The sequence below is a fragment of the Conger conger genome, chromosome 4, assembly GCF_963514075.1.
Source record: "Conger conger chromosome 4, fConCon1.1, whole genome shotgun sequence".
NCBI lineage: Eukaryota > Metazoa > Chordata > Actinopteri > Anguilliformes > Congridae > Conger > Conger conger.
Genome location: NC_083763.1, coordinates 3499211 through 3642388, shown reverse-complemented (window position 1 = coordinate 3642388; position 143178 = coordinate 3499211). Strand labels below are relative to the sequence as shown.

General features: G+C 46.4%; 4 protein-coding genes across 4 annotated transcripts in view; 2 read left to right on the top strand and 2 right to left on the bottom strand.

Annotated features, from left to right (window-relative positions):
• Positions 1-43636, top strand: part of LOC133125973 (uncharacterized) — a 58658-nt gene extending 15022 nt beyond the window's left edge. The window contains exons 2-7 of the mRNA XM_061237734.1: positions 4974-5167; positions 27318-27431; positions 28291-28380; positions 33416-33562; positions 39118-40680; positions 43479-43636. Coding sequence (XP_061093718.1) covers positions 4978-5167; positions 27318-27431; positions 28291-28380; positions 33416-33562; positions 39118-40680; positions 43479-43636 — 2262 coding nt within the window. The 5' untranslated portion in view covers positions 4974-4977. The remainder of the gene's footprint in view (positions 1-4973; positions 5168-27317; positions 27432-28290; positions 28381-33415; positions 33563-39117; positions 40681-43478) is intronic.
• Positions 43637-58052: 14416 nt separating this feature from the next.
• LOC133125972 (microtubule-associated protein 4-like) lies at positions 58053-93384 on the top strand. Its single transcript, XM_061237733.1, has 12 exons — positions 58053-59109; positions 69948-70564; positions 71263-71493; positions 74771-74921; positions 76485-76547; positions 77072-77379; positions 79232-79291; positions 82943-83035; positions 84413-84494; positions 84997-85103; positions 91777-91939; positions 93222-93384. Exons 1-12 carry the CDS (start codon positions 58053-58055, stop codon positions 93227-93229), a joined length of 2940 nt encoding a protein of 979 aa, XP_061093717.1. The 3' UTR covers positions 93230-93384.
• Positions 93385-99090: 5706 nt separating this feature from the next.
• Positions 99091-113384, bottom strand: LOC133126834 (myosin-7-like). The gene is made up of 37 exons (XM_061239247.1): positions 113184-113384; positions 112687-112830; positions 112443-112599; positions 112284-112311; positions 112092-112197; positions 111869-111961; positions 111384-111447; positions 111188-111286; positions 110998-111101; positions 110615-110753; positions 109651-109769; positions 109043-109192; positions 108740-108910; positions 108252-108561; positions 107675-107748; positions 107359-107564; positions 106981-107104; positions 106765-106901; positions 106426-106681; positions 106067-106309; positions 105810-105986; positions 105400-105545; positions 105050-105140; positions 104544-104933; positions 104271-104397; positions 104075-104193; positions 103756-103952; positions 103478-103661; positions 102944-103109; positions 102732-102856; positions 101995-102303; positions 101687-101890; positions 101300-101596; positions 101100-101204; positions 99941-100036; positions 99705-99839; positions 99091-99111 (listed from the first exon to the last, which is right to left on the bottom strand). Exons 1-37 carry the CDS (start codon positions 113382-113384, stop codon positions 99091-99093), a joined length of 5814 nt encoding a protein of 1937 aa, XP_061095231.1.
• A 10498-nt stretch (positions 113385-123882) lies between these two features.
• LOC133126881 (myosin-7) lies at positions 123883-139034 on the bottom strand. The gene is made up of 38 exons (XM_061239345.1): positions 138986-139034; positions 138134-138341; positions 136748-136891; positions 136504-136660; positions 136018-136045; positions 135479-135587; positions 135296-135388; positions 135138-135201; positions 134937-135035; positions 134699-134802; positions 134336-134474; positions 133800-133918; positions 133367-133516; positions 133099-133269; positions 132625-132934; positions 131950-132017; positions 131268-131473; positions 131062-131185; positions 130834-130970; positions 130492-130747; positions 130149-130391; positions 129892-130068; positions 129658-129803; positions 129475-129565; positions 129004-129393; positions 128754-128880; positions 128548-128666; positions 128220-128416; positions 127942-128125; positions 127419-127584; positions 127184-127308; positions 126710-127018; positions 126402-126605; positions 125713-126009; positions 125241-125345; positions 125022-125117; positions 124786-124920; positions 123883-123982 (listed from the first exon to the last, which is right to left on the bottom strand). The coding sequence occupies exons 2-38, from the start codon at positions 138332-138334 to the stop codon at positions 123962-123964; spliced, it is 5811 nt and encodes a 1936-aa protein (XP_061095329.1). The 5' UTR covers positions 138335-138341; positions 138986-139034; the 3' UTR covers positions 123883-123961.
• Positions 139035-143178: the final 4144 nt, after the last annotated feature.

The window sequence follows — 143178 nt, the reverse complement described above, 5'->3', positions numbered from 1 at the left end:
GAGAGCCGCAGGGTGTGCTGACTCTTATTATGACGACTCAGCACTTAATTGATTACACAATTAACTCGCCTCACCTGGTTTTCTTGGGTATGAAATGGTTGCTAATATTAAGGGCGGGAAAACCAGCACACCCTGTGGCTCTCTAGCACCATGCCTGAAGATCACTGGTCTGGACTGAGATGAGACGGGAGGAAGAGAGGGCGTGGGATGGGGAACAGGGGAACGTCGGCACTGGAAGGTGTGGGGAGGGAACGTCGGCGCCGGGCGATGGCTTCACGCCCCAGCGGGAGGGCCGCAGCTTCTGAGGGGCGGGGGGCCCCCGCTCCGTCTCCATGGTGACCTGCGGGGCCGCGCGCCGAGGTGTGAGCGCGCGCGTTCCTCGCCGGGGCGACGGGGCGGTGGACTCACCCCTGAGTCACGGCTCCCGAAGCGGGAGGGGCGTCACGCGGGGAATCCCAGGCGCCCTGGGAATGTTGCGTCTGTCCCACGCCGCTCAGACACGCCGCCGACGGTGCTCACGTGTGAACGCGCGAGGCTCTCTCCTCTCTCTCTCTCTCTCTCCCTCTCTCTCTCTCTCTCTCTCTCTCTCTCTCTCCTCTCTCTCTCTCTCTCTCTCTCTCTCTCCTCTCCCTCTCTCCCTCTCTTCTCTCTCCTCTCTCTCTCTCTCTCTCTCTCTCTCCCTCTCTCTCATCTCTCTCTCTCTCTCTCTCCTCTCTCTCTCCCTCTCTCTCTCTCTCTCTCTCTCTCCTCTCCTCTCTCTCTCTCTCTCTCCCTCTCCCTGGGAACGTCAAACGCCGCTTTTAAACGCGGTTCATTTAACCCTCTCGCCGTAGTCGACCGGGGGGTTTCGGGTGCGTTGCGAATGTTGCATCAGCGGCGCGAGGAGAAATTATTTTTATCAGCGAAAGAGGCTCTTACACAAGCGGGTTATATAACCCGCTCGGCGTCCGTTTTAAACATTTCCAGTCGAAGACGTGAACTGAACTGTCGGGCAGCTCAGTAGTAGAAGCTCCAGCAGGTCAGAGTGGGGGTAACGCATTCTTTTTAAAGCAGTTTTACTGCAGGGCTACGCTCCAGCTACCTGCAAGTCAGACACCTGCCTGACTGTTGTAAGGCCCCGCGCACCGTGTCATGTACAAACAGGCCTTTGCACTAGCGATCGGCAAAAACACAGCCACAGCTGCCTAGGTTTACTGCTGTGTGTCACAGGCTAAAACACAACTGGGTATAAAATAACGGAAGCTTAAGTAGGTGATTGTAGCCCTTTCCCGAAATCCGTACCTCGGTGCACGTTCGTCGGACCGACCGACGGGCGGGGATCACGGGGGGGAAATGGCAGGACGTGTTGCTGAGGGGCATTGCGGGTCATGAGCCGCCCACAGCTATGTCTGTCCTGGAGTTGGGACTGGGATAGAGTGTAGAAATAAACACGCTGGGCAGGTGCGAGATACCAGGGCAATGCCATGAGGGGGCAGGACGTTGTTTTGTTTTTTCCCGACCGCTGTGACAGTGCCCTGTTGTTTTCAGACTCCAATTATGGCGGAATTGTTTTGAGAGAAGAACAGTGATGTGAGAAAAGCAAAGCCCCTCTGGGCTTCGTGCTGGTGCTCAGACATGGAAGTCCGTCTGTAAGGATAAATACACTGTAAAAGAAGTCTGTTTATTAAGGGTTTAGACTTAAAGTCTATTCTTTTTCTCTCAGGTAGAAAATGTGAGCTTGTTTGAAGTTACCTTTTGTCTTATTTGGCTAAAGAAAGTAATAGAAATAAGACTTTTAAGTATAAATGGCCTCTAGCCTTGGGGCTAAAGTACATGACTGGGACCCAGGAGGTTGGTGGTTCAAGGCCAATGTAGCCACGATAGGATCAGCACCTTTAATTACCTGCATTGCTCTAGGGCGATTGTCTCCTTAGTCTAATCAACTGTAAGTTGCTTTGGATAAAAGCATCAGCTAAGTGAATGATTTATTAAAATAATTTAACCATATGATGGGCACCAGGGTATAAATCAGCATCCACCTTTTCCTTAGGCCATTACCTGTAGAGGCAGGTAATTTCCATTAGGGCAGGAATCCGTGAGGGCTGAGGACTGATGGTTTTCCATCCTCTCTCTTCCTGGGGAGTCGGGTGTGAAGGCAGACAAGTCCGGCCCATCAGTAGCACTATTACCCAGGAGAAAAGAAAAACCGCTGCTGGCTTTGGATTCAGTTGATGATCCCTGCCTTAGGGTTGAGGGTTGCTGTTATCTTTATCCCTAAATTATAGGGACATCGGGAGTATCTGTAGATACCGACTGTCTCTGAGACACGGCCCCTTCAGTGAACGCTGAACAGCCTGCTTCGTCCTTCTCAGGGAAACGAGGGAGGGAGAGAGAGAGAGAGAGAGAGAGAGAGAGAGAGAGAGCTCCAGGGTGCTGACCCAGAAATTCACCCCCTCTCCAAACCCCCCCCCCCCCCAAAAAAAAAAAAAACTAATGATGATTTTCTCTGACTGTCTGGCTGTGTGGGTGCCCTCGCCCTCCCCTGTCTCCCCTGTCTCCCCTGGCTGTGTTCTCTGTTCGACAGGGTCTGAGGTTCGGCCCTGTGGCCCCACGTTCCAGGGGGACTTCTGTCGATGCCCGTCATAAAGCCATTCAATAGGACTGTTCACTAAACTAGACATGAAGATGCAACAGAGAAGGATTATGAAAAACAGGATACTTGATCTTACCCTTAAAGGGCCAGTGTGGGTGCAGGGTTCTGTTCCAACCAAGCACACCTGACTCTACTAATGGTGGTGCTTTAATGGATGCTCAGTACAATCTGGTGTGTAACTGCTTGGTTGGAACAGAACCCTGCACCCACACCGTTGTGGGTAAGATTGAGTGTCCCTGTGATAAGAGATGGGAAGAGCAGGCTAGACACCATGTGCAAATCTCATGTGTGACTACACCAGCACATGCCAATGCAGTTCTTCAGTCTCCCTTTCCGTTCCCTGAACCGTCTCCTTCAACTGTCCAATGCCCTTGCAGTGACCACGCTCCCACCAGGGGGAGCTGTGGAGCGCTGTGAGCAGGTGGCAGCCGGGGGGGAAGTCCATAGAAGAAGAGAGCGTGCGAGCACACGATTGATGAGAAGAGGAGCAGTCGATGGGGCCGACCGATCCGGCTGTCTGCTCACCGCAGGAACGGCTCAGAATAGCACAGCAGCAGCATTCCCGCCCGGGATTAAATAACCTCCGCGCTCACGTGAGGGGAACGCCAAACTGACACGTCCTACGTAGTCTGCGCTGAGAGGAAGCTCATTTTAAAACGTCGCAGTCACTTGTGTTCACTCGCACACAATTTACGCAGCGAAACCGACACAATAATGGCCGTGACTATAAAACTGTGACTAAACCCACACTCAGTCTGGCTGTAAATCGCGAGGCCTCGAAGCCCCCGGTAGTCCCCGTTCACTGCATCTCTCTGTTTGCTCCGGTCCCGTCTGTGTGTCCCTGGTGTCTTCGCACAATGAGCGCAGTGTTTCCCGGGAGCCGCCGCGGGCCGTTCTCTGCAGATAAGCGTTTAAGGAAGCGGTCCGCGCGGGACGCTACATCTGGCTACCTCCCAGCGCAGCCCGGCTGCGTGCCGCAGTGCCGCTTGGCCTATTTTCAGAGATTCGGCCTCCCGCCCGGGCCCAGACAAGGAGCCTAACGGCGACTCGCCTGCTGTCCGTGTCGACCGGGCCTTCTGGCTCCGTCTGCGCCCCTTGCTCGCTCACTCGCTGGCTCGCTGGCTCAGAGACGTAATTGTTTGTTTACGCGGCGCAGGATGTCGGGGGCTAACCAGCCGTGGCTAACACCGGCAGTCATCTCAGGTTTAACGCGAGCGCTAATCTGCCCTCTCGGGCGCCCTGCGGTAGCAGACGAGCGAGGACATAAGACCCGACGCAAGGGAGGTACGCGCTGCGGTCCAAATCGCATGAATGTCACGACGCGTTACACGTTCAGTCGCTCCTGTAAAATCCACACGCCCCGGTGTGACCTTCATCATATTACCCCCCTGCCTTTCGCACGCAAGGACACGCAGACAAACATGACAGTGCGGATTAATAATAATATGAAGCTGACGACGCAGCTGTGGCCAGTAAATAATGTTGTGTAAAGCTGAGGGTCTGACCGTGTCATAACGGTAACACGCCGTGGTCGTAGGTGAGGATGTGCTGAGATACGGAAACTGATTCAGCCCTACTGATTCAGCCCTACTGATTCAGCCCTACTGATTCAGGCAAGATTCAGCCCTACCAAGGCCCTGGGCTCTTTCCAGTCCCTTATGTTTACCTCCTTGCTTCCTTTCCTTGCCTCTTTTGCTCACAAGGAAAGCAAGCGAGGAAAGGACACAAGGACAGAGGGGAATGGAGGGATTAGTGATTTAGGCAAATGGAACGCCCTTGCTACTTCAAGTGTCAGTTTGAAGCCACGTCAGTTACAGATGTGGCAGCTGAAAAACAGTCAGTTAGAGACAGTTGAATGGCAGATGAAAAGACAGTACCCGTTGATCATTGAAACGTGCGTTCCGGAAAAAAAACTGTTAATACACTTGTGTTCTTTTCTTGCTCAAGAATCATTCAGGAGCCTGCTAGCTCCTCGCTCCCTCACTCCTCGAAGACATTACATTACATGCCATTTTGGCAGATGCCTCTTACCCAGAGCGATGTACAGTTGATTAGACTAAGCAGGAGGACAATCCTCCCCTGGAGCAATGCAGAGTTAAGGGCCTTGCTCAAGGGCCCAATAGCTGTGTGAATCTTATTGTGGCTACCCCGGGGATCGAACCACCGACCTTGTGCGTCCCAGTCATGTACCTTAACCACTACGCTACAGGCCACCCTCAAGAATCCTTCAGGAGCCTGCTAGCTCCTCGCTCCTAGCTCCTGCTCAGGAGGCTGAGTCCTGCTGCGTTTGTTGCCTTTGACACTTTACGTTGTGTTTTGTGTGCCTCTCTCTGCGGTGCAGGACGATGGCGGACCTGGACCTCAGTCTGAGCGACGCTCTGACGGACAGCGGGCCCCCGGCCGGCCAGGAGAACCTGGTGCAGCGGGACTTTGTGGCCTCGCTGGAGGCCGAGGCCTACGACGACCAGGTGGGCGAGACGGTGGGGAAGAAGGACTACATTCCCCTGCTGGACGACGACGACAAGAAGAAGGACGGTGAGTGGGTGGGGCTGGGGGCTGGGGGGGGCAGCCAATAGCCTGGAGCCTAGTACAGGGACCATCCAATCACGGTCCCCGTGGTCCAAGAACCGCTGGTTTTCCGCCCTCCCTTTACCCGGGAGTCAGGCGGGCAGACAGTCTGGCCAATCAGTAGCACCAATTGTTCAGCTAATTACCAGCGAGAAAAGAAAACCAGGGCTGGATTTTGATTTGAGGTCCAGATTTGATGATTGCTGGCCAAGTGGCTGAGTTTGCTTGAATGGGAAATGGTTGGTGGTTCAACCCCTCGCAGTGTAGCAACAGCTGCTGGGCCCTTGAGCAAGGCCCTTAACCTCACATTGCTCCAGGGGGGATTGGACCCTGCTTAGTCAAGTCAACAGTTAGTCGCTTTGGATAAAAGTGTCAGCTACATAACTAATGTAATGTAAAATTTGGTTCCTGGTCCATTCTGACTAATTCAGAATTTAGGGGAAAGGGGAAAGAGACAGAAGTACTGCAGAGGTACACCTGTGATCTAATTTCTCATGTCTGTATCTGTTCAAAGAACAAGTTTAGTTTGATTTGTTTCAAACAAAATACAGTCAAAGTCAACACTGATACATTGTGCAATCTGATATATTGCATTGGAATATTTTCCAATATGCAAATATTTTTTTAAATATATTTAAAGCTATTTTCCAGCGCTATTCCTTAGATGGGCCATGTAAAATTAGTCAGAGGAAGAAGACTGAAAAATTGTGATCGATGTAGACGCATAACCGCAATACCGCAACATGATCGTTATCGACAACCGCAGTGTGCCAGTACTCCATTTTGAGAGAGAGAGCGAGAGACGACAGATCCAACTTATGTGATATGAGGCCGTGTTCAAGCTGTCAGAATGGATGGGAAACGAAGCCCTTCTACTGCTCCTCCTCACCGAGTAATGAGATTACCTCTCATTGTTCCAATAGTCGTGACAGTTTCTGGCGAGCGAGCGTCGACAAGAGAGAACGAGCAAAATCTCCTGTGTTCTTTCACCGGGCACAATTACCAGGTGTCTTGTCGGTGAGCGTTGGGGGCTCTCACTGCCTGATTTCAAACGCTGAAATAAAATTAGCTTTTCGGCGCGGGCTCCTCGTGTTCTCGTGAGGTTCCCGGGGGAAAAGGCTGCAGTGTAATCCCCGGTCATTGTTGGGGTCGGTAAGCCCTCTCTTAAGCGCGCTTTACGTTAAGCTGCAGTGATGAGTTGTGGTTAAGAAACCTGCAATCATTATCGTGGAATTATGGGTTTGAGGCTCGGCTGGGGGGATTGAAGGCCTGGTTTCTGCTTCATCCCACAGCCACCCTATGGAGGGTCTGTTCGGTGCTGCCCAGAGACTGTATGGTGGTCACCTTCATACACTGTCAGAAATAAAGGGGTACAATTTCATGTACCTATAGGGTACCGCCCCAGCGATAAGCATTTGTACCTTTTTAGGCACTCTTCGTACCTAGCCAGCAATATATACGTAACGAATTTGTACCCAAAGAGAACATTACTGTTCCTTCAGGGTACAATTGGGAACAAAGTGTACCTGCACTGTCTCTTTATTTCTGCAATCGTTTCAGTCCATTGCAGATAGTAGCGCTCCCTACAGAGACGGTAAAATAGCTTTGCTTCCTTGTGGTTGTTTGGCACTAATGCAATGATGGAGAGTGGGGCGTATTACATTGAAATTGAGGAACGTGATGATGAGGAGGAATCCATGGCTGGGGAGATGATTTGCGCTGCGTCCGATGAACCGAGCCAGACGCCACCGGGAATTTAATCTTGCGAAGCAAATGTGACCTTCGTCATATTACCCCCTGCCTTTCACATGCAAAGTCGCACAGCCAATCATGACAGTGCGGATTAATAATAATATGAAGCTGCTTACGCAGCTGCGGCTGGTTAATGATGTTGTGTAAAGCTGAGGGTCTGACCGTGTCATACGGTAGCGTTGGCGTCATGCTGTGTCACAGAGAGTGTGTACCACCCATCTGGTGGTTCGTTTGCAGTCTCACTGTGCTCCTCTGATAGTGTGTCCGTGTGTCAGTCCTGGACGCAGTCTGTAGCGTGTTGATGCAGGGGGCAAAGTGTACGTCTGTGAGAAAAACTAAACCAGTGAGTTTGTGCCCGGATGTGACTGCGTCTGTATGTATGCTCCGGCAGTAACACGTGTGTGTGTGTGTGTGTGTTTGTTTGTGTGTATCCCTGTATCTGTGCGTGTGTGTATATGTCCATGCATGTGCGTGTGTGTGTGCGTGTGCCCGCGTGTGTGTGTATGTGCCCGTATGTGTGTGCCTGTGTGTGTGTGTATGTGTATGTGTGTGTGTGTGTGTGTGTGTGTGTGTGTGTGACCAGATGCAGTGCCAGTGTTGGGAAATGGAGAGCAGGAGTCCCATGGGGCACAAGACAAGGGTAAGAGTGATGCTAAAATCCTGCTCTTTCACCTCTGACCCCTGACCCCTGACCGCTCTCTCACTATCTCACTTCTTCACTCATTTTACTGTCCTTCTTTACATTCTGTACTTTTCGTTTTCGATTTATTTTTTTTGGTTTTGGGTGTGCCTGTTTTTGTTTTCTTATATGACCATCTTCATTGCGTAAACACAACAGCACATTATCTTAGCTATTGAGGATTTTGGGAAGTTTGTATAGGACTATAGCCTACCACTCTCTTGAATACTCCATCTAGTATTTTTTTTAAACCAAATTATTCCTGCAGCAATCATAGAACCTGTATATGTGGCTACGTATTGATCATAACGGCAGAATGCGATGGACGTCAACCTACAGTGTCTCACTTACTGCCAGATTCTTCCTGGGAACTGGAATCCCTGAGAATATTTGCTCTGATTCAAATAAGCTGGGTCCACCATTTACAACTTTGCGTACAGAAGCTGCCGGAATAGAATAGAATAGAATAGAATAGAATAGAATAGAGTTATGAAGCAGAAGTATTAAAGCTGCAGTGTGTTTTCAATACAAACACAGACATTCATCCAGTGACATTGTCCTTGTCACATGTGACCTGAATAAGTAGAAATGAAAATGAAGTTTTAGTGCAGGTGCACACATTCCCATTGACTACTTTGTCAGTCCTCTCCAGATCAGTGAATGTGGTAGACTGCATTCTGAAAGATACAATGGCTGTTCCTCAGAAATCGCTGAAATACATCAACAAGGTCTTCACTGAGTGGGAAGACTGCATGAAATGTACTGTCATGCAGGCAAAATAGAAAAATATTGCATTTACCCTGAGGTGGAAATCTGTATTTTATCCTAAACAATGGGGACTGGTCTCTGACATGCTTTTGGGCCGATGGGGATGATGAAAGAATTCTTATTTGACTTTTTCGTAGTTTTACCGTAATATCTGAATTATTGTTTCACTTTTTCGTAGCTGTACCGTAATATCTGAATTCTTATTTGACTTTGAGGTGCGTACTACTCTTCACAGTTAAACTGCGCTGCCCTCGTGTACAATCCAGCTATGAACCCAACTTGAAATTACCCGCTACTTTACCAGCTGTTTCAAAACCTAGCTTGAGCTGTTTTTCTCAGCATGGTTGTTTTACAGAGTAGCACGCACTCAGGCTAATAAAGCCCAGATATGCCTGTCACCGAAACCTCTCCTGATTTTCCTGTCTTTCTTTCGCGTCAACATGCTAAAATTACGTGCTGTTCAGCACCACCCGGGCGATAAGGTGCGGCTGCCATCTTGGCTCCGTCCGACTGCTTAGGCAGCCGTGTTGGGCTTACCTCCCGCTGTGTTCAGCTCTCGCTAATCTCACACTCTCAAATTCTCTCGCACGTTCTTAGCCTTGCAGTGTTTGCGGTTGCTGAATGTCACTTCTCTTTTGTCGCGATTAGCATTTTGCGCGAAGCGAAAGTTTAAGAAGCTCGAATACCGTCGTGTAAGCGAGTATACGATAGTCCTTGGTGTTCTCGCCGTATTGTGCTGGGCTCTGCTCACTGACGTTGCCTGTCTGTTCTGCTGTTTAAGCAAGACGGGCACACACCTTTAATATTCTGGCATTCCTATAATGCAAGCTAAAGGTCCCATATTGTGGAAAACAAAATGCTATTATAAAGGATTTGTAGGTGCTATAAAAACGCTGTGAAAGTATCATAACGCACAGTCCCCAAATAAATCCACACAATCCGTATTAAGAAAATGTGCATTAATTTGCATATATACGCCTTAAACCGGGCCCACCTCCAAGAAATCCAAGCCAATCAGAGCAGAGGTTCAGCAGATATCATCAAGACAGTCACTGAAACAACCATGTTCTTGGCATAGCTCATGAGAGGCGCTGGAGAATGGATAGAGATTGTTTTTGGTGCTTAAAACCCACAGAAACGTCTTCTGATGGATATCAGGACCAAAAATATAACGCTGGAACAGTGTACAATATAGGACCAATATAGTAGGGGTACACTCTTTTGTTTGGGAATAATCTTATTTGCGTAGCGTAGTGTGTAGGCCCAGTCCTCATGGGCTTGTAGGCACTGCTCTCTCTCCATCCCAGCTTTACTTCCACCACGCACTGAGGGGGGAGGAAGGAGGGGAGGGGGGGTCCGTGGGGAACATAAACAGGGCCCTGGGAGCTGACGCCATGGTAACCCTGCTGTAACATTCAGCTATGACCAGTTTGAAAGCCTCTAAACCTAGCTTGAGCTGGTCAAAACCATGTTGAGAATGGAGCTGGTCTGGGAGAATGGAATTAGCCTAGCTTGAGCTGTTTTTTTTTCAGCAGGGAAAGCAGTCTTCTTTTTTGTCATCTGTGTCTTTATCAATAGCTTGCCACTGTAGATTCTTCATAATTTACATCCTGTATTTGTCAATGATTGATAATATCTGGTGATGTTGCTTGTTAGATAACAGACTGATTATACAGTAGTTTTTCTTGGATCCTTGCTGAGTTCAGTTGTCTGTACGGAGGTGTTTGCATCAGCAATTTGGGTGTGCGTGTGTGGATTTGATTGTGATTTATTTTTAGTTCATTCAGTTTCATATTTTTAGTTTTGAACATTTTCTTTCATGCGTCATGCTTAAGAAACACAACGCTTGTGTGTTTGCTGTTCTAAATGCATGGAGGTGGGAGACTGCAGTGACCCATCACAAAGCTTTTTGCACAGGTCAGACTAAAAAAGCGCTTTTAATGCAAATCGCTCAGAAAAACACTTTCGGATCCAGAATTGATTTTAGAAATGAGTGCCTTCCTGTGTTACCCTCTGGCGATATGTCCACACCTCCCTCTCCCTCTCTCTCTCTCCTCTCTCTCTCTACTTCTCTCCCTCTCTCTCTCTCCTCTCTCTCTCTCTCCCTCTCTCTCTCCCTCCTTCTCTCCCTCTCTCTCCCTCCTTCACTCTCTCTCCCTCTCTCTCCCTCCTTCTCTCTCTCTCCCTCTCTCTCCCTCCTTCTCTCTCTCTCCCTCTCTCTCCTTCTTTCCCTCTCCCTGTCTCTCTCTCTCTCTCTCTCTGGCTCAAGAAAGCAAAAAGCTTTGGGAAGGGAAACCTCCTTACACTCTCAGAAATAAAGGTATGAAACATTCCTGAAAAGGCTCAAATGCTTGTCGCTGGGGTGGTGCCCAATTTGTACATACAATTTTACCCCTAGCCAGCAATATATAATTAATCTGGGAAAAAGCACAAGAACATTAATGTGTGTGTGATCCTTGAAGAAGGAAAATGTACGTCCACCGTCACTTTATGTCTGAGAGCGTATCTGCCCGCCCCACATGACAACCAGACCGCACATGAGACTGCAGAATACTGGTACATCACTAACCCTGTGATGTCACTGTGATGTCACTGTGATGTCACTGTGATGCCACTGCACTGGTGCATGCGTCTGCATGCTGTGATTGGTGGAACCCGCTCCCGCTTGACGACGGGATTGGCTGTAGAGTTCTGCGGAGCTTTGGGTCATCCCGTCTGCTGGCCTTGGTTCCCACTCAGGTTCTCAGTTATTCTGATAAAACACGGACACATTTTCATCAGCTCTTGCCGGCTTGCTGTCTGTAAGCCCGTGTGTTTGATGGATAGAAAAAATGACTGTGCTTTTTTTTTTTTTTTTTTTTTTTTTTTTTTGGAAAGCTGTACAGTGAATTTGTACATATTTTAAATAAGATAACCTCTCTCCACAATCAGTTTAAATCTCTAAATAGGTTATGTAAAGACTTATTTTAATCTGGGAGATTTTAAATAATCTTCTAGAGGATGCCTTTAATAAAAGGGCCTCTGGGTGGCACCATTGCGCCAATATTTCCTTTTATCTGTTTAACCTGGGGAAAAGATATTTATGCGCATCAGATGCATTAATCATCTTTATTATTTATTTGTCATTTGGGAAGAAGTGGAACCCAGTAGAACAGAGAACTAGGTCAATGTATTGAGAACATGAGTCGCCAGCCAAAGCCAGAAGTAATGCTTATGGTTATGAAACATCTGCAGTAACGCTTATGGTTATGAAAGAACTACAGTAACGGTTATGCTGCGGCACAGTATGGGGTCTTTGCATGGCATGGAGGGGCTTGTTGGCATGCTAGTCGTGGGCAGGGGGATTGTGGGTACTGTAGTTGTGGTCCTGTTGTGAGTCTACACTAACCAGCATTCTTATTCTCTCCCTATCACTCCTTACGCCCCCCCCCCCCAACCATACCCCCCCACCCTATCCTCCATCATAACTCACACGCTCTCCTCTCCCACCACCCGTTCCTCTCCTTATCATTTTTTCTATCATTCCTTTACCTCTCCTTTTCCTCTTTCCTCTCATCACCGTTTGTATTTGTTTCCTTCATCTTCATCCTCCCTGTTCCCTGTTGTCTTCTCTCTCCAGTGGATTAGAGAGCTGCAGACTTGACTGAGCCCCCCCCCCCACCCCACCCCCCTGCCGCACTGCTTCTGCCATTGCTTGCAGGCCAAGTAGGAACCTGGAGACACCCCCCCACCCTCCTTCCCCAAAATATTCCGCCCCTGCTATACCCCCCCGCCTCCACTCTCCCCCTGCTCATTCCAGCTTAGTTTGTGGGACCCCCATCCAGGGATGTGGAGGGTAGGAGAGTGGCAGCACTAGAAACCCCAAACACATATTAAATCACCCCAGAAACACACACGAAATCACCCCAAAAACACTAAATCACCCCAAAAACCACACACGAAATCACCCCAAAACTACACACTAAATCACCCCGAAAACACACACTAAATCACCCCAAATCGTAAAAGTAGCACACGACTGTGGACATACCAGCCAAATACAGTTGATTGGTACACGGCAACCCTAATTAACTGCCTGTGTTCTCCCTTCAGCTGTTGCACAATAGTAATGCATTGTGCGATATCACATTGTGTTGCGCAGGTGAGAACGTGCACGTGTGTTGTCCCTTCAGAGTGAGGCAGTGAGAGAGGCTCTGGGGGTGGTGTAGCTGAGCTGAGAGCCGGTGTGGAAGTGTTCTTACGCCAGTCCCTCTGTACGGCCTCCGTAGATCTGGGCCTGTGCCTTCCTGCATACGCACCTCATCTTGGCTTATCTTATCTTGTGCTCCTGGAGAGCTCAATTCACACACACACACACACGCACAAACACACACACACACTTCCCAATGCTCTATGTGCACATAAGTGGCCTGACAATCACCTGTGATCAGTACACAGTCCAGGCTCAGTTTCGGCCGGGCTCTGTGTGTGTGTGAGGGGCGACGCACATGGGGGAGAGGTGAGGTAGATTAAAGAGATGCTTCAGCGATAGACACAGGGTTTACAGAGCCTCCGAAGGGATTATACCCTCGCTTCACAGCACCGAGAGAGGGAGCAGAGCGAGAGAGAGAGAGAATCACTCAATACAAACAAACGGCACGGAAAACTCCAGCGAAGGGAGATTTAGGAACGAGATGGCGTTCGATTTCCGTCTCGCACCTTCTCCCACGTTTCTCAGGAGCGGACGCTCGCAGACACGCACGCCGATAACGGTGTCCTCCACGGCGCCTGGCCACTCCCGGGCCCCTCCGGAGGAAACGTAACCCTGGTCCGCGACAGCACACAAACAGTAACACTGCCGGCAGCAAGCGCCTCTGAACTCACCCCGTCTCCGTTTTACACCACGGTCTCTAAGGCCGGGGTCCCACGCCGCTGTTCTGCGTGACAGGGAGTGGACCCGCACTGTCTGCGGGATGTGCGTGCCTCTGCGCGCTTGTCTGTGTGCAGGTTATATCACGAGAAGTGATATATCTGCGAGAGTCTCTGAATATCTGGCTAGACTCTCTCCTGTGCTGTATCCCTTTCTCTCTGTCTGTCTCTCTCAGACACACACACACAAACGCATAAACACAGAGTCACACACGCATTCTTTATCCTGGAGGTTGCAACTGATCGCTGACAGAGTTGTGTGTGCTTCTGTGTCCTGTTTGTTTGTGGCGTGTGCATCTTTGGAATGCATATCCTCTTGTTTTGACCTCGTGTTTTGAGACATTGTTAACGTGCACTTTAATAAAATTGTACCCCTTGCCAGCAACATACAATCTTTTGTTCAGAAAAAAAAAAAACTAATTTGTGCCCAAAGAGAACATCACTGTACTTTCAGGGTACGTTTGTATGTACCTCCACTGTCACTTTATTTCTGAGAGTGTAGGGCTTGTGCTCATTCTCAGCTCTGGTGCCCCTGTATCCAGGCCTTACTGCACCCCCTTGCAGCTCTCCATGGGGGTGTTTTTGTCTTTATCCGTTCCTCCAACTGTCTTATTCGGCTTGCCCCCACTCAATGCTCTCTATTTCACCCCCTGTTCAGAGGCACAGTACAGAAACCCAATCAACTATACTATACTATACTATACTATACTATACTATACTATACTATACTATACTATACTATAACTATAACCAGCTGTGAAATACGCCATTACTGGATGTCTAGTCATGTACATGAGCACCAACCATTCACACGTGTTGTCAAAGTGTATATAGAAGAAGTATGTGGTGGACCAACATCCCATTTCTGTCTCCCTGACCTCTGACCTCTCTGTCAGTCACAATGCTCTGTGTAGCGCTGTCGTTGTGTGGAAACATGCACATCGCTTTTTAAACACATCTCTCTGTTCACACTCTGTACTAATAAACTCTTTTGCACACATCTCTCTGTTCATACTCTGGACTAATAAACTCTTAACACACAGATGAGAGCTTGCTCCGAGTAATTTTTCTCTGAATGGACTTAATTTGTGTGTGTGTCTGTGTCTGTGTGTGTTCACGCATTCTCTCCTGGAGTGTGTTCTTAAATTCTCTGTTTCCTGAACTCTGGTTCAGGGTTTTATTTTTGTCCCGTTTCACCTCCTCATACAGAAAGGTTTGCCTTGAATGTGAAAGATTTTTGTGAACTGAGTGGAGATTACACTTGATTGCACGGTGTAAGAAACGGTTCATCATTCAGGACACACGTTACCAGGCAGACTGAAGAGCCTCTTTTGTTGCAGATGAGATTTTTTGGCGTGATTACATAACGCACGCTAGCCTTTTCATTTCAAAGATCACAGAACTGCGGAACCAACGCGGAAAACATAGCCTCTTGAGTATTAAGCACAGAATGTTTAAGAGGTGTCCTTTCATGTCTCTCACCATATCTCTACGTCTCTGTCACTCACTCAATCTCTCACTCTATCTTTCTCTTTCTCACTCTCTCTCTCTTATCTTATAAGGAATTGCTCATGCAGTTCTAACTCAAGGCATTTGTTCTTTTGTCGTCTTGCCTCGCTAGTTTTCCCCCCCCTAATAAAAGCGTAAAAAAAATAATAAATAATAATAAAACCACTCAAGTGGAAGTGTGGAATCCTGTATACACGGATCCCGGCTTTTTCCTATTTCTATATTTTTTTATTTGAGACATTTCCTTCTTCCTGACTGAGGCGTACGTGTGTGAGAGTATGCGGGCGGTGGGGGGGGGGGTGGGGGGGTGTCGGGGGACCGCGGGCGTGGCGCCGTGCGGTGGGGCGTCTCCGGGGCCGGCCCATGTGGGTCAGCCTGCCCCAGTTTTCCGGGCCGCAGCCGTAGGCGGAGCCAGGCGCTCGGCAGATGCGTCTGGATGGGGATTGGCTGTGCGCTCTGGCGCCGGGAGCCACGCCCCCTGCTGGCTGCTTCGGGAGCCTGATTAATGGGGCTCGCCGGCCCCATCTGACAGTAAATAAATAAAGAAGTGCAATAACGCGGGCGCCGGCGCCTAAAAATAATCCATACCGCCGCGGATGATGTAGGCCGCTGTACTGCAGGATAGCGCTTCTGCTCAATCAAATCTCTTCCTCCTTTCTCACTCTCTCTCTCTCTCTCTCTGCCCTTGTGTATTTATACGGGTAGGTTCTTACGTTTTTAACCCTTTACAGTGTGAGATAACATAACATGATGACGAGAACGGGCCGCTCAGCCCAGCAATGCTCGCCTTTTCCTACCCCTAAAGTGCACCTACTGAGATCCCAAATGAGATTAGAATGATCTTAACTGAACATTCTAATGCTGATTTAACAAACACTGCTGGTAATTTGAAAGCACAATGGAGTTCTAGAACACTGAGAGATCACAAATGTGATTAGAATGCACTTTACTGAACATTCTAATGCTGATGTAACAACCACTACTTGTAATTGTGAAAGCAGTGGAGTTCTAGAACACTGACTTAGAACATGATGATAAAAATTCCAAAAAAGATATTCCTTCAAATGGTTCATTTCAAGTACTGCTCTGGAGTGAACACGATGAAAAGGATGCAGACAAACTCATCCGCCTGTTTGCTCGATGCTGATGTATGCAGAGAGAACTAACCATCTCTGATGCTGCTTTCAACAGCCATCCTGCTGTGCTTCAATAAGGCAGTGATTCTTGGGTAGTGGTCCAGAAAGATTCATGAATAAATTTTAAGCAGGTCATAGCTGGATTTTTTTTTTTTTGGAAGACAGGAATCGCCACCCCCTCCCGCCCGCCCCCCAGTGATGCCAGGGACGAGAGGCACACTTGGCGATGCCCACCACTGTCTGACACGCGACTGCTGTCGCTACGGCGACCTCTGCTCCGACCTGCCCTCGTGGCCATTACCACACGACGGGAGTCCAGATATGATTAATTATTTCATGAATTCAGTTCTGAGGCCAGTTTCTCAAAGGGAAAGGCATGCAGTGTAGCAATACTGGAGACGTGCTGAGACCCCTTTCATCGATGTCCTTAGGGAGGACGAGAATCACACAGCCAACACAACTGTGGTAAAACTACAGAGCGCCCGCGTGTGTGTGTTTGTGTGTGTGTGTGTGTGTGTTTGTATATGCTGTTAGATGTTTATTTATTTTGGATTTTTTTGGATTTGATTTCATTGACATGTGTTCTTAATTCTGACTTCAAGAGCGGACATTGAAGAGCAGGTTTTTTTTTGGAATGTTCCTACGTCAGTGTTCTAGAACTCCGTTGTTTTCAGTTATCAGTACTGATTGTTACATCAGCATTAGAATGTTCAGCAAAGTACATTCTAAATCACATACTTGTGATCAAAGGTTAAAAATAAGTGTTTTATTATTTATTTATTTATTTATTTATTTGCAAATAGTTTAGCAAGGCCTGAAGGTCACCTCCTTTTCAATTCGACCAGTTCACCTAATCAACGTGAATTCAATTCATGATTTTTTAAAAAGTGGAATTGACCTCAGACCTCCATCACTTGTTGCCAGACCTCCGTTGGCCTAACAGACCTCACTGCCCGGAGCCTTTGTGGAGGCCTCGGCTGCAGCAAGTTTCACGCGTATCCAGGTCAGCCTCTGAAATGTGCAACATGGCCTTTCTGCAGATTGTGCAGGTATCAGCAGGTCTGCCTCGGGCCCCTCAGACGTGATAAGTGTTTCATCTCAGAGCCAGCAGCTCAGGTACGGGTGAGGAAGTTACTGTGGCTGAGTGTCCAGGTTTTTACTCCGTGATTTAGTTTACACTCTCTGAAATAAAGGCACAAAAAGTGCCTACAAATGCTTGTCGCTGGGGCGGTATCTCATAGGTACTTAAAATTGTACCCCTGGCCAGCTATACATAATGAATTTTGTGCAGTCTTTTGGCTTGGAAAATTACTGTAATTTCAGGGTACATTTGGGAAATTTGATCGTTGATGAACAAAAATGTACCTCCACTGTTGCTTTTCTGATGTGTACATATACATCCTCCCGACCTCCCCCACCCCCCCACCCCCAGCCAAATCCTCCCCGCATTTTAAAATTTTTATTTCTGGGATGAGCGTTATAAGCCCTGGGAAATGATGTATGGCTTGGCCTTAATACGTCAGATAAATGCCGGAGATCAGTCCGGTGATGTTGCGGAGGGCTCTTCACGGCAGCCATCACGGGAAGATTTGCAAATGGGAACATACACCGTGTGGCACGAGGGGGGGGGGGGGGGGTGCCCAGGGTGGCGTCTCCTTCTGTCTGTCTGTGGGGTGGGCATCCTCCCTCTGACTTTCCGGATCAGGGCCCTTCCATCATGTGAAGCAGTGGCCTGAACGTGGCCCCAGAACATGGGCCTGCCTGTCGCCTGGCGGCTACTGAGCTTGACTGATACCTGGAAGGTTGCTGGTTCAAGTCCCAGGGTAGTCACAATAAGATCATGGCAAGCCCTTGAGCGAGGCCCTTAACCCCACATTGCTCCAGGGGGGGGATTGCCCGGGCTTAGTCTAATCAACTGTAAGTGGCTTTGAATAAACGTGTCAGCTAAATAACTGCAGTGTAATGTCAATGCCAGCTGCAGAGGGGAAAATAAAACCGGAAAACAGCGGTTTCACTTTTGGGGCAAGGTCCTCTGGGATATTTCGCTTTTTTTGGGAGGCAGTCTGCAGCTCTTTTTGTTCCTGTGTCCCAGCTTTTCGCTTCCAAAACTCAGACGTCCTTTTGAGGAGGGATCGTGGCTTGTGTTGATACTTTAACCCTTTTGAGGATGGATTGTGGCTTGTGTTGATACTTTAACCCTTTTGAGGATGGATTGTGGCTTGTGTTGATACTTTAACCCTTTTGAGGATGGATTGTGGCTTGTGTTGATACTTTAACCCTTTTGAGGATGGATTGTGGCTTGTATGGATACTTTAACCCTTTTGAGGATGGATTGTGGCTTGTGTTGATACTTTAACCCTTTTGAGGATGGATTGTGGCTTATGTAGATACTTTAACCCTTTTGAGGAGGGCTTGTGTTGATACTTTAACCCTTTTGAGGAGGGATTGTGGCTTGTGTTGATACTTTAACCCTTTTGAGGAGGGACTGTGGCTTGTGTTGATACTTTAACCCTTTTGAGGAGGGATTGTGGCTTGTGTTGATACTTTAACCCTTTTGAGGATGGATTGTGGCTTGTGTTGATACTTTAACCCTTTTGAGGATGGATTGTGGCTTGTGTCAATACTTTAACCCTTTTGAGGAGGGATTGTGGCTTGTGTCAATACTTTAACCCTTTTGAGGAGGATTGTGGCTTGTGTTGATACTTTAACCCTTTTGAGGAGGGATTGTGGCTTGTGTCAATACTTTAACCCTTTTGAGGAGGGATTGTGGCTTGTGTCAATACTTTAACCCTTTTGAGGAGGATTGTGGCTTGTGTTGATACTTTAACCCTTTTGAGGAGGGATTGTGGCTTGTGTCAATACTTTAACCCTTTTGAGGAGGATTGTGGCTTGTGTTGATACTTTAGCCCTTTTGAGGATGGATTGTGGCTTATGTAGATACTTTAACCCTTTTGAGGAGGGATTGTGGCTTGTGTCGATACTTTAACCCTTTTGAGGAGGGATTGTGGCTTGTGTTGATACTTTAGCCCTTTTGAGGATGGATTGTGGCTTATGTAGATACTTTAACCCTTTTGAGGAGGGATTGTGGCTTGTGTTGATACTTTAACCCTTTTGAGGAGGGATTGTGGCTTGTGTCAATACTTTAACCCTTTTGAGGAGGGATTGTGGCTTGTGTTGATACTTTAACCCTTTTGAGGATGGATTGTGGCTTGTGTTGATACTTTAACCCTTTTGAGGATGGATTGTGGCTTGTATGGATACTTTAACCCTTTTGAGGATGGATTGTGGCTTGTGTTGATACTTTAACCCTTTTGAGGATGGATTGTGGCTTATGTAGATACTTTAACCCTTTTGAGGAGGGCTTGTGTTGATACTTTAACCCTTTTGAGGAGGGATTGTGGCTTGTGTTGATACTTTAACCCTTTTGAGGAGGGACTGTGGCTTGTGTTGATACTTTAACCCTTTTGAGGAGGGATTGTGGCTTGTGTTGATACTTTAACCCTTTTGAGGAGGGATTGTGGCTTGTGTTGATACTTTAACCCTTTTGAGGATGGATTGTGGCTTGTGTCAATACTTTAACCCTTTTGAGGAGGGATTGTGGCTTGTGTCAATACTTTAACCCTTTTGAGGAGGATTGTGGCTTGTGTTGATACTTTAACCCTTTTGAGGAGGGATTGTGGCTTGTGTCAATACTTTAACCCTTTTGAGGAGGGATTGTGGCTTGTGTCAATACTTTAACCCTTTTGAGGAGGATTGTGGCTTGTGTTGATACTTTAACCCTTTTGAGGAGGGATTGTGGCTTGTGTCAATACTTTAACCCTTTTGAGGAGGATTGTGGCTTGTGTTGATACTTTAGCCCTTTTGAGGATGGATTGTGGCTTATGTAGATACTTTAACCCTTTTGAGGAGGGATTGTGGCTTGTGTTGATACTTTAGCCCTTTTGAGGATGGATTGTGGCTTATGTAGATACTTTAACCCTTTTGAGGAGGGATTGTGGCTTGTGTTGATACTTTAACCCTTTTGAGGAGGGATTGTGGCTTGTGTCAATACTTTAACCCTTTTGAGGAGGGATTGTGGCTTGTGTCAATACTTTAACCCTTTTGAGGAGGATTGTGGGTTGTGTTGATACTTTAGCCCTTTTGAGGATGGATTGTGGCTTATGTAGATACTTTAACCCTTTTGAGGAGGGATTGTGGCTTGTGTCGATACTTTAACCCTTTTGAGGAGGGATTGTGGCTTGTGTTGATACTTTAGCCCTTTTGAGGATGGATTGTGGCTTATGTAGATACTTTAACCCTTTTGATGATGGATTGTGGCTTGTGTTGATACTTTAACCCTTTTGATGATGGATTGTGGCTTGTGTTGATACTTTAACCCTTTTGAGGATGGATTGTGGCTTGTGTTGATACTTTAACCCTTTTGAGGATGGATTGTGGCTTGTGTTGATACTTTAACCCTTTTGAGGATGGATTGTGGCTTGTATGGATACTTTAACCCTTTTGAGGATGGATTGTGGCTTGTGTTGATACTTTAACCCTTTTGAGGAGGGATTGTGGCTTGTGTTGATACTTTAACCCTTTTGAGGAGGGATTGTGGCTTGTGTTGATACTTTAACCCTTTTGAGGAGGGATTGTGGCTTGTGTTGATACTTTAACCCTTTTGAGGATGGATTGTGGCTTGTGTTGATACTTTAACCCTTTTGAGGAGGGATTGTGGCTTGTGTTGATACTTTAACCCTTTTGAGGAGGGATTGTGGCTTGTGTTGATACTTTAACCCTTTTGAGGAGGGATTGTGGCTTGTGTTGATACTTTAACCCTTTTGAGGAGGGATTGTGGCTTGTGTCGATACTTTAACCCTTTTGAGGAGGGATTGTGGCTTGTGTTGATACTTTAGCCCTTTTGAGGATGGATTGTGGCTTATGTAGATACTTTAATCCTTTTGAGGAGGGATTGTGGCTTGTGTTGATACTTTAACCCTTTTGAGGAGGGATTGTGGCTTGTGTTGATACTTTAGCCCTTTTGAGGATGGATTGTGGCTTATGTAGATACTTTAAACCTTTTGAGGAGGGATTGTGGCTTGTGTTGATACTTTAGCCCTTTTGAGGATGGATTGTGGCTTATGTAGATACTTTAACCCTTTTGAGGAGGGATTGTGGCTTGTGTTGATACTTTAACCCTTTTGATGATTGATTGTGGGTTGTGTTGATACTGTAACCCTTTTGAGGGGAGCTTGTATTGATACATTAGCCCTTTTGAGGAGGGATTGTGGCTTGTGTTGATACTTTAACCCTTTTGATGATTGATTGTGGGTTGTGTTGATACTGTAACCCTTTTGAGGGGAGCTTGTATTGATACATTAGCCCTTTTGAGGAGGGCTTGACATAGCCGATGGCACATGACATAACTGAGAGACAATTTACAAAACGTTATTGTTCGTCAGTGTGGATGCTCACCGTATCGTTATCATTATGGATACCGTTCTTGGTGCGGATGGGGCTTTACAGTGCTGGCTCCAGTCACAGTTAACACACTGACTGGCTCACACAGGCGACAGCGTTTGTGCCAGGGATCGCGGCGTCCTTGGCTGTGGGTGGTGCTCTGAACCGCGGCGTCGCTCCACAGACTCGCGCCATCGTGGGCTCCGGCTCCGGGCTCAGAGCTGCAGACGCTTTTCAGGAAGCAGCCTGACTGAGTAATGATGATGGAGGATAAATATAGAGCAAGGGCCACACGTCCTGAGAGAGAGACAGAGCTAGAGAGAGAGAGATAGAGAGCTAGAGACAGAGAGAGAGGCAGAGAGAGAGGGATAGAGAGAGAGAGAGGGAGAGGGAGTGATAGAGAGCTAGAGACATAGAGAGAGAGAGAGAGAGAGAGGCAGGGAGAGGGGAGAGAGAGAGAACAAGAGAACTAGAGAGGCAGGGAGAGAGGGATAGAGAGTGAGAGAGACAGAGGGAGAGGGAGAGTGAGAGAGAGACACACAGAGTGGAGAAGAAATTAAGAGAGGGAGAGACAGAGAGAGGGAGAGTCAGAGACAGAAAGAGAGAAGGAGAAAGCTAGTGCCGGGAGGAGTGCAGTGATGCTGAAGTGGGTCAGACGGAGCGAGTGGTGCGGGAGGGGACGTGGGCCAGGGCGACTGCGCCTCGGCGTTAAAGTGGAGACTCCGGGCGAAAGCACTCCCATGTTTTTTGGGAGATGAGCAACAACAACAACAACAACAACAACCGAATGTGGCTCTCCCTGTCGAGGTGTCCCTCCAGTAACCCCCGACCCTCCCCCCCACCGTTTTATTTCATTTCACTTTCAGAACGCTGGAGAGCACATCGAGGCCTTTAGGCGCAGCTCGCTAACGTGCTAGCTAATGGCTTGTTGACCGAGCAGCAAGGGGGGGGGTCACAGTGACTCGTCGTCCTGTCTGTGTTGGGGTTTTTTATTTATTTATTTTTTTACGAGAATGACTCAGCGCGTTTGGGGCCCAGACTGGAGCCTGGAGCCCTCCGTGCGCCAGCTGCTCCGTTTCAGTTGTTGAACCTGCGCCACACTCTCTGCGCGTTTTCCACGGCGTTAGCGCTTAGCGCTCAGCGTAATCGCCCGTTTAGCGCTCGCGCCCCTGCTCCTCCGTATCCCCTCGACGGCGTTTCTCTCTTGAATTTTTTTACGAAAGCCGAGCCTCGGGAAACGCTTTTCTCATACCTGCGTCGGGAATCTTTAATTCCCAGACCCGGCCTTGGACTCGACCCGACCCAGAAAAATTAAATTAAAAAACAGTTATGCTCCAAGACACGTTCCCATTAACCAGGGATTAATGATTCGGCCCATCTCATTACATTACATAACATTACGTTGCGTTGCGTTACATTCATCCGGCACGTACTTACTGAGTCACTCACAGTGTGAGAGAGTGCATCTGCTTAAAGCGGTATTTTCAGATCATTTCACATTAGCGCTCGATCCGTCATCCTCCGTAGTTAGTGTGTGCTTTATAACTGTTCATTTCAGCAAGGTCCCAAAAAATGAATGGGAGTGAATGGGAGCCGGAGAAATGGGAGATACCACAATACCGCTAACAGACGGTGGGGACAGGTGATGTTGCTAATATTCACTGTGTGCAAATAAAAAGCCAGTCCTGGCTAACATTACATTACAGTTATATATCTGAAGCAAAGCGACTTACAGTTGATTAGACTCAGCAAGGGACAATCCCCCTTGGTGTAATGTAGGGTTAAGGGCCCAACAGCTGTAGCTACACCGGGGATTGAACCATCAATCTTTCAGGTCCCAGCCAAGCACCTTAGCCACAAGGCTACGGACTGCTCAGGCTACAACATTCGCTGTCATTAAAGACCAATGAGTGTATGTGAAACATCAGTGAAGTAGTTAATTTACCTAGCGTGCTAACCTAGCATAGTTCAGAATTAAAACTTCCGGCTGTACAGTAGTGCTTATTCTGTTCCACTGCACATATTCGTGACGGTCTGACCTTGGAAAGGGCACTCTGCAAATGCGTTGCAATCCTGACATTTAGCCCATGCCACACTCAGTATTGATCCAAGAAATGTGCTGGTCTTTTCTGCCTCGCATGCCATCTGAACACGGATGTGATCGGTCACAAATGGAACGGACGGCATTTTATATAGCGCGTCTATCCAAAGCACTTTACAATGTGTCTCATTTACCCGTACACACACACACATACACTCACATACACACACTCACGCACACACACACACACACTCACACACACACACACAAACATACACATTCACACTGTCACTCACACACACACACACTCACACACACACACACACACTCACACACACTCACATACACTCACATACACACACTCACGCACACACACGCACTCACACACACTCACATACACTCACATACACACACTCACGCACACACACGCACTCTCACACACACACACACACACTCACACACTCACACACACTCACATACACTCACATACACACACTCACGCACACACACGCACTCACACACACACACACACACTCACACACATACACACACTCACATGTGCACTCTCACACACACGCACACAGACACACACACACACACACACACACACACACACACACTTGCACACCAACAGCAATAGGCTGCCATTGCAAGGCCAGGACGTCAGGAGAAATTGGGGCTTAGGTTTCTTGCTCAGGGACACTTTGTCACGTCCAGGGTGGGGGAATTGAACTGGCAACTCTCCGACTGCCAGACGACCGCTCTTACCTCCTGAGCTAATTTACTGTGTCCTCTGTCACAGAGTCTGAGAGAGCAGCACCCTTCACTCCGAACACAAACGTTCTCACAATGTTGCTAACATATCGTGCCGATGTTTTAACACTGACACAACATTCCAGTAACATTGTGAGAACATTTCGTGTAAGGGGACAGCCTGTCGCCTAGTGGCCACGGTGCTTGTCTGGGACCCGGAAGGTTGGTGGCTCAAGTCCCAGTGTAGCCACAATAAGATCCACACAGCTGCTGGGCCCTTGAGCAAGGCCCTTAACCCCACATTGCTCCAGGGGGGGGATTGTCCCCTGCTTGGTCTAATCAACTGTAAATCACTTTGGATGGACAAATGTCAGCCAAATAACTGTAATGTAATGTGAAATCAAGGCCGGAGTGAAGAAATCGTGTTGCCACAGTGTTGAACTCTGAACACAGCTTGAGTTCTGCGCCGTGAGTCGAGCGTAGCGCTAGCGTTAGCGCTCACGTCCTTTACTCGAGGGGCAGCCTTGCTCCTGTCTGAAGTGATGAAACTCAACTCCACGGGGCCTGTGTGTGTCCGGTGCTGAGCAGCTCCTTACGTTCTGCTGGCCCGGCAGAAACCGAGTTCTGATGCCGGAGATTTGCCGACGCACTCAATAGATCCAGCCTGCGGAAGACGACACTGACCCACAATAACGCCATAATCCCCCCCCCCCCCCCCCCCCGGCTCATCCTAAAAATACCTCTGCTGGTCTTCTACTCTACGTAATGCGATTGAATGCTATTTGCTGACATTATTGTCGATTAAAATACTAAAATAGCAAATTGTCTACGATGGCTCCCTGTTCAGAGCAATGGGAGACACGGGTTTGCTTTCCCCCCCCGCCGAAGCCAGGAGAGCTGTCGGAGGCAACACGATATTTTCGAGTATCAGAGTATTTTATTATGGCTCAAACTGCAGAGAGCAGCAGTTTCGTTTGGAGGAGGAAGGGAAGTGCGTTATCCCTCATGAAAGCTCCAGGGAGTGGCAGAGAGGACTGCTTAGGGAGGCTGAAGTCAGCCGTGATGTAGTGGACGTGTTCTGGAGTGCCTGGATGATCGTAGTATTGTAACAGCATGGTAAATAGACTGCATTCGTATTGTGCTTTTACAATTAACACCTCTCGCTCACCCATTCACACACACTCTCACACACCAACGGCGAATGGCTGCCATGCAAGGCACCAACCAGCTCGTCGGGAGCAGTTGGGGGTTAGGTGTCTACGACAAAAAACCGTCTGGCAAGTAGGCCCTGAGGACTGGAGTTGAGAAACACGGAGCTAGACCATACTCAATAAGGTCTGGAGTAGCAAAGCTAGACAGTACTCAATAAGGTCTGGAGTAGCAAAGCTAGACAGTACTCAATAAGGTCTTGAGTAACACAGCTAGACAGTACTCAATGAGGTCTCGTGTAGCAAAGCTAGACGGTACTCAATAAGGTCTGGAGTAGCAAAGCTGGACAGTACTCAATAAGGTCTTGAGTAACACAGCTAGACAGTACTCAATGAGGTCTCGTGTAGCAAAGCTAGACGGTACTCAATAAGGTCTGGAGTAGCAAAGCTGGACAGTACTCAATAAGGTCTCGAGTAACACTGTTAGACAGTACTCAATAAGGTCTCGAGTAACACTGTTAGACAGTACTCAATAAGGTCTCGAGTAACACAGCTAGACAGTACTCAATAAGGTCTCGAGTAACACTGTTAGACAGTACTCAATAAGGTCTGGAGTAGCAAAGCTGGACAGTACTCAATAAGGTCTCGAGTAACACAGCTAGACAGTACTCAATAAGGTCTCGAGTAACACTGTTAGACAGTACTCAATAAGGTCTTGAGTAACACTGTTAGACAGTACTCAATAAGGTCTTGAGTAACACAGCTAGACCGTACTCAATAAGGTCTCGAGTAACACTGTTAGACAGTACTCAATAAGGTCTCGAGTAACACAGCACACCTCTGAGTCCATTGTGCTGTTGGAAATGGACACGGATTTAGGCCAACTGTACTATAAATACAGCGGTTAGGTAAAAGGAGACAAGGTGCGGGTTCATCAGTTGCAGTTTTTGCATCACTGCAAGTTTGTATTGTTTGTGTGTGTGTGTGTGTGTGTGTGTTTGTGTGCATGTGTATGCTTGTGTGTGAGGGTTTGTGTGTGTGTGTACCCATACAAAGTTTGTGGATAGCACCATCATTGATGGATGACCTCGCTGGATTATAACGAGAAACTGACTTGGTGACAGGCCAGATTGATCACATGGCTGTTGGTCATTTTATTTGATGAACTAAATCAAGGTTGATTGACCGATTGATTGATTTGTATTTTTGGTAAAATGATGCGTCCATCATTGATGCAAGTTATGCCCAGAGGATTTGGCACCTAAAACCATTAACAAATATCTGCAAAACCGTTAGTCTAGCTCTTATATAATGTGCTGTTTCTGGAGCTTACGGAAATTTCCAGCCAGACGTTGAAGCAGGAGGAGCGTGTTTCTGGTGAGGGAAGAGGCTCTTGGTGCGGTCCTGTCTGTTCTCCTCTCTGTCAGCCTCTGGTCCTGGGGGAGGGGGGCAGGGAGGAAGGGGGAGGGGGGGGGTGTCTTTCAGGATGTTTCGTTCTCACTGCGGGGCAAAACAGCCACATCAGATAAGGCTGAGGCCGCGACTGAATCCAAACGTCCACCCAAGCACCAGCGGGGCGCTGCCAGAGCCGGGCCCTGTCTGAGACCGGGTCGGAGGGCGGTCGTGGAGCTGGCCTTCACTGACGCCAGGGCTGTCATGTGGGATCACGGGCAGGGCTGCAGCTCGCACCGCTAAAAGACAGCTTGTTGTCCCCGTCGCGAAAGTAGGGTGGTTACACAATACTGCGCGTAGCCTAATGGATTAGCGGAGAAAGTGCGTGTCTCCTGGGTTAGCTGTTAAATACCAGGGTGTACAGATGTACAGGGGCAGATGCCATGCAATTCGTTGCTCAGAACGACACTGACGGTAAGTGTGGAACACTGTCCGTGTAATTGGGTGAGAATTGATGTGCTGTATTCGCGTGTGTGTGTCAGCGGCCGTCAGAGGGAACTAACGTGGGGGGTGACTTCTGTTTCCGCTACAGCAGGTTCTGCCGTGACACTCGGGGGACTGAAGCCAGCGCAGCGCCCGGAACCACAGGGAGAAGTGCGGCCACACTCGACAGAACAACAGGTCTTCGCAACAGACTTCCTATCGGGTGAGATTCATTCTCCTCTCCGCCTTTCCTTCCCCCACACCACTCTCAACGCGCTGTGCTACACCTTACGACGTGCAACACTGTCAAACAATCCCGTGCCCATAAAATACCCAGAGCCCTTCTGTGCTGCTAACCCATAACACACACGCACATAACACACCCACGGTGTCTCGGTGATTCTGCGGAAAACATTTAGACAGAAGCTGCGGACGCCGTAATCCTCTTAACTTCATGCCGTCCACATCCCAGCACCCTGCCGGGTCCTTGTCGAGCTTCAGAAAAGACTACAATTTGGCAGGTCCACATAAATCAGAACCGCTCACAGTCTCAATTTCGGCTCTTAGACGTGCGTAGCTGCGCTAAGCCGCCAGCGTTTTTCCACAGAGAGAGGAATTTAAACAGTATAGCCGTTAAAAATTTCTTTTTAAATCAAGGCATCCCACAAATAGCCATAATACACAGACATGTTTGAGTGTTCAGCATGCGAATGTTTCATAATCAAAAACCACATTTGGGATATTTGCATTAAATGAGTACCTTTAAGTCTCTCTCTTCCATGTCTGCTGGTCATAGAATGGTAACACCTACTGTATATAACACATAGGCACTACATAGGCATTTATAAGCACTTATATCAATAACCAACCTAAGGATCTTGTGTCACTTCACTTGGTATGTCATAGTAAAGTCACTCACTGCATCATTGTCGACATACAGTGTGCCCATTTGTGGTTATTGACATAAGCGCTTACGAATGCTTACGCAGTGCTTATGAATGTGCTATGCCGTGCTTATGAAGGTTGTTACATATGTATGAACTGAGAGTGCTGTCTGAGCTCCTCCCTCTCTCCCTCCACAGGCCCAATGATGTCGGGGTTCGGGAACCAGTGGGACAGCCAGCCAATAGGCTCCCAGATACAGGGCGGTGGCCTAATGGGCCCTTTCCCAGGTTAATATCTCTACTGTTCCTCTCTGACTTATTTAAAGTCACGGTGCTGTACTTACTGTAGGGCTATAGTATTTCTGGCCACATCAGTCATCATTTGATCTCATTTCTATTCTCCGTGCCGTGCTGAGGCCTTGAGGGATCTGACAGCATGGATAGATCCGTTGTTGATTGATGCCTTCGCGGAGATTTTTGCATTCTTGTCTTTCGGTTATGCAACAAATTAAATCCGTGTTCTTCTGAGTACACCGTCGTGAAGTAGGTCATCGTGATTGCGTGAGAGTAATCTGGGAAAATGTATACCCTGACTATTTCTGACGTTTCAGGACCCCGATCCCAGCATGATGCAAGAACCATTGTTTTTTTGGGGGGTTTTTTTTAGCAGTAGATACATTTAACCCTTTAAAGTATGATCTTAACTGAACATTCTAATGCTGATGTCACAATCACTACAGGTGATTGGAAGAAATGCAGTTCTAGAACATCATTACTTGATTGAAGAAAATCTAAAAAAAGTAATAGATCAAGTTTGCAGTAGTGGACAATAACACAGCACTTGCTTATTGTTTGGTCAGTAAACATTTGCAGACAGAAGTATGCAACTGACCTTTATTGTTTTTTGTTTTTTTTAAATGCCATTTAATGTTTGAGACAGACCATTTTATGAAAAGGTCAGTATTTCTGAGATTATTATATAAATATATATAATAAATATAGATGGATATAAAAGCACAAACAAACATAAAACTTCACGTTCACATCTTACATATATGTACTATGTGTGGTGTGGGAATGATTTCCACCCATTGGTCACCATGCCATGATTGCCTTGGCAACAGGCGCATCCTGTATTAAGGCCAATCCAGAGCAAGACCGATGACTATGATGGTAACTATGAATGTATCGTATCGACAACGATGACGAACAATATCTTTGGGATCACTTTCAGAGTGATTTCTTCCAGCTGCATCAACGATAAAACACTTACAGCCAATCAAAATCCATCCGAATTTACAGGACGTCATCACATTACATTAATGGCATTTGGCCGACGCTCTTATCCAGAGTGACGTACAACAAAGTGCAAAGTGCATACCCATAACCAGGGATAAGTGCACGGAAAGCCCCTAGAGGAAAGTACAAATTCACCTTCAAATTTGCAGATAACATAGACGAGAGGCTATTTACAGATTGTTCATCAGTGTGGACTCTCACGTCGTTATGGTTATAGTTATGGTTATAGTTACAGTTCTTGGTGTGGATGTTCACATCACTATGGTTATAGTTATGGTTATAGTTATAGTTCTTGGTGTGATTGCTCACATCATTATGGTTATGGTTATAGTTATGGTTATAGTTATAGTTCTTGGTGTGGTTACTCACATCGTTATGATTATAGTTATGGTTATAATTATAGTTCTTGGTGTGGATTCTCACCTCGTTATGGTTATAGTTATGGTTATAGTTATAGTTCTTGGTGTGGTTGCTCACATCGTTATGGTTATAGTTATAGTTCTTGGTGTGGATGCTCACATCATTATGGTTATAGGTGTGTTTATAGTTCTTGGTGTGGTTTCTCACATCGTTATGGTTATATACAGGCGCTATATAAATGCCTGCCATTTATAGGTGTGTTTATAGTTCTTGGTGTGGTCTCTCACATCCTTATGATTATAGTTATAGTTCTTGGTGTGGTTTCTCACATCGTTATGGTTATAGTTGTGTTTATAGTTATAGTTCTTGGTGTGGTTTCTCACATCGTTATAGTTATAGTTATAGTTCTTGGTGTGGATGCTCACATCATTATGGTTATAGGTGTGTTTATAGTTATAGTTCTTGGTGTGGTTTCTCACATCGTTATGGTTATAGTTATAGTTCTTGGTGTGGATGCTCACATCGTTATGGTTATAGTTATAGTTCTTGGTGTGGATGCTGACATCATTATGGTTATAGGTGTGTTTATAGTTATAGTTCTTGGTGTGGATGCTCACATCGTTATGGTTATAGTTATAGTTCTTGGTGTGGATGCTCACATCGTTATGGTTATAGTTATAGTTCTTGGTGTGGTTTCTCACATCATTAAGGTTATAGTTATAGTTCTTGGTGTGGATGCTCACATCATTATGGTTATAGGTGTGTTTATAGTTCTTGGTGTGGATGCTCACATCATTATGGTTATAGTTATAGTTCTTGGTGTGGATGCTCACATCCTTATGATTATAGTTATAGTTCTTGGTGTGGTTTCTCACATCGTTATGGTTATAGTTATAGTTCTTGGTGTGGATGCTCACATCCTTATGATTATAGTTATAGTTCTTGGTGTGGTTTCTCACATCGTTATGGTTATAGTTATAGTTCTTGGTGTGGATGCTCACATCCTTATGACTATAGTTATAGTTCTTGGTGTGGTTTCTCACATCGTTATGGTTATAGTTATAGTTCTTGGTGTGGATGCTCACATCCTTATGATTATAGTTATAGTTCTTGGTGTGGTTTCTCACATCGTTATGGTTATAGTTATAGTTCTTGGTGTGGATGCTCACATCATTATGGTTATAGTTATAGTTCTTGGTGTGGATGCTCACATCGTTATGGTTATAGGTGTGTTTATAGTTCTTGGTGTGGTTTCTCACATCGTTATGGTTATAGTTATAGTTCTTGGTGTGGATGCTGACATCATTATGGTTATAGGTGTGTTTATAGTTATAGTTCTTGGTGTGGTTTCTCACATCGTTATGGTTATAGTTATAGTTCTTGGAAGGGCCTTATGGAGATAAGCTGGGATGTTGTGAGTGTGGCCTTCTCTGAGTCGGCGGGTTTGGAGACGGGAGTCGGTGGCGTGAGGGCGCTGTCCGCCGCAGTACAGCCCCGGCCGCCACGCTTGTCAGACCCGATCAGGGTCCGGACCGGCCCACCGGGGACCGGCGCAAATGGGAGCCCGTTTCTGATGCGCGGCTCACTTTGACCGATCGCTCAGCGGCCTCGATCGATGCCGTGCCGCCTCATCTTTCTGTCCGTCAGGGAATCGGATTCCTCGTCAGCCACGCCAGCGATGCGGAAAACTCGCCGCCCCCCTTTCTCTCCTCTTTCTCCCTCTCTCTCCATCTCTCCATCTCTCCCTCCGTCTCTCTCTCTCTCTCCTTCTCTCCCTGTCTCTCCTACCGCTCATTCCAATCCCTTATTTTTTCTCCTCTTGTCTGTTTTTCTTACTCCTTTTCTCGCACCGTCCGTCGGGAGAGGCTGGGAAAAGATGAAAGAAAAAGAAGTAAAGGAAAGGGAAATTGGGAAAAGGTGAATTGGGCGCAAAATGTCGGTTTGAAACCACGTCAGTTACAGACGTGGCAGATGGGGAGAGGTGGACCCACAGGTCAGTTACAGACGTGGCAGATGGGGAGAGGTGGACCCACAGGTGGATCATTAGTACATCATGCCTTAGGAAAAAATGCTCGTCCTCGTTTTTACGTACAAGAAAGGAAAGTTCGGGTGTTGTTACCTTCTACTTCTGACTCCTCGAAGGAACGTTTAGCGGGTTTGAATGCAGTTAAAGATGGCGTACCTAGACCGATTTCCGTGGTCAGGAGCGAGAAACAGACAAAGGAGAGGACGGAAATAAGCGACTGGAATGAACCCTCAGTCAGACTTCTTTTCTTGGGAGCTGTTTCCAGGCAGACCTGACTGGAGGAGACGAATGTTAATGCGTGTGCAGTGCGGCAGGGGAACAGGCGTTCTAATCTCTGTGTCTGCCTCTGATCCCTGAGATTAATACTCACTTAAGCGTGACACTCAATGGTCTAATTGCGACTGCGAGATGGAGAACACCTTACGCAAGCTGTGGAGAGGGTGACTAACGCTGATTCACCGGTTAACCCTTCGCCATCACTTCTCTGTTGTTTTAGATATTTTATTCCCCTCAAACTCGGTCGGACTCGTCAATCTCCCATCAGCGGTCATTCCTGCCGATGTCAGGAGAAGATGGCGGGAATGTGTGATGCCCCTTCTCGCTATTTTTCCACACTGCAGTGGACACCCCACCGATTGCACACTGCCCATATTTGCTGGAGGAGAACGAGGCGAGCGCAGGCGCCTGATCTGACCAGTAGTGGCCGCTATAGAGCAATGAGGCTTACCCCTTATCATTCCCCAGCGAGGCTGAGCCAATCTTTGCCTTGCTAATGCGGACCTTAGCCAGCATGCTGTGACCTGGACTCAAACACATTACATTAAATTACATTACGTGGTATTTAGCGGACGCTCTTATCCAGAGCGACGTACAACAAAGTGCAAATCAATCACAAGAACAAGTGCAAAAGTAGACCTGAGAGGACAGTACAGTTCCGAGTCCTAGTGTAAACATACAGAAATTCAGAACCCTTGAAGAGTACAATCAACATTTAAACGAGCATACCACTGTTGGCAGCTAGAATACAACAACAGCCAATAAAAACGACAATACCTATACAAGTAACGATATCTATACATAAGTGCCATTACGGTCTAAGGCTAATCACAGTGATTGTGAGTTTGGGAGGGAAAGGTGTAGCCTGAAGAGATGGGTCTTCAGTCTGCGCTTGAAGGAGGTCAGAGACTCTGCCGTTCTGACATTCACCGGGTCACAGGGTCACAGGGCTCATGATTTTGCTGAGAATGAGTGTCTTTACAGCCTGAGCCCCAGTCCTCTTTCATTTTCACCTGAGCATGTTTCAAAGTGGATGGTAAATGAACCGCACGTATATAGCGGTTTTATTCAAAGTGCTTTACAGTTAATGGCTCTCATTCACCCATTCACACACACACACTCACGCACCAAGGCTGCTATGCAAGGCACCTTTCAGCTTGTCGGGAGCGTTTGGGGTCTTGTCACACTTTGACACACCCAGGGTGGGGGATCGAACCGGCAACCGTCCGGCTGCCTGACGACCACTACACCTCCCGAGATAATGTTTTCACTAATGTGTCTACAGTACAGCAGGCTTAGCAGTGTGTGTACGGTGCGCCTCGTCACTGAAGCCAGTCTTCCGTCTCTACCTGTGTGTTGCAGGCTTCTCCCAGCCCGGCCTGGTCAACATGGACGTCGGGATGGCTCCCTTCCAGACAGAGAGGCCTCCCAGCATCGCCGAACCCCAGAAATCTCCCCTGTCGCTCGCCTCCGAACCCCCGAAACATCCCCCGCTGGACTCCACCACCGGTAAGAGGGGAAATGGCCTTTCGGGGTGGTCATGCGAACGCCAGGCCCTCGATGGAACCTGCGGGCGAGGAGTTCTTATTTCCACAGACTATTGAAATGGTGTGTTGTCTGTAACCTGTGTATGTGTATTTGTGTGTGTGTGTTGTGTGTCTGTGTGCGTATGGGTGTGCCGCAAGTAAGATCACCAATGCCCCAACTTTATCCATCCATTATTAAACCCACTGACTCCTGGTCAGGGTCGCTGGAGCCCTTCCCAGCATGCACTGGGTGAAAAGCAGTAACATACCCTGGACAAATCGCCAGGGCACACTCATACCTAGGGGCAAGTTACACTCCCAGGAAACCCACACGGACACGGGGAGAACATGCAAACTCCACTCAGAAAAGCCCCAGCCTGGATTCGAATCTCTCCCTCTGGTCCTCCTGCAGGGAGTAACCATAGACTGCAAAACAAATGTGGACCAAGTGCCTGTTATGTCATCCAAAACGCTTGTGAAAAGTGCTTTGAAAACTAGGTTTCCAAGTTTTCGGGTGCCGCCATTTTGTAAAATTTGGAGACAGAGCATAGTAGAGCCGCTGAATGCGTCTCCTCCACTAAGCGAGTGAGAATGACTCGGCGGTGATGCAATCTGTTCCTGATTCATCCACAAATACTGTATTTTCATAATAACATAATAACTTTGACACACAAAAAAAACTAGAAATCGGCACATGGGGAGAGATTAGATCAAGAAAAAACACAGATTGCGACGACATTTTTCCTGTGGTTGACTTGGTTGATATTTTTTGGCTTCAAACTGACGTTTGAAGGAGCGAGGACATTCCATTTGCCTCGTTCGATTTCCCGGTCTTTACTTCCTTTCCTTTCTAGGGGCAAGAAAAAGGAGAAAGAAAAAAAAAAGAGGAGAAATAATCAGGGATGGGAATGAGCCCCGGGAAATAATGGGCGTCAGAATTGAAGCCCAGTTTTGGCCTCTTGGGAGGGACGGACAGCCAGGCCACTAGGCCGTGGGGTAAACATATATTGGCAACCTGACGTATGTGACGGGAGTAGCATATTGCCAGCTTTGGGAACAGCGTGTTCACAGATGAAGATGCAATTAGACCGCCTCGGGAGAGCCGTGTAGCGCTGCAGACAGCACGTTCACTCGCGGGCCCCGGGAGTGTCTTTGCGAGGTGCTAATGAAGCCATTGCTCTTTTTAAAACCCACAGTTCTGTTTTCTCACGGAAGGAGCCCAGAGAGCCGAAAGAGTCCAACCGGCATTGTGTTGAGTACAAAGCCACTCACCCTGGAGCCTGATTCAGGCCGGTCATTGAGTCAGAGTCAATGATCTAGCCTGTAGCCTAGTGGCTAAGGTGCTTCTTGCCTAGTGGCTAAGGTGCCTGTAGCCTCGTGGCTAAGGTGCTTGTTGCCTAGTGGCTAAGGTGCCTGTAGTCTAGTGGCTAATGTGCTTGTTGCCTAGTGGCTAAGGTGCCTGTAGCCTAGTGGCTAAGGTGCTTGTTGCCTAGTGGCTAAGGTGCCTCTAGTCTAGTGATTAAGGTGCCTCTAGTCTAGTGATTAAGGTGCTTGTTGCCTAGTGGCTAAGGTGCCTGTAGTCTAGTGACTAAGGTGCCTGACTGGGACCCAGAAGGTCGATGGTCCAAACCCCAGTGTAGCCACGATAAGATCCGCACAGCTTTTCAGCCCTTGAGCAAGGCCCTTAACCCCGCATTGCTCCAGGGGGGGATTGTCCCCTGTTTCGTCGAATTAGCTGCAAGTCGATTTGGATTAAAGCGTCAGCTGAATAACAAATTATTTTATTATCATAAATAATTTGCACTCAAAGGATTCATGGAGATTCAGTGCCATCTGAATGGTGAAGGTCAGTGCTGATTTAATCCCCATTCCTAGAAATACTGCTTCAGTACATGACTTGAGCTTTCATACAGAATAGCCCCCTGTGTTGATTAACGCAACAAAACCCTCAGCACTGCAGCACCCACAGAGGTGTGCGGCTGAGCTCAGGGCTCTTCTGTTTATTCGCCGGAACGGTGTTTTGTTTCCACGGTCAACACCGCGAAAAAGGAGCCACGACACGTCGTTTGCGTACGGAAGAGCAGCCGATCCATACAGCGATCAAAGGGGTGGAAGTCATCCAACATTAATGCACTGTAAGCAGGTTACGGTGAAGCCCTGGCTCATTTTCCATGAGTGCGGGGGGGGCGGGGCGGGGGGGGGGTTGTTGCAGAGCTCAGCCGGTTCGCCGGGGCAGAAGTTCCCGCGGTAACGGGCTCTGCCGATGAATTAGTAAAGGCCTCTGGATGCTCAGAGAGGCCGCTCTGTGTGGGTAAGCCCACCCTCTCTCTGGGACGTTAGAGACCTCAATCCCTCAATCAAACCCAGGAGATAGCCCTCTCTCCTGCTCGCCGACTCTGGGACGAAGCCCCACTGCCACACGCTAGCCGGAGGGAAACGCATCTCCTGCGCACTAACGCCCCGTCCGCACGATAAATATAACCATAACTATGAATATGTCATTTTCAAAAACGTTTTAGCTCAAGTGGTTGGCTGAGTTCACGCCACAACTGTAATGAGAATGACAGTGACAATGACAATATTTTTGTTCTCTTCCATTTGCTATGCTATTTGTTTGATTTTATTGCCACGTTAATAGTACATCTATGTCTGCAGCGGTACCAGAATAATCCACATTTCTATTACTTTTGTGCTGAAGCGCTGAGCAGCATCACAACAGGACTGCCCCGCTGAAAAAACAGCTCAAGCTAGGTTTTGAGACAACTGGAAGCAGGTTGTCCAGTTCAGACCAGCTCCCAGCTTGACGTGCTATAGCTGGTTGACCAGATCAGACCAGCTCCCAGATGTTTTGAAGCTATGTTCTGGGAGCTGGTTGTCCAGCTACTAGCTCAGACTAGCTCCAGGACTAGCTGGTTGACCAGCTCATACCCAGCTAGACCAGCTTATGACCAGCTTGGCCATGCTGGTTGACCAGGTCATACCCAGCTAGACCAACTTATGACCAGCTTGGCAATGCTGGTTGACCAGCTCATACCTAGCTAGACCGGCTGATGACGAGCTTGACCCGCTCAAATTTCAAGCTGGTCAAGCTGGCATAGCTGAATGTTTACAGCTGGGGTTTAATCCGTAACCCTCCCGTTGCACATCCAGAACTTAAACCACCTGGATAACTGCGCGAGAGACCAATTACCCCTACTACCCGGTGCCATCAGGAAATTACCGGATCACGCAACAGAGACGCGACAGTGCGCCTCAGCTCGCTGGGCTCATTAGGTGTGCCTCGCTGTGCGTAATTTGCGTTGTGTTTGTACAATCAGTCCCAAAAATGTCTTATCACCCCCCCCCCCCCCGCCCCCATCCCCCCCCTCTCCCGACTTTAGAGAGTTTGAGGTTTTTCCTAAAGTGATTAGTGCCAGAGACTCAAGGACACGGAAAAACTGGAGCAGAGACGGCCGCAAAAACCGCCGTCGAGGAGGCGAGCAGCGTTCACGGCGTTGTCACGGCAGCGCGGCGGCCATTTTGAGGCGGGGGTTTGGATCCGCCGGGCCGATCGGCCTCATTACGCCGCGCTGTTTGCACAGGCACGAGCGGCCCTTAAATAGGCTCTGATTGGCCCCAATTGCTACAATATGGGCCCTGTAACTAAGCTTGCGGTTCGGAGGCAGTGTCTGTGAAGCCCGGGGTTGCCATGACGATGCCCTTTTGTGCTTCTCGTGCGTCGCACCGAGCGAAGTTTACATCCTGTTCTGTCAGAGGCATTTATCCTGCGACTTTCAGCCCCTATTAGGTACTCTGTGTTTCTCTGTGTCTGTGTGTGTGTTTGTGTGTGTGTGTGTGTTTGTGTGTGTGTGTGTGTGTGTGTGTGCGTGTGTGTGTGTGTGTGTGTATGTGTGTGTGTGTGTGCGTGTGTTTGTGTGTGTTTGTGTGTGTCTGTGTGTGTCTGTGTGTGTGTGTGTGTGTGTTTATGTGTGTGTGTGGGTCTGTGATGGAAAGGTGCACTTGTTTGTGTGTGTGTGTGTGTGTGTGTGTGTGTGTGAGTGTGTGTGAGTGTGTTTGAATGTGTGTGTGTGTATCTGTGATGGAAACATACACTTGTTTGTGGGTGCTTGGATGTATGAATGCGTGTGTGTTTATGATGGAAGGGGGCACCTGTGTGTTTGTGTCTGTGTGTCTCTTGAGTGTTTGTGTGTGTGTGCGTGTGTGTGTCGGCGCTCGCATGCCTGTATATGTGTGTGTCTCTGAGTGTGACGTGTGTGTGTCTCTGAGTGTGTGTGTGTGTGTTTGTGTCTGTGTGTGTGTGTTTATGTGTGTGTGTGTGTGTGTGTGTCTGAGTGTGTGTGTGTATGTGTGAGTGTGATGTGTGTGTGTGTGTATCTCTGAGTGTGTGTATGAGTGTGTGTGTGTGTGTATGTGTACATCTCTGAGTGAGTGTATGAGTGTGTGTGTGTGTGTGTGTCTCTGAGTGTGTGTATGAGTGTGTGTGTGTTTGTGTGTCTCTGAGTGTGTGTGTGTATGTGTGAGTGTGATTGTGTGTGTATCTCTGAGTGTGTGTAGGAGTGTGTGTGTGTGATGTGTGTGTGTGTGTATATATCTCTGAGTTTGTGCATGAGTGTGTGTGTGTGTGTGTGTGTGATGTGTGTGTGTGTATCTCTGAGTGTGTGTATGTGTGAGTGTGATGTGTGTGTGTGTGTATCTCTGAGTGTGTGTGTATGAGTGTGTGTGTGTGAGTGTGTGTGTGTGTGCCGGCGTGCGGTGTGTCTGGCTCCAGGAGTGTGTCGGTGCTGGGCACCCCGCGTCACATGACTCTGGCCCCACTCATCTCTGCTCCTTTGTTCGTCTGGGGCTCTCAGCGAGCCGTTGTTCTGCGCCCTCCTCGCTGTTTACCCATCTGCACACTCATCCAGCCTTCAAGTGGGCACGTATCACCCTACTACACAAACAGCCACAGACCTCAGCCGTCATTTCCAGAAACACATCCCACTCTACCCTCTTGCAGCGCTGAAAATGAACGCACAATATTATTTCTGTCTCATAACACAAAACTTTTTTTTTATTATTCATTCATTCCGGAGAGCGCAGATGGCCCTCAGCTACGGGGAGAATTGGAGACTGCTGAGTTTCGTATCTGTAGCACATATCATGCTGCCTTTTCTATGAGAATCACAGTCACCCTTTTTTAAAATGTTTTTTTTTTTCCTTTTGGAATATGAAGAGGTCGTGATGATTTTTTATTTTTTTTCAGTGCACAGTAAGGGATTCTGGGATGTGTATTTGGGAGTGTTGGCCTTTGTCTCTGTTAATGTTGAAATGGTGCTTGACTGGGACCTGAAGGTTTGGCGGTTCAAGCCCCAGTGTAGCCACAGAAAGAGCAGTGCCGCTGTTCCAAGGTACTTTGCTCCGGGGGGATTGGCCCCTGCTTAGTCTAATCACCTGTAAGGCACTTTATATGAAAGTGTCAGTTAAACAACTGTAACTGTGGCTGTCATAATAGAACAGGTCTCATCTGTGTGACTCTCTCTCCCCCTCTCTGTGCTCGAGGACTCCTGGGTGACCCCTGGGAGGGCCACGGTGGGCTGCAGGCGGACTTTCCTTTCACCTCCAGCGTATCCACGGTGATCAGTCGCCATGCCAACCAGCTGGCAGGGAGCCCCCCGGACCCCCAGTGGCCCCCCCACCAGAGCACGGGGGCAGGGGAGGAGAGGGAGGGCGAGGCGGCCGACCGCAAGCAGCAGCAGAAGAAGAAGAAGAAAAGGAGGCCTCGGGAGGAAGTGTACGACTTCCAGGAGAACAGGGGCCCCCTCGAGGACAGTCAGGGGCCACAGGCCGAGAACATGCCCCCGGCCGACGGCCAGCACAGGCGGAGAGACGAGGGCTGGGAACGCGACGACTGGGGGAGATCCGGGGGCCGGGGCAAGAAGGGCAAGAGCCGGAAGAAGTTTCCGGATGAATGGGCGATGCTCCAGGACCCTCCTCTGCCCTCGGCTCAGGACTTGGGCTTCCATTCCCAGGAGATGGTTGCCGCGGAAACCCACAGCCACCGCTCCCTCGCCCATGCCCACCCCCCGGCCGCCATGGACACCTCCGGCCCCGGGATGCCCGACCCGCTGCTCTACCTTGCCGACGACTCCCTCCCGCTGGACCTGGACGACGACCTCGTTCCCGGCATGCCGTCCTCTCTCAGCCAGGACCTGCTCTCCCTCACCGCCTCCTTGTCCCCCGAGCCCCTTCCCGCCGGTCCCACCGCCACATCACCCAGTCCGGGAACACCCAAAGAGACCCCCCACCCGCAGTCCCCCGGTCTGGGGAACTCCTTTTCCCTGGGTGGCACAGGTACCCCCGTGGCACCCTTCCTAGCAGCTGGTAGTCCCCATCCAGGGAAGGCTGAGGAAGGCTTCTCCCTTCTCCCCTCAGACCTTTTCGCCACCGACACCCCTCCTTCCACAGATAGCGAGGCTCTTCCTCCCAGTCCTAAAGGCGAGCAGGCCCAGAGTATGCCCATCCAGAAGGCCGCACTCGTGCCCTCCTACCCACCTCCCTCGAAAGAGTCTCCTCTTTCGACCCCCACCTCTCCCCAAACCGACCCCCTCACTGATAAAATGGTCCCTGCTGCATCCCCGTCAGAATCACCTTATAAAGATGATATCTTTGTATCGGGTAAAGATTCCCCCCTAGCACCCGTTGAAGGGGAATTAGCGTCTCCTTCAAAGCCTTCTGACGATCAGGATCCTCTCTCTCATACCGATACTCCTGTATCCCCCATGCCAGAGGAGGACCCTGATGACACCTCAGTCCTCCTTTCCTCGTCCTCCCCGAGACCGCCCAAAGAGGCTCAGGGCCAGAAGAGGAAACAACCGAAAAAACCCCGCTCCACCTCGGCGAAGAGTCCCACCTCGCCCGACCGGAAACCGGCCGCCTCCCCGACCTCTCCGGCCCTCAGCCCCTCCGCCCCGACCCCCCCGGCCCCCCCGGCCGGCAGCTCGCTCTCCGCCCTGGCTGCCCCGTTCCCCGGGCCGAACTGGGAGCTGAACCCCACCGCTCCGCCCTTCATCCCCAACCTGGCGGACGAGGCAGGGGGACCGGCGGACCCCTCTCTGGCTGAAGGTTTGTGAGATCTGGAGCCTGGATCCGGAGGAGCCGCCCCATAGCATGGCTATGTGGGGGGGGACTCGTTCGGGAATGCCGGCCTGTCCACTTTTTCCCGCGATCACTAACGCTGTCTGTCAAGAGGAAACTACCACGCTCTGTCTCTGTATGTGACTCTGCATGGGTTGGCCCAATGGCTTGATTTGGCTTCGGCGCAATGTCTGGGGTTCCTCTCTTTCACGCCGTCTGCCGCGTTCATTAACTGTACGTCGGTTTACTAATCAGAAGCTTTGAGATTGCAGGTGTCGGCGTCACCAGCTCTGTCTGTCGACGTGCAGTTCCTCTCTGCGCGAACTGTGTGTGTGTTCTCCTGTTTTTGCGCTGTGTGTTACTCCAGGTCTTGCTAACACTTCCGTTTCTCTTGCCTGCCTTTATGTGTCTACCTGAGCTGCCTCTGAATCTCACCTGCATCGGGAACGAAGGTTCTTCATCCTGTGCACGGAAAAGACCGCCCTCAGTTCCCCGTATACCTTTTAATGCCGTCTCTGCTTCAGACAAACCTGTCGTTTTCCTCTGTGGGGATACCTCCCGTTAACCTGCTGGAATGTTTTTCTAACGCAGTCTATCACAAGCGCGGTTTCATTAAACGCCGCCGTCTAAATCCGTACGCCGTTGGCCATCCGGCGTTAACCTAAATCTTTTTTTGTTTGTGTTTTTTGTCTCCGCTCTCCATCCGCTGCCCACCCTGCCTCGTTTCCATGGTCACCAGGTTCAACAGGTGAGTCAGATTTAGCTCTTTTCCCTCCATTTTGTGGTTGTGTGGTTGTGTTTTTTGGGGGGGAGGGGGTGCTGTCGATGCCACGTGGCCACACCTTGACCACACCCTGGCCACACCCTGGCCCCCCTGTGTGTTAGCTGCTTCTCCGATCTCGCCGCCTGGGTGGGCATCACAGGAACACAGCCCGAGGTGCTGCCGCCAGCGTCGGGTCAAAGCCGCGCCGAGATTAACGCATAAATCAATAGCGAGAGCACGGTGAGGATGTCCTTGTCACGACCCAGGCACGGCGGCCCGGGCGTTTTTAGAGGTAGGGAGGGGAGGGGAGGGGAGGGGAGATCCGCTCCACCCCCTGCCGTGCAGCCGGCCCGCTGGCTCAGAGACAGGCGCTACGCTAGCGCTGTTAGCTGAAGGTTAGCCGGACCTGCCGGAAAGTGCTCATTTAACTTATTTAAGTGGACGAGGCCACGGGAAGTGTATGAGTCATGCTGTGTCATGCTGGATTAGCGCAGGCTAATCGCTGGGCGGTGCTAGATACCGTTTAGCTTTTAGCTGTTTGTGTATACTTTAGTGGGAGGAAAAGGTGAGCGTTGCTGGGCTGAATGGCCTGTTCTTGTGCTTATGTCATGTCATGTCATGTGATGTCATAAGGGCAGGCATTGGGGCAGTGAGAAGAACACACCCTCATGTTCTCAGAAGCTGTTGGCTCCTCCTTCTGCATCATGCAATAAATTACATGGCAAAAGCCCCAAGATCCCAAGCAAGCTTCATGTACAAACTCCATTTTCAACATCAACAGAGGTAGTAACACTTTAATATTCCTCCAGAGAAAGGCAGTTCTTTGCTCCTCACGTGCTACACTCTCGGCAATAAAGGTATGAAAAGTTCCTAAAAAGGTACAAATGGGGCGCTACCCTATATGTACATAATAATTGTACCCCTAGCCCGCAACATATCATTCATTTCTAGATTTGTTTTGCTTGGAAAACATACTCACTTCTACCTAAAGGGGACATCAATGTTCTTTCAGGGTATTTTGGGGGACTTTAATTCTTGAAGAACAAAATTGTAACTCCAAGTCACTTTATTTCTGAGAGTGTTGGCTCCCGGCCAGGGGCCTCGTATTTGGTGTCTGATAAGATGGATCAGTTTCACAGTTTTCTGTTTTTATGTGAGTCTCCATGCTAAGACTGAGGTCATTTTTATTTCAGTGTGTCACTGGCGACAGCCCACATATTCACCGCGAGCGAGCGCCTCGTTCGCTCCGTACACACAAAATGGCCGCAGCGAAGATTGATTTTGATGGGTTGAAAAGGCAGGCCCGCACATTCAGATTCATCCACTCCGGTTTCCAACGGGACACTTTTACCAGGGTGACCTTTTTTCCCCAGTTTACTTCAGGGACTCTCCTTGCGCGGAAAGAGCAACACTTATATTTAGTTGTGCCTTGTGCGAGCACTTTCTATTAATAGGTTACCGACATCCACTTGTAGGCTGAGCCTGGCCAGGCCCATCTATAATTCATAATAATGCAACTTTTATTTACTTTCCCTTCTCGTCGGATTTCCGGTCTGTGGAGCAGCTGCAGACGCTCAAACCAGGACACTGAAGTGGCGAACCGGTAGTTTCTCCACCTGTGTGTGTGGAGCGTTCTGGCGCAAAATGGCTGCCGTTGCATCGCCCAGGTGGGCACTACAGATGAGGTTATCCCTCATCACCGTATGCGATTTGATTGTCTAGAAAATCAATATATAAATGTAAGCGTCTGTCTATCTATATACAATATGTCCTCCTCCGCAGTTTATCGTTAACTATGTGCATGAGTGCAGACGCCAAGGTGTTGTTCTGGATAATGTGCTTACACTGTAACACGGTCTTTGGGGTTTTGGGTTTCGTTCCATCTTGGCTCCTGATTGTTAATCGGCGTCGTTATTGGGTTACGGGCGGAGGGCTCATCTGCCACCGCAGCTGTGCGGTAAACCAGTCCTCCCTTCGCTTGCGCTGGTTCTTGTTAAAAGCTCTTTCTTTCGGCGTGTCACAGTCGCCGAGCTCCTGTCGCGGGGATTTGCGTCGCTGGAAGTTTTCCGCGTCAGCCGCGGCACAAAAGGGGTTGACGCCGACCTCGAGTTTTGTGTCTCCGAGGGGGGCCGTCGCAGGATTAATAGACCTGGCTCTCGGCTGTGTACGGAGGCTGTGTGACACAGCTGTGGATGCTGGTGCGGTCTGTAATTAACCCCCCCCCCCCCTCTCTGTGTGCCGGGGCGGGGCTGAGCTGCTGAAGGGTGCACTTATCCCCTCACAGAGCCAGGAGCCGGTCACAGAGACACACCCCCTCACTCCAGGGACCCGCGTGGCTGTCTGTGGCGGGGGGTGTGCGTGGGTGTGTGTATCTGTGTGTGTGAGTCTGTGTGTGGGTGCGTGTGTGTGTGTGTGTGTGTGTGGGTGAGTGTGTTTGTGTATGTGTGTGTGGGTGAGTGTGTTTGGGTGTGTGTGTGGGTGAGTGTGTTTGGGTGTGTGTGTGTGTGTATGTGTGTGTGGGTGAGTGTGTTTGGGTGTGTGTGAGTCTGTGTGGGTGTGTGTATCTGTGTGGGTGTGTGCATCTGTGTCTGTGTGTGAGTCTGTGTGTATGTGTTTGTGTGTGTGTGGGTGGATGATTGTGCGTGTGTCTTTGTGAGTATGAGTGTGTTTATGTGTGAAAGAGAGAAAGAGAAAGAGAGATTGATAATGGGGGATCAACAAAGAAAGAGAGAAACATTCTGTTCAGCATCCCTGGAGCTCTGCTAAATGTTGTAATTGTGCGGTAGAGTGTTCCATCCAGCTCAGGGGTCAGAGGTCAAGACACACAGCCTCTGAAATATTCAGCTCCGCAGTGTGTGTCGTGCGGAACGAGCCTTCGGTAATTTACTTTTCATTCGCTCTCCGCCCCTCCGCCCAAGTACCTCTCAGCCTCCATGAAGCAGCTATCGATCAAAAGATCATTTCAAATGCGGAGAACTCATTATAAAAAATAATGTTTTTGATGTAGACCTGTTCCACTCGAGGAGCCCAGGGAGCTTATTTTTATTTTCTGTCTGCGCCTGGGGTGTTCTCTTAACTTAATACCCTTAAGGCTTTTCTGTTTATACGTTTCTGTTACTTCACAAAATTTCTTCTGACTGAACTGGATTTCCACAAGACTCAAAACACGGCAGAGAATTAACTATTTCCGTTCGTAACGGGAAGATTCCAGTTCTACATCAGTATTCAACGAGTGTTGCTTACTGTATGTAGAGTATACATTGTACCAGCCATCCAACGCTGTAGAAATGACTCACAACTTAACTGTTGAAGCAGGTTCATCCGAGATGAATATTTGGCAAATTTTAGTTGGAAGAGGTCTGAAAGAGTATGGCCTTGTCACTTAATTGCTACACGTGGGCCATTTTCATTTTATGGAATGATATATTTATTTGGGCGATTTCCCAGGTCTGCTAGATATTAGCCTTTAGAAACGCATTCTGAAATTGGCAAGAAGTTTAATATGACTCCAAAAGATGACTTGAAATGTTTCCAGTCCGGCTGCATTTTATTTCGACGCTGACAGAAAATGGCTATGTTCATGTTGAGCAATGGCCCCTTCAGGGTACTCTCTAACCTAGATGCCTCATTAACTCCAATGAAACAATTTGTGGGGGTCGTGTTCGTTATTGAGTGCACCTGCTCGTGTTTATTGATATATAATTAACAGCTCTATCCCACACTGTCATCGCCTGACAGCAGTGAACTGCAGGCAGATGCGTGGTGACAATTTGAAAACAATTCAGTTTTATTTGTTCATTTTATCTGTACGGTTTTACTGACGACCGTCACAAAGACGCTTCAGAGAGTAACGGAAGCAGAGTAGCAGATGAACAAACTCCAGACCTGATCCCCCCCCAAAATAACAAGCATGTGAGGTAAAATAACTCCCTCGTGGGGAGAAAATCCTTCAAACAGTGATGAGGGGAAACAACAGTCTTCCAACTCCAATACCCTTATAACACCGTGTTACCACATTAATACAGCCTGCAGCAGTTTCATTTGATGCTTTTATGTAGCCCCGCAGAGCATATCCATCCCTGGGCCTGTACACCCATGTACATTAGTGCTATTAGTTCAGGAGGTACGAGCAGTCCTTTGGCAGTCGGAGGGTTGCCAGTTTGATCCCACCCTGGGTGTGTCCCTGAGCAAGACGCGTAACCCCCTAACGCTCCTGACGAGCTGGTCAGTGCCTTGCACGGCAGCCTGTTGGTGTGTGAATTAATGAGATGCGTTAATTGTAAAGCGCTTTTGGATAAACGCGCGATGTAATATAAACGCGGTCCTTTTTACCATTGACCATTTCTAGGCGGCGTACGTGTTAATTTACGTGCGCTGTGCGGTTGAGCGCTTAATGCGGAACGCTTGGCTTAGATCCCCCGCATTGCCTACCGTACCTGCTGTGTTATGTATAGATCTCAGGGCGCGTGCGTGTGCGGGAGATGAAGGAGACCCCAGGCGTACCCGCTCCCCGCCTGCCTGCCTCGCAGCCCGTGTAATATTGATGTGCGACAGCACGCACGCTCCGCTGCGTAAGTTTCTGCGCGCGGCTTTCTATAGCCGCGGAGCGGGGACCGGCGGCGGTGACGGCGGCTTAATTGCGCCGCGGGTCCGGCCTACGCAGGGCTGCGGCCCGATAATTACCCGCCGTCCGCGCTAATTGGGCCCCGCAGAACGAGGACCGGGCCCCCGCACCGGCTGGGGTGCGGCTCCGTCCGTCTGCGACTGACACCTCGCGCCCGGTCAGTGCTCGGAGCTGTGGGATTCATTTAATATTATTATTCATCATAATCATAATCATGGTAATAATCATAATAATAACCTCATTTGTATAGCGGTCTTTGAGCATACAGCACACAAAGACCCATAAATCCAATTCAGTTTCATAAAGACGCCCCACAGAGCAATGGACAGGGGAAAGGAAAGAAAAAGCAATGCTAGCCCTGAGGCCCCTGATAGCACAGTAATCTCCCTAGTGCGGGGGAAACCCTCAACATGTACTGTATGTCTGTGGATGTTGCTGTGAACATACAGGGCCTAGCCACAACAATATAGCCTGGTGGTTAAGGTGCATGACTGGGTTCTGGACGGTGGTTCTTGCTCTGGTGTAGCCACAATGAGATCCGTGCTGTTAGCTAACAAGAGCTGTTGGGCCCTTGAGCAAGGCCCTTAACCCCCACATTGCTCCAGAGGGGATTGGCCCCTGTTTAATCTGATCAACTGTAAATCGCTTTGGATGAAATCGTCAGCTAAATAAATGTGATGTAATGTGATAACACAACCAATGATTGCCGCAAAACAAACACCATGACCAATCATTGCTTGTGTTATTGGTATGTGCGTGTGCTAAAAGGTTTTTTTTTTTTTGGGTCTCGGTAGATCAGGCCCGCAGCGTGTTCTAATATCGCTGAATGACACAGAAGGATCTCTCAATGTGCTCATATGGCACGATCACACGGGACTGGAATTATGTTGTGTTTAGGGCGGATTATCGGTGACTGAAATGCCGTGTTCGCTGGCGTGGACGCCGATATGGCTTGTGACTCTCCGGGAGGGACGTCTCGGTGGGGCAGTAATAGTGGGTGTTTATTTTTAAGGCCGGGCTCCTGGCTGGTTAATGTTCGGGCACGGGGGACAGCTCGTACCCGGGGAGACGTGCTCCGGATTGTCGTGTCTTCATTACCGAGTCAGGGAGTCGTTTGGGCCTGCGATGTGGGAGATGTGCTCTGCCCCAGTGTTAAGGCTACAGCAGGCTAATGTGATGTTTTTGCGTAGAGCCACAGCGTATCCATTCAGGTGCCTGTATATGCGTGTACACGTGCCGTACGTGTTCATTTATGCATGCTTCAGTTTAGATCCCCCTCGTTGCCCACAGTACCTGCTGTGTTATATATAGATGTATGGGTATGTGTGGCCTGCTCTGTACTGCACCACTATAACCTCCGTAACATCCATCCACGCTGTTCCTCGAATCCCGGTCCTCGAGCGCCGAGAACTGCTGGTATCCCACCCTCCCTTTACCTGGGAGTCAGGTGCGAAGTCAGTCTGACCAGTCAGTAGCACCAATTGTTCAGCTAATTACCTGGGAGGAAAGAAAACCAGGGCCGGATTTTGAATTTGCGGGTGCGATTTGAGGATCCCTGCTTTAAGGTGCGAGATCACAAATAATTAGCTCATGTGATGAGAGTGTTTCTTAACTGAGCGTTCGGACTGCTGATGTCACAATCACGGCTGCTGACTGACAGCAACGGAGTTCTAGAACACTGACTTAGAAGAATGTTGACAAAGACATTCCAAAATGGCGACTCACTCTTCCAACCGGTTAAAATTAAACCGCTGCTCTCCTTTCCGGTTAGTTCGGTACAGTCTGTATGGCTGTCATTCTTCATCGTTCACGGCTATAGGGGGACCGAGAGTGGAGAGGACAGGGTGGACCTGTAATAAAGAGTCGGGGTCAGGGTGCTGGGGGAGAGAGCGTGCGGTGGAGAGCGTCTCCGTGCTGATTGGCTCGCGCACCGCAGCCCCTCCCCCTCCCGTGCCGGTGCTCAGGTGTTCGCCCCTCGCCCGTGTTTATAAATAGAGGTCCGAACGCCGTCCCCCGGGAGACTAGGGCTCCGCTCCCGGCCTGTCTAACTGCAGGGTCCCTAACGTCATAACGTGCACTTACAATCCTCACTCCCCTCCCCTTAATCCGTCTCCTGTGTGGCGTTCGCTCCAGCCTTTATATACATTACACGCCGAGACCCAGGCTATAGAAGCCCATTACTGTATATTGACCCTCTCCAGAATCGATGCACCGCATATTGCGGGGATGTTACAGAGGGTGTGAGTTGTGTCGTGTCGTTGTGCCGTCTAAGCTCAGAGGAACACAGGAGTCACAACACACGGGTCGTAATGGTCCACCCGTGGACTAATTGCCAATTTATAGGGAGGATTGCTCGCGTAATTCTAAAAAGCGAATGTGTGGAAAAGTGTGGAACTTTAGAGTCGTGTTGTGGCGTGGCTGAGCGAAAAAAGGTCAAATGTTTGACTTTTACTGATGGAGGACGATCAAGCCTGCCGCCGGGGAGGAGGGGGAGGGGGTGGGGCAGGGTCTGCGTCGTTGCCACGGTGACCGAGCGGCAGTTTATGTTGCCGTGGCGATGGGGACGGATGCCAGCGAGAGGGTGGGGCCTCCGGCTTCGCAGCGTTAAGCCGAACACGGGACGCGGATGCACTACGTCACACACCCGTACACGTGTACCAAAACACGCACACCACACTCCCTCCCTCCCTCTCCCTCCCTCTCTCTCTCTCTCTCTCTCCTATATGCACACACTCGCACTGGGGACAATAAGACGCGCTTCGAAATAGCAACACCGCGCCTGCAGTCGCTTTCTGCTACGATGCGCGTCCTCTACCGCCAGGGACCGCTGCGATTAGCACGTGGCACGAGAGGAAATGCCTCCGAACTCGAAGGTGGTCTTGCGAAAAGCTGCCGGCAGCCGCGTAACGGTACGAGCTCCGCGGTGTCGGTGTCTTAATTGCGCGGGGATTTAAATTTGGAGGGCCTTGGCGGGGTTCCAGAACGGGCCCCGGGATGAAGTGAGCTCTGAAGGCATCGGACGGAGGAGTAAGAAAGCGAGTCGATGCTTTCAGAGAGTGCTCGCGCTCTGGATGAAACGGCGCGCCCGAATCCCCCACGCAGTGCTCTTACTGCCTCTGGGACGTTCACCAAGCAGGCACCACGTGCCGGTTACAGTACAAGTGCTTCACAGTGAAGCACAAAACATCAACGAGCAGGAAACACAAATGGAAGATAATAAAATACATACAAAGAGAATTGAAAAAATTATAACAAAATCATACTGATAACAAAGACTGACGACAGCATCAATAATCCAGGAAAGCAAGGGCAACGTTTACATTACATGTCGTTTGGCTGACGCTTTTATCCAGAGCAACTTACAGTTGATTAGACTAAGCAGGAGAGACAATCCTCCCCTGGATGCAATGCAGGGTTAAGGGCCTTGCTCAAGGGCCCAACGGCTGTGCGGTTCTTATTGTGGCTACACCGGGGATCGAACCCCCGACCTTGCGGGTCCCAGGCATGTACCTTCACTGTACCTACGCTATAGGCACCCTTAATCTTAAGTTTCTTAAAAGTGGACCTTCTAATTTGTACCGTTAAATCAGTACCTACAAGTATTACGTTTTTCCCAGAAATGCAAGGTATTTCACGGTGCATGCGTACAGTTTGAATTAAGAAGATCCTTCGACAAAGGAGCTGAGAAACTCTAGCTGCGGCTCAATTAGCCTAGCCACACGTCCGATAGAATCAAACTCGGCGCCCATCGACTCACGCCGGCCTGAGTGCAGACAGAGTACTCACGGGAGGCTGCGTTCGGACACGGTCGAGGAGATTTAGCGTCTTGAGCTTTCGGGTAACGGGTGGCCGTGACTCCGTCGCCTCCGCTGCTGCGTTCGGATCGAAAGTCCGGCCCGGCCCCGGCCCCGGCCCTCTCGAAGCGGGTTCATTTCCCCCGCGGGATAAGCGCGCGAATTCGACGTCGCCGAACAAGGTCGCCCAGAGGCAGCGCATGAATATTGAATAGTAATGGGGCCCAGATCTGGGGCGCGTTAGGAATGCTTCTTTTAACCGCCGATGCCATTTGCCTGGGTATTGACTTCCTGTGCTGCACTATTTCATAACTGAGGCAGTGCACTGATGTTCGCTCTTGTAATTGTAGGCACTGAACGTGCCGCACTGATCGAGGAGTTAGATGTACAGTAGTAACAGATTAATCTGGAACCGTGAGATTCTGGGTTGTTGTGTTCTGCTTCCATCAGCCATTTTGTTAAAGCAGTAATTTGCTGTGGTGACCCTGTGGCTCCATGTATGTGCGTACGTGAGTCCAGCTTGAAAATTTAGCTGATCAGGCTGGTCATAAGCCGGTCTAGCTGGGTATGAGCTGGTCAACCAGCATGACCAAGCTGGTTATAGAGCTGGTAAGAGCAGTCGTCTCATTGGCTCAGGCGGTGAGAGCAGTCATCTCATTGGCTCATGTGGTAAGAGCAGTCGTCTCATTGGCTCATGTGGTAAGAGCAGTCGTCTGGCAGTTGGAGGGTTGCCGGTTCGATCCCACCCTGCTTGTGTCAAAGTGTCCTTGAGCAAGACCTAACCCCCAAATGCTCCCGAAGAGCTGGTTGGTGCCTTGCATGGCAGCCAATCACCCTTGGTGCGTGAGTGTGTGTGTTTGAATGGGTGAGTGAGAAGCATTAATTGCACAGCGCTTTGGATAAAGGCGATATATAAATGCCAAACATTTGCCATTTGCCATTCACCATTATCCCAGGGCGTTGCAGAACAGCTTTCCAGGGCTTCTCTGCTTCACTTCTCGGCGGGGTCCGGTTACAGCCTCTCAGCATCAGATGCGTCTCGTCTCGCGTATCACTGAAATGACCACTCTGCTGACGCCTTCCAGAAGCTTCCGTGCTGTTAGGGAATACAATATCTCACGTGAAACATTTAATACGTGCAGAGAACAACCGTAGCAGGATTCCCGTAATGTACATTTTCCTGTCATCGATCGTAGCATCAACTTAATATTAATAGAAAAAAATTAGGCGGTCACAGTAAAGTACGTGTGGTGATGTGTTCTGTGTCTGGAGCAATAGCATTTCTTTACTGTGTGAAAGATACTAGCCCTTGCTGGGCACCCATTAGCGTTTAAGTCCAAGGCTAATGTGATATGATGATTGGATTTATGCAAAGTGGTTGCTGCAAGCCATTGGAAATGTGACATAAACGGCAGATTTTGTGACTTAATTTGAACATGTCACTGGCTAGCTTGATATAGCCCAGCTTTCTTGGCCTCACCAGTGGCAGTAAGGGAATAGACGTCTGCCTCCCCAGCCAAAGGACATATTTAGTTTCTGTTAGTCATACGTCTGCAGACAACTATCAACTGCTTCTTAAGAATTACTGTAGATAGAATCAACTGAAGTATAAATACAGCTGTAGAGCGTAGTGGAATTATTATTTTGATTGGCTCAACGTTATCTTGGGACAAATTGTGATTTGTTTCGTCCAGAGAGTAACGCTTTCTGTAGTACACCCTCCCTCCTCTCCATCCCCCGTTAATTATCTGCCTCATCTCTCCTCTTATCATCCTCCCCTTCTCTTTCTCCCTCTCTCTCCTTCTCGTTCCTCCCCTCTCATCATCCCCTTCCTCCCGGCACCCCGCGTTGCCCAGACGATGTAACCCCCCCCATCTGCGGCAGGCAGTCGCCGTGACAGGGAGCCTGTTGCCATGGAGATGGGAGGTGGTTGCGTTGGAGATGCGGGGAAAGGGGGCTACCATGGAAACAATGGGGTGTGACAGGAGAGAGAGAGAGAGAGAGAGAGAGAGGGAGAGAGATGAAAAGAGAGAGATGGGGACAGAGGGAGAGAGAGGGAGGGAGAGAGAGTGACAAAGGGAGAGAGAGAGAGAGGGTGAGAGAGCGGGAGGGAGGGGGAAGAGAGTGAGCAAGGTAGAGAGAGATTGAGAGGGACAGAGAAAGGGAGAGAGGGAGGGGGAGAGAGAGAGATGGAGGGACAGAGAGAAAGGGAGAGAGGGAGGGGGAGAGAGAAGAAGGGGGAGAAACAGAGGGAGGAGAGAGAGGGAGGAGAGAGAGAGGGGGAGGGAGAGAGAGAGAGGGAGAGAGAGGGGGGAGAGAGAGAGGGAGGGAGAAAGAGAGGGGGAGAAAGAGAGGGAGGGAGGGGGGTGATTCAGACAAAAATAGAAACACAATAGACTTGCTGTGCATCGCCATCCCCTGCTCCCTTCCCATAATCCCCCTCTGTTTGATTTATCCCTCTCAACACCGCCGCTCCACCTTTTACTCGCGATAAATAATGCTGACTGCGCTAATGAAGAGGTCTGAACGCAGCTGCATCTCGGTCTACTCCCCCCAACCACCCCCCAACCCCCCAACCCCCAGTACGCGGTTTGACAACACCCCCCCTCCCTCCCCCACCCCGAATCATTCCATAACGGGCTTTCCTTCTAGTTTTCACTTCTAAAAATAACTTTTCAGTTTCAGAAAGGATTCCTCACACCCAAGGTGTAAATGGAGAAGCTCTTTTTTTTCCCCTGATTTTTCTGTCATACAGAGTTTCTTCTGTGTGTGCCCACCTATAGGACGTTAAATGTGTACCGTGCGCAATGCGTACAATCTCATATTCAGGACATGTTTTACATTGCCAAGTATGCACTACATATCGATATTAGAAGGGAATTAATATTTGATGTGTATTTGAATGACACTGAATAATAACCGGCCACAGTATATTTCTGTGAAAAAAAGAAGCCCACTCGTTTACTTTCAGCCTTTATCATTCCATCTTCTCTCATGCCGTCGCAGTGAAGAGGGCGGGTGAAACAAACGCTCCGGTCCACCTGCGGTCGCGGACGAGTCTCAGAATGAGTCGCGGCGTGAGGTCAGCGGTGAGATTCGGAGGGAACGCAGTCGTCTTTTTCCAGCGATGAATTCGCACTTTCCCGACACTGAGGCGGCCATTGTTCTGAATCAATATCGGCCTTTGTCTAAACGGCCGATAAAAAGTGCCACTGTTGCTCAGTCCGCGTTTTTATCTCTTATTGTTTTATCTGCTAACTGTGTAAATGTGTTTTTCGCAATTTGTGTGTGGAAACAAGGCAAGCTGTTTTCGGTGGTTGTGGTGGTGAAACAGGCTGGTTGCGGTGATGCCCGTTTACAAGAGAGAGGTTGTCTGTGTTGTGCAGGATGGCATGGCTTTCGCCGGCGTGCAGAATGGCTGCATTGTGTCAGTCGGACATTGTCAGCCGAAGGCTGTGTTTTTCGAACCGAGGGAGCGGTCCCCAAATTCCTTCAGCGTGGAGCCACATATTCCTCAGATGTCCTGGCGCGTTTCTTCGCGTTGGGGAGAGAACGATGTTGTTGTGGCGGCGCTGCTATGCTTCAGTGCGCTGCTGAAAGGAAGCGTGTATCTGTCTCAGGGGGTCAGTGAACCGGGCTGTAATCAGCGGTTCGGTTATCTGAGTTATTCAGAGTGTCGCTAAGGCAGCGGTGAACCCAGCGCACAGAGAACGACTCCATTCAGACGCCGTCGACGCGCAGACGGATCGAGCCAGACGTCAGCCGCGTTGTTCTTTCCGAAGGTTTCTCCACACGAACACATTCAGCTTGGCTCACGAGGAGATGCAAATGGAGGCTTTCATGTACGACTTATGTAATTGTCCTGCGAGGAGACAGGTCCGCGCGTTTTTTTGTTAAGGTTGAGCTGAGCGGGTTGGTCGCGCGATTGTGTTTTTGAAATCGTTTGCCACTGTTTGGATGTCATCCAGGGGCCTTTGTCAAACCCTCCTGTGCGATTGTCACAAAGTATTTCAGTGTGTTTTCCCTGGCCTCCACAGCGCTGTGCTCCTTGCATAATGCTTATGAAAATTATTCAGATTCCACGCAGTAAATAAACTGGCGGATCGGGGATATTATGCAACATGCATTCATTAAGGTTTGAGGAGTTTGAGCGACAGAGAGTGTGTGTGTGTGTGTGTGTGTGTGTGTGTGTGTGTGTGTGTGTGTGTGTGAGTGTGTGTGTGTGTGTATGAGTGTGTGTGTGTGTGTGTGTGTGTGTGTGTGTGTGTGTGTGTGAGTGTGTGTGTGAGTGTGAGTGTGAGTGTGTGTGTGTGTGTGTGTGTGTGTGTGTGAGTGTGTGTGTGTGTGTGTGTGTGTGTGTGGCACATTCAGCTTCATGAGCGGCTGGTTGAAATGCCTTGTGTCAGCAGCCACAACCCCTGAATTAACACACATGCGCGTGCGCGCACACACACACACACCAGAAAACGGGGAGCGGGGGTTGTTTGTGGGGGGGGGGGAGGCGGTTTACGTAAGCCAGACAGTGATGATGCTAGAGACAGACACTGCAGATAACCCGTCTGGACCACTGTTCTGAGCGGAGCTCACTCTTCGGTGGAACAGGAAGCTCTGTCCGTACGTCTCACTGCGGAGTTGAACGAGAATGCATGCTTGAAGAGCAGGGCTGCCCAACCCTGTTCCTGCAGATCTACCGTCCTGTAGGTTTTCACTCCAACCCTAACAAAGCACACCTCATTCAACAGATAGAGCAGGGCTGCCCAACCCTGTTCCTGGAGATCTACCGTCCTGTAGGTTTTCACTCCAACCCTAACAAAACACACCTCATTCAACAGATAGAGCAGGGCTGCCCAACCCTGTTCCTGGAGATCTACCGTCCTGTAGGTTTTCACTCCAACCCTAACAAAGCACACCTCATTCAACAGATAGAGCAGGGCTGCCCAACCCTGTTCCTGGAGATCTACTGTCCTGTAGGTTTTCACTCAAACCCTAACAAAACACACCTCATTCAACAGCCAGAGCAGGGCTGCCCAACCCTGTTCCTGGAGACCTGCCATCCTGTAGGTTTTCACTCCAACCCTAACAAAACACACCTGATGCTACTAATTAGCAGCACAATGAGATCTCTAGCTGTTGAATGAGGTGTGTTTTGTTAGGGTTGGAGTGAAAACCTACAGGACTGTAGATCTAAGTCGACAAATTAAGTGTGCAGACCTCCTTTTCTTTCTTGGTTTTAGCAGACATGCTTTTACCTGATTACCTTGGTACCCCATCGTTGTATTCTTATATTCTTTGTGTCGTTGCACCAAGAGGAATCCCAAGTTGTTATAGCATATTGCTGTGCACTTGCTCATTGTTTTATCAACATCTCATCAATAAATTACAGGCAATTTACCGCTGGCAGTTAAAGGCAGGTTGTAGGGAGCTCTGTGATTGTGTTATAAATAAATCAGGATGGATGCCTGGGAATGAGGGCCTCCTCCAGTGGCAGTAATGTGGCCTTGCCTTGAACGCAGACCTCCCTCCACAATCCCACGTGCCCCGGTTGTTCTGTCTACACTCTTATTCTACCTCCCTGTCATTTCTGGTTAGCCATGCATGCTATATGCTGTTATGATTGTGCTTGCGTATAATTATTTTACTATTGTGAGTGTTCTAGTTGCCAAAGCTGTGGTATCGCTACTCAGTCAGTTTATTTGATTGTTCTACGAGGGTTCAGGTTTTTATCTATGTGATCACTCTCCCACTTGGAGCCATACTTTCCTTTAGGGTTTTCAATGCACTTGTCCCTGGTTCTGATTTGCACTTTATTGTATGTCGCTTTGGATAAGAGCGTCTGCCAAATGCCTGTAATGTAATGTAATGTAATGTAATGTAATGTGATGTCTTGTCTGCTTAATAGGATTGCATTCTACTTTTATTGACTAAAGTGTAACCATAGTGAATATTTTCCTAAAGATCATACCATTATCTGTCGTTCTGGTTCCAAGTGAACCCATTTCCGTTGCATTACCTTTGTTCTTATGACGATATGCTGTTATTATACTTCCGCAGTAGCCATAGTTCAGAAGCAGAATTGTCGGCAGTGGCTCGATATGGGCAGGTAGCTTGTTGACGTGTTCAAATATTTTCTGTTTCCTGCATTTTCTAGCCCCCACAAGAGTTTCAGAAACAGCCAAAGTAGACAGAGTGCTAAGTGAGCCTCTTTCTGAACAGTACGCCCCCTTGTGGTCAGCTCCCCAATTACAGCTCCCCAATTACAGTGCATTACAATCCCTGAGCTGTCGTCTTTATCCAAAGCGACTTGCTGTTGACTAGACTAGGCAGGGGGCCAATCGCCCTTGGAGCAATGCGGGGTTAAGGGCCTCGCTCAAGGGCCCGACAGCTGCACTGATCGCATTGTAGCCACACTGGGGGTGGAACCACCAACCTTCCAGGACCCAGTCAAGCACCGTAGCCACGAGGGTACGGGCCGCCCCCCAGGTTCCTGGCACAGCACAGCACAGCACAGCACAGCACAGCACAGCGCTGGATGAAGGCTAAAGCTCTGTAGCCTGGTGTCTCTTTGTGATATGGTTTCTCCCCGCAGATATTAAGCCAAAACCATCTGCCAAAGGGAAGTTTCATTTTAATCTTTCATGGCAAACTGAATTAGTTTTCTTCGGAACGGCAAATTGCTGACAGATTTCTGACTCCGGCGGAATACGGCCAGATGCCTTTGGTGAAGCGACTGCTCTCTTCTTCTGTGGTTCCCCCGTGCATTGTGGGATATTGTGGAATCAAAGTGTTGTTTGAGTTTGATCTGTGGTTATTTGTGTTTGCGTGTATGTGCATGTGTTTGCGTTTGTGTGTGTGTGTGCATGGATTGCAGCGTTTCACAGTCAGAGTGTACAGTGGCTGTGTTCATGATGAGATTAGTGCTGACAAACATAAACACGCTTTTCAGGGGACAGGATTTCATCTGTCTGGCACTGTTCCATATCTCCCCCCCCCTTTCTCTCCCTCTCTCTCTGTCTAGTTCTCTCCCTCTCTCTCGGCCTCTCTCTCTCTCTCTGTCTGTTGGTTGTGTGTGTGTGTGCACACATGCATGTGTGTGATCGTGTGTGAGTGTGAGTGTGCGTATGAATGGCAGTATATCCGTGGCACTATAGCGGGTATCCACACAGAGCACCGTTGCCGGTGAAAAGAGGAAACGGAGCACGGCACAACAAAGCCGTCATGACACAATTAACAAAACACCGAAATCCCTCAGCTTTGGCACGGCCCTCTACTCTGCGCAGGGAGAGAGAGAGACAGAGAGAGGGGGAGAGGGGAGGAGAAGGGGGGGGCGTTAAACGAGAGCGGAAGGATGGAAAAGGTAGAGCGCCTGAGAGGAAAAGAGGAGAAGGAGGGGCGGAGATGACGGAGGGAGAAGACAGAGAAGGAGGGAGAAGACAGAGAAGGAGGGAGATGCGTCAGCAGGTTCATTCAGAGAATGTAGCGCTTCCACCGGCTGACTGCGCTAACGCTGTCGCCAAGCCGACCAGCTCCCTGAGGGGAGCTCGAAACGCAGCGTACAGATGTCTGCGTGTTGCGTGTGGAACCCCCCCCCCCCCCCCCCTCCCCAGTCTGTTTCCAGGGACTCCAAAGAAAGGGGGGAAGGGGGTTGCCAAAGCTGGGGGAAGAGAGAAAGAAAGAGAAAGTGGGAGAAAAAGGGATGGAAAATGGGGTAGTAACGGGGGGTAGCGTGGACAAGAGAGGGAGAAAAACAGAGAGGGGGGGGGGGGTTTAGGCCCCCTGCAGGGGGAGGGACGTGTGGCTCTGCAGCAGCCAATGAGCAGCCCGAGTGGAGGCATGTGACCAGTGGCTGTCAGGAGGGGGCGTGAGAGAGCGAGCGAGAGAGCGAGCGAAAAGCATCTCATCGCACTCAGCCTCAGTGCTTCTCCTGGTCGACTCCGAGCAGACAGACACAGACGATCCTCGGCTCGCGCGCACGCAAGCGTACGTTTCCCGGCCTGACGGAAAAAAAACCCCCCAAAAAAAACCCCCCTCCCCCCTCACCTGCGCACACTTACATCCGAACACGGAAGAGAGCGAGAGACGCCGTTAAAAAAAAAAAAACAAAGAGAGAAAAAGAGGAGCGAAAGAGAGAGAGCAGAGCAGCGAACACAGAGACCGAGCGAGCGAGTGAGGGAGGAACAGGATGTCTTCTCTCTCCAACCAGCCTCCGACGGGGCCGTTCTCGGAGTACAGCGAGCTGTGCAAGGTGCCGTCCTCCCTGCAGAGCGCGCAGGGGCCCCAGGGCTGGGAGTGGCAGCACGGCGGGGAGGTGGGGGCCCCCCGGGGCCTGGCGGGGCCTCCGAGGGCCGCCGGGCTGACCGACGAGGACAAGCTCTGCTTCTTCGAGGGCCCGGGAGGGGTGGGGGTCGGCGGGGTGGACTCAGAGCTGAAGGTCCCGGGCCGGGGGGCCGGGGGCGTGTCGCTGGGCAGCGCCGGGGAGAGTCCGGAGAGCCCGCTGTCCTCCTCGCCCTCGCCCGGCAAGCCGCCGGCCTTCCTGGGGTCCGGGAACAACGGGGCCCTGCCCCCCGACATCTCCGCGACCTCTGACCCCCTGCGGAAGCCGAGCGGCGGCGGGGCGGCGGGGGCGTGGAGCCCCACGTCCGGCCCCAAGCCGGCGCCCAACTACTGCGTCATCGGCGTCGTCAACGACAACTACCTGGAGGGCGGCGGGGACGGCGGCGGCGTCGCCCCGGCGACGGGGCCGGCGGGGTCCTCGGAGGACAGCGAGGACGACATGGCGCCCTGCTTCATGGGCCGCGCCGAGCAGCAGCGCAAGGCCATGCGCCGCGCCATGTCCGAGTGCTCCCACCTGTCCGTGCCCGCCAGCCTGGAGCTGCCCGACAAGTACCCCGACAACAAGTTCGGGCCCCTGGACGAGCTCCCGTCCCCCGGGGCCGGCCCCCGGAGGCCCCACTCCGCCATGAAGCGCTCGCTGACCGTGGCCGACGAGCAGCCGCCCACTCCTCCCCCGACGATGTCGCTGTCCGCCGGGGCCGCCAGGTCCGACCTGCGGGCGGGCCCCGGGGCCCTCGGCGCGCTGCAGCAGAGGGACGAGGGCGGCTTCCCGCTCTCGCCGCCGGAGGGCGCCGTGGAGCCGGGGGCGCCGGGCAGGGAGCAGGGCGTCCTGATCCCCGTGCCCGCCGTGGCCTGCCCGGCCTTCAACGGCGCGCACGCCTCCAACCCCTTCAGTGTGGCGGAGGGTAGGTCGCTCCGTCTGTGCCCGCGTCTGTGCCCGCGTCTGTGCCCGCGTCTGTACCCGCGTCTGTGCCCGCGTCTGTACCCGCGTCTGTGCCCGCGTCTGTGCCCGCGTCTGTGCCCGCGTCTGTACCCGCGTCTGTGCCCGCGTCTGTGCCCGCGTCTGTACCCGCGTCTGTGCCCGCGTCTGTGCCCGCGTCTGTACCCGCGTCTGTGCTCGCGTCTGTGCCCGCGTCTGTACCCGAGTCTGTGCCCGCGTCTGCCCGGCGCCCCCACACCTGATGCCTCGCCTGGGAGGGGGGTGTGTGGGTGTGTGTGTGTGTGTGTGTGTGTGTGGAGGTGCCAGGTGTTTTATCGAGATTTGAAGCATTCCTAAGCGGGATGACAGGGCAGGATCAGGGAGCGGGGGATGGATGGCAGGAGGTAGAGAGCAGGAGCAATGCTCCGGGGGGGGGGGGTTGTGTGCGTGCTGTGGTTTGATTGAATCATCCGAACATTGAGCTAGACACCCCAGATAAAAGGTGCGACTTAAAGAACCCTGACTGGGAAGGATTGAGAAGGGGGGGACGGCAGGAGGATGAAGGAGGAAGAGAAGGAAGAAAGGATTAAGAGAGTAGGTAGAGAGCGAGGCTGTGCTGTATGTAACATAACTTAACATAACGGCGAGAACAGGCCATTCAGCCCGGCAATGTTCGCCTTTCCCTACCCCCTAAGTGAGCCTACTGCTTAGTTTACCTAGAAGCTAAACCGTATCAATCCTGGTCGATGTGCTGGCATCTGGCTCTGAAGGGGGGGGGGGGAGTGGGGGGAGGATGAGGAAGGAAGGATGAGAAAGAGGGACAGATTGAGAGAGGAGGTAGAGAGCAGTGATGCCGTGGCGCTGTGGGGTAGCATCTGGCTCGGTAATGGCGGTTCTGGTTGTGAGGGAGCGAGCAGGTCGTTCGTCCTGACTCAGATCATTACCTCAGACGTGCCGACCGACGCGCCTCCACACGGTCTGGAGCGCCGCGCTCCTCCGGCCCCTCCCCCTCGCACGCGTCGCGAAGCGGGCGCTCAATCTCGCCAGGACCGCGCCGGAGGCAGGCTGGGGAAAAAAACCGTCCTCGTCCAACCAAACTCTCCCTCCGCGGCCGAGGTCAATAAAACCGTCTCTGTGACGTCTTTACCTGAAGGCGCTCGATAGCTAACCTGCAGACGTTGCGTGTGTGTGTGTGTGTGTGTGGGTGACTCGTGTGGCGCGGATGGGCGAAAGCGAGACGCGGGCGATTTTTGGCGGAATCTTCGCGTGGTGAGACGTGAGAATGGACCGACGGGGGTAGCACTGTAGCACGTGTTTGCGATTTCGGTTTTCAAGGTCATCCACACAGGGAGAGAGAGAGCGTGGCTGTGTTATTAAACCTGGACGTTCATAGATTCTCTGTCTGGCCTGCCCTGTTTGTCTGATATTTGCATCGGTGCGCAATAGTTCGATGTGGTCGTTATCGACGAGACGTTTCCGCTATGCGTAGATGTTATGGAGGGGGTGTGTCCTCTTGCCTGCTTTTTTTTTAAATGGCTGTTTCCAGACTGTCTGTCTGCCTGCCTGCTGGGTCTGTCAGTCAGTGCGTCTGTCTGTCTGTCTGTCTGTCTGTTGGCCAGTGCGTCTGTCTGGCTGTCTGTCTGTCCGGTCTGACGGTCCGGTGGCTCTGAGCAGGACCGGCGGGGATGGAGGGAGCTTGCACGCGGTATAAAGGGGTGTGTGAGCTGAGCGCTAGGAGGGACAAAGGAACTCAGACACAAACAAGCTGCAGGTCGATCAGCGACGGCAGAGCGGAGCCACGGACTCTCCGAGGCAGAGATCTATAAATACCTCGTTTCTGTGATATCTCCGTCTTCACTGTGTCGCTGGGCAGTCCGGCTGGCAATAACATGAATACGATCGCAAAAAAGCAGTACGGAAGCGTAACCGAGAACGAGATTGTTGTGGTGTCTGTCTGTAACTGTTCGGAGCTATCCGACATTGTATTGGCTCAGCGGACTACGTTCTGAGCCGATGTTCTATTTTTATCTTGCGCTTTATTGGCGAATGTTGTCAGGGGAACAACATTGCACAGCACAAATATGCCTGCTAAGCTTTCTGTTTTTGAGAAAGAATGTGTGACCGTATGACAACATTGTTTAATTCATAGACATCTAATGTAGTGGCTGAAGATATGTGTGTGTGCGTGTGCATGTGTGCGGGTGCATGTGTGTGTTTTTATGTGTGCGCAAGAGTGCACGAGTGCTTGTGTGTATGTGTGCGCCTGTGCGCATGTGTGTTTGTGTGTGCGACTTCATGTGGGTGTGTGTGCATGTGCGTATGTGTGAGCATGCAGGCATGTGTGTGCATGTGTGTGTGTGTGTTTGTGCCCGTGCGCATGCATGTATGTGTGTGAGTGTATGCGTATGTGCCTGTGTGTGTGTGTGTGTGTGTCCGTGCACATGCATGTATGTGTGTGAGTGTATGCGTATGTGCCTGTGTGTGTGTGTGTGTGTGTGTGTGTGTGTGTCCGTGCGCATGCATGTATGTGTGTGAGTGTATGCGTATGCGCCTGTGTGTGTGTGTGTGCCTGTGTGTGTGTGTGTGTGTGTGTGTGTGTGTGACGCATATCTCCCATGGAAACGCAGTGTGCAGAGCAGTGTAAGCGTAGTGAAGTGTGCTCCCCTGTGTTTTCACCACGCTCCCGTCACCCTGCTCTCCCTGCCCAGTCTTACCAGCCCGTCCCACCTGAGAGGCTGCGGTGGACAGGCAGAGATGGGGTCTGGGCCGCCCCGGGGGACCGGTGCCTCCTAGGGTCCAGCAGTCACAGGGAGTCTGGGTGTCCCGGGGGACCGGTGGCTCCTGCAAACCACCGTCTCAGGGTCACTCAGCACTGAATCAGCCGTTTGATTCGCGACAGACGTGATGTCTGAAAAGCACCAAGTCTGAAAGGCCAGCACAGCTCACAGCATTTTCTTAAAAACTCTGAGTGAACGATATCACAGGAGGTAAACAGGAAACGGTGTGAGATGTCTCTGTTTCGCTCTTAACTTTGCGGTGCTTGATTAGAGGACAGTCGCGGCGTGTTTATTCCCAGCGGTCAGTGTGGTGCAGCGGGGACACCTGTTCAGGCAGGTGTGCGCCCGGATGCTAATCGCCTTGAAGTGCATTTCCATCTGCGGATGCGGGCCCTTGCCGTATAAATGCGTTAAAAAGCTGGATTCTTTTTACCCTCGTTCAGTAACGGTAAACTGTCTCTGTTTTCTCCAGCCCAACCCCCCGACCCCCCTCCTTCGGTTAATTTCGAAGCCGTTTCACAGTTATGACTGATTTTCACCTGAGCCCCACGCTGAGGGAGGCAGGCTTAATATGAGAGAGAGAGCAATCAAAGTGTGACAGGTTACGGCAATGAAACAAAATGAGAAAGATCATTTCATAGGCCCTCTGGTCCTGTTTTCTTTTCCGTCGCTGTGTGAGTTTCCGAAATAGCCTCCCTGCCCCGGGGGAAATGGCTGTTGGTGTCCACGGAAAGATATTTCGTCAGCGTAACGGGCTAATTGGCGTTAGAGTGGGCGTGCCATTGATGACGGCGTACGCAGCTTCCGTGTGAGGTGTCAGGGCAGGGCCCTGGCTCCCCTCTCCCAGGGGTTCTGCGTCAGGGACGTTGGAAGCTTCTAGAAGCCGGTGCCACTGCCAAAAACGTCTGTCTTAACATTAGCATTTTAGTCTTACAATAAGACTTAAGATCTTTTTTTTTTCTAAGTACAAAATATTGGCTTGTTTTATGTAACTTTTTGCTTGACAGGTTAAATTTTGTTATTGAGCCAAACTGCCTTACCTCATTGGCAAAACAGTAAAAGAAATAAGATTTTAAGTCTCCATATGAAACTTAAATACTTAAGATTGACTTAATTTTTAGTTTTTGAGGTGCATATTCCATGCTGGTGCTCACTGCAAAAAAAACAAAAAAAATAAGTCTTATAAGAAATGAGGCTTAACTAGCATTGTACCCTTATATTTACATGATTAAAATCTTATTTCTGTTCCTTTTTTCCTAAAAACAGACAAAACGATTGCTAATGAGATGAGACAGTTTTACTAATTTCCAAATTTGCCAATGGGTAACAAGATAATTTCACTTGTCAAGCAAAAAGCAGCTTAAAGCAAGCTATTATTTAATACTTCAGAGAAAAGAAATGTGATAATTTTCATCACAAGACTAAAACACGTTACAGTTTTTTAGCTGACGCTTTTATCCAAAGCGACTTACTGTTGATTAGACTAAGCAGGGGACAGTCTTGCTCAAGGGCCCAACAGCTGTGCAAATCTTATCACGGCTGCACCGGGGCTTGAACCTCCAACCTTCCGGGTCCCAGTCATGTACCGTAGCCACTTGGCTCTTGGCTGTCCCAAAAACACTTGCTAAGACCCTTTTTCCAGCGTTGCCGTTCGTTAGAGGGGAATTACACTCATGCGGGGCGAGCAGAATTGGTTTCCTGTCAGGCGCGGTTGTCTTTTGGCCGCGGGGAGCGTGCGCTGACAGCCGGTTGGCTGAATGTGACAGTGCCACGGGCATCGCCACAGACTGGCCCCCGACCGCAGCACCACCAGCTGCAGCGCTTTGACGCTTATCTGAGCGGACCCGTGTTTGCAGCACCAGTGAGTACGTTTAGGGCGCGTAAAACAATCTATATTCGCGCCGGTTTGAGGGGAGGCGCCATCTAAGCGGGTTTCGATAGTGTCGCTTCCCCGTGTGGACGTCCTGTCCGTTTCATAACGGCCTCGTGAATTAAGGACCCTGCAGAAATGGCCATCTCAGCCAGGGAGACTTGTAATAAGATCTTAGTTTTCTCTCTTAGTTTTCTTTTTGCTATTTTTTTTTTTGCTTTTTTTTTACCAATATAAGACTCAATATGAGATTAAAATACTTTTTTTGTTTTTTTGTTATTCTAGTGAACTGAGATACACAGCCATTATGCCAAGAGCACCAAGACACCGAACACCAGCTTTGGTTTAATCTTTCTAACAAGTTTGTATCAGTCCAGTCAAGCATTAGCTATGATTCAGTTAATTGTGGCTGTTTAGATTGCTTGCAATCTCTCACAACTCATTATCATCTCAGACCTTTGTGCAAGAGACTCTTAGTTCTCACAGATTTTTCTTTGCTATTTATGTAATCTGTTGAGTCATTATATTTTTTTATGATTTTCCTGATTTTCCTTATGAAAGATTGCCAGGGTATCATTTGACCTCTGCTTCAGAGCTCTGTAAAAACACGATGGGCTGCTTTCGTATTGAAAGGAAATTAACACCATACTTCAGACAGCAGACTGTTGTTGACGATGAGGAGAGTTCGGTCCTCTGTGTCCTGTTGAATTGGGACATCTCATTCCTTGAGAAACGGAGATGACAGTCACAAGGTTGTATCGTGAGGCTTCAAGTGATAAATAGATCAGTGCTTTTATGCATTGCTTTTCTAGACACTCAAAGCACTTTACAGTGATGAGGTGGGAAACTCGCCTCAACCACCACCAATGTGCAGCTCCCACCTGGGTGATGCAACAGCGGCCATTTTGTACCAGAACGCTCACCACACACCAGAGCTAGAGAGGACAGTGTTTTTGCCAATTGAATCAGGGGATGACCACAGTGAGTCAGGACTTCGGTTTTAACGTCTCGTCTAAAAGACGGCGTCTCCTACAGCACAGTGTCCCCATCACTGCGCTGGGGCATTGGAGGTAATTTGACCAGAGGGAAGATCGCCCCCTACTGGCCCACCAAACACCACTTCCGGCAGCAACTTAGTTTTTCCAAGAGGTCTCCAGGAGGTCCATCCAAGTACTACCTTGGCTTGGCTTCTGCCATGCAGCAGGAACAGGGTGCATGATGGGATGACCGCTGGCTGAATGGCGCTCTGATGCTCTTAGCTCTACGCCGCACTCCCTGATCTGGGGTATTCTGGTGAATGTAGAACGGCGTGCAGTCGTTTAGGCCATGATCAATTGACTTGAATATCGATAGACTGAAGAGACCTGGACTGGTTTAAAGCCGCTATTCTGCAGGGTGAACATTAGTTTCCTCCCCCCTACTTCAGGGCTGAAATGCAGTGAAAACATCTCTGACTTACAGGGTAATGCATTTCCATTCCCAGCCTGTTTCTGATGTCAGGTTCAGCATGGTAGGAAACCAGCTGCCACCATCATTTTACCGTGTTTGACACTGGCGTCCATTCCAAAAATACACCCTTTTCAGTCTCCAGTTTTCTTAAACTGGTCTCTGTCTGGTCCCTTCTCTTCTTCTACGGTATTGCTCTGGTGCAAACCTGCTTTTTTTTGTTTGTCATCCATTTTCCTGTTCCTTCAGTCTGCTATTCTTCCTCTTCCCTGCTTTCTGCCTCCATCTTCTTTCCCCCATTTCAGGGGGAGCACATTACCAGCTTACATAAGGGGTCTGTACTAACAATGTTGTTTTTTTGTCAGCTCAAAAGCTCTGTCTCTCATTGGTTGAAACAGCCAGCCACTCTCCTGTCCTCTCTCTCTCTCTCTCTCTCTCTCTCTCTCTCCCCCCCCCCCCCCCCCACTAATCTGTCCCCTCTCAGTTATTGGTCTGCCCCCAAATCACTGGAAATGTGTTATGCAAAGCGGGGACTTTGTCTGTCAGCGTAATCAATTGTGAGGTTGCCCTGGTTGCGGGAGAAGCAGGTGGCTTCACCAACCAAACCAACTGAGAAAAAGGCTCTGGTCGGTTCTGCCTTTTTGACGTGAAGGTTTATTTCGAATGGATTCCAGTCCTCCCACTCTTAATTGGGTCCACACTATTCCCTACCTTTTTAATACCAACTGAGCATATCAGATAATCCTTCTGTGGTGCCATTGGGTCCTGTTCCTAGGTAATGATACAATATACCATATAGGCCTATGGTCTTTGTGTGTACGTACAGTGCAGTCTACAAGTGTTTGGGCAGTGGTTCCATTTCTGTTCTTTTGGCTCTGTACTCCAGCACATTGAAATGAAACAATGCATATGAGGTTAAAGTGCACAATATCACCTTTAATTTGAGGGAATTGACATCCATTCTCAATGTTCTTCCATAATTGTTTTCTTCAGTAAACCTACTGTTTGGCCTCTGACAGTTTTTTTCTTATTTCTCAACCTCATAATGCCGTTCCTGACTTGTTTTGGCGCAACTCTGGTTGACAAATGTGCCAATAGCAGACTCCACAGGCAGACGAAAGCATAGAATCAAGGCTACATACTGGAAGATTTCTTATACCTGCACTAAGACAGCGATTGAATACACCTGACTAATCAGAAACTGCTGAGAAGCCAACTGTCCAATTACTTTCGGTCCCCCAAAATTCAGAACCAATATACTGGAATACAGAGCCAAAAGAAAGGAAATTGTAACACTGTCCAAATACTTGGACTGCGCTGTATATCTGGAGAGTATTTTCTGACCAAAAAATACTTTTATCGATTATCATCATTAATGCCGTCTCGAATGTGTTAGTTTCAGAACTGTTACACCTGAAAAATATTCGCTATTTTTCCAGTGCTATCCTTTGCGTGTTGAAATGACGATCGGAGGGAAATGGAAACCCAATAATCTTTAAAATTGTGAAAGCAGGATATTCCTTGGCCAGTGAATTCCAGCACAAATAAACCGAAGCTGCTGTCGGGATTGATTTTATAATCCGCGGGTTTACTGGATTATCTATTGCCACAGTTTCCGCAAATACACGCCATTTCAAAGCGCGTTTTATTCCTCGCGGTTGCGTGATGCGATAGACTTAATGGAAAACAGATCAGCTTTCCCTTTTATGCTTTGGATGTCATATTTTTAGGAGTGATTGGTAGTTTGACCGGAGCTTAATATTTTATTTTTGCTTTTGTGGATGGTAAAAGGAAATTCGAGATATAGCTTCTAGCAACAATTGTTGAATTCTAAAATAAAGTAACAAGGAGGGAGAATTCTAAAGGGTGTGCCAGTTTGTAGACTGTTATAGTTTACAAATCTTATTTTAAAGGAAAGATTTCTGCCAATTCTCTGGCACAAAGATGTGTTCAGCATACATAAACCCACGCACTACAAGCTGAATTATTTTTAGTCGATCTATAAGTGGATTCCATTAGTTTAGCGATTCCTTTATGGTCAATGTCCTGTTGATTACGGGCCATTTCGCTAGTCCATTCAATAATCAATCTAGTTCACAAGGTTATGTTAAAAGGCTGAATGTCTTTATTTATTTATTTTTTAAAAGCGCCATTGACATTGGTTAGGGAAATAAAAACATTGAGCATGTCAACAGTCTTTCTCTTTGTTGTTTTATTCTGTTACTGTTGTCTTGTTTTATACTTGGAACAAATTCACACGACTTTGAATCCGGGACTTTGAAATTGAAGCCTGCTGTATGTATTGCGTAGTTATTTACACGCTTCTCAGCAAATTACTCGAAAGAAGTCTTTCACCTTTGAGGGGTATTTACACAATAAAGGAATTTCACACGGCAGCTGCTTTGAATATTGTCTGTTCGTATTTATCCAATACGAAAGTGTTTATCCAAACCATAGAGCGTATACTGTAACTGAGATCGCCATGGAGACCTGTGACTGGCCTTGAGGCAGCAGGCTGGACAGTTGAAAGGCAGACTTCAAGTAAGGCTCTTTTCATGTAATCCGATTATGCTTTCACAGTAAAAAAACAAAAAAAACAACAAAAAAAAACAATACACAGCATTTCTCATGTGGGAAATTTCTCTACTTTCTGGAGTACAAATTCTCCTCATTATTAGCTATGGCTAATGGGACTGTGGAGAAGAATCTGTTATCTGCAAGGGCAGTCTGTAGCCAAGTGGCTAAAGTACATTACCGGGACCTGGAAGGATGGTGGTTCAAGCCCCAAGATGTTGAACCCTTGAGCAAAGTCCTTAGCCCCACATTGCTTCAGGGCGGATTTGTGCCCTGCTTAGTCGAATCAATGGTACATCATTTTTGGATAAAAGTGTCAGCCAAATAACTATAATGTAATATAAGGTACACACGATGACGTATTGGTTACAGGTTTCTGAGGACAGGAGGCTTGTTGACCTCTGAGTGCGCATCTAAGTATGCAAACGCAGTCTTCAACACATCGTCCTCTCTTCTGTTCCTGACCCTGTAGGTTAATCTGATTGCTTTCAACAGATTCATCTGCACGGTCCAAGTTCCTATTTATGAGGTCACTTCCTGCACGTGGAACTGTGCATCCCTCTTGGGTTTGTTTTCAGCGCCCTTGCTCCTGTCCCAAATGCCTGTAATGTAATGTGATGTTCAATTACACGGTGTTGTCTCCTTTTTTTTGCCGTTAGGTTTCTGTGTGACTCACTGGATTTTGTTTCTTCTGCCTAGTTGTGTGTGAAAGTGTTTGGCAGGCAAGCAGGCTGTGGCACTTGGCCAGTACCCAGGATCTAGTACCTGTTACGTCACCTACTGACTTTCCATGGGCTTGTGAAAAGTGTTTTGAAGCCATGGAAGTCAAGTGCAATTGTACAATTTGGAGCCGGAGACTGCCCAGTAGGGGGGCTGAATGCATCTCCTCCATTAAGCGGCTGACTTGGCAGTGACGTAAACTCTGCCTGATTCATCCACAAAGTAAGACTGTATTGTCATAATAACACAGTGCCTAAAAGAAAATTGCCACCTGTGGACAAATTAGATGTAGAAGAAACACTGATTGCTGTGGGTGGAAAAAATGATTGGCTTAGTATGTTCGCCGTATTGTTACCATGGACATTACATTGAAAGAAAGGGTGGCTGAAACGCCCAAACTGAAGCCAACCGCAGTGGTGCTAGTGGGCATCGTCTCTCTACAAGACCAGGAAATTAGCCTCTTTACATTACATTACATTACAGGCATTTGGCAGACGCTCTTATCCAGAGCGACGTACAGCGAAGTGCAGATTGAACACAGGGACAAGTGTGATGAGGACCCCAGAGGACTGTACGGTTCCGAGTCCTAGCGTGACCGTACAGATACAATCGGAACCCTTGAAGGAGACGTCAACGACGAAAACGTAGCTTCTAAAAACGAAGCCCGGTTTTGGCCGCTTGGTTCGAGCGCGGGGCCTCATCGAGGTTTGGGCGTCACCGCGCCACGGCGTGAGGCAGTCAGGCGGGATAAGCTGATCGTTGTTGCTCTTGTTCCCTGCGATGATGCGGATGAGCTGTTGGCACGGCTCTGTGTGTTTCAGGAAGGCCCTGTCGTTGTTTATCATGTCCAGGGCCGCCCTGCGTCTAATCCGGTCGGACAGGCTCCCTCACTCAGGCCAGGCTGGCTCGAACCGGCTGTGGACACGGTCATACTGGCCACTGTGGCCTTCCCTGCTGGTAGCTGGTTGGGCGGCACGGATTGGTGCTGTGGGTAGCACTGCCGCCTCACAGCAAGGAGGTCCTGGGTTTGAATCCTGGTCGGCCGGGGCCTCTCTGTGTGAAGTTTGCATGGGTTTCCTCCGGGTACTCCGGTTTCCTCGCACCGTCCAAAGACATGCAGGTTAGGCTGATTGGAGAGTCTAGATTGCCCGTGGGTATGAGTGTGTGAGTGAATGGTGTGTGTGCCCTGCGACGGACTGGCGACCTGTCCAGGGTGTATTCCTGCCTTTCGCCCAATGTATGCTGGGATAGGCTCCAGCCCCCCGCGACCCTGTTCAGGATAAGCGGGATGGATGGTAGCTGGTTGACCAGTTCATACCCAGCTAGACCAGCTTCATGACCAGCTACCATGGGTTCCAGTGGTATATTCCGTCCAAGTGTCATTGTGTAAAACTTAACACAACTTAAACCTGTTTCTTTCTGTGCTTCTCTCCGCAGTTAAAGCTGAGAAAACAGACAACGTTCAGAAGGTGGATAAATTTGACATGTTCGACACAAAGGACGTGAAAATGGACAAGTTCGACATGTTTGGGAAGACGGATAAGCCAGACAGTATGGACAAGTACGAGAAAGAGAAGACCGAGAAGGTGGACAAAATGGACTTCCTGGATAAAATTGACAAAGCAGAGAAGAAGATGGAGGAGAAGGCAGACAAGTTTGATCTGCTGGACAAGCAGGAGAAGATGGAGATGAAAGACAAAGCGGAAAAGATGGAGAAAGTGGAGAAGGTAGCCCATCAGGAAAAGGCGACGGAGAAGGTGGCAGAGAAGATCGACAAGACGGAGAAAGTGGAAAAAGTCGAGAAGTTAGAGAAAGTAGACAAAGTAGACAAAGACAAGGAGGCAAAGACAGAAAAGTTAGACCAGGCTGAGAAGACGGAGAAGGTTGAGAAGGATGAGAAGGTTGAGAAGGTTGAGAAGGACGAGAAGAAGGCGGACACGGAAAAAGCCGACAAGGGAGACAAAGCAGAGAAGAAACCGGCCGGAAAGGCCCCGGTGACGAACGGGGTGAGTGCGCCAGGCAAGGATGCCACCAGCCCAGACAAGAAGACCAAGGTAAGCCAGGCAGCAGCCGCAAGAACCACCGTGCTGCTCATCGCTGTGCACATTGCTACTGCTGATGCTATTAACGTGTGTGTGTGTGTGTGTGTGTGTGTGTGAGAGAGAGTGTGTGAAAAGGGAATCAAAGCCGATTGCTTCACGTCACCTGAAATTACTGACTCTATTTGATTGTACTGTATCTGACGTGCAAGCCAAATGATCAGTAACTTAAGGATATTGTAGCACGTAAGATTATAGGACAGCAACATTTGGTTTTATTCCCTTGTGAAGAGCCTTTGCTGGATTGCTTTCCCGATGTTGTGCGTTTGTGCTGTCTGTGTTTGGGTGCGTGCATCTGGCATATTAACCAATCTCTGATTGGCTTAACCCATCTTTGTTTATTCTGTATGATTTTTGCTGCTTTCGCCGCCCTACCCTGCCGCCATCATCACCCGTGCTCTACGTTTTCTGTTATCCTTTTTGTTATCTGTTATCCTTTTGTATTCTTCTATCTTTCTGTTATCCTTTTTTATTCTGTTATCCTTCTGTTATCCTTTTTATTTTCTGTTATCCTTTTTGTATTATGTTATCCATCTGTTATCCTTTTTATTTTCTTTTATCCTTTTTGTATTGTGTTATCCCTCTGTTATCCTTTCTATTTTCTGTTATCCTTTTTGTTTTCTGTTTGTCGGTTTCTGCCGTCCATCCCACAGCCTGCCGCCGCCGCGTCCGCCAAACCGAGCGCCGCCAAACCGCGGCCGAACTCGCTATCCGCGGGCGCGGCCGCCCCCAAGCGCCCGCCCCCCTCTTCCGCCAACTCCGCCGCCCCCGGCAAAAAAAGCCCCATGCCTAAGGCCACTACCCCCACCGCTGGCGCCAAGCGGCCCCCCTCCGCTACCACGCGCCCCCCCACCGCCACCACCCCCCGGGAGGTCAAGCCCAAGGTGAGTCCCCGCTGCCTCTCCGCACTGCGAAAAAAAACCCAAAATGGCCGTCTTGACTAGCGTTTGTAGTCTTGTAATAACATTGCATTACATTAATGGCATTTGGCAGACGCTCTTATCCAGAGCGACGTGCAGTTGATTCGACTAAGCAGGAGACAATCCTCCCCTGGAGCAATGCAGGGTTAAGGGCCTTGCTCAAGGGCCCAATGGCTGTGCGGATCTTATTGTGGCTACACCGGGATCAGAACCATCGACCTTGCGTGTCCCAGTCATGCACCTTAACCACTACGCTACAGGCCACCCTCCCTAATAAGACTTAAGACCTGTTTTTTTTTCTCAAGTAGAAAATACTGTTATATGTGGTTTTAAGTTACTGTTTGCTTCACAAGTTAAATTCTCACCTCATTGTAGTATTGAAATTAGTTATCGCCTCATTGGCGGTTTTTGTCTCATTTAGCAACAAATTAATAGAAACTGATTGTTTTGTGGTGTGCCTGTCTTGCGCTCGCTACAAAAAAATAACAAGTACTTTAGTCTTATATTGATATTGCTTTTTTGCTAAATAAGATGAAAGTATTGCCAAATCTTTTTGATTAATTTCAAGATTTGCCAGTGGAATAAGGAAAAAAAGGGGCTTAAAACAATAAATATAAAGCAAGTAATATTTTCTACTTGAGAGAAAATAAATAAGATCTTAAGTCTAATTACAAGACTAAAATGTTTGTTAAGACGGCTTCTTTTAGCAGTGTTTTTGGGGCAGGTCTTTTGCTCCCCCTGACTGCCTGCTTTCACCTCTGACACCCTCTGTGCACTGTATCTGGGAATGTCTGTAGATCGCATGCCTGTATTACTTTAGTTAGCTCCTCTCCCTCAGTTCTTCTCTGTTTCACGACCTACCACCGGTCTGACTTAACAAGTGTTTTAGTTTTGTAATGAGACCTAAAATGTTATTTAGGAAAAGAAAGTCATAGAAATATAAAGTGTAAATATACTGTAAGAGTAAAACACTTGACTTATTTCTTGGTTTTTCAGAATCCCAAATCTGTGAAAAAGTGATCGAGAACAGATTCATAGACAGCAGTATGCACACACCATAGAACCTAGAAAAATCTTTGCTTATGAGTCAATTACTGCCAAAACACAACCAAAACCAAGCAACATGGCGGATTAGAGGCTGAGAGGTTCGGCCAGGCTAAATGATGAGCATTGGGCCGTCTGACCTTGCTAAAAGAATATCCATCACAGCGTGATTTACCTGTGCCCATCCCGCCATAAGGCTAGACTCATTACCTCAGCCACCTGTAAATTCTCTTTCCGTGCCCGTGATTTTACGGTTTAATATATCAAAGGGCTGTTTGCCCCTGAAGGTTGTGCCGGACTGACTGACTGCAGTTTGGGTGGCAAGGCCTCGCTGAAACAGAGCGGTTCCATTACCGCAGCTCCCCCCCCCCCCAGGGCAGAACGTCCGCCGTCTCTATACCGCGACCAACTGCCGTTCTCACACTTCAGCCGTATCATCACGTAACCACGGGCAACCGCGCGGGGGGAGAGCAACCGCCGCTCTCCTTCTCTTCTCCCCGCGTCTGGAAATAAACCGCCGTTTTTTTTCCCCGGAACCGTGTGAGGCGCACGGAGCCGCGTGAGTCACATTCCTGCGTGCCATTTAGAGTGACATTTAAGCGCCCGTGGAGTATGAAGTCGGCTCAGAGGGAATTGCTCAGTTTTTTTTTCAAATCTGATATGTCAGGTGCCTCCTCTCCTGCCAATTTACTTTACGGATGCGATTTAATTTAACCGTGGCCTGGTCCTAGCACTGGCTATAGTGCGTAGATAGATGGAGCTAATATGTGGTCAACGATTTGGTTCTGTGGCCGAACGTTTTCTTGCTCTTTTCTGAAAGACGTGTACAGCAGTCCATCCTCCTTACGGTAGCTTCTGCGATATGACGTATATGTGAGTGAAACGGATCTTTCCCGGGGGATTTTTGATGTGCGGCGGAATCTGCGTGTCGCTGTGTGAAAGGATATCGATTGGAGGGAAATGGGCATTGACAGACATTTTTTTTTTAAGATATTTTTTTAGGCCTTTTTCAGCTTTCTTGGACAGTATATAGAGACAGGAAGAATGGGGGCGAGAGAGAGGGAAAGACATGCGACAAATTGTCAGACGGTGGGATTGGAACCGTTGACGTCGCGGCTCACAATGAGCATGCGGTCAGTGCTCTGCAGGCTGCGCCACCGAGACACCCGGCATTGACAGACATTTGATGGACATACATGCCCAATGATACACGATGACAAAAAAAATCTTAATTCAAATCATCGATGGAATACATAGATGGAAATAAGCTTTGGTGTGAAAATACACAAGTATTACAATTTTGTGGAATATTTCTTTTTAAGACATGTTCGTATGGTTATGAAGAATTGACTAAATTGAGGAAAAGCTCATCTCGATTTCAGCTTGTCTTTAAGTTTGTATAGGCATGAATGAATCTTCCAGAACAGATTTGTGAGCCTCTTGCTCGCTGGGTTTGTCACCGTCCAGATTGCGTGAACAGGGAAATTAGATTTCTCTGATTCATGATTCACGAAGAACACTTGTGAATGTACATTGTGAACGCGCATTGTGCTATTTATGTTTAGAAATCGTGTGAAAAGCGGAATAATTAAAATAAAGCTAAAGGAAACAACAAAAAACCCTCTCAATAGAAGATGGCCTTGCAGAAGAAAAGGGCTTTTCCTTGTCTCCTTAGCTAAACCGTGAATGGATGAGTTACTATAATAGACCCTACAAAAAGAGCTGCTTCATGTGTAGGTGGTTAAGTGCTCTCAGAACCTGTCTTCTTTGGTGTGGTTATTTTCTCTAATATAAGTTAGGATGAATTGTACACACTGTAGTGTCTACGTGGTTGTGAACTCCCCCGATACAGTTCCTTTCATAGGGGCCTGAGGTCATGGTACACACTTGGAAAAAAAGGGTTCTGAAAGAGGGTTCTTTGGCTTGACTCCATAGGGGAACCCTTTTTAATCCTTTATAGAACCCTCTGTCATAGGTGTGAAGTGTGATAGCTCCCATACAAAGAACCACTTTGCCCATCAAGGAACCCTTTAACAAGACAGAGTTCTTCTATGGAAACACAGGGTTCCTCCTGGAACCTTTTTTTGGTACGGTACGTGTCACAACCTTGTTGGTCCATCTCTCCCTCTTTGCTGGACCTCTCCTCCGTTGTTCACCTCAATCCATCTCTCCTGACATTTCTGTGCTCTCCTTTCAGACCAGCGCCACAGAGAAGCGCCCCCCAGTGGCCAAGGCCAGCACTGCGGCCGCCTCCAAAAATGGCTCGTCGGCCGCGGACGCACCGAAGCCCCGCGTGCCCCTGTCCACCCGAAGCGCCGCCAGCGCCCCCCCCACCCGACGCCCCCCAGGCGAGTCGCCCACCCCACCCCCCCTAACGCGCCGTCACCCGGCCCGGCCGCTGCCTGTGTGTGACAGGGAGACGGAAATACTCCTGGCCTCCGGCGGGGATTATACGGGCACCGCGGTACACTGACACAGTGGAGCCTTATACCATGGAAACAGCTGCTTATACCATAGAAACAGCTGCTTATACCATAGAAACAGCTGCTTATACCATGGAAACAGCTGGTTATACCATGGAAACAGCTGGTTATACCATAGAAACAGCTGGTTATACCATGGAAACAGCTGCTTATACCATAGAAACAGCTGCTTATACCATGGAAACAGCTTCTTATACCATGGAAACAGCTGCATATACCATGGAAACAGCTGCATATACCATGGAAACAGCTGCTTATACCATGGAAACAGCTGCATATACCATGGAAACAACTGCATATACCATGGAAACAGCTGCATATACCATGGAAACAGCTGCATATACCATGGAAACAGCTGCTTATACCATGGAAACAGCTGATTATACCATGGAAACAGCTGATTATACCATGGAAACAGCTGATTATACCATGGAAACAGCTGATTATACCATGGAAACAGCTGCTTATACCATGGAAACAGCTGCATATACCATGGAAATAGCTGCATATACCATGGAAACAGCTGCTTATACCATGGAAACAGCTGATTATACCATGGAAACAGCTGATTATACCATGGAAACAGCTGATTATACCATGGAAACAGCTGATTATACCATGGAAACAGCTGCTTATACCATGGAAACAGCTGCTTATACCATGGAAACAGCTGCTTTTCCATGGAAACGGCTGCTCCCCCGGGATGTTAGTGACGTGGGTTTGCATGATACCGGGCCTGTCATATGCCGAAATCATGATGGTTTCTCAACACCCAGTCCTCGGGACTCACTTGCCGGAAGGTCTTTGTTGTAACCAGGAACTCGCACACCCGATTTAATGACTGAACCAATCATTACCACCACCTGGTTACGACAAATACCGAAGGCTGGACTGGAGAAACAGTGGTTTAGGCCGTCGTGACAGAAACACTGGCCTAAATTATGTGGCATGTGCCTGGCTATGTTGCAGACGTAATCCCTTATATCTTTAAAAAAAGGTAATGAGCCTCATAAGCCCACATGATTTATGTTATTTTTTGAGCGAGGCAAAGCCTGGAAAATTGATTCGGAAGGTGAATTTGCATTTAAAGATTGCCAATACACTCTCAGAAATAAAGGTATAAATGCTTGTTGCTGGGGCGGTGCCCTATAGGTACCTAAAACTGTACCCCTAGCCAGCAATATATAATTCATTTGTAAAAATCTTTGCTTGGAAGATGTACTCATTTGTACCTGAAGAGAACATTACTGTCCTTTCAGAGTACATTTGGGAAATTTGAACAAAAATGTACCTCCACTGTCACTTTATTTCTGAGAGTGTACCTGTGATGGTGATTTATTTAGCCGGGCACCTCGTTTGGTACATACAGGGATATCGGGTGAGGAGTGAGTGTCAGAGTAGTTATGGGTTTTTTTTCTGCTCCCACAGCTACCAAGACTGACGGCAAACCAGCAGAGGTGAAGAAGACCAGCACACTAAAGACGACCCCAGGTACCGTTCTCCCCTCTCCCTATACACCACAGGGACAGAGAAAGGTGCGCACTGGTGTGTGCTGGTTTGTGGTGAACATTCTGGCACAAAATGGCTGCCGTGGAATCACCCATGACTGTGAAGTGCTTTGAGTGTGAGAAAGCTGCACGTTCACGCCTGGTTTTCGTTCTGGTTCCTCAGTGGTGGAATGGCTTGCCTACCGCTGTCAGGACAGCAGAATCCCTCCCCCTATTTTCGACGCAGACTAAAAACACACCTTTTCAAACTCTACCTTAGTCCTCCCTCCTGATTTCCCCCGCCCCCCTTTCTGATATCCCTACCCCTCTTGTCTCTGATATCCCTACCCCCCCCCCCCCCCAAAAAAAAAAAAAACTTATGATGACTATATGCAGCACTTCATGTGTATTTTCCTAGTTATGGATGTGATGCTTTGACTTGTGGAAGAACCTGTGCACTTGTAAATCGCATTGGATTAAATTACTAAAATGTAAATGTAAAACGTAAATCTCCTTCCGCCCCCCCAGGTGACTCCAGTCGCCCCAAGACCACCCCAAACCGGGGCCCGGTCACCCTGTCCAGCACCCTGTTGGGGAGCACGGCCGCCACCCGGGCCCGTGCGGCTGCCGCGGCCGCCGCGGCCGCCAAACCCTCCCCCCCCGCCCCCGTCGAGAAGAAGCCCCCGGTGCCCCGCGCCCCCCGGCCCGCCGCCTCCGCCGCGCCCCGCCCCGCCACCGCTCCCGCCCCCGGCCCCGCCCCCGCCCCCGACATCCGGAGCATCCGCTCCAAGATCGGCTCCACCGACAACATGAAGCACCAGCCCGGCGGAGGCAGGGTAGGAATTCTGGGAACGTCGGGAAGATTTGGTGGGAGGGAGGGAGGGAGGGAGGGAGGGGGGGGGGGTGGATTATGGGACAGCAGCAATGGTGGAAAATGGGTGGTTTGGGGCGAAACAAAGATGGGGAGCGTTTTTTGGGGGGGAATGACAGTGCGGAAAGTGCCGGGGTGTTGTGTGTGCTTACGTGGCGTTGTTGTCCCATTGCAAAGCAGAACGGATTATACCTTGTGCACTAGCCCTGTGCTAAAGACCTTGTTTGTTGTCTGTCGGTTCCCTTTATGCTGAAAGGTTGGCCCTCAGGCTCTGAGCGCAGACACCAGGGTTGAGCTCCCAGCCAATTACTCCCTTACACATCACTCACTGAGCAAGGGCCCGTCCATACCAACAACTACAACCATAACCATAACTGTAAATATTTCATTTTAAAACTCATGTCCACACCACAACAACAACGACAGTGATGATGAACAATATCTTTGGGATCACTTTCAGAGCATTTTTTTTCCCCAGCTGCATGAAGGATAAAACACTTGACAGCCGATAAAAATCCATCCGAATTTACCGGCCGTCGCGTTCGAAATGGCAGGTCTCGTAGCCGAGAGACGATTTACAGAGCATTATCGTTCATCAGTGTGGATGCTCACATCGTTACGGTTATAGCAATAGCTATAGTTATAGTTTTTGGTGTGGACAGATTGCTGAACGTTATCGTTCATCAGTGTGGACGCTTACGTTGTTATCGTTATAGCTATAGTTATAGTTCTTGGTGTGGACAGGGCTTAACGCCAGATGGGAGTTGAGTCAGTTGGCATTAACGGCGATGGTGGGAGGTGTAGTCTGTCGATGATAGGCTGGACTACATCTCCCATCAGCGCCTCTGTGAAAATGTAGTCTTCACACAGAGTTACTCCACCAGTTCACCCTCACATCCACAGCAGTGCTCTCCCTCACATCACCAGTCTGCTTCACGCTCACCACTTTACCCATAATCCCCTTCTGCCCTCAATCAACCGTCTTTTAATTCTCCTCACCTCATGTGCAGTCCTCTGCACCCCCCTCCTCTCTTCTCCTCTCCCCCCTCTCCTCTCCTCTCCTCTCTTCTCTTCTCTTTCTTCTTTTCTCTTTCTTCCTGCTTTGCTCTTTCTCTCTCCCTCCCCCTGGCAGAATTGCTGAGGCTGATATGCCTGTGCTTGTTATCGTGACTAGCCGCTGCCTGCTAATCTTAATAACTTTCACTACTGTCGCTAATACTATCATCACTGTTAACACAAGCACTGAACTATTTAACATTACAGAGGTATTTTGTGCAGTATTGTTAGTTTTTTCTTTTTTAAATGTATTTCAGGGAACAAATGCAAATACCATAAGGATTATGAAAGATAATTTTATTTTGATGTGTCAAAAAAAATCAAATGTTAGAAACAAATTTGTGCCGGAGCTGAAGAATAATAATAAAATACTAATAAATGTTTGACTTACTAGAAGCTTCAGGCTCACTTGCACAAAGGCCTTTATTGTAACGGCATATGTACTGATATGAAGTAAAAAAACTGACTGGTTTTGAACACGCGGGGTCCTCATAAGGGTATAGCAAAGAAATAAAATGGTGTCCTTGGGAACATACTGGAGATGGACCCTCTTCAGCTCGTGACCTGTTCCTACTTCCCTCCCTTTTGATAACGCCCTCGATGCTTGGTGGTGTTAATCCAAGCCGATTTTATTTTCTTCTTTCACTCCCTCCCTCCCTCCCTCGTTCCTCCTCCTCCTCCTCCTCCTCCTCCCTCCACTCCCTGCATATCCGTCCTGGTGTTTGACCGGGGGGTTGGGTGGGCGGTGACTGTCTCCTCAGGTCTCCGCAGCACAGAGCAGAACTGACACTCTGGCGCAAGGTTCCCTCACCAAAGACAAAGTGAGTCCATCCCATCTCCCCTACCCTCTGTCGTACTCTCCCTCCATCTTTATCTGTCCCTCTCTCTCTCTCTCTCTCTCTCCTTTCATCTCTTCTTCCCTGTCCCTGACACTAGCCCATCTCTCTGTTTTTTTTTTTGTTTTTTTTGTTTTTTCACACTTCTCATTTCCTCCACTTGGATCTGGGTTTTCTGGATCCCGGGTGGTTTGTGTGGCATGACTATTGTCCCCTAAACATCGCCACAGCTCATATCCTCGTCTTCCTCGTCTTCCACGTCTGGACGTTTTTTGGCTGCATGAGCGTGACTGGCGGGCGTGTCCCTCAGACCTGGGTTCAGATGGTATTTGTTTTTGGATTCAAATACTTGTCTGCCTTTGACTAAGCTTGCCTGGTGTGTTGGAACCTGCTCCTCCTTGCAGGCTCAAATGCACCGGGCAAGATTTAACAAGAGCACAGAAGACTATTTGAATCCAAAATAAATACTGTTTGAGCCCGGGTCTGGGACTGATGAGCACTTGCAGGCAGACATGCAAGACGGTCTGACTGGCTTTTCGGACTGAAAGGCCAGAGAGATGCACAGTCCTGTCTGCCCCATATCTGCATGTGGATGGGATACAGAGGATGGGGAGGGGGGGCATAGTCGCTCCACTGCAGTTTATACATCCAGTGGAGAAGACAGGTCTGTCTCTGCCAGATTAACATTGTTTTTGTGTTGCTTTTTCAGCATGACAAAGATGTGTCATGTTGCCAGGGCCTGTGTGTAGCTGACTAAAAAAAAACCACAGGAATTGAACAGCAGATGTATTCTCTCACTAGGGTCTGAAGCTGCTGCTGGCTCTCAGCATTAAAGTTTACCGTACCTGTGGGATCCTCCGCTCTAAAATGTCTTTTTAAAATGTTTATGGCTTACTAAACATGTACTGTATACTAATTTAGAGTCGCATTTGAAGGCCCATCCCATACAACATCCTCCAGTCGATTTGGGAGTGCTCAGCCAAGCATAATGTATGGGTCCTCTGAGATATCCGCCGTCAGCCAAAGCTTAGTGTCACTGACGCAGTACCGAAACCCTCCCTCCCTGGCTGATGCTACAGCCAGTGGTGCATCACCCTGTCCATCTGCCAGCCACAGCCGGTACCGGTGGTGCTAGGAATATCAGGCCACATTCTTAAATAGACGTGCCGCCCGGAAAGCCCAACTCAAGATGGCTTTCTTTACAGAAACTAGAATGATAGCTGCTCTGAGAATGTTATTAGCTACGGCATTGCACTTTTGCTCACAGAACTCTAGTGTCGTCTTTCAGACAGGTATGCTGTTCAGATCCTCTGAGATATCCACTGTCAGCCAAGGCTTAGTTTCACTGAACAAGTACCGAAACCCTCCCTCCCTGGATAAATGAAATTGGCTAGTTATTCCTTTTACTCTGGTGGACGTGCTAATGTTATCTCTCATTGTCAGTCACTGTGGCGAGGAATGTGTGTTAACTGAGCGTAACGAGACGTGAAAACCCGAATGACTCCCGAGTCTCCAGACCGAGCTGTGCTCTGGCGCTCTTCGGAGGACGTCTAGTTCTCGCTCTATTTCACCTGACCTCCCGACTGATTTCTTCAGTGCCCCTCTCATTTATCCTAATATCCACAGATTTGTTCAGCGGCAGTTAATCAAACTATTGAAAGATCTGGCCGTTAAGGTTCTGCAGAGAGAGAGAGAGAGAGAGAGAGAGAGAGAGATCCTGATGAGGTATATCTCTCTAACCTCCTTTTCCCATTTGAGCCCTACGTCTCACGTCAATAGGAGTAGTGAACAATTATCCCAAGATAACATGGAGTCCTATATTATTGCCGCAGAGTAATCTGTTGTCGTTTTTTTTAAAAGGTGTGTCCATTTTCAGGTCATTTTATCTCTCATTTCATCATCAATCACTGAGCATGACGATGCAGTTCATTTTTTTTACTTTCACGCCATTTTGGAAACGGGTCAGTGAAAAGAAGTGGTCAGTGAAACAAACGCCCCGACTGGAGGCTGTATCTGTGGACACGGAGGTGTGGTGCCATGGCTGGGTCCTCCGCTAACCCACGTGTAGCTGCTCAGTCTCACTGGCTTCTAGAGTGACCGATAGGCTGGCTTTTAGCTAGTCCCGAAGAGCCACAAGTCTAGTCTGGAAGCTGGAGTGTACAGTACACCTCCCACCACTGCAACCTGAACCTGAAAAGGTTTTCTAAAAAGTTCTAAAAGTTTGATGTTTGATATCTCGATATTCTCATAATTCGGAAGACATTTTGATTCAGTCTGATGTTAAAGTGGTGATCGCAGACCAGAGGCTCTGAGGGAGTATCACTTACCTTCCTTCTCTTTTCTGAGCGGTGTGTGTTTGTGTGTGTGTGTGAGGTGGGTAGTCATACAGAAACTGACATGTCGTGTGGTGATACTACTTCCAACAGTCTGAATGTACTGTATGTGATTCGGTTAATATCTTCTTGGTGCATGGTAGGATACCACATACAGTATGTTTTGTTTTTTTTGCTGTAGTAATAGTTAGAAAGTTTATTTTTCCTTTCTATTCTAGCTTTAGCATATTCTTCATATGTTTTTTTGGGTGACGTATTGTAGTCTGTGTGTGAGTATGTTATTAATATGTGACGACGAGTCACATGTTAATAAGTATGAATGTTTCGGCCATTTTTGATGACATGGGGTCAGTCTTCATTAAATTGTTAAATTTAAATTGTACCTTTTTACTTGAAGTGTCGTAACCACATCAGTCCGTGACACCGTCTGTCAAGTCTGAGTAATGTATGTAACTGTAACTGTAACTGTAACTGTAACGAGTAGAAAATGTTAGCCCCCTGCTGGTGACACAGAGATATTTATTTTGGTTGCCTAGACCATAAAAGACATCGTGATTAAAAGAATGAAAGTGAAGGGTATGGGGGAAGTCAAGGAGAGAAAACAGGAATGCTCCCACATTCTGGCAGTGTTTAATTTTCTTAACACCTCAGACTTTCTGAGCTGAAGGTAGTTTTGCGCTCGCAGTCAAGGACACACTGAAGTTTGGTTCAGGGAACATATGCTGTCTCCCCAGACCTGAGCACCCCAGCTGGGAGCCTGCTGGGCCGCCATTTTGGATCTGAGAAATAATATGTCGAATTTTATTCACGTTTTCAATTTTAAGCTGTTCCAGCTGGGTATGAGCTGGTCAACCAGCTAGTGCTGGTAGCTCGTCTGAGCTGGTCAACCCGCTAAACTATGCAGAGCTGGGAGCTGGTTTGAACTGGTCAACCAGCTACCAGCTGTTCCAAAACCTTGCTTGAGCTGTTATTTCCAGCTGGGTGTGCAACCACAAGTACACATTTTAACACATTTTGCACTTTACGACTGACAAAGTTGCAGTTGCAGTGATTGATCCCATGTCAGGTTTACACAGGTGTGTTAGTGGGGTGTGTGCTTGCATGTGTGTGTGTTTCTGTGTTTCTGTTTCTGGGTATTTAGACCTGGGGTTTGGGCTAGCCTAGCGTGCAACCTGTAGAAGCTTCTGCATCCTTTGTTCTTCTACCCCCCCCCCCCCCCCCTCCCCCCCACACCCCCCACGGTGTGCTGGAAACCTGGGACCCCCCCGGTGACCCTATCCTCTCTGCTGCTATGCTGTTGTAGGTTCAGATAGTCAACAAAAAGCTGGACTTCAGCCACGTCACCTCACGCTTGGGTTCCAAGGACAATATCAAGCATGTGCCGGGTGGTGGGAATGTAAGTACTGTACATGGCGTGCTGCTAAAGAGTGGAGCTAAACTGGGTCAATATCAGGATGGTGGGTGCCAGCCATTTTAGGAAGTCAGTGGTTGTATTTCTGGAAAGAGTAGCTGTAAATTCCAGCTGTGCCAGCTTGACCAGCTGCTTGAAAATTGAGCTGGTCAGCCATCATGGCCAAGCTGTTCATAAGCTAGTCTAACTGGTTCTGAGCTGGTCAAATTGTCTGGGCTGGTACCTCGTCAAACTGGCTACCTGCTGTTCCAAAACACAGCTTAAGCTGGTCAAGCCATGTCAAACTGGGAGCTGGTCTGAACTGGTCAACCAGCTAAACCCTGTTGAGCTGCGAGCTGGTCTGAACTGGTCAACCAGCTAAACCATATTGATGTGGGAGCTAGTCTGAGCTGGTCAACCAGCTACCAGCTGTTTCAAAACCTAGCTTGAGCTGTTTTTTTCAGCACGTAATCCTTCTCTCTCTCTGTAGCCTGCCTCAACTTTAGGAACACCAGGTTCTTAACTTCCGCCCCCGGGCCTGGGTTGACATTTTCGTCTGCTTATCGTACCGCTTCGCCGCTCCGGGTTTCACTGCAGAGAAATTCTCTCCAAAAAAAAAAAGCCTTTCTGTGGAACACCCGGGAATAGCCCTGCCTTGTTTTTGTTACATTCCTGACAGCTCAATTCAAATAAATTGTTGTTTAAACGGCGAGCCGGCCCCAAAACAGACTCTGCGACGCACAAAAAAAAAACTACCGTTCAACTCATTAGGGCCTCCCGTGTGGCACCCCTCAAATTGTCAGCAAAGCAAACCAGAGTATCATAGCCCTCAAGGTAGCGTCTTATTCGACACGAGAAAACCGCAGATGGTTAGGCGAGCAGTCGCCACCTTCTCAGTCTTCCCCGTCGTCATGACAACTCTAACCTCTGTGACAACGTCACTGCGGCATGTATTCACACTGGGGGCGCGACCATCTCCCGTTTTGGTTTGACATCACGCGTTGAGTAATAATATAATGCTGGAAAGTGCATGTTTAAGAGACTATGGAGGTGCCAGAGTCCCCAAGCTTGGTAGACCAATCCTTGACATTAGATCCTAACACAGTGTGGGAGTCCATGCCAGTAAATTAGCAAGAATGTCTAGAAGTTCAGGGCATTTACCATCTTACTACTTACTATCTTATATTTTTATGCAAGCCATGTGACGGGTTATCGCTTGCATATGATATACGTTTAATATTTAACATTTATACTTAACAGTAGTTAAGATGGTCAAGAATAAAGATGTTGTTACTGCATTTTTTTTAAGTTAAGTCATATTAGTAGCATCATGGTAACCCCACAGTTAGATGCGTATCAGATGGGATGTGTTGTGTGTCACAGGTCCAAATACTGAACAAGAAGGTCGACCTAAGCAAAGTGACATCAAAGTGTGGCTCCAAGACCAATATCAAGCACAAGCCTGGTAGGATCCCATAAGGCTGGCTGTTTGTGTGTACAGTGTGTGTGTGTGTGTGTGTCTGTGTGTGTGTGGGCGTGTGTGTGTCTCATCCATGAATCTGTTTTGAATGAGCTACATAACGAGACCTTAGAATTATTAGGTTCTAACAGACATTTTTGACGAAAATGAGTTTGTGGCATGAATATGTTGTTTATAGGGCAATTTGATAGGATTTTGATATACAATCAAAATGTAATTTCAGAGTACTTTTAGGGTGTCTGACATTTTGATCTATGAAGAACTGTCCCGCATTTCAGTTTTGCTGTGTTAGGACAGGAAAGCTTTGAAGCTCAATATCTCAAAACTTGTCAGAAGGCAGATTGAAGCATATAATCCCAAGGTCACGATGAGCAGTTTTAGGCTACTTCATAATGCCACACGATTATCAGCAAACCTACACTGTATTTTAGTTTTAAATGTAAATTTAAAATGTAAAAGTTATGCAATGGCGCTGTGTGTCCTGCAGGGGGCGGTGATGTGAAGATAGAGTCCCACAAGGTCAACTTCAAGGCTCAGTCCAAAGTGGGGTCGATGGACAACGTGAGCCACGAACCGGGCGGTGGTAACATCAAGGTGAGAGTCAGAGAATCGCATAGTACAGTAACGTGTCAAGACACCCGTTCAACGTTGGGTCTTCGGGTTTGGCACACACACCTCATGCACACGGTCTACACACACTAATGTTGGGTCTTCGGGTTTGGCACACACACCTCATGCCCACAGTCAAACACACTAATGTTGGGTCTTCAGGTTTGGCACACACACCTCATGCACACGGTCAACACACTAATGTTGGGTCTTTTGGTTTGGCATACACACCTCATGCACACAGTTAATACACTAATGTTGGGTCTTCAGGTTTGGCACACACACCTCATGCACACGGTCTACACACACTAATGTTGGGTCTTTTGGTTTGGCACACACACCTCATGCACACAGTCAAACACACTAATGTTGGGTCTTCATGTTTGGCACACACACCTCATGCACACGGTCAACACACTAATGTTGGGTCTTTTGGTTTGGCACACACACCTCATGCACACGGTCAACACACTAATGTTGGGTCTTTTGGTTTGGCACACACACCTCATGCACACGGTAAAACACACTAATGTTGGGTCTTCAGGTTTGGCATACACACCTCATGCACACGGTGAAACACACACTAATGTTGGGTCTATTGGTTTTGGCACACACACGTCATGTGCGTGTTCAAACACACTAATCTTGGGCCTTCAGATTTGGCACACACACCTCATGTGCCTGTTCCAAAGAACATGGATATAGACCACTGGGGTGAACGGGCCTTGAAAGGGTCGGAAGTAAACTCACACATAAGAAAAAGTGTTGCTATATACAGTACACAAACATTTTTCAATAGTTTTTATAGAGAATGCTAGGATCTCCTCTCAGTTCTTAGGTCAATAACCTCCCCTGTAAGTAATTCTATAGTATTTGAAGCAATTGTGTAGTACTTTAGATATGTGTGCTCATTGATGCTGCTCATTGTTAGCATATCCAGCAAAACCCTAACAGGCTTGATTAGAAGATGGTGTATTCATAAAAACAATATCATGTTGGTTTTACATCCACAGATGGTTCGGATAGCGACCGTCATCTGTCAAATGGCATTATGTAGATGAGGTGATGCTTCATGCGGGAATGGTACATCGTGTGGCTATTATTTTCCCATCTCTGAATCTGAAACAATACGCAAGGAAATATTTATCTTACGGTTTGTCAGTTTGAAGATGAATTGCTCCGGCTTTGGAGGCTTGCTAGAACGAGCCCACAGAAAGCACAAAGGAGACAGTTTCAGGTTGCATTTGATTGGCTAATAAATCAATTTAAATAAAAATAGCACATCGCTGAATGAAGCTTCGTTCTTTTGTGTGTACATGAGCTCTAAACTGGGTATGCCCAAACTGGTTCACCAATGATACTGGGAAGATTTTCTCTGTTTCATTCCTTGGTACACCGTGGAAATCCGATATCACTTTAGGGGGGGGGGAAAGATTTGCAGGGGAAAAAAGTAAAATTTAACAGAAACATGTCACATTGATGAAGATGTACGTCTCAATCAATAACTGCATGCTGGGTCCATCTACAGCAGTGGTCTCCAACCCTGTTCCTGGAGATCTACCGTCCTGTAGGTTTTCACTCCCACCCTAACAAAGCACATCTCATTCAACTGCTAGAGATCTGTATTGAGCTGCTTATTAGTGGAGTCCAGTGTGCCAAATTTGGGTTGAAGCGAAAACCTACAGGATGGTAGATCTGCAGGACCAGGGTTGGTGACTACTGCTCAACAGTAAAATCAACTGCATGTAGTTCCACAGCAGTGGCACAGTGAAAGGAAAACACTGACAATTTCTTCCAGACAATAAAACAATGGGTGACACTTTACAATTGAGAAACCAACTGACTATTGAGAAATTAATCTGTACAGCTTTGTTAATGTATTTGTACACCATGAATTCATGATCAACAACTAGAACGCCAATTCATTAATCTTATTAAGTGTGACCAGAAAATATGATATGTATATAGTGTGTTTTAAGTCCTGGTTTGGTGTTTGCATTCCTGTGTCTTATGGCATGACAATATCCTTCAGTATTGACAGGTTTGCCCCAGTCATGTTTTCAGCAGCTTTCTAGGTTAATCGCTTTCAGTCACACATAGATTAGTTGTGACATGAAAGTCTGCCGTTCCCAATGTTTTCATTTTTGAGAGCATAATTCATTCTAGCAGATATAGAGAGGTTATTATGAGGCCGTGTCTTTTGGATTGCTAATGGGTTTGAACCTCTGAAGTTCTACTTGTGTGTGGGGAGACACACAGAGCCAGAGGGAATGGATATCGGCCAGCTTTGCTGCACTGATGTGTCTTTGACTATTTCCCAGTCCCTCCACTTCCACTTTTAGGCTGTCCGTCATTTTGATCTATCTAACTGATCTATCTGTCTGACTGCCCTGCATTTCAGTTTTGCTGTGTTAAAGGTACAATAGGTAATTTCGGACTTCTAACGGTCAAGAGAGGAATAGCAGCAACAAACACCTTCAAACAACAACACTGTTTATCCCTCCCTCTTCTCTGTAAACGCGCCGACGTTGAAACGCCATTGGCTGTGGCAATTAGAACCAATTTTCAGCCAATGAGCTTAAATTATTGCACATTTATACAATGTTTTGGAGTGTCGGGTCGTCAGCTTTATATTTTGAAACCTGAATTTACAGGCAGAGGTTGAGTCAACATGTCAGTGAGCCTTTTTCGAAGATCGGAAGGGATTTACAATGGTCTTGTAACAATGTTTTCACACAAAAAGCTTACCTATTGTACCTTTAAGATGTGAAAACTTTGAAACTCAATATCTCACAACTACTCAGAACGCAGACAGCACCTTATAGTCACGATACAGTGACAGTTCTGCACGTACCTGAGCTCTTAATTCGTTCCGCCGCAAGAGCCGAGAGCGAGCTTGCAAGGTGAGTCCGAGACGGGGGGGGGGATGAAAGAATGAACTTCTCCACCTCCTCCTGTCCTCTTCTGCCGTGCCGCTCCTGTGCTCAGTGTCAAGCTGTTTCACCATCCGTCAGTCCCACAGGAGCACTGGGACAATGCGCTGCCACAAAATGGCTGCCTCTCTCTGAGTGCGGACGTGTTTACGTGTGTGTGTGTCGACCTCATTACTGCCTCTCTGAAATACCTCTCCTCTAAATCTTTTGTTTGACTTGACATATTTTTCCCTCTGAAAAATTACCTCCATGGTATATTCCGTTTATACAGTTTTTTTATTCATTTATTTTTGCTGTTTGTCATGACGACTTGCGGGTGGGGCTGTTTAGTGTACGGCAGTGGTAGCCAACCCTGCTCCTGGAGATCTACCGACCTGTCGGGTTTCATTACAGCCCGAACAAAGCACGCCTCGTTGAACAGCTAGAGATCCACTTGAGCTGCTAATCAGGAGAGTCAAGTGTGCTTTGTTAGGGCTGAAATGAAAAGCTACAGGACAGTAGACCTCCAGGAACACGGGGTTGGGCAGCGCTGCTGTACGAGGTTTTTCAGTGGGGGTTTTTTTTTTTTTTTTAAGTGTGTGTCGGTGCTGTCTGTAATGGCAGTCAGGTAGTTCTGCCCTCCGAGCGTCAGCAGACTCTCTCCCCACCCACAGACTGTGCAGCTGGGGGAGAGGGTCTCAAGGCACGCCTGGGGCCGGGCAGCTCAGGGTCTGAAACGGGGAGAGAGAGAGAGAGAGAGAGAGAGAGAGAGAGAGAAGGAGGGAGAGGGAGAGAGAGAGAGAGGGAGTCAGCTTAGGAGGAAGGTGCACTCTCAGAAATAAAGTGACAGCAGAGGTACATTTTTGTTCTTTGTGGATCAAATTTCCCAGGTGTACCCTGATGTTCTCTTTTGGTACAAATGAGTACGTTTTCCGAGCAAAAAGGTACAAATTAATTATATATTGGAAGCTAGGGGTACAATTACATGCACCTATAAGGTACCGCCTTTTGTACCTTTTTAGGCAGTTTTCGTTCCTTTAGTCTGAGAGTGTGGCAATAACGTACGAGGCGAAGAGGAACAGATATCCTGCAGGAGATGGAGATTGGGGGAAGAGGGTGGAGATGGAATGGAAAAGGGTTCTGACCTGACCCCCATCCGGGAAACCCCCATTTTTGTAGGAGGCTAATTGACAGTGCCTACAGGAAATCTGCAGGTTTCTGGGTCAGAGACATAGTGTGATGTCACCTGTCCCCTCAGCCTATGGCAGTCCATCACCTGTATCACATGACCACCATCTCCATGGCTGTATCATTCATTCACTGTTGCACCTGTGTATAGAACTGGGTAATGGCTACGCACTGTACTGTACAAACACAGACCTACACAAACAGTATATATGGACAATATATATTTACGAACAGGAGTTATTAGGAGTTATGTTTTCAACATCATACCTGCCATTAAACTGTACGTTAATGCTAATCTTCTTGTGAATAAAACCATGTGTTGTGCTGCCCTGAAACGTCATGGATCTGCTGACTAAAAATATTATACAATGTTATTAATGTCAAGCAGAAATCTGTCTGCGCTCTTTCAACGGCAAGCAGACAGACCACAAAGAATGTGGAGACGTGCACATACGAACATGATAATTGTTAATTATTATTATTTTTATTGTGCTGACTGGTATGACTAGGTCCAGGATACAAAACACACTCAAGTCCTTCTTCAACTTTGCACTCATTGTTCATGTTTTTATTGCCTGATTTGTTTTGCCCTGTGGTTTTGTTTGGTTCATTTTGCAAGCTTTTCCCTCACTCTTAAGTCCAAAGAAGCGGTGATAAAATCCAGGTTCAGGTGCTGATAGGGCAGGGGCTTTGAACTGCGCAGTCAGCGGTGCTGCTTCAGCGTTACGGCGGATCGGTTTACGCGCCAGACACGAGAAATAAACACATCAAAGGGCTGACCGCCGGTGGCTCGGACTGCTTATCTCCTGACCCTGCACTTCCTGACTCATCCCTCATCCTCTCTGTGAACGGGCGCCGTGCACAGCCCCACCTGTCCACCCCGACTCCCCCCACACGCATCACCCTCCTCCCCATGCTGGGGAGCTTCTCTACTGCCCCCTTCTGCCAGGCAATGGAATTGCAGGCCACCCCTGCTTTCACTGGAATTTTCTCTTTGCCCAGCAGAGCAGGTCACTCACTCACTCACTCACTCACTCACTCACTCACTCACACACACTCACACACTTACTCACTCACTCACACATTCACTCACACACTCACTCACTAACACACTCACTCACACACACAGACTCACTCACACATTCACTCACTCACACACTCAGTCACACACTCACTCACACACACACACTCACTCACGCACACACTCACTCACTCACTCACTCACTCACACACTCAGTCACACACTCACTCACTCACTCACACACGCACTCACTCACACACTCACACACACTCACTCACACACTCACACACACTCACTCACACACGCACTCACACACACACACACACTCACTCACACACACTCACTCACACACTCACACTCACACACGCACTTGCTCACTCACACACTCACTCAGTCACTCAGTCACTCAGTCACTCCCTCTCCCGCTCCGGGATGCTGTGTCATAGGTTGTTATTTAAGCACCACCGCGAGACAGAGACAGCGCATTGGCACACACGTAGGCATCCTGTGACTCATGGCCAGTCTCCAGGCAGCCTGAGGCTGTGGTGCTGTTTAGAGCACTATCAATAACTGCGCACAAAGCATCGCTTATATGTCTGGTCAAAACAACTGCTGAATAACAAAGGACCCGGTGGAGGTCACCTTAGTAACTGAATTTATCAAACAATCCAAAGGGGAACCATCGTCTATAAAAAAGCAACACAATAAACAGTACATGCATATAAATTATAAAATAACATTTGCCCATTTGCGCCCGCGGTTCTAGCAGTGCGTGAAATATCCGGAATAATTGGAGAATATGTATAATATTAACCCTCCAGTGTAGCTGTACGGCACAGAGGGAGGTGTGATAACACCGTATGACCTGGCTTTCTTCTGCTTTTTTTAAAATGGTTTATTTCTCTCCACCGACCCAGACCAGAAGACACCTCCATGCAGATCATCCTTGGGCTCTTTCCAATCGCCTATCACTCACCTCCTCCGTCCTTCCCTTGCTCCTAACTCCACCCATCGGGGGGAGGCAAGAAAGAGAGGCCAGAAAAGGAATTTAAGACTGACGTCAGTTACAGATGTGGCAACTGCGTAGCAGATTGGGGAGAGGTCGATCCACAGGTCGATAATTTATACGTCGCGCATTCCGACAAAAATACTTCTGTAAAAGGATGCGTTCGTGTTTTCTCGCCCAAGAAACTGTGGAGGCCTCCTAACTTCTAGCTTGTTGTTCTTAGACGGAAAATTTACTGTGACAAGCTAGAATGTCCTTAAAGATGGCAGACAACGATCGATTTCCGGGTCGGGGAAAGAACAAGGAGATGACAGGGAGGCGAAAAATCAGCGATTGGAAACAGCCCCTTGGACCCCCTGCCCCCATGTTTCTTTTGCGTTTCTTTCTGGTGTTGTCTTCCCTCTCCCCCCTCCATTCCACCGGCACTTGAGCACACACACACACGCACACACCTCCTCCCCATCCCACCCCACCCCACCCATCCCACCCCCCTATTGACGCCAGGCTGTGCTGTCCCCGCTGTGTTTCTAGGCTGAGGGGACAGAGGAGGCAGCTGGGGGGGATGTGGCGCCCTCTAGTGGCTCCCCGGTCACGGTGCCGGCCCAGGAGAATGGCATTAAGGAGGGCCCAGCCAGCGGGGGGGGTCAGGGTCTCCAGGACCCCCAGGGCCTGGACTCACGCATCCCCGAGACAAGTAAGTCAGCCCTCCCCAGTCCTCTCTCCTTCTCCTCACCCCTCTCTCCCGTTCCTGACCAACTGCAGGAGGGTTCCAGTCTCAGGTCCACAGCCTTCCACTGCAAAAATTTCAGCCTCAGCAAGTATTTTAGTCTTATGTTTAGATTTAAAATCTTATTTCTTAAATCTTACTTGCTTACTTTTTTTTTTTTAAACTTCTCTCCTGTCCTGGCAGGACTCGAGGCCAGTGTATAGTCCAGTGACACTCGAGTGTCGCTCTACTGAAATTGCGGGACGCTCATGAAAGCTCTGTTGTCACCCGGTGTAGACTGTGGTTGTTAGCAAAAAGTTGTCCTCAGCAAAAGGTATAAACACTTCCCAGTCGCACAGAGTATAAAGCAAATGTTGACGCTCTGTCGGTGGACTGTAAGCTGGTCTTTGCTGTAATTAACTGCTGGTTCGGGGCCTTTAAAAACCTCTGAAACAGGTCTCAGATCAACAGCCAGAAGAAAAAAGGCAGTCTCAAGAATTATCATATTTCTATTAACTTTTTTTGTGAAATGACATACAGTTTTCGAGATTTGCCAGTGGGGTAAATACATTTTTACTTGTCAAGCAAACCGTACCTTAACACAAGCTAATAATTTTCTACTTGAGAGAAGAAGAAAAAAGATTTTAAGTCTCATTACAAGACTAAAACACTTAAGGCAGATTGTTTTTGCAGTGTTCAAGGCCGTAGTAAGCGCAGAACGCATACTAATGTAGGAAGAGGTTGCTAACAGTAGATTTATGTCTGTATTCTTTAAACATCTTCCACCAGGAGCCCATGGAGGATCCTGGCAGTAGAAGTTGAGAATATTTAAGGGATACAGTTATATTTTGCAATTTATGTAGATCCGTTTGGTCACGGATCATCATTTTAAAGCACTTTGGAATATTTGACTCAGCTCAGGCAGTAATGATGGTAGGCTTGGTGATGTGGTGTCAAAATGGTGAGGCTTCTTGGATGAACTGTTTGTGCTGTCGTATTCGGTGAGATTTGAAAAAAAAAAAAGGCTAATTTGTTGTCAAGTCTGGTTTGTAAAAAGAACTGAAGAAGAAGAATATGAGACTTTGTGTAATGGCTGCCTTCAGCCAGGGTGGGGCTACCTCTCTGGGGGAGGGAGGGAGGGACTATGTGCCATACTTCTGCTCATACTTCACGTTTTAATTTTTTGTCATGTTCCTTTTATTCTGTGTATTCAGTTTTAAGTCCCCCCCCCCCACCTGACCACACAACTGTGTTTGACTCTGTTTTGCAGGCATTTAACCCTCCTTTGTACTATCACTCTACCCTCTCCATCTCCAAACCCCCACACACACACCTTCTCCATTCTTCTCCTTCTGATTCACACCCCCTCCCTCTCTTCTCTCTTTCTCCTTCTCTCTCTCTCTCTCTCTCTCTCTGTCTCTTCTTCTCTGGTTTTTTCCGCCCCCTTTCCGCTGCAGATTGAGTCTCGCAAGCTCAACTTCCGCGAGAGCGCCCGGGCACGCACGGACCACGGCGCTGACATCATTTCCTGGCCGGCCCCCTGCGGGAGCCCCCAACTCCATCCACCGCACAGCGTCTCTCTCAATGACTCTCTCCTCGGCTCCTCCAGCTTCCCCCTCCGCTCGCCCCCCACCCTCGCCTCCCTCTCCCTCTCCCTCTCCCTCTCCCCCCCACCCCCGCCCGGCCCCCCGGAGTAAGGTTGGGGGGGGGGAGGTGAGGGGGGGGGGGGGACGGGCACATTAGCAGGACATAGGACTTGAGTTCAGCCATCACAATCTGGCAACCCACATCTGGCAACCCACCATCACCATATACTGGCACCATATACGGTTCCTCCATTTTGTAAACGGCTAAGCTGACATTGTACAGACACCGGGCCTCAGACACAGGCAGGCAGGGCACGACACAAGGGGAGGGAGGGGCTTCTCTCGCCGGGTTACCATTGGGCTACCGCTGTCTCTGGTCCCTGCGATTGGTTGACGCAGTGCTCGAGACGGCCAATGAAAAAGTCGGTGCAGTGCAACTGCCCTGCCTGCTCCCTGTCGCCAACGGCAACGCCCTCTTTCACAGTGTAACCCTCCCCCCCCCAAACCCCTCACCAAACAAGCATGATGCTTCTAGTGTGGCACTTTAGTCTTACACAGTGTACAGTGTGTCCCTGTGCCATCTTGGTGACAGAGCATCGTCATGGAAACCCTCACGCCCCCCCCCCCCCCCCCCATTCTCCCTCCAGCTATGGAAACCTCCTGGAATCACGTGTGGCTTATAGAGCAGTCAGACAGTAACTTAATAAAGTGTAGCACCCCTTATCGTGAGCATGTGGGGTTGTCCCAGTAACCATAGCCTTCTCTTCCATATTCCACCCCCCCCCCCATTCAAAGCCCCCCCCCCCCCTTACATCCTTACATTCTTCTCCTTCAAGCTCACTCACAACCAATAGAGGCAAGTAGTCTGTTTGAACTGTAGGCTATTTAAATATCTTTAAACTCTGTGTTTCGTGATGATGTGTTTGAGTAATTGCTGTAACAATGAGCTGTGTTGTTATGTTTCTTTTTTTTTTTTTTACTTACCGTACTCTGATTCATTTTCTTCTTCATGGTTTTGGTTCTTTTTTTCTTTTCTTTCTTTTTTTTTCCTCCTCTTGAAGCAATACAATGGTCTTTTACTAATAGGACACAACAATCCTCATGAGTACACGCACTTATCGCAGACAGTAGTACACACTCACAGTGACGGACACGCCTCCGTCAGGGGTTTCTGACTGAGACGGCCAGTCAGCGATGGAGAGAGGGAGAGAGAGGGAGAGGGAGAGAGGTGGTTGCACTGGAAGGTGACGGAACTGGGGAGGTGATGCTGAGGTACAGTAGTTAGGGACAGCTGAATGTGTATTCTAGGATTTATACATTATTATACAGTATGTCTTTCCTTGGCTAATATTAATGCGTATTGCTTAGCTGCTTCCTCTCCAGTGGCTGCTATACAAGACGTTATCCTGTTGAGCTCCGTTTGTCGTTGTGATGCCAGACATTATCCTGGTGAGCTCCGTTTGTCGTTGTAATGCGAGACTTTATCCCGGTGAGCTCAGTTTTTTTGTTGTGATGCGAGACTCTATCCCGGTGAGCGCAGTTTGTCATTGTGATGCGAGACTTGACGTTATCATCGCTGAAACTTAAAATGGCGGAGTGTGATTAAAAGAATGTGCCTCTTTCCCTGACTAACTGAGACTTGCGCAGGTGTAGGGCGTGTTTGAAAGTCCGGGGGACTCTTACCGAATGTTTGAAAGTCGGTTTAAGAAAGCGTTCTTCGTAAAACCACCTAGTGTACACTTTGCTCTTTCGGGTTCTGTGCTAAATCAACTGTAACTTAAGTTACGTAATTATTTGTTCTTACGTTTTTGTTTTGTTCTGTTTGGGGCGGGTTGTTACTTATTGTGTTATTGGGCAATATTGGGTTAGCAATATCTGAATATCTCGTCAGGCGTTTCCCTGTGGGTTTTGGCCATAGAACACTAGGTGTGGCTTGCATTTCTTGTAAACACTGTAACAAACAAAAAAATATGACTACCATGTTAAAAAAATAAATTAAAAAAAAGTTGCAAGGCTAGGCGAGTGACATTTTCCACAGCTTCAGAGATTTGAGTAATGTGTATTGCAGTGTTGTGGTCTGGTATCCATGTCCATTGAGAATTGTGAGCGAGGCTCTCGCCGTTGAGCAGAGAAAGGGTGATAACATTTTGACCCTTGCGGTGCTGCTGCACTGTGCCGATAGTTTTCATTTCCTGGGTCCTGTGTCGTGACAGTGGGGCAGGAGACCTAAGAGATGTGAGGTCCCTTTTCTTGCTTTAACCCCCTGCACTGATTACATTACTCCCCCACATTGTTATTATAATTAGCCTATATGTGCTAAACGGTTCCCCCTAAACCCAAATGTTTTACTCTTTGAGTGGCGGGAGTGTTGTTTTACGGTGATTAAGAGGCGATGGTGTGTGTGTGTGTGTGTGTGTGTGTGTGCGCGTGTGTGTGTGTCTGAGTGTGTCTCAGTTAGAGATGGGAAACCCTTGAAATTTTCAACATCCACTGAATGTAGTTAGTGTCCTGCTACTTTCTAAAGTCAGTTTCCGAAGGTATCCACCCTAAGTAATACAAGAAGGAATATTCTGGAAAATTGGATGCACATATAATCAGAATCAAATCATGTCCACTTATAATAATAATTATTATTTATATATCCACTTCTGAGGATTCTGTTATTATATTTATGGTTTTGGGTATGAATTAGGTCTGTTGGAACAATATGTATGAAGCAAAAGAACAAATTATCAGAAAAAACGTTTCATGATTAAATATGACAAATAGGGTACACTGTGATGAAGATATATTATTCGGTTAAATCGGGATTACTTGTTGGTTCGGAGTACGGTACAGAGGGCCTCAAGCTATTTAAATGAAGGAAAACTCAATACACATGTAAATCAGAAAATGTATAGTAATGAATATCAAAAAGTGCCAGGAAAGCAGTTAAAAAAAAAAAAAAAGTCAAAAAATAAATGAAAAAAACTGAAAATAAAATTTCAAACGATAATCTTTCACGCTTGAATAATCCCTTGAGTTTAACACGAAAAAAAACTATTGAGAAAAAAAAAAAAAGAAAGGAAATTCGCAATAATGTTTACTATTAATATCAAAGATGTTATTTTGAATGAGAGGTTTGTAGATATTTCTATATGAGCTATTTTATAGTGTGGCACTAGTGCAGCGGCTGCTGTGGACCTGGCTTAGTCTCTGGGTGGAGACTGTTCACACTGTGGGTTTCTGTGTCGTGCTTCTGGTGCCACGGTCGTTCTCACGCCGAGTTATCCTTGTGCCTGTCCGCGGCCATTTTGAGATCACCTACCTTCCCCACCCCCACCCCCACCCCCACCCCCACCCGGTCTGTACTACGGCTCACTCTCATCCCTCTGTGATCACACGGTTGTATATAGATATATATCGTACTGTTTATACACTATATCACCACAGGGAAGAAGAAAAAAAAAATATTTTTAGGGTCATGTGGATGTTGAGTACAACTTTTACATTCGTTTTAAGCTTTTAAACCATTTCTGGAAAGTGTTTTTTTTTTTTTCTTTCTTTATTTTTTTTTTTTTTGGGAAATTCAGTCAAGTTTGCCTTTTTTTTTTTGGTCAGAAAAAGGGCTGAAGAAAAAAAAAAGAATGTTTTTGAAATGTAATGTAATAAAAAGATGCGAGATGCGTTTGTTTTATGTGTTTTTTTTTTCGTTTCGTTTCTCCGAGCCACTACGTGGTAAGGGTGTGTGGGTAGGGAGCGGGTGAGGGGGATTGTGGGTAGCGGGGTTGTCTGCAGGGAGGAGGGAGCGTAGGCTTACCCGCCATTTCCCCCTCCCCAGTCCCAGTCTTAAAACTCTGCCGTTGGCTGGAAAGGCCTCTCCTATCAACACACCAAGACACTCTCACTGCAAAAAATGTCTGTCTTAACAAGTGTTTTTAGTCTTAAGATTTTTTTTTCTATTAACAAGAAAATATTAGCTTGTTTTAAGTTACTGTCTGCTTGACAAGTGACATTTTCTCACCCAATTGGCAAATCTTTCTCACTTCATTGGCTGTTATTTTTCTCATTTAGCAAAAAAAAGTAATAGAAGAGAATATTTTAAGTCTAAATATAAGACTAAGATACTTGTTAAGACTGACTTATTATTTGTTTGCAGTGCTGGCTTTCTCACCGCCCCCCCCCCCCCCCCCCCCCCCCCCAACCCCCCCAACCTTAAAAAAAAAGAAAATGGATTGAAGTTTAAAGTGTATAATTTCAAATGTTTTTAATGTGCCATTCCGGAGTCTAAAAGTGAGCAGAGAGATTACTCACTCAGGGAGACGTTTCGGATCTTGGAATCTCGGAATGACCACGCTCCCGTGTCCCGCTCCGTGCATGCACGGCCCCGGAGTGTCGTGGTGTTGCTGATGCCCTTCCGTACGCCTTGTGTGTCAGATTAACAGTAGCCGTCGGCCGGCCCCGCGTTACGCAGGGCGCTCCGGTCACGCGACGAGAAACGACAAGCGAGCCCCGTAGTCCTGCTTCTGCCAGTAGAGCATATACCAGCTGAGCACACATACTAACAACACACCGTATGAGCATGCTAAAGACAAGGGGTTCTGTTAACTAGACGGTTGTCATTCACAGGATTTGTTTGTCGTTTTTTTTTTTTTTTTTTTTTTTCCTTTAATTTTGGATTACTTGGATTCTTTTTTTTTTTTTTTTTTGGTTTGAGAGAAGTGTTATTGTGGTTAATTGTTAACTAGTGATGTGATTATTAAACATGAAATAAATTTAAAAAATGACAAAAAAAAATTATGTTTGTTCATTGATTTATTTTGAATGGTTCCTCTCCAGACTTCGTCCGGTTTCAGAATTCAGTCACAGTGACTCAGTGTTATATAGTGGGCTATACTGTATGTTTACAGTCATTAAATGAATAGTAAGTAATGGTGAAGTACATCATGTAGTTTGATTAGGGTAAGAGCATTTTATAATCTATGGAAATGTACGGGAAGGCTGCAAAAATGTATGTTTAATTTGTCAGAACTGTCGCAGTTATTAGTGTAATATGAAATGGTAGCTTACTGCAACAGGATTTTCAGCTCTGTTTCTTACCATTAATGTTTGAGTGCTTTCCTGTTCAGGGATTATTTATGTGTCAGGGGTTTTATGCTTCAGTGATGTGAAATTCAAATAACTCGACTCATAGTGAACGCCATAAGAAGATACGCCATCTAGCATATTGAGCTTGAATGCAGAAGAGAAAGGATATACAGCTCATTGTATAGGGAAACAAACAGTTACTTAATGAAATCACCACCCTAATGGAGATCTACTCTAAAGTGGCCTATGCTGCAAAGGCCAGCTTCTTCCCTTCGCATGTCCAAGTGCAGTACAATACAGAGACACGGACATTCAAATTCTCAGACTCAAATGTTTATTTGAATTGTATTTACAAACAAACATTGGGCAAACTTATGCATATTTGTGACCAGCTAGTAGCAACTGTGCAACACAATTTCAGCACATTTATTATCTGGCAGGACCACAGGAAGAGGAGGTCGAAGCTCAGAGTTTCAGTCGAAAAATTCACTCTTCATCGTGTGCTTTCTGTTGAGTAGAAATTGGAGAGAGACATTACATTATTGGCATTTGGCAGACGCTCTTATCCAGAGCGGTGTACAGTTGATTAGACTAAGCAGGAGACAATGGAGAAATGCAGGGTTAAGGGCCTTGCTCAAGGGCTCAACGGTTGTGCGGATCTTATTGTGGGGGATTAGAACCACTAACCTTGCGTGTCCCAGTCATTTACCTTAACCACTATGCTACAGGCCACCACTACAGACGGGGGAAATATTTTTAGTGGCTTCCTTTGAGAATAGTCAATGAGTTTGTTCATTGGACATTGACTGGAAATATAATTTAAGGTGACACACCTCACATCCTGCAGTACACAATATGCACACAATATCTTTTAACATTATTGAATGACAGTGCTCACAACATTGAATGAAACCCTATTACTTCCTTTTAACAAACTGTATCCATTGTTACTATACATTGCTTCCATATATGTATATTGTATAAGAAAAGGTGTTCTTCAAGGCTGTTACTATATGTAGCAACTAATTGAGCAACTGAAGTACAGGAAGTAAAAAGTATGGGGAAGGAAGGAAACGTAAGGAAGACATGAAGGCACTAACCTTTGAGCCGACATCCCGGCTCTTGGCACGCAGCTTGTTGACCTGAGACTCTGCGATGTCGGCTCGTTCCTCTGCCTCGTCCAGCTCGTGCTGCAGCTTGCGGAACTTGGTCAGATTACTGTTAGCCTGTTCCTCCTGAGACACAGAGCACACACACAGCACATGAGGAAAGCCTGGCTGGGAGGCACTGCTGTGAAATATATAAATAAATGCACTGAAGGCATGTCAACACTTACAGCCTCTTCTGCAGTTCTCTTGTAGGACTTGACCTTCAGCTGGAGCTTGTCCACCAGGTCCTGCAGACGGGCCAAATTCTTACGGTCCTCCTCGGTCTACAAGGACGGAGAAGTATACTTTTTTAACCATGAAAAATGTCAATCAAAATCAAATAAAAGCCAAAGCTCCTTCAAGACTACAGATGCTCCAGAGTATGCCTTTACTTTTTCTATCCCTCATCCATGTTCCTAACCTCTGTTCCTTCCCTCCCTCTCCACATTCTCTCCCCTCACAGACGATGATGTATCCAAATTCCTGCTCTTCCACCATCCAACCACCTCGACCTAATACCCTTATCTACATGACTGAGTTTCAACTTTGCTCTTGATAGACCCACATCATTTGGCAGACGCTCTTATCCAGAGCGACGTACACTTGTTTAGACTAAGCAGGAGACAATCCTCCGCTGGAGCAATGCAGGGTTAAGGGCCTTGCTCAAGGGCCCAACGGCTGTGCGGATCTTAGAACCGCCAACCTTGTGTGTCCCAGTCATTTCCCTTAACCACTACGCTACAGGCCGCCCACTTAACAGAGAACAGTGTTCCCTTCCTGTGACGAGGCACATCACTCTGTTAGAGCAGCTTCTGTCTTCATCCTCCTTGCCATCTCAGCAGTCTTCAGCACTGTTGATAATCAGGTCCTCCTGTCATCCCTTGCTGTGAAGGGATCCATGGTATTGCCCTGGAATTCTTTGGCCTCCTGCCTCAACAGTTATTCCAGGGTCCCCTAGGGTGGATACCTCACAGTATCTCCACAGGTGTCAGATGACATTCACAGCAGGATATAATGGCCGGGAATCAAACCGCTGACCTTGCGTGTCCCAGTCATGTACCTTATCCACTACGCTACAGGCCGCCCATCCAGAATACAGCAGCTCACCTGATTCACAACCTCCCAAAGCATTCTTACAGCATGTCACCCCCTTCTCCCTTCCCTCCACTGGCTACCTGTTGCAGCTCATATCAAATTCACTAGGGCCCCTTTGTTGTGCAACCACAGCATGTCTGGCTTGTCTCCGTTGCATGCCTGCACTTCCAGGTTACACCTGCTATCAGTCCTGGCCCACCAATGGTGAAACGATTACTTATCAGATACGTTTTTTTTAAAAGAAAAAGTTACCTGGTAGGTGAGCTCTTTGATGCGTCTCTCATATTTGCGGACGCCCTTCAGAGAATCACTGCTCTTCTTCTGCTCCATTTCCACCTCATTTTCCAGCTCTCTCACCTGTAAGTTTGAATTAAAAAAATTATTATTATTCTTCTGCATGTCTCACTGTGTGATTCCTTAAGGTATAAGCGGAGGTAGCGGTAGACACTCACGCGAGCTTCCAGCTTCTGGACCTGCTTCTTGCCTCCCTTCATGGCGATTTGCTCAGCTTCGTCCAGGCGGTGCTGCAGGTCCTTGATAGTCTGATCCATGTTTTTCTTCATGCGCTCCAGGTGAGCACTGGTGTCCTGCTCCTTCTTCAGCTCCTCTGCCATCATGGCCGCATCAGTAATGGCCTTTTTGGCCTTTTCCTCAGCGTTCCTGCACTCCTGCACTGCTTCCTCCACCTCAGTCTGAAGCTGGGCTGTGTCACCCTCCAGCTTCTTCTTCTGGTTCAGCAGGCTGGTGTTCTACAAACACGTTTGAACACAACAGTTTGAATATTATCAGTTTGAATTATGGTCAAGCTATTAAATGGCTGCTATCATTTTTAATCTTACCTGGGAGTGCAGAAGCTGTACTCTCTCGCTGACATCCAGCAGTTCCTGCTCAGCCAGCTTACGACCTCTCTCAGTCTGCTCCACCATGGCTCTCAGCTCATCCAGCTCTGCCTGTAGCAGATTGTTGCGTCTCTCTACAATGGCAATGTTCTCCTTCAGGTCATCATTGGCACGGAGAGATTCATCCAAATGCAGCTGAGCATCCTGTTGGAGAGGAAAGGTAGTATTAAGTTATATCTTGAGAACTTTACACATCCAAAACTAACATTGTCCTGTACCAAATAGAAAATGTTCTGGTGTTACAATACCTTCAGGTGAGAGTGGAGACCCTTGAGCTGCTTCTGGGCCTCAGCTGCCTGCCTGTTGGCCTGACTGAGCTGGATCTCCATCTCATTGAGGTCTCCTTCCATCTTCTTCTTCAACCTGAGGGCTTCATTCCTGCTGCGAGTCTCAGACTCCAGGGAGCTTTGCATCGAATCCATTGCTCTTTGCTGGTTTCTCTTGGCCTGTTCCATCTCCTCATCCTTCTCAACCAGTTTGCGCTCAATGTCAGCTTTCACCTGATTGAACTCCAACTGGGCTCTCAGGATCTTACCCTCCTCATGTTCCAGGGAACCCTTTTAGAATTGAAAATTTCATTTGTTAGTTTAATTTGCTAAAGCCGTGACATCTAAGCTATATGTAGTGTACATGGACAAATATAAACGTATATTCTGTATATGCACAGTCTTTGAATTAAAGGGAGTTGAGGGTCTCTGGCCCCCATGAATGGTAAAGGCCCCCCAAAAAAGAAATAAGTGATTTTGAGGCATCACTGGTAATTATGGAAGTACCAATGCATGTGATGTCCAGTACTTATTTGGTTGGCCTGACGATGATGCCAGTAATTTCACAGCCTTCTCCTTTTCAGGAATTCAAGGCTTGCACCAGGTGTGAACAATGACTACTCACAGAAGATCTTAAGTCCCTTTTCACCCACATAAAGTTAACCCAGGGCAAACATAAACCACAAGGTTATGCGATAACTGTTGGGAAATGAGCTCACCTCTGCTTCCTCCAAGGCAGCCTGGATCTCAGCCTTCTCTAGTTCCAGCTGTTTCCTTATTTTCTCCAGCTCATGGATACTCTTCCCTCCCTCAGCAAGTTGCTCAGTGAGGTCGGAAACCTCCTCTATTTAAGAAAGCATGTTGTGAAATATGTGGCTAAAGTTTGAAATGTAATTGTATGAAACATCAAGACTTGCTTGTAACTCCTAACCTTGAAGGTTCTTATTCTCCCTCTTCATTGTCTCCAGGTGATCCAGTGACTCCTCGTAGGAGTTTTTCAGCTTGAAAAGCTCAGTGCTCAGAGATCTGGCCTCCTTCTGGGAGCTCTCCAACTCACTTTGAGACTCTTCATATTTCTGCTTCCACTCAGACAAGACCTTTCGGGATCATAACAGGAAATTGATTTTAAAAACAACATCTTAAGAGGCCTTATTTGAGAAATGTTGTCCCTGCTGTAAAATCCAGCTATGCAAGTTTGACCATTCATAAGCTGATCAAGCTGGATATGAGCTGATCAACGAGCACAGCCAAGCTGGTCATGAAGCTAGTCTAGCTGGGTATGAGCTGGTCAACCAGCTAGTGCTGGTAGCATGTCTGACCTGGTATGTTTCAAAACATAGCATGGGCTGGTCAAACCATGTCAAACTGGGAGTTGGTCTGAACTGATCAACCAGCTACCAGCTGTTTCAAGACCTAGCTTCCGTTGTTCTTTTCAGCAGGAGTGGCAATATCAGTCCTCTATCACCTTGTCAAAGTTTCTTTGCTTCTTGTCCAGAGCGGCAGCAGCTGCATTAGATCTCTCCACATCAACCATGAGATCTTCAATCTCATTCTGCAGCCTGTGTTTGGTCTTCTCCAGGGAGGAACATTTAGCATTCACAGCTTCCACAGCCTCTTCTGCATCCTGCAGTCGCTGAGCCAGTTTCTTCCTGGATGAAGGGAAAGGGGGATGAATATAGTTAATAAGACTGAATCCCTTGCTTGCCTCTTTAAATATGAAAACAGGCTGCTCCAATTCCTTACTTTGCTTCCTCCAGCTCCTCAGTCCTCTGGATGGCATCAGTCTCGTACTTGGTTCTCCACTGAGCCACCTCAGAGTTGGCCTTGGAGAGACTGCGTTGCAGCTCAGCCTTAGCCTCCAGTTCCTCCTCATACTGCTCCCTCAGCAAGTCACAGTCATGGCGAGAAGACTGAACTGCATGAGCCAGTGCATTCTTTGCCTGCCAGGAAAAAAAGAGCACAGCGTGCAAGACACCATTTTAAGAGTTGGGTTATATTTTAATAAAATCGTTTTTTATCAGTTCGACAAATGTGAAATACAGTAGGTTTTGGTACTGCTTACCTTGACTTCCTCTTCCAGCTGCCTTTTGAGATCTTCAGTTTGCTGAGTGTAAGACTGCTTACCTCTCGTCAACTGAGAGACTAAAGAGTCCTTCTCTTCCAGCTGCCTGGCAAGCTCCCCTAATGTGTAAAAAGAAAAAAAACAGTGAATTGCATTTAGAGACACCTGGATATAGAAGTATAATGGATATACTTACCATTTTCAGTCTGTAGCTTAGCTTTCTGCACAGTGAAGTCATTGATGGTGCGTTGGCCTTCCTCAGCCTTGGTTCTGTACTCAGTCATCTGATCTTCTAGAGTCCTGCACATCTTTTCTGCATTTGTCTGAAATATGTGTAACAATGAGATATGCTGAGATATAGCTTTGATTCGTTCACAGCATGCAAACAAAGAGCTACATATTGTGCTAAAAGGGACAGGTTAGAGCTGTATCTTGGGAGACCTATTAATCTTAGGTGAGCTCACTTTACCTTGACCTTGAGGATCTGCTCCATGTTGGAGACCACATCGTCTAGCTCCAGTCTGAGTTCGCTCTTCTCCTTCTCCAGCTTCTGCTTCACTCTCTGCAGGTTGTCGATCTGCTCCCCGAGGTCAGCCACACTGTCGGCGTGTTTCTTCCTCAGTGTGGCAGCCGTAGCCTCGTGCTGCAGAGTGGACTCTTCCAGGTCTCTGCGCATCTTCTGGAACTCTGCCTCCCTCTTCTTGTTCATCTCAATCTGAGCAGATGTGGCCCCACCAGCCTCCTCTAGCCTCTCGCTGATCTCCTCCAGCTCTCTGGACAAGTCGGCCCTCTGTTTCTCCACCTTCGCACGGGCTGCTCTTTCAGCCTCCAGCTCCTCCTCCAGCTCTTCAATTCGGGCCTAGAAAATGTTGACAATGAGCTTTTTATATAGCCTATTATCTCTAAGGCAATACCTCAGCTTTCATGTTAATTCACAATGCATTCTTGGTCACTTTCAGATAACATTGAACTAACCTGCAGTTCCTTCAGTTTCTTCTGGAGCTGAGCACCCATATTCTGCTCATCCTCAACCTTGCTGTTGAGTTGGCTTATCTCAAAGTCTTTCCTGAATAGGGAGAAGCATCAGAAGCTCTAAATTACTGTGTGTTTTGTGGAGGTGTGCAGATGCTAATATTGATGGTAATCAATTGAAATATTTCTTGTGGGTATGAACAACTTGTCTCTTGAGACCTTGCTCTGTTTTACAATTGGTGCCATTCTCAGATTGTTTCCTGCATTCCCCATTTAATTTATGTTTTTGGTAACATTTAGAGATACTGGAATTCCATTTCATATACAGTACTTATGATTGGTTGTGATCTTACTTCTTCAACTTTTCTTCCATCTGCTGCTTATCATTCTCCAGGTCCATCACGCTCTCCTGGGTTAGCTTGAGGTCCCCTTCTAGCTTCCGCTTAGCCCGCTCAAGATCCATTCTTATCTTCTTCTCTTGTTCAAGAGATCCTTCTAGCTGTTGAAAGAGAAAAAATAGAAATGGCATGTACTGTAGAAACTCATGTTTACACGTCCTTATAGCAATATTCTATCCACATTCTAAAAACATGTCTCATATATATAGATCCACATCCTATGATATCATTTTTTTAAATGATTCTACTGGTGCTGTATTAAACTGCCACTGCATTGCAGCATGTTGAAAAGAGGAACAAACAGTCATTAACAAGTTTCAGTTTTAGGGAGCCCCGCCCCTACAGCACAATTATTTGGTGCTCACATCATCAACTTGCTGCTCCAGTTTGGCCTTGGCCTTGGTCAGGGTGTTCACTTTGTCCTCCTCACTCTGCAGGTCATCCAGGGTTTGCTGGTGAGCCTCCTGAAGGGCCTTCTTCTCCTTGGTCAGCTTGGCGATGATTTCATCTAGAGCTGCCATTTCCTCAGTCAGGTTCTTCACCTGTAAACACAAATAAAGGAGTCAACAGACTGTCACCCAAACTTGTCGTTCATTAGTTTGAAAAATGTAAGAGCACAGACCTTGTTTTCAGTGGCATGTTTCTCTTTCTCCACTTTCGCCAGAGTGAGCTCCAGATCATCAATGTCCTTCTTCAGCTCAGAGCACTCATCCTCAAGCTTCCTCTTCTTAGCAGTTATCTCTGAGTTCATCTCCTCCTCATCCTCCAGCCTTTCTGTCAGCTCTTTGACTTTGGCCTCAAGCTGGATCTTATTCTTGATCAGCCCTTCACACCGCTCCTCAGCATCACCAAGATTATCTTGTTCCTGATGATAGGACACATACATTGGGCAAATCAATGATCACGTCACCTCCTACCTTTGCGAATTTCTTAGATGGAAAAGTTGCTGTTACATTAATAGATGCTTAGTTAGTAACTCACAGTTTGAACTTGTAGCTGGAGGTCATTCTTCTCTTGGAGGAGAGTGACCATCTTTTCTTCCAGCTCTTTCCTACGGGCCTCCGCCTTAGCATACGCCTCTTTCAGCTTCAGGAACTCCTCCTTCATGTTGGCCATCTCTTTCTCGGTCTCCGCGGACTTCAGCAGAGGCTTGATCTTGAAGTAGAGTTTCATCCAGGGCCAGTTCTTCACCCCCATGAAGGCTCGCACGTTCCACTGGATCACAAGCAGGGAATCCCTGAGGTTTAACACAAAAAAAAAGTATAAAGATGCAATCTCCCTGCTATCTCACGATTAGGATGGCAATATCAACATCCTGACCTGCGCTCCACAATCTTCTGGAACTCAATTCTTGAGAGCAGACCGCGGGACCTGGACTGGATTCCAGTGATGATCAGAGCTAGACGATCATCTCTCATCTCCTCCAATGTGCCCAGCAGACCAGCTTTGAAGAACACCTGATGTGCAGAGATATGGGGTGTACTTATTTTTGCTTGTCATTAAACTCACACCGAAGGTAATTAATTCAGTTCATACCTTAGTGTGTCCTAATTTATATTGGTTGTGGTCAATGTCCAGAGACCCAAGAAGTTTCTCTGCTGCCTTCTTATTGTCTATGAATTGTCCCTCGGGTATAGCGTTGGGGTTCAGGATGCGGTATCTGCAATGGGATAATGTAGACTAGTATTAGACAATTCAGAATTGTGCAAGTACATTGGGGCTCGGTATCATTATAGGTATATATTGCTACAGAGAGCAGCCCACGGACATGGTACCATACTGTTCACTATATGAAAATCAGCACGGAACTGGGAGTCAGTTTTTCTTTGCTGACTTTGCTTCATGCGTTCTGTATGGTAAACCGACACCCTTATTATGCCATATTCATCCATAATGATAATGAATGACGGCAACCTCTGTTTGAAGTCTCCATACAGGATCCTGTTGGGGAAGCCCTTCCTGCAGATCCTGATGCCTTCCAGCACGCCGTTACAGCGCAGCTGGTGCATGACCAGAGGGTTCTCCATGGCCCCGGGAGTCTTGGTCTCATTGGGGATGAGGCAGCGCACAAAGTGAGGGTGAGTAGATCTTAAGTTGGCCATCAGCTTGTTGAGATTTTCCTTGAGTGGGAAAGGGAAGTCCTCCAATTAAATAATGCAGACTTTCAAGCGATGGTGTTGTTCTATTTACTATTCCCGTTAGTTTCATTTTCAGGAATGTTCCGACTCACCCTATGAAGAGCTGATACGGTCTGAAAGGAAGATCCCTTTTTCTTTCCACCGCCCTTGCCTCCCTTCCCGGTATCTTTTTGTGAATAATTCAGTATACGAGAAACAAATAAGATGTTAAACCAATAACAATCCTCATCATTTTTAAAGCACAACAGTTATTTTTATCCATAACATTTCTGGAGACTTAAGTTTTTTGCCAACCATGACTATGCCAAATTAATTAGAGCGGAGGTCTGTGACTTTTTTCCAAGTTTCTGACCACACAGTATATTACAGAGAAGCTAGCTCCAGTTCAGCCGATTGACTTCTAACTTGGAACATGGAGCCATCTGGGACACTACATGAAGGCGATGACAAAGAGGTACCCTGAAACACTGGCTAACCTCAGGTCACCAGCAGGATAAATGTATAGCCAATTATGTGGCCCTTCTTACACTAACAAGGATCAGCCTAAATCAGAAATGCTTGGGATGCTGCTTAAACACATGTTCTGGGATTCTGGTACCAGCTTTGGGACTTTGGAATAACCTACAAGCGCAATTTAAATATTTATTTTTCACTTTTAAATAAACAAACCTGCATCTGATCCAGCATAATTGACAAAGAGGAAGGACAGTAATTTCAGAGTTGATTTCTGGAAAAGGCCAACCACTGTTTCATTCAGTGGATCCTTGTTCTTCACCAACCAGTTGGAAATGTTGTAGTCGACAGTGCCAGCATAGTGAACCAGGGAGAAATGGGCCTCTGGTCTCCCCTTGACAACTCGGGGTTTCTGGAAGTTCTGTGATTTCCCCAGATGGTTGTCATACAGCTTGGCTTTGAAGGTGGCATCACTGGCCTTGGGGAACATGCACTCCTCTTCAAGGATGGACATGATACCCATGGGCTGAAAAAGGGAAAAAGTGACTTCTCTGAAAATCTCGAAAAGCTACAAGGTATTTCATGCCAAACATTTTACTGTTAGATGTAGACGGTGTACCCTAGAACGTGTTGCCTAGATGCATCAGCCTGTGTCCATGTACAAATGATTTAACAAATGTCAAATGCCACTTTTACTAACCCACCTTTTCAATGAGCTCAATGCAAGCCTGCAAGTCCATGCCAAAGTCAATAAACTCCCATTCAATCCCCTCTTTCTTATACTCCTCTTGTTCCAGCACAAACATGTGGTGGTTGAAGAACTGCTGCAACTTCTCATTAGTGAAGTTGATGCACAGCTGCTCAAAGGTGTTGAACTGCAATAGAGACCGACATTTTGAGTTTGCGACTTTCTCTTAGTTTGTAGACTCTTGAAAGACCTTGACCAGAGATTAAGATTTTATACAAAAACAATACCTGCACAAGTCATTCATTCAAAAGATACTCACATCAAAGATCTCAAATCCTGCAATGTCCAGAACGCCAATAAAGTATTGTCGAGGTTGCTTTGTGTCCAGGGATTGATTAATTCTTATCACCATCCAGAGGAACATCTTCTCATACACTGATTTAGACAGAGCACCAATGGAGTAGTGCACCTGTTATGACAGAGATGATAGTTTAAGCGCAGAGCTATCTCCAGTCCAACCATGAGCTAATCAGGAAAAGAAGAACAGCAGTATTTGGTTGATCCCAGACTGCTTTTCATTTAAATGAATGATGGTGTACAAGTCTCGTGTTATTTTACAGCCTCACAGCATAGCAGTGGTGTACTTAATCTTAATAACTGGGGTAAAACAAAATCTAGCTTGCTTCATGTATCCATCTAAAATACATCTAATCTTGGTTAAATACAGGTTTAATTGTCTTTCTTGGAATTTTAGACCTGTTGTTTTTTTTTTTGAAAACATTTGGTACTGACTCATGCTCAAGCTCCTGTTCTCTATCAATTATCTCATAGTATCAAGCAGATTATTTTCAAGGATTTAGAAAAGGCTTATGTTTCGGTTAAAATCTTTACTTTTGTGTCTTGTGTCTGCGGGATCTCCTACTTTACCTGCTGGACATTTTGTCCCTTGGTGACCCATTCATTGCCTACTTTGACTCTTGGGTGACACAGACCCTTGATGAGGTCCGCAGAGTTCAGACCCATTAAGTAGGCAACCTTGTCTGTATCTGTAAAGGTAATTGAAGATTATCATTAATGAACGGCCACAGAGACCCCTACTACTGCCACAGGGCCCCCGACCGGCTACAACTAAGAGAAACGTCAGGGTACAAATGTGGAATAGTGAACATGATACAACAAGGGTTGCTCCAAGGGTCAGAAAGTAGAGGTCATGTCATGAACTCAGTCAGCTGATTTCACAAGCTAGCTGAAGAATTGTGCTAATTAGCACATCCTGGTGATTGGAACAAAATACCTTTTCTTTCTTAAAGATATTTTTTAGGCCTTTTTCAGCTTTATTGGACAGTATAGAGAGACAGGAAGAATGGGGGCGAGAGAGAGGGAAAGACATGCGTCAAATTTTCAGACGGTCGGATTCGAACCGTTGACGTCGCGGCTCGCAATGAGCATGCGGTTAATGCTCTACAGGCTGCGCCACCGAGACACCCCAATACCTTTTCTTTCTGAACTTGGATTTTACATCTCCGCTTTGCACCATACACATGGGTCGTGTTCAATCGGGAAATGTTTTGCTAGCATTTTGCTACTGTTTCTGCGTTGAAAGATATGTTTCCTCCCAATGGTGTGCAATGTTTTGCATCATGCTTCGGGGTATGTTTACTCCCATTTTGTGGGTATATGTCGGGGGTGGCCCAAATGAATAATGACATTAATTGAATTATTCTCAGACACCATAGTAGCAAACCGTACCCAGTCAGGATATTCATAGCTCCACTGTTTCCATTTAAATAAACGTTGTACTACCTTTTGTTGGGGCTGAAAGGGACCATGGTCTTTTTTATAGGGTTGATCTTAGAAATGCTTCTATAAAAAGTCAGTTGAAGACTCTCACCCTCAGTGCCATCGGCTTCCGCCTGTTCCTCTCGCTGCTTTTGCTTGAACCTCATGTTGCCGTAGTGCATGATGGCTCCAGTTAGCTTGTAAATGCCATTCTTCTCTTCCTGAGTGAAGCCCAGCACATCGAAGGCACTCTAGAGAAGAATTGGTAAACAAGATGTGTTATAAACTGTAAACCATTCAAATGTACCTCCTACCTACCCAGGGCTCTTCTTCAAGAGAAGAAGTTCAAACTGTGAGTAACTAACACATGGTTTGTTAATATAAGTACTGCTGTACGGGATCAGTTTATGAAGTTTTAGGAACACTTTACGAACCTCATCTGTGATTTTCTATGTATTTCATAGACAGAGAATTCCTGGGATATATTCTACTCACGTCAGTGGCCATCAGCTCATCAGCATCATCAATAGAAGCTACTGTCGTCTCTCCTTGGGAGATGAAGGAGTAGTCATAAGGGTTGTTGGTGATGAGCAGCATTTCTAATGAAGGAAAGAATTTGTTAGAGTTTTATCAGTTGCTGCATTACACTCATCCGTGGTGGAGAAGAGAGTGCTGTAGAGCTCACCCAGAAGCTCTGGTTTCTTCTGGGAGAGGATCTGGTAGAAGATGTGGTAGTCCCTCTCAGCCTTCAGCTGGTAGGTCACGCGGGACTTCTCCAGAAGGTCTTTAACATAGAGCACAGGACGTGCGGTCAGTTCAGAGAGATTGAGGGAGTGATTCTCTTAATATTAGAAATGAAAGGTTTCAAAACATGTTCTCACAAGTTTCAATGTCAGCAGAGGACAACTTCCCACTCACTCCAAAGTGAATTCGGATGAATTTGCCCTGAAAAGAAAATGATGTCATTATTAATATAAAGTTTCATCGGGTGGTGGACAAATTACATGAAAGGCATTATACAGCCCTGCTATAAAATCCAGCTGAGCCAGCTTAACCAGCTTGAGAATTGAGCTGTTCATAGCAGGTCATAAGCTTGTCTAGCTAGGTATGAACTGGTCAACCAGCTAGTGCTATTTCAAAACATAGCTTGAGTTGCTCAAACCATGTCAAGCTGGCAGCTGGTTTGAACTGGTCATCCAGCTAAACAATGTGGAGCGTGGAGCTGGTCTGAACTGGTCAACCAGCGACCAGCTGTTTCAAAACCTAGTTTGAGCTGGGGGGTTTTTTCAGCAGGGAGGACAAAGTTTCTTCACAAAGTATGATGCTTAGTATGTACCTCCTGCAGAGGCAGCCAAATATCACTTACAAATCTTGAGGAGTTGTCATTTCTGATGGTCTTGGCATTTCCAAAGGCCTCCAGGGCTGGGTTGGCCTGGATGATTTGATCCTCCAGGGTGCCCTGAGCATCAACACACACTGTCAGTATATGCAAGAATGAACAGACATCAACACTTAAAAAAAAATACTACAGCGTTGTATATTACTCTGTTCATTAAACATCATTGATTATTGAGCAGACTCCAAACCACCTTTTTATCAGCAGCTGCATCCTTCTTCCCCGGCACAGCTGCAATGCTGGCAAAGTACTGGATGACCCTCTTGGTGTTCACAGTCTTCCCAGCACCAGATTCTCCACTGAAAACAGAGGCACAGTTTATACGTATTTACAAACGGAATTGTACATAAAAGCGTGTCAAAACAGAAGACCTGAATGGACTTACGTGATCAGGATGGACTGATTCTCCCTGTCTAAGAACAGAGAATGTATCATATTTAACAACTAGTCACATAATTATCAAGTAAAAGTAAAGTGAAATCACAATGTTTGGAGTAATCTGAGGCATAAAATAGTGATGAGTGCAAATGACTGTAGGTTTTACCTGACAGCATGTACTGATAGGCATTGTCAGAGATCGAGAAGATATGAGGAGGAGCTTCTGTCCTCTTCTTTCCTCTGTAAGCCTTGACTACAGACTGATCATACACTGGCAGCCACTTGTAGGGGTTGACAGTGACACAGAACAGCCCAGAGTAGGTCTGTAAGTGGAAGAGGAGTGTTAGAAGAGGAGAGTTAATGCCAGTCAACGGGACTTTAATGGGGAGGACCTAAAGGGCCGAACTCACGTAGATCATCCAGGCTGCGTAACGCTCTTTGAGGTTAAACAGCACAGCGGGCTCGTGCAGGAAGGTGAACATCGCCATGTCCTCGATTTTATCAAACTTCGGCGGGTTCTGGGGGTGGACGTCGACCTCCTTCACAGTTACGGTCTAAGGAAGATAAATAGTGACGTGGCATTGAATAAAATGTTCATATCTTTTGAGACCATAGTTTTACTTTAGAAACCTATTCAGAATTGCAAGTGGCGGGAAAATAATTGCATGTTCATGGGGTTAAAGTATGTGCCAACAAAAAATGTTGAAATTGACACAGAAGATTCTACACAGAAACAAATATGGTTTCTTTGAGATTCAGCAGTCCGTGGTTTTCATAATTTCTAAAATGGCATCAAGGATAAAGAAGTACCATGAATCAGCGTACAGCCAAAATCTTTTTGAAGCAACCCTGATTAGGCAAAATAACAACTACTGGTTATTTTCTCATCACAGTGAACATACTGTACCTTTCCAAATTCAGTCTCAGCGGTGACTTTGTCACCGTCTCTGCTCACGACGGAAGCCTTCACATATTCCACCTCCGGGTCGGGCACAAAGCATTCCTTCTTCATGTCAAAGGGACGGGTTTGGGCCTCCAGACGCTCCTTGTCAGATTTACGGAGGAATGGGGCAGCCGTCCCAAACTCCGCCATCAGTGCATCACCCATACTGAAATCTGTCAACAAACAATAGAAAAACAGATGTCAAAGAGCTGAGAGCTGAGAATTTGTCTACATATCCAACTCCTTAACTCCTGTGAATTAAACACATTTCACAGGGTGTGAACCAAATTGTTGTATATGGCATCTGTAATTATAGATTTCCTTATTAAAGCTTGGAAAAAGCTCAAAGTCCATAAAACAGAAATTTGCCAACATCCCGTTACTGTAAGTGGTTCAAAATGTACATCATAATATAACACTTCATGAAACATGATCCTTTTACTAGCACACAGCAAATATGGATAAATATATTTCTGAAGTTATGACTCTTACCAAGTGTTGTCCCAAACTTGCTTAAGGTTCTTCTTTTCTTTATCTATTTGGATCAGGGAAACAAGATCAATCTCAACTGCATCCAAGTTCAATGTCTGTTTCATTATGTATTTCACATTCCAGCTATCTGAGTAACACAGATTTAGTGATTCGGTGGAAATAGTTTTAAGAAGATTGAATAGATGTGTCTCATGATGCTGTGCTAGAATGTCCTGATCTTCAGTGCTTACCTCTTGGTTGATGGTACTGTAGATGGTGCTAGGGCGAGACCTGCTTGTGTAGTAATAAAGGGAACTGCCTCTCCTAATATGGACTGGGGTCATGAATACTGGACATCGCCTTGGTCGTTTAAAGAAGAGACTCCATATTTGGAATGAGGGGTGTATACCAATTTTGTCACTTGTAAGAAGGATAATAACTGGTCAAAGTAGACAAAAACAACAGGACAGTACATTGTCTGCAAAAGCTTCTTTATATGAGCAAGCTCTGTTGTAGGCGATTCCACCCTTTTTTGAAGTAGACACTAAGTTTCATTTAGTTTATGCTATTGCCTATTTTAGTTCTTAACAATGGCAAGGAGGCTTTCACCCATAGTCATTTTAGACATGTAAATCTGGTATCTTTTTGGAATCTTTATTGTGCTGACCCTTGATCCCGCTAAATTTGAGCAAAGACATCCAGGGGTAGAGGAGTTCACTCACACTGTACTGTACACCACACAATGTGCAGTTATGTAGTCATGCACTAATTACGCTGAGATATCCTGGTGTTGAAATGATCAGACTGGCATTTGCGTAAGCTCTTTCTTGTGACTGTAAATGTTCAATCAATCAATGGAACATTTTGAATTAGTAAATTAAGGAATATTAATCTAAAGGTCTGAAGTCAAATGCCATTAATTACAGGTTATAATTACATTATGTTACCCTTCTGCATTTTACATCCAGCCCCTGTAATAATATATACATATTTTACACGTTGTTTATGTGGTCATTGATTGGTTCTCGACGCAAGACATGAAGCGGTTTACTTTAACTTACATGTGCACAAATCTTTGAATCTTTACGCCAAATATACATTAACATTTAACACATTTGAACGTATATCCCTTAACAATCCCTTCACGCTACATGTATGACCATGCGGCTGCAAGCGTCAAACTGTGAGTGACATGGGTGTCAGCGTGTGAAAGCCCCGGTAAGAACAGGCCACGATGGGACAGACACATGCAGCTGCCTTCCGGATTGAGCATAGCCACGGCCAAGGTCGCAGGTGGTCTGTCGTTCATTACCACCTACCGCCCGCCCTTAGCGTCGCGCAGTTGACCTTGGATTGTCTCTTGTCTTTGCCGCCTCGGTACAAAGATAACCCTGTGAAATTTCTTGCCGGTTCCTCCGGCTGATTGAGGAGCACAGCTTGCGAGCACATAAAAAGTCTGGACATGACTCTTTGGGTCTGTGGAAGATCAGCCGCGGCAGCTGTTTCGTGAAAGGTCTCGATGCGCAAACACAAAGATAGATTCCACCATTTTTTTTTCTAGCATCATATGAAAGAATAACATTGCAATGCTACTTGGGGGGGGGATGGGGGATGTCCTTATTTTCTTATTTACTGTGGAAAACAAGGACGCCATTCCTACAGGAGTATCTTTTTAAAGTAAATAAGTTTATTTTTAACTTTTTTTAAAATTGTAGCTTATTACTATGCAGTAGATGAGCAGTCTCTAAAACTTTGAACTTTGTTGATTAGAAAATAAAACTTAAGCATCAGAAGCAAGGGATGCCCTGGTGTGTGCATGAATATTCACAGGATGAAAGCCAGGAGGCCAGTGGACCTAAACGTCCAGGACAGGAGTTGCTTACTGTACCCAGGGAAACATTCCTCAATTAAAACGTGTTTGAACATGAATTCACAAACAGTATCTGGTACATTACTGTGCATAATTGATCTGTTTGCGCTATTGGACTTGGACTTGAGCACGAACCCGAATAAGGTGCCAGGGCTTGGGCTAATAATGGAAGTCACGAGACAGCGGCGACTCGCAGGGCATTGGGGGTCCTAGCACCGAGCGTCCGTGTTAGAGGTCAAGATAGCTGTGAGGAGAGTGGCAGCGACCGGTCTCTTAGGAAAGTGTGAGGCTGTCTACAAGGTGCTAATGTTATGATTGAGAGTGTTCCCTTTCCTTCAAGACTTTGTGTTGTACTTTGCCCTCGTCACCTTGCCCCCCTCCCCAGTCTCCATCGCTGAGCTCTTTGATTGGCTGCTGGACAGGAGCATTGACTTTGATTGGCTGCTGGGGAGGAGCATTCCTCTTCACGGACCTCCGCCGAGGCCAGTCCTCAGCTGTCCTGGTTTCCACGGATGACCCACCACTCAATCCTTTATTTAGTTGATAAAGAATTAATACAAGTGCCAATCTAATCCATGGCTTCACACTATATCACATTCATGGAAGGCTTGTTGATTGAAAATACAGAGTACACATTGCCAGCTTGTAATCAGTTGCTAGGTAACAGCAACTTAGCTAATAGCTAACAAGTCTATTGTTAGGCGAAATTAGTGTAGTTCAATTAGTTTATTATTACTTATTGCATTAAAATTATAATGAGCAAGTAGAATGTAAAGTTCATGAATACACTTTAGTGTAGTTGCTTTAGCAATTGTTTATAATAATATAATAATAAAACGTTATAGAACTGTAGCATCTTAAACCAATGTAACCTTATGACCATTACAACCTAGTAGGATCTTTCAGAATATAAACATCCAGAAAAAGCGGGTTTTGGCAACCATCCTCCAAAGCAGGTACATTGTCTACCTGGATGACTAGGTATGAAAGTAGCCACATTTGTGGCTAGGTGCTTTTTGGGAAAACAAGTTGTTAGTCGAGGCCTAAATTGGCTAAGCTGGCAACAGTGGATGTACTGAAATGTTAATCATCAAACCAGGTAGTTATCCCAAAGTTAACTGATTACACCTAACGTAACTATATTTAGCTAATCATCCAGTTGGTAATAGTTATGTTCAAAAGGAAGTGGAGAATATTTATTTTCATATTTTTTAAGTGAATGACAGTAGGCTACATTGGTCTGCTTACCTTGATTAGGTTACAGTCCGAAAATACTGGACAGGTTAGAAGATCTAATGTGCTATAAAAATCATGGATCAGCTCCAGTTCTCATATTTCCCCTTTGTGGAGCAATACCTGCTAATGACAGTTAATACCTGTGTGGTGTGCTGGAGCCTGTGATGTGTTTGGTTTCCCAGCAACGTGATATTCTTTATATATGGTGGCAGCCTGTTGTCGAGTAGCTAAGGCACATGACTAGGACCCAGAAGGTTGGTGGTTCAAGCCCTGGTGGAGCCATGATAAGATCCACACAGTGGTTGGCCCCTTGTGCAAGGCGCTAAAACTTGCATTGCCCCAGGGGGGCTTGTCCCCTGCTTAGTCTAATCAAATGTAAGTCGATTTGGATAAAAAGTGAAAGTTGCCAAAACAATGAAAATCACGTGTTCTATCAGACCTAGACCAACTTATTCCATAGTATATCAGCACCAAGCAGAGATAACTCAGTTCTCTGGCCGAGTTCTGCTTTCTTTCTTTCTATCTTTATTTATTTTACTTTCTTTGTGTTTTCTGTGTTTACACTTCTCAAAAGAAACATTTTTATGCATTTATATGGATTACATACTGCGCAGTCCGTAAGTATTTGGACAGCAGTGAAATTTATATTCTTTTGGCTTCGTCCACGTTGGATTAGATTTCATTTGTCAAGCCTATTATTCGCCCAATGTCTCTGATAGTTTTTTTATTCCCTTAGTCCTCACCATCATAATGGCACATCATGTTGGCAAACGCCAATAACAGACTCCAAAGGCAATGAAAAGCTTAGAATCAAGACTAGATACTGAAATGTGCATGCACTAAGGAAGCAATCAAATTCAATTCGAATTCAATTCGAATTCGAATTCATCTGAGAAGTCAATTGTCCACTTGCTTCTGGTCCCCTAAAATCACGAGACTATGTGTAAAAATGGCTGTTTGAATCATTTCTACACAGATCACCCAATATGGATGCGAATACCATTACATTTAAGGTGACAGTCTGCACTTAAACATAGTTTCATTTCAAAGCATGCAGAGCACAAGGAACAGAAATTGTCTACGCACGGACTTGTCTATGTATGGATATTGACGTCTGTAAATATCTTGATAGGTTTTGTGTGCTTACTTTCATAGATTTTTGTACGTGGTAATATTTGCTTAAAACACGTTCTTGTATTTATACAAACAAAATAATATAGATAGTTTGTTATTGATTGTTCCAAAAGTATTTCTTTTCTTTTCTTTTCTTTTTTTGCTAACTTGTGGTCTCGTGTGATAACCACAGTGGTGTGAGCCTTGCCCTCTAGTGGAGCACAATGGCAAGGCAATACACCCCTCTGCTTATTAATGAAGTCTTCTGCTGCTGTAGCCTATCCACTTAAAGGTCTGACACGTTGTGTGTTCAGAGATGCCCTTCCGCATGCCACTGTTGTAACGTGTGATTATTTGCATTACTGTCACCTTCCTGTCAGCTTCGACCAGTTGAGCCACTTCTTTCATGCATTTTAAGCTTTCATAAAAAACGGTAAATTTTAAGGTTAAATCTCAGAAGAAAATAGTTATTACGATATCAAAATCAAATCTTAACTGAATAACACTACCCTAATATCATAGTATCTAGTTTCTTTGGTTCTTTTTCTTAGCAAGCACATTTTCTTACTTTGATTACACTGCAATTATTATTTCTTTATTAATCTCAGTGTCTGGCAAGCTGTGGTTTAACTCATGCTGACATCACATATGTAAGTTTCTTCTGTAAACAACACAATGTGTTCGCTAAAACAATCGCTGCTGCATTATTATTTTTAGTACTGTTACTAACTACAGTGTTTGTGTGTTGCATTCAGATGTATGAAGGCTATTCTCGACATATGAAGTTATTTTTGGTTGGAATAATTTAAATTTAAATAAATTATTTTTCTGTCTTCGTGACATTGTTGTAATTGAATATACACTTGTTTTTCATGGGTACAATTTCACACCGTTGTTTTTTTCTCTGCTCAGTCAGTCATGTATAAGAATGATGAAATCTTCCCATCCAACCAAAAGACTCCAGGTACAAAGAGGCACAATCAGGTAAAGAAAATGCACTTTTTATCCGTAAATTATGAAAATGATTTTTGTGTTCCAGAAAATATGTCAATAAAAAGTCCATATATTCAATTCAAAATTGATTCCGGGGCAAGACGGAATAGTACATTTTCCTTTTTGCTCAAAAAAAGAAAGAAAAAGGTAACGTTACTTTTAACTGGCATCCAACAGTTCTGTTAAGTAAATACAAAATCCCTCTGAAAACCAGTTAATTTGACAAGGGCCAAGTCACGGCTCACAGTGAGTAAAGAGAGCTTTGACACGCAGCGATGTGGCGCTCATTAAATGGCGGACGGCAGCTGTCTCTCTGTGTGTGTGGACAAAGAAAGGCAAGGTGCCCTCTCGGCCAACAAACATCTTAACAAGGGCCATCTTGCGGGTGGTGCATTGTTTCCTTTGCTTCGTCCTTGAGGACAAAGATAACCCTGTGAAATTCCTTCCCGGGTGCCTTGCCGTGATTGAGAACAACAGCCTGTGAGGCACACCGGGGGACTACGCTGAAGTGTTTGTGAAGACACACATGCAGATAAATAAGATACGATTTTAACACCTCGGTGGTGGCGAACTTTAGACAACTTGTGTTACATGGTCATCTGAGGTAGCAATACCGGCCGATGTTACACCTGGTATTGTTTTTCTAGCCTCTCTGTTGCTTGTTTAATTTAAAAAGTTGATTGTTACAATTTGGACATTCATTGAAGTAGTTATGTAGGCCAATGTGTACATTGCCTCCTAAAATGAGCATTTCAGCTTATTTTTGTAATTAAACAGTTGAATGCCAGCTCAACTAATCAATAGGGACAATAGTGAAATAGTCAAATGTTCTTGTATGTCAGTATTGCTTCCACGTGAATAACAACTGCAACTAATAAGCAAATAACTACATAATTTTTTTAATGTTTTAAATGTAAATGTATTAGTATGACAACACAGAGAGATCAAAGGGGAAGCATCCAAACAAACTACCATACAGCATACATCTGTAATATGGCAGAATAAACCATAGGCTGCTTTTATACTGTAGTTTGCCACTCTTCATCTGCTGATACTACTCATATCATGTCATTAATGACATACAAGTCATTAATGATTACTTTTTTTGCAGCTGAGTGGGTGGAGGAAGATGTGGTCAGCGGGAATCACTGATGATTGCTCTTCATATCTTCATACCTTACTTGAGTGATCAGTATCTGGTCGTGATTATTCGTTTTCTGTTTGGTGATTCAGCCGAGACTCACGCCACTGGGCGCCAGGCGGTCTGCGAAGCGAGAAACCTGGATAACTAACAGGTCCTGATGTACCAAACTGTTTTTAACTCGCAACTGCGTAAAGTGCAATTAACACGTCCCTGACTGGCCCAGTGTGCCTTGCAAGCTTGATGTTTCACTGGTTTGTTATCTTCGCACATAATTATGCGCTTGTCTGTGATCAGTCCAGACATGTTGTTGATCTTTGTTCATTACTATGTCTGTGCAAACTACACTTGCGCCTAAGTTTCACCATGTAGGTACATAGCCAATAATGGAACTTGTCTTGCATTTTTCCTTTGATGCTAAGTTAGTTCATTATTTGCTGTTCATTCAGAAAAGATGAACAGCAAACAGATAAAATGACAGAAAATAACAGAAATATGTCCATGCCATGTTCATGTCTACAAAATCTATTAATTTGCACACAGTTCATATGACATATTATATTTCGGGGAACAGTTTAAAAATGTGACTTTTGGTTTTGGTTTCTAAATTAAATCTTGCTGTGCCATTCTCAGCTGTTGAAGGTGCATGACAGCAGTGCTCCAGCATTCGCCCTTTCACCCTGACACAAAGGTATCCGTGCACTTGATTGCCTACTTCATACTTGTCGGATACTGTAATCCAATGCTGTGTGTCTTCCTCAGAGACCGATTGCTAGACTGGTTTTGCATTTTTCCTGACGGAAAAAGCACAGGTGATAACTACCATCCTATCTGCCCCCACCCCTCACCGAGTTTGTTTTTACTAATATTTTTTGTTTTTATCGATGCAGCTGGACAGAATTAGTCCTCTTGTACCATCTCTCCCAGTCTCACAATGAGATAAGCTATATCCATTACATCCAAGAAACTGACAAAAAAGTAGGCCTTTAAAACTAAATGTTATTCTGCTTTATGTATGTTTTTTTTTTTTTTTTTCCTTCCTGTAACCTCTATGAATGTACAATTGTTGATATACACACCTCTGAAAAACATCTTCCTTTCTGCAGGGGTGTCAGGTTCTGCCTAAGTATACAGGGAGAACGCAAGGCTGCCCTATTTTTACGAGCAGGTCACAGTCTCAACGACGACGTGGACGTAGACTAGTGTGACCTGTGCAATATGAGAGGTAACCAAGCTCTGTGAAGATTTGGGTCTAAGGGACGCTGGGTCCTTAATTAGCATCCCGCCTCTCTCCCTCCTCCCCGTCACTCCTGCCGGCACACACACACACACACACACTCACACACATAAGAGTCCCCCAAGGTGACTCGCTGTGAAAGGGGCAGAGCTCAGTTCTGCAGTGTTACGACTCGGAGGACTGTGGGGTAAGCAGCCGTTAGCTGTATGCCGTATGTGTGCTAATATAACACCTATTATTGCAATATGTGAGGAGTTGGTATACATGTATATAGATATATTTGTCTATATATATATTGTCTATATATATATATATATATATTTATCTTACTCTGGACTTTGAGTTAAGGTAAAAAAATGAAATTAAGGTATGTTTTATTAATTTACCTGCTACTATGTATCCATCCAGATGTGACAGTTTTACTAGATTTGATGACTTGTTTGAATTGAATTAAGTGAAAGTAAGTGAATTTGAAATTTATATTATTTTATAATGTACTTACAATTATTTTATCATTTAAATAACTGAAAAGGAGAATTGGCATTTTTTACAAAATTCATAGCATGTATCAGATTTTATAGAGAACAGCACTGGTTCTCAGTAGTTTCCTGAGGACAATGAAATAATTATTATAATATAATATTTGAGGGTTTGAAATACATAACTCAAGAATGTCAAGTTTACCAAAGGAAGGAATCATTAAGAAATTATTATTATTAACTGTGGATTTTTTACATATCCAGAATGACTGAATTATATATTTTGTGGTCTTGAGATAATAGTTTTGACACTTATAAATTCGGTACTCAATATGAGGCTGTACGTATCCAAATCCCACCCTCATTTAGAATATCTAATTATCTGCAACTACACCTACGCACATGCGTGAACGCCGCTGATAATTCAGCACAGTGTCGCTGTAGTTCTTCTCCGAAACACAGGGTGTCACCAGCTACTTAAGTTTCACATCGCAGTCTGAGCTCAGATCGAGTGGAGTTGGAGGAAGAACTTTCCTACGCAGCTGTAACAGGGGGCCCGTCGATTGGCATTCCCCCAGGAGCTCGAAAACTCCAGTGGTTACCGGAGGAATTGCAGTTTATTAAGCCTATTATACTATTTTGGACCGTACTTTTAAATTTCTTCGCACTGAACGAATTACTCTCCAGTGACGTTTTCTTCTGTTTTATGAGCCTTGTTGAAGAGGATAGAAAAAAAAAAATCCTATTCATTCTTTCCCACTTAGGTACCCTGTTCTGGTGCCGGAAAATCCCGTGGCCGCCTCCACAAACTGGCTTCTCGCACCACCGAGCAGCTCCCATAAGAATCCATTGAACTGGTGAGTGGAAGCTATCTCCAGTTCTTACTGTATATATATCTCCATGGGCTTTAAACACTCAGTCCGCAGGCACACGATTGAGTCACTAGATGGCGACGGACCCCTAACGGACTGTACTCCTCAATCTTAGATTTGTAATAAATCGACTCACATTAGGTTAAATTTCATATTGCCAGCTTTTACTAAAGTGGATTTTATACATTTTGGTTTCATTATGTTGGTCCCCCACATTTCTGGGACATATTCATATTATGTAGCAGAAACTAGTCGTGGGTATTACTTTGTCGCATATCATTTGCATGTAGTGACTGCTTTTGGTCTGTGACCCATCGACATCACCAGGCATTGAGCATCTTGTCTGTTGATGCTCTGCCAGGCCTGTACTGCAGCCATCTTCAGCTCTTGCTTGTTTGGAGGGTTAGTGTCACATGATTGGCCGTGCTTTGGTTGGAACACTTTTCCCTTCAATCTCCAATTTCTTAAATTTGTTATTATTTTATTTATGGTGCATCTGATGCACTGCACGGTCAAGAGGTTGGTCACAACTCTGTCTTAGGTCACCATCACATGTGGATGTGTACTTATGCAAAATTACTTTTTCTAGATTTAGAAAAAATAGGTCAAAATTTGTGGTCAAAAATTGGTCAAAAATCGTGGCTTTGAAAATGTACAGACCACATTTAGGAATGAACAAGAAATGGTTAGCACATTCATAGTTTTGTTTGTGATTCTCTGGGTTGTATCAAAGCTTTGTTGATGGGCCATATGGAGCCCTTGAGTAACATTGGGGATGGATTTGTGCAGTTTTCCCCTACTTTTATCAGATTTTATATGTGCTGGTGAATAAAAATTAGCTTGAACTAGAAATAATTAACTTGACGAAAAAATAAAGTTTCTGCAATTGCAGCCCCAGTCATGAGTTGCTTGTTTGAATGTATTTTCTACAAGTGAACACACTTGTGACACCTATTCTTTTGGGGAAAAATATAATAAAAAATTACACAAAATGGTTTTGTCTGAACAATTGTATGAGTGCAAAGGCGTATTTATACTTCTAACATCTTTTAGCATACAATAACCTAATTACCTATATTGTTTATTTCATACCGTATCTTTTTCAAGGGTGTGAATAACCTATGGGTCCAGAATATAGCAAGTATTCTATTTTCAACCGCAAATGTGAGTGCGCATGGAGGAAAATGGTCAAACGCTACACTGTTAAATTAGGACAGACAGCAGCAGTTTTCCATTGCATTGATTTTATTCTACAGGGTTACAGGAAAAGGGAAGACTGAGAACTGGAGCACATCAAGTCAGGAGGTTTCAGAAAGTCCCTCTGAGAGCTTTACTCTTCATCATGTCCTTTCTGTGAGGGGAAACGTTTAAAAGGAAATTCAAATTAAAAAAAAAAAGAAGTCATCAAAGAAATATATAATATGATGAGATATTTAATTATGTGCTCATTACTGACAGAATTGGTAGATTGGGGCATGTCATTTGTCATTTGTAATTTTTTATTCATGAAACTATTAGTCATATATGTATGTTTCTTTGCCAGTACTTTCCCTGAAAGAGAACTCATGTTGACCAAGGAATCATTTCTTGCGCCCCCTGGTGGCTGAAATAAGTGTTGTAGCATCCTACAACTCCCACACTCAGGATATTATCCTAGAAGTATTCTATGCAATCTATTTGTATAATCCCTATCGACATTATTATTGCCTACTTTTTTTATCGATACCTATTAAATGAATTAAGAAACCAAACTGAAATGCATCTAAAGAAGATGCAAATGGGTTGGCAACAGCTCCAACTCATTTTTGAGATCATAAATATTTCTATTCTAACGGTTTTGGTATTTTAACTGACAATTCTCTTCCACAACATTATTTTAGTTATTAGAAAATGGTTCGAATGCTATGACGATAGTGACTAGATCTGATGTTTTGTGCAACAACAAAAAAAGAAGCTCATCCGTGAACTAAGTCCTAAAAAGTCATAAGAAAGACTCAAGACATCCGGGTTTCAGATTTCCAGACAGTACAGTGCTTCACAAACAGAAAGGTAAATGACAACAGTGTGTATTGTACGTACATTGAGACATTTGATATGTAAAGTAATTAGTTGAAGCAATCTCTGCGAGGAAAAGATATGGCATTGGATACTAACCTTTGAGCCGACATCCCGGGTCTTGGCACGCAGCTTGTTGACCTGAGACTCTGCGATGTCGGCTCGTTCCTCTGCCTCGTCCAGCTCGTGCTGCAGCTTGCGGAACTTGGTCAGATTACTGTTAGCCTGTTCCTCCTGAGACACAGAGCGCACACACAGCACATGAGGAAAGCCTGGCTGGGAGACACTGCTGCGAAATATATAAATAAGTGCACTGAAGGCATGTCGACACTTACAGCCTCTTCTGAAGTTCTCTTGTAGGACTTGACCTTCAGCTGGAGCTTGTCCACCAGGTCCTGCAGACGGGCCAAATTCTTACGGTCCTCCTCGGTCTACAAAGAACAGAAAAAAGACAAGTAAATTGGGCCACATTACATTAATAGACAATGTGGTTATAGTATATTCTCATCTACAAAGCAGTTGTATATTTAGTACACTACAGAAAGGAAAGGTACCTGGTAGGTGAGCTCTTTGATGCGTCTCTCATATTTGCGGACGCCCTTCAGAGAATCACTGCTCTTCTTCTGCTCCATTTCCACCTCAGCTTCCAGCTCTCTCACCTAAAAATGTAAAGTAATATGAATTCCGTTCATAATTTGCCATTTCGCTTATGTTTTATTTTTTATCCATAGTGACTTACAGTTGATTAGATTAAGCAGGGGACATTTCCCCCCTGCAGCAATGTGGGGTTAAGGGCCTTGCTCAAGTGCCCACAACAGCCGTGGGGATCTTATCGTGGCTACACCGGGGCTTCAACCACGAAACCGGGTTCATAAAGTTCAACCACAAACCCACCGGGTTCATATCCGGGTCATATAGCTTAGCCACTAGACTACAGATGCTAGACTACTACAGGCTGCCCCTCTTTCTGCATGTTTCACTGTGTGATTCCTTAAGGTATAAGCAGAGGTAGTGGTAGACACTCACGCGAGCTTCCAGCTTCTGGACCTGCTTCTTGCCTCCCTTCATGGCGATTTGCTCGGCTTCATCCAGGCGGTGCTGCAGGTCCTTGATGGTCTGATCCATGTTCTTCTTCATGCGCTCCAGGTGAGCACTGGTGTCCTGCTCCTTCTTCAGCTCCTCTGCCATCATGGCCGCGTCAGTAATGGCCTTTTTGGCCTTTTCCTCAGCGTTCCTGCACTCCTGCACTGCTTCCTCCACCTCGGTCTGAAGCTGGGCTGTGTCACCCTCCAGCTTCTTCTTCTGGTTCAGCAGGCTGGTGTTCTACAAAGGTATTTGGACAGAGTGGTTTGAATATCATGTCAGTGACTATGGTCATTAAAGATCCCATGACAGTCTTCACAAAGAGTAGGGGGTTCCCCGGTGTCCTGGCTAAATTCCCAACCCCGGCTCTTTCAACCTGCCACCTAATCATCCCCTGATTCAATTGGCAAAAACACTGTTCTCTCCCTCTCCACCTCAGCTGATGTGTGGTGAGTGTTCTTGTGCAAAATGGCTGCCTTGCATCAGCCAGGTGGGTGCTACACATTGGTGGTGGTGGTTTTTTCCCTCATCACTTTGAGAGTCTAGAAAAGCACTATTTAAAATGTAATGATCTATCATCAATTGGAATTATTGTCTAAATATTACATGGATACCATCATTTTCAAACTTACCTGGGAGTGCAGAAGCTGTACTCTCTCGCTGACATCCAGCAGTTCCTGCTCAGCCAGCTTACGACCTCTCTCAGTCTGCTCCACCATGGCTCTCAGCTCATCCAGCTCTGCCTGTAGCAGATTGTTGCGTCTCTCTACAATGGCAATGTTCTCCTTCAGGTCATCATTGGCACGGAGAGATTCATCCAAATGCAGCTGAGCGTCCTGTTGGAGAGGAAAGGTAATATTAAGTTCTATCTTGAGAATTTTACACATCCAAAACTCACATTTTCCTGTACCAAACAGAAAATTTTCTGGTTTTACAATACCTTCAGATGAGAGTGGAGACCCTTGAGCTGCTTCTGGGCCTCAGCTGCCTGCCTGTTGGCCTGACTGAGCTGGATCTCCATCTCATTGAGGTCTCCTTCCATCTTCTTCTTCAACCTGATGGCTTCATTCCTGCTGCGAGTCTCAGCCTCCAGGGAGCTTTGCAGGGTCTCAACCACTCTTAGCTGGTTTCTCTTGGCCTGTTCCATCTCCTCATCCTTCTCAGCAAGTTTGCGTTCAATGTCAGCTTTCACCTGATTGAACTCCAACTGGGCTCTCAGGATCTTACCCTCCTCGTGTTCCAGGGAAGCCTGCCAGGTGAAAGATTTAGATAAAGGCGCTTTGGATAAAGGCGCTATATAAATGCCGACCATTTACCATTTAAATGTGTGAAAACAATGTATTTTTCAAAATGAAAAGCACTAACTTAAAGTCAGAAAATGAATCCATGAAACCAACAAGCAAAACAATTTTACCTCTGCTTCCTCCAGAGCAGTTTGGATCTCACTCTTCTCTTGTTCCAGCTGCTTCCTTATTTTCTCCAGCTCATGGATACTCTTTCCTCCCTCACCAAGTTGCTCAGTGAGGTCGGAAATTTCCTCTAATTAAGAAAAGGCCATATGATAATTGTTAAGAGAGTGACTTAAGCCATTTTGCAATTGGGTAGACAAAAAGAATGTCTGCGAATAATGATTACTTGCAAAAACTAACCTTGAAGGTTCTTATTCTCCCTCTTCATTGTCTCCAGGTGATCTAATGACTCCTCGTAGGAGTTTTTCAACTTGAAGAGCTCAGTGCTGAGAGATCTGGCCTCCTTCTGGGAGCTCTCCAACTCACTTTGAGACTCTTCATATTTCTGCTTCCACTCAGCTAGGACCTGGTCGGATTACAACAGGAAATTTATTCAAACAGTTGATTCAAATTCAAATCAGGCGGCCTGTAGCGTAGTGGTTAAGGTAAGGTTAGGTAAGGTTAAGGTAAATGACTGGGACAGGCAAGGTCAGGGGTTCGAATCCCAGTGTAGCCACAATAAGATCCGCACAGTTGTTGGTCCCTTGAGCAAGGCCCTTAACCCTGCATTGCTCCAGGGGAGGATTGTCTCCTGCTTAGTCTAATCAACTGTATGTCGCTCTGGATAAGAGCATCTGCCAAATTCCAATAATGTAAATCAACAACACCTTAAGAAGCCTTCCATTAATTGGGAAAAGTTGTGGCAATCTCAGTTCTCCATCACCTTATCAAAGTTTCTTTGCTTCTTGTCCAGAGCAGCAGCAGCTGCATTAGATCTCTCCACATCAACCATGAGATCTTCGATCTCATTCTGCAGCCTGTGTTTGGTCTTCTCCAGGGAGGAACATTTAGCATTCACAGCTTCCACAGCCTCTTCTGCATCCTGCAGTCGCTGAGCCAGTTTCTTCCTGGATGAAGGGAAAGATGGGTGAATAGGGTTAATAAGACTGAATCCCTTGCTTGCCTCTTTAAATATGAAAACAGGCTTCTCTCATTCCTTACTTTGCTTCCTCCAGCTCCTCAGTCCTCTGGATGGCATCAGTCTCATACTTGGTTCTCCACTGAGCCACCTCAGAGTTGGCCTTGGAGAGACTGCGTTGCAGCTCAGCCTTAGCCTCCAGTTCCTCCTCATACTGCTCCCTCAGCAGGTCACAGTCGTGGCGAGAAGACTGAACTGCATGGGCCAGTGCATTCTTTGCCTGCCAGGAAAAAAAGAGCACAGCGTGCAAGACACCATTTTAAGAGTTGGGTTATATTTTAATAAAATTGTTTTTTATTGGCTCAACAAAGTGAACTACAGCAGGTTTTGGTACTGCTGTTAACAGCTTACCTTGACTTCCTCTTCCAGCTGTCTTTTGAGATCTTCAGTTTGCTGAGTGTAAGACTGCTTGCCTCTAGTCAACTGAGAGACCAGAGAGTCTTTCTCCTCCATCTGCCTGGCAAGCTCCCCTGGTAATATTATAATCAGTTTGGTCATTCTTCATTAAAATATGTCCTGATATAAATTGATGCGTAATAAGGAACATGCATATATACCATTCTCAGTTTGTAGCTTTGCTCTCTGCAAACTTAAGTCATTGATGGTGCGCTGGCCTTCCTCAAATTTAGTTCTGTACTCAGTCATCTGATCTTCTAGAGTTCTGCACATCTTCTCCATGTTTACCTTAAAGAGGTATGAAAGAATTTAGGTCTTTATTTAAATCTGGGGATATAATAGAAGCTGGAGGATTCAGAAAAACAATAGAGACCAGATTCACTTCAACAAAGAGGGTTATTGAGACCTTACCTTGACCTTGAGGATCTGCTCCATGTTGGAGACCACATCGTCTAGCTCCAGTCTGAGTTCACTCTTCTCCTTCTCCAGCTTCTGCTTCACTCTCTGCAGGTTGTCGATCTGCTCCCCAAGGTCAGCCACACTGTCGGCGTGTTTCTTCCTCAGTGTGGCAGCCGTAGCCTCGTGCTGCAGAGTGGACTCTTCCAGGTCTCTGCGCATCTTCTGGAACTCTGCCTCCCTCTTCTTGTTCATCTCAATCTGAGCAGATGTGGCCCCACCAGCCTCCTCTAGCCTCTCGCTGATCTCCTCCAGCTCTCTGGACAAGTCGGCCCTCTGTTTCTCCACCCTCGCACGGGCTGCTCTTTCAGCCTCCAGCTCTTCCTCCAGCTCTTCAATTCGGGCCTAGTTCAAGGAGAAATGTAAGGTTTTTAATGAGGTCAGGAAAATATCTCAGACTGCGCAGGTATTTTTCAAATAATTTACCTGCAACTCCTTCAGTTTCTTCTGGAGCTGAGTTGCCAGGGCCTGTTCATCTTCTATTTTGGCATTGAGCTGGTTGATCTCAAAGTCCTTTCTGTAAAGGAAAATAATTTGGGGTTAATTGGGTTTAACTACAAAAACATCAAAAAAGCAAATGATCTTCAACAAAAGAACACATCTGTTTACTTCTTCAGCTTCTCGTCTAGCTGCTGCTTATCATTCTCCAGGTCCATTAGGTTCTCCTGGGTCAACTTTAAGTCTCCCTCCAGCTTCCTCTTGGCTCTCTCAAGATCCATTCTTATCTTCTTCTCCTGTTCCAGGGATCCCTCTAGCTGTATACGGAGAGATTGAGAATATAATGAAGGTCTGTTTCATTCCATGTTCTTTTTCATTTTACTGTCTAAAAATGAGTCTGCTTACATCGTCAACTTGCTGCTCCAGTTTGGCCTTGGCCTTGGTCAGGGTGTTCACTTTGTCCTCCTCACTCTGCAGGTCATCCAGGGTTTGCTGGTGAGCCTCCTGAAGGGCCTTCTTCTCCTTGGTCAGCTTGGCAATGATTTCATCTAGAGCTGCCATTTCCTCAGTCAGGTTCTTCACCTGTAAACACAAATAAAGGAGTCAACAGACTGTCACCCAAACTTGTCGTTCATTAGTTTGAAAAATGTAAAAGCACAGACCTTGTTTTCAGTGGCATGTTTCTCTTTCTCCACTTTTGCCAGAGTGAGCTCCAGATCATCGATGTCCTTCTTCAGCTCAGAGCACTCATCTTCAAGCTTCCTCTTCTTAGCAGTCAGGTCTGAGTTCATCTCCTCCTCATCCTCCAGTCTTTCGGTCAGCTCTTTGGCTTTGGCCTCAAGCTGGATCTTATTCTTGATCAGCCCTTCACACCGTTCCTCAGCATCACAGAGGTTATCTTGTTCCTGTGGTGATGACAAGTCACCATGTCATCCAGATATAATTAAGACATTCAATTATTATGATATTTCATCTTTAAGTCATGAAACAAACTCTTCAACTCACAGCCTGGACTTGGAGCTGCAGGTCATTTTTCTCTTGGAGAAGACTGACCATCTTCTCTTCCAGTTCCTTCCTGCGAGCCTCAGATTTGGCATAAGCCTCTTTGAGCTTCAGGAACTCCTCCTTCATGTTGGCCATCTCTTTTTCAGCTTCAGCAGACCTCAACAGTGGCTTTATCTTGAAATAAAGTTTCATCCAGGGCCAATTCTTCACACCCATGAAGGCACGCACATTCCATTGGATCACAAGCAGGGCATCCCTAGGATTCATCACAGAGACAACATCACAATCAGCCATCTTTGCACAAAATGCAAATCAAAGCTTTACTGTCACTGTTCTTCTGACCTGCGCTCCACAATTTTCTGGAACTCAAGTCTTGAGAGAACACCACGGGACCTGGACTGGATTCCAGTGATGATCAGAGCTAGACGATCATCTCTCATCTCCTCCAATGTGCCCAGCAGACCAGCTTTGAAGAACACCTGGAGAATGTGAGAGGGTGAAACTGCACAGTTACATCATTGCTTATTTCTGAAGCATATTTCTCTAGACTGCTTGTTTAAACTTGTGTACCTTAGTGTGTCCAAATCTATACTGGCTGTGGTCAATCTCCAGAGACCCCAGGAGTTTTTCTGCTCCCTTCCTGCTGTCAATGAACTGTCCGTCAGGGATTGCAGCAGGGTTCAGGATCCGATATCTACAGAGAAATACAACATTACAGGCAATCTGAAGAAATTAAATTAACATGAATAACACCAATCAAAATAAACCCTTTCTACCTCTGTTTGAAGTCTCCGTACAGGATCCTGTTGGGGAAGCCCTTCCTGCAGATCCTGATGCCTTCCAGCACGCCGTTACAGCGCAGCTGGTGCATGACCAGAGGGTTCTCCATGGCCCCTGGAGTCTTGGTCTCATTGGGGATGATGCAGCGCACAAAGTGAGGGTGAGTAGATCTTAAGTTGGTCATCAGCTTATTCAGATTTTCCTGCGGCCAGAGAAGCAAGATACAAAATTAAGCACTTTCATAACCGTGCCTCACAGTCCTAATGCCACCTTGCATCAATTGTTCAGAAGTCTTATCTTGCTGTAACACACATCTTTTTTATCTTTGTATCCCAACAGTATAATACAAGATAAATGCCATATAATTAATGATATACTCATACATCAAGTGTGTGTCTCTCTGAAATACATACTGTCTGGCAAGTATACAGTATCTACATATCTTGTACATTAATATGATCTCATGATTAAAATATTCTATGTCTTTGTACAGTAAATATTAATGTTATGTTTAATACCATGTGTTCTGCTAGCTATACAGTATATTGCAATCTACAGTATATTTGAAGGTCCATATTTATTGTGAACATCTGTTGCTAGCTACTGAGAAAGCCATAGTCTGTTAGCATCTACCAGGGCCCAACTCAGGCCTGTCAGGTTTATGCAGCTCAATCTCACCCTGTGAAGAGCAGACACAGTCTGGAAGGAGGATCCCTTCTTCTTTCCACCCTTCTTGCCTGCTTGTTCTGGAAGGCATTATTATTGTCACCTTTCATGAAACATTTATCCCAGCAGATAAACTAAGTGTGAAAGCAATTCTTTCAATTACAATATTATGTTTTTATCCAAAGCGCTTTACAATGAATGCCTCTCATTCATCCATTCACATTCTCACACACACACACACACACACACACACACACACACACACACACACACACACACACACTACCAGCCATTTGTTTGCCTGCATAGTGGGGGGACATTAGCTGAGGAGGTAAGAGCAGTCGGAGGGTTGCTGGTTCAATCCCGCCTTGGGCATGACCAAGTGTCCCTGAGCAAGACACCCAACCCCTAATTGCTTCTGAGAAGCTGATTGGTGCCTTGCAGGGCAGCCAGTTGCCGTTGGTGTGTGAATAAGAAGCATCAATTGTACAGCGCTTTGGATAAAGGTGCTATATAATTGCAGACCAATTACCAATACAACCAGCTTTTGAGCATTTGGGGTTTAGGTGTCTTGCTCTGGGACACAGCTAGAGCAGGGATTCAAACCAGCAGCCCTCCAACTGCCAGATGACCACTCTTACCTCCTGAGCTAATGTCACCCCCAACATAGATGTAAAATAAGAATACCTGAATCGGCACTAGCATAATTGGCAAAGAGAATGGACAGTAACTTCATTGTCGACTTCTGGTACAGCCCAACGACAGTCTCATTCAGGGGGTCCTTGTTCTTCACAAGCCAGTTTGTAATGTTATAGTCGACAGTGCCAGCATAGTGAACCAGGGAGAAATGGGCCTCTGGTTTCCCCTTGACAATCCTGGGTTTCTGGAAGTTCTGTGATTTCCCCAGATGGTGGTCATATAGCTTGGCTTTGAAGGTGGCATCACTGGCCTTGGGGAACATGCACTCCTCTTCAAGGATGGACATGATACCCATGGGCTGAAAAAAAGGAAATAATTGACTTTCCAGCAATTGAATTATTCCAGCATCAGCACACTGCAAGATTCTAAGCCCTTTGGCAGTAAAATGTAACAGAAATGTACCGTGTACACATTCCAGAACAGAATGGTTATACATACAGTATGTCTCTTTTATTGACCCACCTTTTCAATGAGGTCAATGCAGGCCTGCAAGTCCATGCCAAAGTCAATAAACTCCCATTCAATCCCCTCTTTCTTATACTCCTCTTGTTCCAGCACAAACATGTGGTGGTTGAAGAACTGCTGCAGCTTCTCATTTGTGAAGTTGATGCACAGCTGCTCAAAGGTGTTGAACTGTAATAGAGAAGGACATTTTGAGTTGAAACTTTCTCTCAGTTTGGAGACTCTTGAAATGTTACCTGCACAAGTCATTCATTCAAAAGATACTCACATCAAAGATCTCAAATCCCGCGATGTCCAAAACACCAATAAAGTATTGTCGAGGTTGCTTTGTGTCCAGGGATTGGTTGATTCTCACCACCATCCAGAGGAACATCTTCTCATACACTGACTTGGACAGAGCGCCAACTGAATAAGACACCTACACAAAAAGATTAAGCCATATTTTGGATGTTAATACATATTCAGATATTTGTAATGGCAAGAACATTTCCAGACTCCAATGAATTAAAACGGCAGTACCATTCTTAGGAATCAAGCCTACAACCTTGAAACATCTAGCTGAGCTCCACTACCATCCATGGGTTTTAAACTGGCCCAATCCACTGAGCTACTGATCAACTGCTGCTGCTTTAACGCAAGCTGAAACATGTTGTCTATGCTGGACTCTCTTGGAGCATGAAACGTGGTCTTTCTTAACTTGCCTGTTGGACATTTTGTCCCTTGGTGACCCATTCATTGCCGACTTTGACTCTTGGATGACATAGACCCTTGATGAGGTCAGCAGAGTTCAGACCCATCAGATAGGCTGACTTGTCAGCATCTGTAACACAGTTTAAGTCGCAATTTCACATATCTTCATTTTCCAACATAGAATACAGCTATTTTCTGTAAGTGGTACATTAATAGCCCATACTGTATTTTATCAGATGTTAAAATAAACGCAGTATGGATTGAAATGTTTACATTTGATTCGCACTTCATCACTCCAAGTATTTTAATGGTCAAATTTTCTCAAGGTGGGAGATTATTTAAATTGAACAGTAATTTCACAGCACAACTGTGTTCTACATTATTTGACAATCTTTTTTCAACTCATGTGTACCATACTTGAATTTGTATAAAGGTATTTTCTATCTAGTCATTATATATGTTGATGCTTCAAAACAATTGCACTTTTTATTATATAGGGATTTGCATGGAGACCTGCATGAACTTATGAGGCATCAGCCAAACTCACCCTCAGTCCCATCAGCCTCCGCTTGCTCCTCTCGCTGTTTCTGCTTGAACCTCATGTTGCCGTAGTGCATGATGGCTCCAACCAGCTTGTAAATGCTGTTCTTCTCTTCCTGAGTGAAGCCCAGCACATCAAAGGCTTCCTAGAGAAAGAGAAGGACATTCTGCTGGGCTGAATGGACATTTATGTGAACAAGGAAGATCAGTGGTCCTAGCACTGATCCTTGTGGGACTCAATACCCAGCTCAGATAAGCTCAATCCTACTACTACCCTTTGTGTCCTATCCCGTAACCACTTCCTAACCCACAACATTAATCTTAATTTACAATTTATATTTAATGTAAATTCAACTAAATTTCCACTAACATCAGTGGCCATCAGCTCATCAGCATCATCAATAGAAGCTACTGTTGTCTCTCCTTGGGAGATGAAGGAGTAGTCATAAGGATTGTTGGTGATGAGCATCATTTCTATTGAAAAGGAAACAAAGGTATCACTATCATTTAGATTAGCATTTTTATGAATATACAATACATTGTAAATTTACTATGTATAAGGACAAAAACAAAATGTTCACTGTACAGAAGTGAACATTCCTACTCACCCAGCAGCTCTGGCTTCTTCTGAGACAAGATCTGGTAAAAGATGTGATAGTCTCTCTCAGCCTTAAGCTGGAAAGTCACACGTGATTTTTCCAGGAGATCTTGAAAAATAATAAATATGAGAGGAAGACAAAAGCATTATTTTTGAGTCAGGTCACAGTCGAGCAATAAGTTTTGGAGAATTTTGAAATGTATTTGCTTACAGGTCTCAATGTCAGCAGAAGCCAGTTTTCCACTGGCTGCAAAGTGAATTCGGATGAACTTGCCCTTTACAAAACAGACAGATCAGTGAATATATTTTTGATAAATACCCAAAACATACTTTTTGTACTCGAGGAGGTTGCCAAAAAAACCAACTTACGAATCTTGAGGAGTTGTCATTTCTGATGGTCTTGGCATTTCCAAAGGCCTCCAGGGCAGGGTTGGCCTGGATGATTTGATCCTCCAGGGTACCCTATAGAAGACAATATGTACAACCTCATCACATAGGCAGAACATGAATCATATAGACACACATTTTAATGTGGATCAGGTGGTAGGTTACCTTCTTCTCAGAGGCTGCGTCCTTCTTCCCTGTTCCACCAGCTGCGATGCTGGCAAAGTACTGGATGACCCTCTTGGTGTTCACAGTCTTCCCAGCACCAGATTCTCCACTGGAGAGAGAGAGGAAACGCAGTGTAACTACAGCAGATTCGTTTCCATGAACCTGTTGAATTTAATGGTGTATAATAGCAAAAGAGCCCAACAACATTCATAGCAGATGTGTATATACGGTACTACATATAAATACACTTTCAATATGCACACACTGAATGCTTACATTACATTACAGTTATTTAGCTGACGCCTTTATCCAAATTAAGACTTACAGTTGTTAAGACTAAACAGGATTACTGTGGCCCAACAGCTGATCAAGCTACATCGGGGCTTGAATCAGCAACCTTCCAGGTCCCAGTTGAGCATTGTTAAGCACTTTATCATAATTACATTTATGGTTGTAGACCTGTATATAAATACAGTATATACATTAAGATACGTTAGTCACAGTTATCTTTTTAAGGCTTCATCCAATGACAGACTTACGTGATGAGGATGGACTGATTTTCTCTGTCTGAGAGAGAAAAGATAATTCGGTCAGTATCACAACACAATAGCTAAATGCTATATCTTGATTTTCCTCAGTCCATGTAAAAATGACATTAACATTAATATTAGTTCTATGTATGCAAGTTATATTGTGGCAAGTTAGCTATTTCCACATTAAAATATTTTGATTATCCATAGATTTTTTTTCAGGGGAATGAATGTTTTCAGGCAAATACGTATTTACTGTATTTTGGATTCAAATACTTTCCTGTGCTTGATTAATCTTGCCTGATGCAACTGAGCAAGCCAAGAGGACCAGAATGCATGGTTTGCATTTCTTGAGAGTATTTCATAGGTCCCAACAGACCAGACAAGCTCAGTAAAGCATCGGAAAGTATTTGAATCCAAAACTCATTTGACCAAGGTCTGGCTGCAGGTTTGAATGATGTAAATTTAAAAAATACGTATAATGTTGCATGTTACCTGACAGCATGTACTGATAGGCATTGTCAGAGATGGAGAAGATATGAGGAGGAGCTTCACTCCTCTTCTTTCCTCTGTAGGCCAGGACCACCTCCTGATTGTACACTGGCAGCCACTTGTAGGGGTTGACAGTGACACAGAACAGCCCAGAGTAGGTCTGCAAATGGAAGAGGTGTGTTAGAAGAGGAGTGTTAATGCCGGTCAACGGGAATTTAATGGGGAGGACCTAAAGGGCCGAACTCACGTAGATCATCCAGGCTGCGTAACGCTCTTTGAGGTTAAACAGCACAGCGGGCTCGTGCAGGAAGGTGAACATCGCCATGTCCTCGATTTTATCGAACTTCGGCGGGTTCTGGGGGTGGACGTCAGCCTCCTTCACTGTCACACTCTGACAAAAATAGATTTAACAAAATATGTATTTATTTATTCACACAGGTAGTCACAATAATTAAATTTTAAAAAGCCAGGATAAAAATGATAAAAGAGGAAAAACGTGGGTAAGAAATTGAGCTTATACGCAAGGCCTTTCAAACCCTTCCCATATGCCTACATTCAGGGTCTCACAATAAAGAGGGTGGAAAAGGAAACATAAGATCGGAAAGATTTTGTTTTCAGAAAGAAAGACATTTTAAAATCCGAAAGGGAGACATTTTACGTGTAATGTACACGTAAATACTTAAATATATTGTCATATTTTATGAGATATAAGTGTGCAGATGCTTCGACCTTCATCGGTGCTGGAGGCCACATCAGGGACAATAACTTTAAGATGACGAGGACAGATACCACGGGATCGAATGCTCAGTAGAAACCCCAGCTGTAATTACTGTACATATGTACTGTGAAGTGCACAGGGGCCATGTATGCAGAGTGCTCTTCTCTTCGTTTCATATTGATGAGAGTATAGGAGAGTATTACTTGCAAAGAAGGCCATTAGTCTGCTATTAGTCTATTCATCTTGTTCCATGGAATGGACATTGGTCTATACATATATGGAAAAGATACAAGAATCATCTGCTTTAAATAAAGAAATGATTTAGCCCAGCTTTATTTTAGCCGATATAACTATGAAAAATGTACACTCTCAAATACGATGGAAGAATATTGTGCATACAAACATTCAGCTCATTCACAAATAAATGGTAAATGGTTGGCATTTATATAGCGCCTTTATCAAAAGCGCTGTACAATTGATGCTTCTCATTCACCCATTCATACACACACTTACACACCGACGGCGATTGGCTGCCATGCAAGGCACCGACCAGCTCGTCAGGAGCATTTAGGGGTTAGGTGTCTTGCTCAGGGACACTTCGACACAGCCCGGGCGGGGGATCGAACCGGCAACCCTCCGACTGCCAGACGACTGCTCTTACTGCCTGAGCCATGTCGCCCCCCCATAAATAAAGGTTGACTCCGCCCTCATTGTGTGATTAAAGTCTTAATGAAAAGGTCTTAAGTCTTGCAAAAAGTCTTAACTCATTCAACGCTTGGTCCAATCCCATTATTTAAGACATTATTTAAGACAAGGTGATTTTAAGTTGCATGAAAAAGGGCCATGTTTTATTCTAAGCTTGTGAGCGACTGAAAGTGTCAGAGTGTTTCATAATGGCGAAGGAAGTTGTGTTACCTTCCCCTTCTGAGTGTCAGCAGTGACTTTGTCTCCATCCCGGCTGGCGATGGTAGCCTTGACGTACTCTTCCTCCGTGTCGGGCACAAAGCACTCCTTCTTCATGTCGAAGGGGCGAGTCTGGGCCTCCAGACGCTCCTTGTCAGATTTTCGCAGGAAAGAAGCTGCTGGCCCGAACTCGGCCATCTGAGCGTCCCCCATCTTTCACCTAATGGGAAAATGGTAAATGGTTGGCATTTATATAGCGCATTTATAGAACAAAAAAAGAAAACATATAAGTTTTGAGAAATGGGCCTATGTTTAAGCACTGTATCTAAACAAAATAAACAGGTTTTACATGCCTCACAATGATACACCTTTGAACTTTGTTAATGCCAATAAGGTCGATAAATATTCTATGGTGATCCTGCGGTTCCTGATACTGGTCCTGGGAACCCCCTGTGTATGCTGGTTTTCGTTCCAACCACAGTTGCAATCCCTGAATTTCAGAAGCGGTTAATTTTTCTTAGTCAGAAATGTCAGAAATATGTCAGAAATAGAAATAACCTTTATGTCACATAGCACAATAAGCTGAATATGAACATATGGGTTCATTCTCCATGTCATACATAGCTATTTCTTACATAATATGTCTTAAGGGATTAATAATTCCTCTAGACATGAAAAGCAGCTATTAGCAGCTGGTTGAAATTCAGGGATTGCGACTCTGGCTGGAAACGAAAACCAGCAGACACAGGGGGACCCCAGGACCGGACAGGGCGTCCCCAGGACTAGACAGGGGGTCCCCAGGACCAGCCTGGGGGTCCCCAGGACCAGGGATGGGGTCTGCTGCTGGGGGTTAAATGACCTTACCTTGATGTGATGTGCCAGAGGAGGAGAAGATCAGTACTGTGGCAGCCCTGTGAACACACAAAGGACACAGAGTCAGACGCAAAACCTATCCAGGGCCTTTCAGGATGTGTGTGCAGCAAGAGCTTCCGCATTGGGTTACGGCCACAGCAGCAGTGTTCAGAGAACTTCAGTTCTTGAGCTGGGGACTGGATACCCATATTTAATGTGTTGTATATTTTAACTCAATATCGCCACGGTTCTGCTGCTATGCCAGTTTGAGTTACAGTAGCATTGTATGACAGACCTATTCCTCCCACACGCACACACACACGGAGGAGAATCTACACCCACTCACAGCTTACCTTCAAATTATGCAGTGACCTGTCAGCGTCAGAACCCTCTGCCCTCTTTATAAAGGCTGCCACTCTCCCAAATATGGAGCTGGCATCTCTGGAAGTAGGAATGCTTTTGTCTCACTCGGGGTGGGGTGCTGCAGGGAGGGGGGAAGAATGATGTCTGTCTTTCTGCTGTGTGGAAAGAAGTGTGTGTGTGTGTGTGTGTGTGTGTGTGTGTGCCACAGGAGAGAATGGACACAATGCAGGAATCAGAGAGAAGAGATTCTTACTACTGGGAGACAGTCACCCCTGATCCAGATTTAGGAGTTCTTACAGTACTGGTTTGGTTTCAAATTAGACAATTAGACTCCAATGAAAGCATAACCCTCAGTTTTTACTCTACATACTCGTGTATGTGACCTGATAGTTAATATTGTACGGTGACAATTATAACAACTTTTTCATTAAATCATGAATTGTGTTTAATGTGCTACGTGTTATAGAATGTATCAGTTCATAATTATACTTACATATACTGACACCAACTTGTGATGTACTGCACTGTTTGTCCACATTTTAATGCACAATATCAATTCCAGGCACCAGTGTTCTGACGAGAAAAATGCTAAACTATTAAGAATCTAAGAACATTAAAAGAAAATTGAATTGTATTTCTATAATGACATCATCCAGAGAAAACAAGGTTTCAATGGAATTAGGGTCAGTAAGTAAGTATTTGCTGTTGAAGTCAGTTTGTTGTGATGAATAAATTGTCAAAACAAATGCCTTGGTTTTACTTGTAAAATCTATCCTAGTGGCATCCTAGACACCATCATATTGTCCGCAGGGTCAAAAATCACTGTATCCTGAGTTTAACAGCAGTGAAACCCCCCCCAAAAACGTTTTCCTGGAATGACCCTACCACTACAAAAAGTAACCCTTTTTATACTTCTATAAAAGCAGCACAGGGTAAAAAGAGTCGCCCATCAGTCCCTTTTAACCCTGCAGTTCCAGAAAACAGCTATTCACTGATTAATTGATGAGTGACAGGTTTCTACATGAAAAATATTTAGGGATTAAAATTCAATGAAGAGGCTTTAACACAGGGGATTCAGTGAGGATGGGTAATTTTTGGACACAGGGTTATATATGATATTAATTATTATAACTGGGTTATATATGATATGAATTATGTGGACACAAGGAGCACATGAAAACAACACTAAGGTTAACCAGTAAGCATTATTAATTAATTAAACATATTGTATAATATTTTGTGACCATTTTGCCATTTTACAGTTTTCTTCCCTGATGCCAAAGCAAACTAAAGCTTTGTACATTATTGAAGCTATAGTTGAATTTTTTTCAGAAAAGGTCACAAAAATGAACATGCTGTCTGGAATCTTTGTGTGTTTGTGTGTGTTCGCACACGTGCATGCTTGGGCGTATGTGTGTGTGTGAGTGTTTATACACTCAGTGAGCACTTCATTAGGTATTTATTAGACTTATATTTTAGACTTGTCTTCTGCTGCTGTAGCCTATCCACTTACAGTCACCTTTCTGTAGCTTTGACCAGTCTGGCCATTCTCCTCGGACCTCTATCATTAGCAACGCATTTTTGCCAGCAGAACTGCAACTCACTGGATGTTTTTTTTGTTTTTCGCTCCATTCTCTGCAAATTCTAGAGACTTTTGTGCGTGAAAATCCCAGGAGATCAGAAGTTTCTGGGATATTCAAATCACCCTGTCTGGCACAAACAATCATTCCACGGTCGAAGTCGCTTAGATCATATTTCTTCCCCATTCTGATATCTGGTCTGAAAAACAGCTGAACGTCTTGATCATGTCTGCATGCTTTTATGCCTTTAGTTATTGCCAAATGAGTGGCTGATTAAATATTTGCATTAATAGGCTGGTGTACAGGTCTACCTAATAAAGTGCTCAGGGAGTGTAAATAGTAAAATATGTCACTCAAGTGCCCAAATATAGTCACTGATGAGGAGATGTATATTTTTCGGAAAGCCGACATGAATGTTGTAATGAAATCCTGGTTTGACTTTGGTATATTATCTATAACTAAGGATAATTTAGCATTTGAATGACCATACTGCATATGACTCCAATACCACTATACCACTTGATACCTAACTAACGATATATATGTAGGTATATGTACACACACACACACACACACACACACACACACACACAAAACACTACTCCCCATTGCTCATTAGTTATTGTCATTGCTTCATTCGTGTAATGCATTTGTTACGAGATTGTATTCCGGACTCCTCTAGCCCTCGCAGCTTCACAAGGGCATGAACCAGCAAATGGACAGAACACTAAATTAAAGGTATTAAGACAGTGGGATTAACCAGGCAGCGAGTGCCAAGCATAATAGCACAGACTGGCACGTGTCAGATCTTCACTTAGACCCCACTGGCTGAACAGCGCCGGGAAAGGAACTGGAGAGCTGCAGCTGTCCTCTATATCGGACCGAGCCAAGGTCGCCCGCCGGTTGGTGAAAACTTTACCCTTAGCCCCATCTTGTTTACGCTTGTTGTTCCTTCCCTTTGTCCTTGGGTACAAAGATAACCCTGTGAAATTCCTTTGGCGAGCGCCTGTCCATGATTGAGAAGCACAGCTTGCGGGAAACATCCAGCCACTGCCATGGGTCAAGTGTGGCCTCCCTGGAACGGTTTCTGTTCTACGTCAATAAAGATAGACCGACGAACTTGAACTGTGTCTCATGGACATTGGCAGCGGGGTATGACGAGGGTCGGTAATTAGCGAGCGGCAGTAGCGGCTTAATTCACAGGCTGTTTTTCCATCTTGAATGAACAAGTCACGTTCGTCTATGCTAAGATCTACTCATTACAGAGGTGACTGATTAACGGGAGTACGCTTTGAAGTCGAAAAACCACAGTGCAGTCCATAAACGTCCATATCGAGTCATCCAATGAATCCATGTAGGAACTACAGCCGTTTTATTAGGCACACCTACTTATGCATAAAATCATGCAGCTACAGGTCAGGTGCTTCAGTTAATGTTCACATCAAGCATCAGATTGGGGAAAAAATTTGATCTGAGTGACTTTGACCTTGGAATGATTATTGGTGCCGGACAGGGTGGTTTGCTGATCTCCTAGGATTTTCTTGCATAACAGTCTCTAGAGACAGAATGGTTCGAAAAAAAGAGTGACAGTGGCTGTTTGTTTTCTACAGACAGTTGTCTCTGCTACGATACTGATATGATATGAAGTGTTTTGTATCAGAAAATAATTGTTTTCAATGAGAAATTGATGGTTTTATGCTATTTAATGATTAGCGGGCAGGAGCAGTCAACCACAATTGCGATATAAACTGACTCAAAACCATGTTCAAAACCATGTTCAAAACCATGTTATTACCTTTTATACTTTGGCTGTCCCATTTTTAAATGAATAAATATGTTGCCAGACAGTTATTTTTTTCCCAGTAATTGCTTGTGTTTCTAGGTACACAGAATCAATGGTATATCATTAATTCAACAAATGTATTACATTTTTGTCTATATGAAGCAAAATACATTCATAAACTAGATCTTAAATATTATCATTTCAATTAATCAAATGCAAATGGGAATGAATGAAGGGAATATTTAGATTAAATATCTTTTGGATTTCCCTGTTAAGTAGTAAAGGTTAGTGATAATTATGCCAATTGCCTGTGAAGAGCCAAGATGTCTTCGCACTTCTCACAATGACAAGTGTTGTAGTGGCAAATTCTCAGGAAGCTTGTGAATTATGTTGTTACCGAAACTTGACCTGCATTGACATACTGTAATGTCCCTTCACGCTGCTCAAAGCTATATTAGCAATAACAACAGATGGAAAAT

Excerpts from the sequence above, each read along its gene's own strand:
- LOC133126881 (XM_061239345.1), bottom strand. The coding sequence starts at position 138,334 with ATGGGGGACGCTCAGATGGCCGAGTTCGGGCCAGCAGCTTCTTTCCTG. Across the intron at positions 132,018-132,624 it reads TTATGCTAGTGCCGATTCAG|AACAAGCAGGCAAGAAGGGT; the intron begins GTATTCTTATTT and ends AATGCCTTCCAG. Across the intron at positions 128,881-129,003 it reads AGCAGATCCTCAAGGTCAAG|GTAAACATGGAGAAGATGTG; the intron begins GTAAGGTCTCAA and ends TACCTCTTTAAG.
- LOC133125972 (XM_061237733.1), top strand. The coding sequence starts at position 58,053 with ATGTCTTCTCTCTCCAACCAGCCTCCGACGGGGCCGTTCTCGGAGTAC. Across the intron at positions 76,548-77,071 it reads CACACTAAAGACGACCCCAG|GTGACTCCAGTCGCCCCAAG; the intron begins GTACCGTTCTCC and ends CCGCCCCCCCAG. Across the intron at positions 83,036-84,412 it reads ATGTGCCGGGTGGTGGGAAT|GTCCAAATACTGAACAAGAA; the intron begins GTAAGTACTGTA and ends TGTGTGTCACAG.
- LOC133126834 (XM_061239247.1), bottom strand. The coding sequence starts at position 113,384 with ATGGGTGATGCACTGATGGCGGAGTTTGGGACGGCTGCCCCATTCCTC. Across the intron at positions 111,962-112,091 it reads ATGCAGCTGCTGATAAAAAG|GGCACCCTGGAGGATCAAAT; the intron begins GTGGTTTGGAGT and ends GTTGATGCTCAG. Across the intron at positions 111,448-111,868 it reads ATGACAACTCCTCAAGATTT|GGCAAATTCATCCGAATTCA; the intron begins GTAAGTGATATT and ends TTTTCTTTTCAG.